Source organism: Sciurus vulgaris (assembly GCF_902686455.1).
Source record: "Sciurus vulgaris genome assembly, chromosome: X".
In the NCBI taxonomy this organism is placed as follows: domain Eukaryota; kingdom Metazoa; phylum Chordata; class Mammalia; order Rodentia; family Sciuridae; genus Sciurus; species Sciurus vulgaris.
This window is the reverse complement of record NC_136471.1, coordinates 12,207,121-12,351,299: the sequence shown is the minus strand read 5'-3', so window position 1 is coordinate 12,351,299 and position 144,179 is coordinate 12,207,121. Positions and strand designations below refer to the sequence as shown.

The window sequence follows — 144,179 nt, the reverse complement described above, 5'->3', positions numbered from 1 at the left end:
TGGTTGTTTAGAAGGCACAAGATACCGATCTTCTGTCTGACCTAGAAGTGGATGTCTTCTTAGTTATTTGTAGTTTTCTTTAGGCTGGGCAATAATTAGTCTCCTGAAGCTCATGTAAGGTTTTAGTTATCAATTCAAAGGCACAAAAAAAGTTTTAGTTAGCATTCTGATTTGATTTGAAACTGGCCTTTGTATTAAATAAACTCCCCTTTTAATAGCATCTTGTGATACTTAACTATATACACATTTAAGTTTCCACATAAGCATAGCTTTCATTTTATATCATGTTTTGCCATACTGCATCTTTATTCAATTCCAAGTACTATATATTTAGTTGTAAAGGGACACAATATCTTTATTTTATTTTATTTATTTTTATGCCATGCTGAGGATTAAACTCAGTGCCTCACGTGTGCTAGGCAAGTGTTCTACCACTGAACCACAACCCCAGCCCCATGATTTCTTCCTTAAATAATGGATAATTTGAAAGTCCATTGCTTAAATTTTATACATTTAGGGACTTTATAACTACTTTTTATTTCTTGCTTTATATCACTTTGTATAGAGAATATATGTTTATAATTTTTAGTTCTTTAAAAATTTTTGAAACTTGATCTATGGAAGAGCATATCTATACTTTGGAAAATGTTCCTTGTGCACCTGAAAATAATATTTAGCTTCACATTGTTGGTTGCAGTGTTCTATATACTTAAGTCAAGAAGATCTTTTCCTGATAGTTGTATCAGTTACAGTGAGGTACTTAAAATATTTAATTACAATTATGTTGGGCTGGAGATATGGCTGAATGGTAAATTTCTTATCTAGCATGTGTGAAGCCCTGGGTTCAATCCCCAGTACTGAAAAAACAATGTATTTGCCTATATGTCTTTTACTTAGGTCATGCTTGCTTTTCATATTTTGTGGTAAGTTATTAGGCATGCATGCGTTTGAAATTATTGGATGATAATTGTTCCCAAAGTCTACTTTCTTTTTATGTAGTTATACCACCTTGCTTTTCGTTGATGTTTGCATAATTTATTTTCTTCACCTTTTACTTTCAAACTTTCTCCACCCTTATGTGTAAAATATCTCTTGTGAACATCGTATAGTTATGATTTGTTTTGTAATTTATATCCTGTCTAACAGCCTCTGCTCTTTAGTTGAAGTACTTACTGTATTTACATTCAATGTTATTACTTACATATTTGGGATTACTTACTATTTGCTTTATACTTGTTTCAATTATTCTATAATCTGTTGTTACTCATTGTACTTGCTTTTGTTTTTGACTATATGTTAGCATTCAGTTTTCCTTTTTTATTACATTATAGTTTATATATGCTTTCACAATTCTTTTCTTTATAATTGTTTTTAGATATCGATAGACCTTTACTTTATTTATTTATTTATATGTGGTGCTGAGAATCGAACCCAGTGCCTTACACATGCTAGGCAAGCACTCTACCACTGAGTCACAACCCAGCCCACTTTTACAATTCTTCAGCAATTTAGTTTAGAACTTACAGAGTACATTGTTGCTTTGTCCAAATATTCTCTATAGTCCTGGATAGTACAGAAACTCTTGAATATTTGAAGTCTTCTAACTCCATGTATTTCCCTTCCGAATGACATTTTCAAGATTTTTTTCTATTATCAAGGTCTCTCTCTCTCTCTCTTTCCCCCCCTTCCTCCCTCCCTCCCTCTCCAGTAATCTACCTATCTGTCCTTCTCTAAGTATATTTTCAATCCCCAAAGATATTAGTACAGGTATTAAATCAGTCAGTATTTATTTAGATTCATCCCCATGTTTTATTGTTTTTCATTCCTACTGTATCTCTCAATTTCTGAGATTTTTTTCCTTCAGTTGTAAATACACATTCACCAGGTTTCCCCCCACCCCATGTGTTTACTTACTCAAGGGAAAAATCTGTTTTTCTGTTTTTGCAAGTTTTTTTTTAAATTTTTGATTCCCATTTGTCTCTCAGAAATAACATAGACAGTTATTTTAAGATATTCTTCCATTGTCTTTTATAATATTATTTTTCTGATTAAAATTATCTAATTTTCATTTCTTTTGGCTTTTTGTAAAAATTTTCATTTTGTGCTGGTCTTAAGAAATTTTGGTATGAAATGCTTAAGTGTGGATTTATTATTTTCTTTCCTTGAATTTTGTATTGACTCTTGAATCTATAGCTTAATATTTTTAAATAATTTTAGAATTTCTCACTTTTTATTGCTTTAAACATTTGTTCTCCGCTTTTCCTCTTTTTCTGATACTCCATATCTATTACATTAGATCTATTTTACTGGATCCCTTATCTGCTTTATATATATGCATATGTATGTGTTTTATATGTACATATATGTTTGTGTATACATAAATGTACATATGTACACATGTACAGGTACACATATATGTATATATGTGTGTGTCCAGATATGCTACATATCTAGGTACATTCATACATGTGTATACATATGTATATATGTATATCCATATGCATAGACATATACACACATACATGCATATACATGTACATATATACACATACACATTGGTTTATTCTGGTAGTTTTCCTATGACCCATTTTCTACTTTATGTACTCCATCTTAAGATCTATGTAGTCTTCTGTTTGACAAACACATTGAGTGCTGAATTTCAAGCAATTTCTTTTTCATTTCTCACATCTGTTTTAATGTTATTAATTATCCTTTTAAATCCTCAATCTTGTTTTGAATTTCCTTAAATATATTAAGTGTATTTGTTTTAAAGTCTGGGAATGATATTTCCATTGTGTAGATCCCATGGATCTATTTCTAATTGTCTGTTATTTTTCTTAGTCTTATCATCACCTCTTCCTGATTATTTTCAATTGATTGACTCACCTTTTTAAAGAACTGTGATAATATTTAGATATCTGTATTTATATTTTCTTCCAGAAGAGACCATTTGTGTTTTAATTCTTTTTTATTGGTTAGTAGTGAGAAACCCCATCATTCATTACTTTGGAATTTCTTCCCTAATTTTATATGTTTATTCTTCCTCATGCATTTTAGCACCATTTTGGAAATTTATAATGGATTACATTGCATTTATTGATTTATTTAGGGATATCTGACATTGTTTTACCAGGATTTTATTAGTCTATGAGTGATTTTATTAGTCTATGAGTGCCTGATTTGAAAGTCATGATAATTCTGGCCCTCTTTTTAAATTTTTGTATTTTTATCTTCATGAGATTTTACATAGAAATAAACTTAATTTTTCATTTTCACCATCAAGCAGGGTAATAAATGGAGCCTTTTAAAAAATATTGTGCATGCCTTTTTCTTATTTTATGTTTTTTAAATTAGAAATCGGTGTTAAGTTTTATTCACACCCTTCCTTATATTTTTTCCTCATGCTAATATTTATTTTACATCTACTAGTTGCAAGATAGCTTTGCAATTTAGGCATCAAACTGGATAAAAGAGGGTGAAATAATTTTTAAACTTAGGCATCAAACTGGATAAAAAAGGGTGAAATAATTTTTAAACTTTAATGAAGCTTATAGTCTACATTAGTCAGGTGTCCTTGCAAGAAGCAGACAACATATTCAAAAGGGGGTAATTTCAGATTTTTTGGAGAGCAGCCTATTTACAGATGCAGGGTCAAAGAAAACCAGCAAGAGGTGTGAAAGCATACTTGAATAAGCAAGAATGGAAGGCTTACTGTTGTAGGCTAGAAGGGACAAATGGAGACAATGCTTTCTGGAACCTAAACTGAACACAGGAGCTATTTACAGAGAAACCCAGTCCCTGCAAACTGCAGCCCACCTGGGAGAGAAGCAAAGGAATGAATCCTTCAACCTCTCTTCTTTTACTCTCACGTATTTTGCCAGTATCTTTGGCCAGATCTAGTTGAAAGCCAGAGGTCAAGGAAGCCCCACCAAGCCAGGTTCCTGGAAAACAGAACAAGATGGAAAAGGATAGGAAGGTGATTTTTAGAGACAAATGTAGATTAACCAGCAGTTAATATATGGAAACTGGCATTTAGGTAGGCAGATATTAAGTACTATGAAAGAGAAAGTGCTGGCTGGCATGAGAAATGTCAGCAGAGGGATCTCTGATTTGCTGCTCCATAGCATCTCTTGGACACTCTTCCCTACCTGTTCTGATCCTCTCAGGTCCAGACGTGTCTGCCTCTGTACTCATGTTCAGTAATTTCAAAAGGAATTTCATATGGAAATTTTCAAACACACACAAAAACACAGAGAGAAGGTTCAATTAGTTACTGTGTACCTGTAACATACCTTCAACAATTATCACTACTTAAAAATCCTAATTCTTCTATCTCCTACTACTATTTTTAGTTTTATTTTTGAGGAGAGGTTAAAACACATCCCAGTATCATGTCATTTTACCAGAAAATACAGAAATACACATCTCTAGTTCTGAAGAGTAGTTAGAATGATTTTGCACAATCAACGTACCATCATTACACCTAACAATATTAACTAGTCTAAGATAATTTAATTTTCATAAATATGTGTGTGTGTATATATTTATATATATTTTGTTGTAGATGGACAAAATAACTTTATTTCATATCTTTATGTGGTGTTGAGGTTTGAACCCAGGGCCTCACACTTGCTAGGCAAGCACTCTACCACTGAGTCATGACCCCAGCCCCCAAAATTTAATTCTTTAATACCAAATACCATGTATACTCAAATTTCCCTGGTTCTCTCAAGTGTATATATATATATATATTTTTTTTTTTTTTTTGGCTTATATAATTCTATTCATTTACTCTGAGTGGACTACAAATTTGGACCTAAGTTTTCTAGTAGGCAATCAGAAAAGGAAACTTAATTAGTTACATCATTCAGTGTCCATTAAACCAAAACAAACTAATCACCCAAGTGGAACACTGTTATTTCTAACAGTAAGTCCAGACCAAAATTTCTCGCGAGGCTTCATAAAAGTCCAGTGCGTGTTGTTACAGTCAGTGTAATCAGCAGTCCAATAGGAGATGCAAAGATGACTTTCACAGGACTTATTCTTGGGTTCCTCAGAATAGGCAGATGGCATCACACCAAACTGAATATCAGGAAAAGCATAGTTATTGTGAATTTGGCAGTTTCGGGGGTGTCCAATATGATGTAGTCCAGATAGTCCACTGTGTTTTGCTAGGCCAAATCAGGGATGCATTTTAGAGTCATTCCAATACTTAGAATAGTTTCAGAGAAGTTGCCAAACCTCCAACACTGTATGCAATACTCATGAATAAGGTGAGTGTGGATGGCTCGTTGGCTCCTCGAAGTTCACAAGTGACTCAGAAACGTTAAGAACAGACTATAAATTAAACAGACTAAAAATTCTGCATGCTCTTCTGAATACTTATTTTTTCATCTTAGCCTAACTATACCCCTTCTCTCTGCAAAAAGAACTTTTTTTGTTTCCATTTAATCCACGGCTTGGGTGGGCGCTTCTGGGTGGTGAGACGCTGTCTCTTGGCTGGAGCTAGAGACACAGGCAGACATCCCAATGTCAGGGGAGCACACAGGAACCTCTCCAAAGCCGCTGGGCCCCAGGACTCCTCCTAGTCACCCTTGAGGGTGAGCTTTCTGAAGAGGTACTCGCCCAGGCCCGCATCTGGGCCAGCCAGCCTGCGGAGATTGGTCAGATGCTCACCCAACTTCTTGATGAGTTTCACCTCCTGGTCTAAGAAGTGGCTCTCCAGAAAAAAGCAGAGTTGGGGGTCTGTGTTGACCAAACCCAGGGCATGAAGATCCAAAAGAGCCTGGTTCAGATTCTTCTCCAGGATGAGGGCAGCTTCCACGGCATGCAGGCAATCATGCCACTCCTCTTGGGTCAGCTTCTGCCCACCCTGGCAGAGGGAGCGGTCACTGAACTTGTTTTGAATCAGGAGGTGACGGGCGCCTTCACGCTTCTCCTCAGCCAACTTGAAGAAGAAACCGCCCTCCAGAGCCCCGCGGTTACCTTCGAAATAGAAGCCCAGGGAGACGTAGGTACCGGAGGCCTGCAGATGCGTGTTGATCAGGCGATTGAGGGCAGCCTGCACCTCATGGGTATAACTCCGGTGAGTTATACCCTGGGTGCTCATGGCTGGGTGGCAAGATGGAGCTAAAAGCAAAATCTGGTGTTGGCTCAAGTATATATTTTTTTTTATTTTCAGTTTGTTTTAATCAGGATCCAAACAAGATCTAGATGTTACCTTTGGTTTTATATTTCCTAAGTTTCTTTTATTCTAACTATGCCCATTCTCAGTTCTCATAAATCAGATCATGCAATTGGTTGAGGGTGAAACCACGTCTTTGTCCTATAGACAATCCTACATTCTGGATTTGACAGATTTCTTCCTCATGACATCATTTAATGTGTTTTATCCCTGATATTTCCCATAAACTTGTAGGTAGCATGAGAGACTTAACTGTATTTTGGTACAATTTGGGGTAAGAACATTTAGTGAGTGATGGTGTATGTTTCCTATTACATCACATCTGGAAGCACATAATGTCTCATTATAGATTGTCCTACTTTCAGTAATGTAAACTATCATTGCCAGTTCAGGTGATGTCAGTCTGATTCTTTGATCATTAGATTTCTCATTAACATTTCTCCTAATGTTTTTAGCATTAATTGATTATTGTTGCCAAGATGTATTATGCCCTTGGGGTTATGAAATAGAGATTTTTCTCATTTTACAATTCCTCCTGAATTTATTGGTTGTAACTTTTCTATTTAGAAGAACTACCCCTCAATGATTTTATTTGGCTACCTTAATTTGCAGTTCATCTGGAAGGGAGTGATGGATGCTTACACTTTCTTGTTTTTATTCACCAAGTTTCAGGATAATGGGTTGATGCCCTAGAAACTTCCAATAGTATCTAATGAGTTTTTATTAGGAATTGCCACATTTTTATATAGTTACTGTGTTTTAGTCCAGAAAATTACATGGCTGAACTTTTGCCTTTTTTGTTTGTTTTTTGTTTTTTGGCTAGTGAGAGTTTCCTCAAGTTAATGTCTATTCAGATTTTAATTAACTTGAAATTGAGTTCCCTTTTGAGATCATATTCACTTCTGACTTGTACCCCTTTTGAAATACTGTATGTGACTACTGGATTTTGGTGGGATACCACATGCATGCCCTTGAATGCTCTAACTGCCAGCCACATGTTTGGTAGGGTTCAATATTCATTCTAACATTTCAAGGTATCACCAGTTGGCTTTGGTTCAATTCCATGTCAGACATGCCACCTAACTGAGAGTTGATATTCAATAGCACTGTATTACATATAAATTCAGTCTCTACTCATTGTTATGAAGTCTAGAGACCTCCATGATCTATCTTCAAACTCATTTCTCATTACTAATACCTCATTACTGTTCTATTTGTCTTTTTTTCAGCATCTGAAAGATAAATCTATATTGGGTACCCCTAGTAAGTCTAGAAGACATGCCTGCATTATTTTTCCAGTTAATCAAACTCTCTTTGTTCTGGATTTAGGTCGACAAGAGAGTCCTGGCAATTATGAGGAGACCTAGGTAGGTCTTATTTTCAAAGAGAACCTGCTCTCACCCAAGTGATTTCTGGTATATTCCTTTTTCAGTTACATCTTATCAATTTCTGGCATGTTCTTTTTGGTACCACAGATTGAACCCAAGGGGGCTCAACCCTTGAGCCACATCCCCAACCTTTTTTATTTTTAGACAGGGCCTCTCCTTAAGTCTTGGGGGCTGGCTTTGAACTTGTGATCCTCCTGCCTCTGTCTCTCATCACTGGGATTACAGGCAAAAGCACCACTGTGCCCAGCTGGCATGTTCTTTGCAGGTGAATTTCCATATTGTATTCTTTACATAGAGAAAGTCTATAGAGAAAGGTATCTCAACTCCTGTGCCCAGTTACTATCACAGTCCTATTTCTCACTGTAAATTAATCATTTGTCTTTCTGATCAGTTTTGTGAGCCAGGACAGTGAGAATCTACCCATTCTAGGGGTGCTGTTAACTGGGATCAGCGACTTGACAGGGCTGAGGATTAGAGCCTGGAACTTAGCACCATAGCTATGAATTACATTGTGACACAAGTCTTTGTATTGACTTCAACTTCATTTGTGTTACTTGATCTTCTATAGGCACAGCTTACAAGACCCCACAAATTAGGTCATTAAGCGATGCAATTATTCTATTTTATAGCTGTGAAAACTAGAAACACCAGAAGGGGAAAAATTTTCCAAGATTCTAGAGTCATGGAAAATCCATCATTTATTTCCAGGTCTCCTGATGCTCCAGTTCAGCGTTCTTTTCCCTGTCTTATGGTTCTATAATGAAAAAAGAAATTCACTATTATCATTTGGACTTCATACATATTCATGGATCATAAAACTCTAGGGATGCCTGAGACCTTTGAGATTAACTAGCCTAATGTTTCTCAACAGGAATCTGTGGACTAGATACATTTGAATGATCCATGGAGATTTTCACTCTATGGAACTGGAATTGAGATAAAACACTGCAGGGTTTTTTGTTTTATTTTGTTTTGTTTTTTAATTCCCTGGGTGATTCTCCTGCACAGAGAGGCTTGGAAATCCCTAATCTCTTATAAAAATCCTTACTTCTACTGATGAATTAACAGAGGCCTAGGAAGGAGATGTCATCTTGTCTTTGTATGTAATTTCTTCCTTGGGGTCTTGAGTCACATCATACTTGACATTTCAGCAGTTATTTACAACTCCTGCTCTATGTGCTGAAAATATTAGAGGTTTTCAGTGTGGAAGATCTATGCTAGGGAAGTCATAAAAGCTGCACTCTAGTAGAGTAAATCCTAGAGCAGATTGTGACCACAGTCCCAAATGCCATTTGGACATAAGTGTTTTCTGCCTCTATTTCTGCTACCTACATAACTTCTGCTGTTGTATATATCCAAAAAGACAGAAAGCTCCAATTAGAAGGCAGTGGCACACATTGCTATGAGTGAATTTAGAGAAATAGCAGTTGGAGAGGTCATTAAGTCAAAGTTGGGTGCACTTTGGGAATGTAATCAGGTTCTGAAGTGCCCTGCTGCAAATTATTCGTGTCTTTGGAGATTGTTCTCAGCTCGTACTAGCATTAAGAATGTAGGCTGTACTTTAAAACTCATGGGCAGTCCTGGGGCTGTGATTTTAACCCATCTTAGGGGCTTGTGTAACTATATCAATTGTCTTTATCAATGCTTCCTTAGATTTATGTCTGTACATTATTTTCCTTAATGATATTGAACACTTGTATATGCCAAGCACAACCATAAAGCATCTTATCATAAGATAGAGGAGTAAGACAGCTTAAGACAGCTTAGAGAGCTTTCAGAACTCTGAAATGAAAGGTGAATTCACTAATTATGTTGTTTTATTTTAGGTGGCACTATGGATTGAACCCGGGGCCTCCTGCACGCTAGGCAAACACTATCACTGAGCCGCATCCCCAACCCCTTTATTGTCCAGAGGCAGGAATTACCACATACATTTGTAGGGGCTCTTGGGAGTGGTGGATGGCATATGAGGTAGACCTTGGAGAATGAGTTGCAGATGGGTGAGAGAGAGGAAGGGGGAGAAGTGCATGTAAGAATTCCTTCCAAGCACAGGGAACTGTATGAACAATGCCATTTGTGCCTTAGGGTACAAAATACATCAGAGACTTGCCCTTTGCTTACTATCTTTCAAGGCATTCTCTCTTCTTAGTTCCCTTAAGAAGCTTTCAAATGGAAATTCCCACCTCCTTATGTATTACTAAAGAATGCCTTTTATACATTGGTAGTAAACCAAGAAGCATGCTTGAACATCACTTGGGAGATAAATAAGGTATTAACAGGGACCTAGGGCTCTGATAATGACAAAATAATGAAGAAGGTAGGATTAGTGTTGGGGACCAATGAGTTAAAAATTTGGAAACAAAGGGACAAGGTTTGAGCCTCTACTACTAATTAAATGTACTATTTCTGTTTTTACTCAATGTCTTTTGGACCTCAATTTTTTTTTCTTTTTGAAGAGTGTGAAAATGCCTCCTCTTTCTAGTTCTCTGGGTTTCTACCAGAATCAAATAATTATATAATTAGGTGTTGATATGCAATATGATTATTATTAATAATAATGATGATAGGATTGAGACTCATATACTTTAAAGATCTTTATACATATGACGAATGAGGGATTTTTTTATTCCTTTAAACATCAGTCTTGTAATGTGAGAAATAAATTTGTAAGATGAGTCACTGATATAAAGATCACATTCTGATTCATAAGTTCTTTCTAGATGGCTTAAAGATGTTTAACTCTTAATATGAATATGAAAGGCCAGCAGGCTGAATCACTGGTCAGGAAAGAAATCAAGTTTTTTTTGCATCCATCAGATTTTAGCAGTTGATATTTTCTGCTAGAGAAGCTAGGCACAGTGACTCTCCCTGCATCCTCTGGTTTCAAATGTATTGCTATTATCATTTAACCCCTAAAACTGAGTTAGGAATGGTGACATTGTTACTGAAGACAACTATAGAAAAACCACCTTTTCCAAGTCATCATGGTAGAATGATTGTCATGAGACCATCATAATATTTTACTTATCAAATATATTATGAGTGTTTCCTTAGTAATTTGCCTTTGATTTTATTAATGTTATTTTTACAGAGGGAAAACAATATTCTTAATAGATAATATACTCAAATAACCATCTAAAAATGAAAATAGTCAAAGAACATTTAGAAATACGTTCACTCCCAGTAATAAAGAAACAAAATGTAACTCACTAAGATATGGTTTCAACCTATCAAATTGGCAATGAAAAATAACTGGGAAAATTCCTCACATCCTACAATATTAGAATACTTAAACTATAGGAGAATGATTGAAATATATTCTGAAGATTGATGTCAAGAAGGAAACAACCAGTATATAAAACATATGAGAAATGTTAGATACATAATCAGTGTTCTGGAAAGAAATGGAGTGAAAGTTAGCAGCAGTTATTTCTGAATGACTGTATAATTTTAATTTTTTAAATTTTAGTTTACAGGTTTTCTCCAGTGATGATTATTACTGTCATTATTAGTAAAGATAAAAGAGAAACGAAAATGAATATGTGTATGCACTCATTCATACACTCACACTTAAAAATCATCTTGTACAGTTGCTTGTTTCTATGTATATTAAAAGTGTGTTCTGCCCAAATTGAAGGAGGACAAAACAGAATAGTGAAATGACCAGGCATTCAGGATACTGGGCCCCATTCACCCACACCAGGAGGCTAACTGAGAGACATATTAATGGGCCACCTTCGGGGCCCATTTCACATGTAAAGGAGCTTGAGGCTCACCTGTGGGAACACCTCCAGCCAACTCCTTTGTCCCACAGGTGGAAAAGGGAAGGTGGGGTGAAACAGATGGAAGTCACAGGAAGGAGGATGGGTGACAGAAGGGGGATGGCAGCCAGGATGCCTTTCTCAAGACCTATTTTCTGTAGTGTTTGCTCCAAGCTCTGCCCAGAACCATGGAGAAACTCCTCAGCTGGCACCAAAGTGGGTGATTCTGCTCTCAGGCCCCTCCTGCATGGCGGGAGCTCTCTTTCTTCTTGCTTAAATAAATTCTACTCTGTTTACTCTTGCCTTCTGTGATTGTGGATTTTATTCTTCAAATTTTGTAGGACTAGAACCCAGAGGAAATTGGTGAAGCAGGAAATCTAGTCTCATCTCAAAACTCTGGTTTCAAAATGATAGGAATGTTTTTCTATTGAGCTTCTGCTACGCACGTGGCCCTTCCTTCTTTGTTTTCAGCCTGTATCCCTTGTTTGCTCTTCTGCATTGTATATATTTGATGTAATTGATATAAATATTAGACATACTTGTAGAGTTTTCAGTTATGTAGTTGCGAACTTGAGTGGTGATACGTGCAAACTGCTGTATTGTCTGTAAAATAAACTTACATAAAAAGGCTACTAGTTTGCTATTTAACTATACAGAACTTCTTTTTATAATAGGAGGCAGAAAAGAAGATTCAAACTGACATTTGCGCTATACACCTAAAAGCAGAATTTTATCCAGGGAAGCATCATTTTATTATTTTCTAGTGAGTAGTATCTCTGACTCGCGTATGTGACATGACTGCTTGCTGAGTCATGACAACTACTAAGCAAATACCTCAGGTTTATGAATTTTAATGCAATTTTTATTTTTGAATTGAAGCAATCTCAATGTCTCTGATAGAACACATCTAAAAGGCTTAAAGTGCACAGAACTAAGCAGTTTTTTTTTTTAATGTAATGATGCAAAGTATGTGAATAGTGATGTGAATCAGCTGAGCAATCAAGATTCCTAGCCAGGAGACGTGAGCTTTGAGCTTTGGCTATAACTCATTATGTTCTTTGACCTTGGATACTATGAATCTCTGTGTCCTCATCTATAACATCATACTAATAGCACCTGTCTTGTTTACTTTTGGCATTTGTTTAAAGACTTGGAAAACACCAGTGTGTGGAGGTTAACTAACATCTTCTGTGCCCAGCTTGACCATGTATTCAGCTATTTGGTAATTAGCTCAATTAAAGTGAACCAAAGGGGAACAAGTGCTGATTTAATTTTGGGTTAAAGTAATTGTCTTCACACTGTGTCATAGCCTAATTTAGACCTGGCACTGTAAATAAGTTCATCTGTATAAGAGATTAACTCAGAGTGGGTGGTAGTTCAATGTGGACCTCTCTCAGCTGTAGAAAGCAATCCTTCTGTGCACCTTATCTGTGCACTTGAGTCAAGAGCAGGATTTTGTATAAAGAACAGCATGTATATGTTTACAAGATTGAAAATGTAAGGGAATTCATAAACTTCTCAAATAATGCTTCCTTTCTGAAAGCTTTCCTGCTCCTTCGGCATTTTCCTCCGTTCAGTGTAACATCTACTCTCCCTGATACATTGCAGTCTCCATGAAGGCCAAGTATATATCAGCTTTGTTCACCACTGAGTCTATTGTATCTGTTATGGTGCCTGACACACTCCATATATTCAATAATTATTATAGTAATTATACGCACACACAGATAATATGTAGATCTATAAAAACTATTGACTGAATCCTACCTTCCTCCTACTTCCTAGCACATTGTCAGATAAGTATTAGATATACAATAAATGGTGACTAAATGTTCTTCATAGTATTAAGGATGGGCAATAGAAATACAGTAACCCATGGTTTCACAGTAAACACAGATGTTATATACAATCCATATATACACTCAAATGCATACAGTAGTGTACATAAGGAGAATATTGTCCTCAATTATGGGTAAAAATATGCATTTAAATTTATATCCTATGCATCAAAAACTACCAGTGCAGATATGAATATGAAAGCAACAATTAAAGTTTAGAGGAATCTAGCAAACTAGAGCTGGAAGTTCATTTGAAATCCCTAATTATTTCTACTACATCTTCAGGCTATTAGTTCTCCCTGAGGCTCCTGATTATTTTTTCTAATAGATACCCCAGTCCTGTTAATCAAACAAGTCTTCAATATTAAATACAAAACTCATCATGAAATTGAAGTTGCTTTGAGTTTATTCTATCAGCGGTCTGAAGCTACTTTGAACTAATGACTAACTTCAGGGAATAATTTGCCTAAGCTTTCTCAATGTGCTCGGTTCACATCTGAGTTATAATGTATTTACTCATTATATTTAGTTACAAAAAGGAAAAGAGAATCCTCCATGTAGCGTAAAAGTATCAAAAATAAATGCTATAATTTAGCAAAGTTTGTATAGTGACATCGTGTGTGTATGTGTATCCGTATATATATGTATGTGTCCATACGTACCTTCCAACTTATAGCATCAATAAATTGTACTTCATCTCTGATTTACCCTTTTTTTTTTGTAAAATAATGGGTTTATGAAAATTCACAGTTCCTAGACATGGAAAACAGTATTCCAATCCGTAATACCTAGAAGGCATACTGTTAAGTAACTTCTAGAATCTATACTCATGAACTTGCTTCAAATGTTAGATAATTGACATTTCATTTTCTAATCTCTTTCAGACCTGACAGTCTCAATGGTAAACTGTAAGCCAGTATCTCCAAACTTACTTTGGTTTTATATGTCTCAAATTCTCCTCCTGTTTGTGTGTGTGTGTGTGTGTGTGTGTGTGTGTGTGTGTGTGTGTGTGTAGCAGAGAGAACAGAGATCTTTCAATATTTTTTCCTCACTAAACAAACCCTGCAAAGAGAAAATTATGCTTCAGTGGTATTTAGAAGGATTATTTTCCCTCTTGGTCTCTTCATAATATTTTTTGATCTATTATTTGGCAGAGACAACCAAACATATCACTCCTGGTGAGATTAATATTTAATATCTAAAAAAACAACAATACTTGAACATTTTCTTCTTTACTAACCACAAAAGTACCCCTGGGCATCAAAATAGTTCTCTCCCCAGTTTGGGGGAAAATGAGTAGGCTGGTTAAAGAGCTTTGCCAGCACCACGCTGCTAAATGTTTACCTGTGTGGCAGTTAAATGGGTCTCAGGTGAATTAACTTTTACCCCCTCCAGAAGCAGGACAATTGTAGGAATTTTCACTGCAGGCTTCACAACGTGTGCCACAATACCTCAGTGCAGCAGAACTGTCACTCAGAATGGGTTTGAAGAGCAGTCAAACCAAAGTTAAATTGCTTTACCTTAGACTTGTTCTGTGAACTTTTGAGAATACTCCGTATTTGAATTTGGAATCTCAAGTCAGTCCTGTGGGAAAGTCATTCCCTGTCTGTTTTTGCTGAGGGCATGCTGACTTCATGACAGCCCCATCTCTGAACAGTATTTTCATCCCATGTGGCCCCGTGAAAAGAAATCTCAAGTTCAAAATAGTAACTTTGAACAACAACAAAATAGTCTGGCAAAAGTTTTACTTCTGATGCCTGATTTGCTTAATCCACCATTCATTCACACGGTTGCTTCCTTCAAAACACATTTTCAAGTACTGATTCTAGTCCAGATTCAAAGTGAGACACTGCAGATATGACAAAAAACTACAGACTCAACCCTGCCTTCAGTGAGCTCAGAATCTAGTGGAGGGAATAATTAGAGCATCATTTAAACAGCAAACATACAAATAGCCAAAGCTGTATGTTCAGGCTCTTCTATAGATTAATAAAGACCTACAAAGGTTTAAAATGCCTCCTGGTAGTTGAATTTCAGAAGTGCGATAGTTTAAAGGACAGATAGGTTAGTTTTACCTTGGGCATTCAAGGAGCTGGTTCTTATATAAGCAGAATGACTCACAAAAATGGAAATGTGGAGCTGGGGTTGTGTCTCAGTGGTAGAGCGCTTGCCTAGCACATGTGAGGCACTGGGTTCAAGTGTCAGCACCACATAAAACTAATAAATAAATAAAAGTATTTAAAAATGGTGTCTATAAAAAAAAAGGAAAGGAGGCATTCTCACTGAAGAGAAGGATTACAAAGACACACAGGTGAGAAGACGGGATTGGTTTTGACATAGATCAAGATCATACCGAGCAACCTGACTCAGTCCTCCTTCCTTTAGTGAGTATGCACATTAAAGCATTACCTAGGTCTTTTAAATATATTAACCAGATATTTCCCAGAGTGGTTGTCACCGGTATATGCCAAGTCACTTTTCCCACCCAGGTGTGTAGAGCTAGTGAGGCCAAGGTCTCTGGTTAAGTTAGGTGGTTTTCCCCCAGGGGAAAAGGGGAGCAACAACCCAGGGAGGAAGGAGGGCAGTGGGGTCCTGGGGGGGGAAGTCCAACAGTGGGCTCTGGACTTTCACCGTTTCCCAGCAACAGCGGGCTTTGAACTTCCATAATTATTCCCCCGACTGTCCAAACACATTGTGCTGTGATTCAAGTCTCACTTAAACACTATAAAAACCAGACCCCTCTTGTAGCCAGTTGCCATTTTCTCCCCTGAAAATGTGCCCCTCTGGTGCTTAATAAAAGCATCGTTGGTCTCTCGAGGTCTGTCCCCATTTCAGTTATTGTTACTTTCAATTTTGTCCTGTGGTCTTGGGTTACACCACTAACGCTGCCTAGGGGCCTCTCCAAATTATCCCACTAGTCACAGAGGAGTATGTGAAGCCAGGAACCATTCATCCTCCTTACCAAATAAGAGTAAGTCCTTTAATCATATGAATAGTGTGAGTGTAGTATAGCATCATACCAACAGAGGACTTTTTATTGGGGGGCGTACCAGGGATTAAACCCAGGGGTGCTTAACTACTGAGCCACATCCCAGCCCTTTTCTGTTTAGAGACAGGGACTCACTAAGTTTCTTAGGATTTCACTAATTTGTCAAGGCTGTCTTTGAGCTTGTGATCCTCCTGCCTTAGCCTCCTGAGCTGCTAGGATTCTAGGTGTGCACAGTTGACATATTGAATCCTAGTCTATGACGTGACACAGGCCAATGGTGTGACTGTCTGTAGGTCAGTTTATTTACATTTAGCCTTCTGCAGTGACAGTAAGGTGGTAGTAATATATTGGGATATTGTTGTGTAAATGCATTTTCTATTGTTATTAGGATTCCATCTTGGGATGGATGCTGCGAGTGCACATTGTAGTCTTTAGGGATGGAACCCAGGGATTCATCAGTTTTACAAATTTAACTTCTTGGTGCTCTTATGTAAGTTGAAATTCAACAATCACTCATTTTAATGACTGTCTAACTCCATTACCCCTCGAAAAAGTTATCTGCAGGTCAAAAAAAGCAAGCAACTTGTCCAGAAATAGAAAATAAATTACCACAGTTTTCCCCCATCATATGCCTGTAGTGCAAAATTTTCAGGTAGAAGGATTTCAGTGAGCAACTATCCGTACACAGACTGTCTTGGAGTTATAGATGGCATATTTTATTGTATTCGTTTCTAATATGTTTGAGAATGTTGTCTCAACATGGAATATTTGTATACAGAAAACATTAAGCAGTGACAACTAAGTTTATACTGCTCTCAATCGGAACTTTAGATTTCTGTCAAAACTTTGTACAGCTAGAATAGAATTTTAGAAAAAGATGCTAAGAAATGAAATCCCTCAGATTAGTTAGCCTGCGCTGAGCAGTGAACTCCTGCCCATGTTGAATACTCTCTTCCCTGTAGGATCTGGGCCTACTACCTTTGTTCTCAGTTGCTGTTGAATTAGTGAAAATGATGATACCATCCTGGTCTCTGCCCACAGGAATGACTCTAGAAGTCAGTGTTTCATTGCTTTAAAATCAATTAAAACAACCTCTTCATTTTGAGTATCATCACATAGGTAAGAGTTATCACTTGAAATGAGGCATCATTTCGGAACCCTGAATAAAGGCTTTCTCCATGAAAGGCAAGGCCCAGTCATTGAAAACTTTTAAAATGATTTCATCTGTAATAAATGAGAACTTTGAATACAGAAAAATTGAAGCTTTTATCCATGCCTACGGGTAGTGTAGATTTTTAGAAAGAAAAGTACCTCATGGGTAGACTGTTTAATTTTTAAGAAATTGTCTCCACAGAATAATGCTTCCCTGCCAGGTGGTTCCATTTTTATGTAAGACCTTTTTTTTTTTTTTTTCTTTCTTAAAATGACAAAGGTTTTGAATCTGAGAACCGTCTGCTTTTATTGGTACTGCCAGTTCTTGTAGTCCTGTCCATGTGTTCTACATCTCATCTGATCTGATAAAGTGCTCTTACAGAGCCAAAAGATTTCACAGGGATTTTTGAAGTCCTGTTTGGTAGCTCTGCAAATTAAACTCTGGTATTTTGAATTCTCAGATGTTACCTCTGGCAATATTTTAGCTTCATATTGGGATGGGAGGAAGAAAAACACTTCACTTAAAAATATTTCCCTGTGTATGCTAATCATCTCAGCTGAGAGTTGAGAAGGGGCTTAGGTAACCATTAAAAATCATCCTGATTCATGGAACCAGATTTTTTTTTTTGTATTGGAAATTGAACCCAGGGGCACTTAACCACTGAACTACATCATCCCCAGCCCTTTTTTGTATTTTATTTAGAGACAGGGTCTCACTGAGTTGCTTACTGCCTCCATAAGTTGCTGAGGCTGGCTTTGAATTTATGATCCTCCTGCCTCACCCTCCTGAGCTGCTGGGATTACAGGCGTGCGCCACTGCGCCCAGCCTAGAACCAGATGTTTTTAAGGGGAACTTCTAAGCACCACCTTGTTTGATAAGGACCCAGCCCATCAGTTTCAACGTCCTGCTCTGCATTTTTCAGGCCCCTCTTGATTTCATGAACTCTTTCTTACTTTCCTGTTTCACATGATTGATCTAACATGGGAGATAGTCACTAAATGTGCATGACTCAATCATTGCTCTTTATGTCACTTTTTTTTTTTTTAAATAAGGTGACCATTTCTCTATAGACTCAGACATAGGTATTGGCCCTTTTCCTATCTGTCAAAATGACTCTGTAGTCTTTGAGTTCTCTTATTACTTTAACAGCATGTGGTTAGGTCTAAGGAAGATTTTATTCTATTTTATCTGCAGTTTTTATTTGTTTTGCTATGTATTTATAAAAGCTACCTTTCTGTTCTGTTAGTAGAGAACTGTGTCTGTACATCCTCAAGTTGATTTCAAGTTAGAACATGTTACAATAAAAAAAAAAGTAATGTAAAAGATTGTTACAATAGGCACCACTTAATGTAATGCATTAGGAGGAATATTGTATTTTTGTTTTAAATATCCCTAAATGAACAAAGTATAAAATGCACATAAGTATTTCTCATTTTGAAATTTCATTTGAATACCTTTTTATTTTGAAGAGAGTAGTTCAGAAGTATAGGTAAAATCAAACCATACACTGTTACTATGGTTATCATCTGTTTAATGGAAGCATTTGAAGAATATTTATCCTTGACATTTTCAAATGAAGTTCAGTGAATCGTGCACAGAGAAATACAAATGGATGCATCCATCCTGACTTGAAAAAAGGGCTCTGGCTTTGTTAAACACTCCTTTAAAACTTTATATTCTCAGTCAGGCATTAAAAAATCAGGTTTATATACAGACTTTCAGCCCAAATATGACATTCCTCATCAAAATAAATCGAAGATGTTAGAAATGCATGCCATTTTTCCATTTTTGTTTGAAAAAAAATCAATGGTCAAATAGAGAAGCTAAATAATCAGTGCTAGTGCTAGGTTGTTTTCATCTGCTATCTAACATGAGGGTCATTTATTCCCTTCCCCTACCATTTTCTTAATTAACAATCATATTAGAAGCATATGAGAAGTTTATTCTTCATTGCAGTGATCTGAAATATTGTGTAGACAAATTGAGGCCACTTCCATTTTCTGTTTTCCTTTATTAGGATATCATCCTTTGGGTACTTTCCAGCCTAGTAAGCCACAAACACCTCCCTATCCAGTTGGTAAGAAGTTGGGATACCATGCAGGTTGCCACACACCTGAGACAGAAAGACCTTTCTAGCATGAAGGAGGGACTGGATACATTCCTTGGAATGCTGATGGTAGCAAGCAGTAGGATGTCAGTGGCGACCTTCCATTTCCTTTTGAAAGGGCTGAGTGTTCCTAATTCAATGTCATTAAAACTCTCAATGAGCTGCATTTTGAGTTGCTCTCTTTGTAATTTTATTGCTTATGCAGATGTATAAAATGTTGCCAGATGAAGCTACTCTACTCCAGGGAGAACATAAAGTCTTTGAGTTACGTTAATACCATCTCTTTTTTACTGCAGGGTCCAGAAAGTACAATGTGGCAATCAGTTATGGAATATGTGACTGACTGAAGGATGTTCCCAAACATTTTTTTAAAGGGAAGGAAGAGCTAAGTGTAGTGGCCCATACCTGTAATCCCGGCAATTCAGGAGGCTGAGGTAGGGAGTCTCAACGTTGAGGCCAGCCTTTGCTTCTTAAGATAGGCCCTGTTTGAAAATGAAAAATGAAAAGGGCTAGAGATGTATGTAGCTTGCTAAGTGGCGAAGTACCCCTGGGTTCAATCCCCAGGACAACCCCCTGCAAAAAAAAAAAAAAAAAAAAAAAAAAAAAGGGAAGCCATGATGGTGTGTATAATATTCCATTGTGCATATTTACCACATTTTCTTTATCCATTCATCTGTTCAAGGGCACCTAGGTTGGTTACAGAGCTTAGCTATTGCGAATTGAACTGCTAGAAGCAGTGATGTGACTGCATTACTCAATGAATCAAAATGCAGTCTGTAAAAAATAAAAAATAAATAAATAAATAAATCTAAAAGGAAAAAAAAAAAAAAAAAAAAAAGGACCAAGAATAGCCAGAGAAAAACCTAGCATGAGACAGAAGGTAAAGTTAAAGGAAATGTTTTAGAGTCACTGCCAGGGGGTAACATTTTTCTTCTAAGCCACCGTTGATTCTGTTGTCTATATGTTTGTTTGGTCATTTGGTTTTAGTCAAGTTAATTATCAGGGCATGTTCTAAAATGGTTTTGCAGCCTTGTAGAAGAAATTAAAGAGTAAGCATTTTTAAGCTGTAAATGGGGATGCTGTATTCTTTTGGCATGTAAGCATGCTACATGGGACAATTAAAACAATAGATTTTTTGAGGGGGCTTATTGAGGTATAATTTACATCCAGTAAATTTCACTCTCCCTAGATGTGCATTTTAAGAAATGTACGATTCACTTTTAAAACATTCCCCGATGTGCCTTTGTAGTTAATCCTCTCCTCCTATACCTAGTCTCTGACAGCCCTGGATCGGTCTGTATTCAGTCTGTGTTCCTGATTTCCTTTTTCTGGAATGTTATATGAGTGGCTTCTTGAAGTATGTACACTTTTGTATCTAGGGTCTTTCATTTAACACAGTGATTTTTAGAGTCATTCATGTTAGTGCATGTAACAGTTGGTTTTTAGCATAAAATTAATGTATGCGTTTTGTAAATGAGTTGACAAATACAGAGCAAACATGAGGAAAACCACAAATAATCTTATTGCAAATATTTTCACCACATTGAATTTTAAACATTTACTTCCAGGATTCTCTTTATGTGTAGCCCAGTTATGATACACACACATATGCACAAACACAAATGTCATCCTTGGACCCTCATACACAGACATACACACACACACACACACACACACACACACATCATCATCATCATCATCATCATCATCATCATCTTGGACCTTCATACACATATGCATACACATGTGTGTGTCTCTGTATATATACATGGCATATAAATATATATAAATATATGTAATTTCTCATGTCAAGCCAGGTGCAGTGGTGCACACCTATAATCCCATCAGCTCGGGAGGCTGAGGCAGGAGGATCGTGAATTCAAATCCAGCCTCAGCATTTAGTGAGGCTCTAAGCAATTCAGTGAGACCCTGTCCCTAAATAAAACATAATAAAGGGCCGGGGACATGGCTCAGTGATTAAGTGCCCCTGGGTTCAATCTCCAGTACAAAAAAAAAAAAAATTCTCATGTCATTGTAGAGTTTATAAGCCTAATTTTAAGGTATGCAAGTGCCACATTGTCAGCTATTTAATCATTCCTGTAGTTTTAGATATCTTCTGGTTGTTTCCAATTTCTTTTTTTTTTAAATATTTTTAGTTGTAGATGGACATAATTCCTTTATTCTATTTATTTATTTATATATGGTGCTGAGGATCAAACCCAGTGCCTCACGTGTGCTAGGAAAGCGCTCTATCACTGAGCCACAACCCCAGCCCTGTTTCCAACTTCTTAGTATCATAATACGACAGTACATGTCTTTGGACATAATGGTTCTGAGAAGTAGAGATCTTAGATGTCAGCTGATCACAGAGTTTGCAGTCTGATTATAAAAGAGGGGATCTGGTGTTGGTAATTGGGATGGATGCAAGATATGGAGGTTTGCGTTACTGAGAAAAAGCAGTGTGATCAGAATGCGTGCATATAATCTAAATAGTGTTGTTTTAGTCAGCTCTGCATTCCTGTGGCCAGAACACCTGGAAAGAATCACTTAGAGGAAGGAAAGTTTGTTCGGGGTCATAGTTTCAGAGGTTCAGTCCATACATAGCTGACTTCATTACTCTGGGCCCAAATGAGGCGGGACATCATGGCTAAAGGCCACAGAGGAGGAAAGCTGCTCAGCTTATGGTGTCCAGGGAGCAGAGAAAAGAGTGGGAAGAAGTCACAGAGCAGATGCACATTTGCAGTGCATACCCTCAGTGACCCTTCTTCTCTAGCCATGACCCACCTGTCTACAGTTACCACCCAGTCAGTCCATTCAAACTAGAATGGAGGGATTAGGTTAGAGCCCTCATAATCGAGTCACTTTACCTCTGAACATTCCTAGGTTAACATATGTGCTTTTAGGGGTCACCTCAGATCCCAACCACAGAAGATAGAATTTAAAACACACATGACTCAAAAACTGTAAAACAAACAAAACAGTATACCAAAAGAGCTTCCTTATAGCACTCAATCTATATTATCTCATTTAACTATCACCACAATCTTAAGAGGTAATATGATAGGCAAAATACCTACCTGCCTTCCTCCCGTATCCACACCCTAATTCGTAAAACCTGTGAGTATGTTACTTTATGTGTCAAAAGGAATTTTGGAGATGGAATCACATTTAGGGTTATGTAAGTGGACCCAATCGAATCCATAATTGCCCTTAAAAGCAGGGACTTGCTGTGGCTGGAGTAAGGGGACAGTATGAGAAGGCAAAGGGATCCTGAGTATAAGTACTCAAAACACTGTTGCTGGCTTTGCGGATGAGGGAGCCGTGTGCCAACAAATACAGGTGCTGAGAGAGACACCAGCTTGACAGCCAGCAAGGACACAGGGGGCCCAGTCCTATTAACAAGAAGAACAGAATCCTGCCAATAACCTGAAGGAGATTAGAAGCATATTCTTGCTCAAGGCCTTCAGATAACAGCCCAGGCCTCTGATGCCTTGCCTCGGGCTGTGTGAGATCTATAAAAGAGGCATCAGTAGCACACACCTAGGCTTCTGACTTCCAGAACAATGAGGTAATGAAGTCATGGGGCTTTAATATGCTAAGTGTGGTGATTTGTTAAGGCAACAATAGTAAACCAATTAGGTAGCCCTATTATTATCTCCAGTTAAGTTTGGAGGGGCCCAGTGACTTGTTCAAGGTCATTTTCTAGTCCATTAAGGATTTAATTGCAAGTCAAAACAATTTGTTTCAAAACTTTTAGGAGGTAACTCTTTCTAGAAAAATGTTTTATTTTGTTGCTTTAAAAATGGGTGTGGTGATTTAAACCATTTTCCACATTTCTTTTGTATCAACAGATTTTAAAGATTTATCACACCAACATTGTGTTTATATCCTGGATGCTTTTCACTTGTACCTTCTGTTTCCCACTTCCAGGTTTGACTAGTTTATTTTCAAGAAACAGTGTTTAACTGTATTATATATTAGTCAACTCTGCTGTTTTCTTTCTGTATCCTGTTTATTAATTTCTTCTTTACATTGCTTTTAAAATTATTTTTCTACATTGCCCTGAAATTGCTGATTTCATTTGTCTTATTTTCTAATAAAAGCATGTAAGACTTAGGAACCTCAATTACTTCTTCTGCTTTATCTGTTCTTTTCTGAAATATGGTACTCCTATAATTACCTGTTTATATTACCTTAAAATTTTTGTTTTTATTTCCTCTTACAGTAAAACCAAGTAATTTAGAAGTGCACATGCATGTGGGTGAATACGTATATATGTAATTGTTTTTGTTTGATCCTTGATTTTAAAATATATTCAATTCTGTTGACTTTTTTTTTTTTTTTTTTTTTTTTTTTAGGATACCAAGGATTAAACTCAGGGGCGCTTACTTTACACTGAGCCACATCCTCAATCCCTTTTATTTTTTATTTTGAGATAGGGCCTGACTAAGTTGCTGAGGCTTGATTTGATCCTGTTATCCTCTTGTTTCAGCTTTACAAGTTGCCGGGATTACATCTCAGGCTGTTGGCTATTTTTTAATTTCATTTCATAATTTCATTTAATTGTGATCACTACATATGGCCTGTATGATTTTGGTTGTCTGGAATTTGGAAAGTGATATATATGGTCTAACACAGTATCGGTTATGGTGACTATTCCATATTTGTTGAAAATGAATATGTAACATATTTTGCACCACAGAGTTATCTGGATCTCTATATTTAAGAATGTAATTTAGTTATTCAGCTTCTCTTCATGTGTTTTCAGTATTTGATTTGTTGGTTTCTGAGAATACTACATTTAATTCTGCCAGTATGATTATTGCCTTCTCAATTTCTCACATCGCATTTCTATTAGATTTTGTCACATGCATTTCAAAGCTGTAGTATCATATGGATTAAGGTGCATGACTTCTATCTTTTTGTTAGATTTTTGAAAAATTTGAAATCATACCTTTAAATGATTTTACCTTGAATTTCTTTTGCCTAATATCACTGTGTCTGCTTTCTTCATATTATAAGAATAATAGTTTAAATTTCTTAATCCAGTCTGTTAATCTATATTTTAATAGGTAAACCAAATATTAAATTATTCTGATGTTAATATACTGGGTCATATACTTGCCAACTTGTTTGTGTTTTCTTGTTATGATGTTTTCAACTTATTTTTTTTTTTAGATTTTTTCAAAGCCTTTAGTTTCACATTTTCCTTGAAGCTTCCCTTTATGCCATGGCTTGAAAATTATATTTACATTTATATTCTTTGTCATCCTTAAACTTTAATACACACACCTAAACATTTTTCTGTTAACTACATTTAGTTAGCATTTACTTCATCCCCGTAAGGGTGTTAAGGCCCTTAATACACTTCCTTTCCCTCCATTTTGTGATCCTTAGTTGTATGCTTCAGCTTTGTGTTGGTGAGTCTCTGAAAGCGTTTTACCTGTTGTCTCTCTTTTAACTGCTACTGCTCTCAAGTGATTATTACTCAGGAGTGTGCTGTATTCCTGGGTGGGCTGGTTTCAAGGGGAATCTCTCTTGCTTATTGTTAAGAGCCATCACTTACTGTCCTTCCTCAGATTAGTTATCTCTGTTCCTTGCTCTCTGACTGGACAGGAGAAGAATAGAAAAGTCCAGGGAGAGAGAATAATCCGCCTTGCTGCTTCTATTGTGGTATTCTAAAAATTCACCATGTTAAGCTGGAACCTCAGGGAAATACTACCTCAAAACCTAGCACACCCCTGTCGTCTCTCCTAGCCTTTCTGGATTTCCCTAACAGATTCTTCCCATTGCGGGCTGGTTTTCTTTTCAATCCAATCTCAACTACTTTTGCTTTCTCTGGCATGCCTCACTTCAGAGAGGTGGGAGGAGTCACAGACTTCAATATCTTTTTTCAAAGTCACACAGGTACTGAGTGGCAGAACTGGGTTTAAGTTTAGGCAGGCTGATTGGAAAATCTGTGCTTACAACCCTTAGGTCCTACAACCTTCCCTTTTGCCTGTAGTCGCTTGCCATTAAAAGAACCTATTTAAAAAATTGTGTTACATCATAAAAAAGCAGTATTGTTTCATGAGAATTAGTATAGTAACATGGAAATACAGCTAGAAATGAATCCCTAGTTCTTATCAAGTGTTTCTGACTATTCATAGAAATATATATTTTTTGTTTGAATCATTGCCATTACTGTAAATTTGTCACTGTAGGTGCTTTTCTTCTCCTAAAACATAATGAAGAAGAACAATCTCATTTTAATTAAGTACCTGTAAAACAAGAGCAGCATGTTTGGTTCTTTAGTGGTTTTACAGATGAAAATAAATTAAGTTGTTTTGATGTATAATCCATTCAATATGAGTAAAACTAAAACCCTGCTGCAACCCAAGTAGGCAGAGAGGTTTGTTTCTTATTTAAATATTTGTGAAAACTAGCTGAGTGTGGTGGCGCACGCCTGTAATCCCAGCAGCTTGGGAGGCTGAGACAGGAGGATGGCAAGCTCCAAGCCAGCCTCAGCAATGGTGAGACACTAAGCAACTCAGTGCGACCCTGTCTCTAAATAAAATACAAAATAGGGCTGGGGATGTGGCTCAGTGGCCGAGTGCCCCTGAGTTCAATCCCTAGTACCAAAAAAAAAAAAAAAAAAAAAAAAAAAAAAAAAAGAATTTGTGAAAACTAAAGTACATATATTCCAAAGTGTTAGAAATCTGTTTCCCATGACTGATTTTTCTCCCACTGCATCTTCCTCTCAAAGATATGTCAGGAGTGTTCACTCCAAGGCCTCTCACTTGAAAACTTTGAAAAATACCTGCAAAATCACCAACAAGTCAGTTTACTTTCCATAGCTTTTCTTGTTAACATGGGCAGATGCTGAAGGTTCAGCTTTCATCTTCTGGGCAGTATATTCATCCAAGTATGTTCCAGACATAAGCTCCAGTAGGGACATTCTTCAGGGCATTTCTAGAAAAGAAAAATGCTAATAGTGAACTCAGTTCTTCCCTTTAAGTGTCCAGCCCAATTAGCTATATGTGTATCTGCTGTGGAGTGGGGAAATGTATTTTTGCTCAGTGCTTTCCATATAGCAGATACTCAAAACGATTCCTCCACTTCTCAGCATTCCATTAAGGGGATCTTCGTTGAGTAGGCTATCCCATTCACAACTGCAGCGTTCCGTAATCTAGAGTGATTGCGAAGGCCAGCGATATCAACTTACTCTTACAATATGGATGCAGTGGTACAGCAATCCTCTAATGGCCCTTCTTTTGGGAGTCTTTATGTGGAGGCTCGTGGGGTGACTTGGACTGTAACTCTTATTGGCTTAACATAAACGGTTTTACTGCTGTGATCCTGACTACCATATACTAAGTTACTGAACTACTTCAGATTTCCTTTGTTTTCAAGTACTAGAATTGTTTCAGAGGCTGAAAACCGTTTCAAAGTGTTGGACAACAGAGGTGGGACGGATCCCTGTTGTCTATAGGACTGTCCTCTTAACACTGTGCATTTTGGATCTCCATTTAAAAAATACAAGAAAAATCAAGTTGATGGTGAAATTCTAAACAGAAGAGTCTCTAAAATAAATATATAGAATGACAAACCAACCATCATTGAAGTCTATATTAGCTGAGCGAATAAGGATTTGTTTTACCTTAAAGACTGGGAAAATTCTCCTAAGAGATGGGATTAAAGAGGGATCTTAAGGCAAGCATTAGAAAGTGCTGGGTGTCTGTAGGGCAGAAGCAGCCAGCAGCTTGGTACGGACCCTTCCTCCCTGGATGGTGCCCTCAATCTTTGCTTTCCTTCTTGAGAACCCATCTGCCTCTACCGCATTGATAATCTCACTCCCTCCAGACTCCTGGCTCATCGTAGCTTTCTCTCTTGTCGTCCTCTGTCTTTACACACAGCCCAAGACTGAAGATAAGCCCCTGCTAGGAGCGGATCTGGTCACTTTGGGTCATTGCCCATATACCCTAACACGATTTTCCCCATATCCTCTGCTCAGCCTGCCTCCCTTTTCTGGCTCTCCAAATATTCTTCAGATCTTACTTTCATTCCTCATTTTAGCCTGATGTCTGTAGGCCTGTCTCATGTACTGTTTTGAATTCAGAGTAGTTAACCTCTACAATTCATATTTTGAATCTTGATCTCTAAGCCTTCATTCTGTTAAATATGGGGCACTTACCAACGTATCCCTTTCCAACGGAAGTCCTATACCTAGGTGTGCACCCTCCCCAACCCACCCGCTGTGATACCCTTTACCTCACCATAGCTTGTGTCTTCTTAAAAACCAGTACTGACTTTAGATTGTTTCTTTTTATTCTTAATCCCTTTTCATTTATGAAAGATGATATTCTTTATATGATAAATAAAAACAATCCAATAGCTACTTGCCCAAAACATGTAATATGGAAGATTAATAGTCATAGAAACATAAAATTCTTGGAATATCAAGCAGTGCTAGAGTTTGTGAACTTCAGCTTCTCATCTAAAGCAAAATAACTTTCTATATCATCCCTGATGTTTATTTAACTGCTGGGTTGCAAGCAAAAGACATCCAAGTAAAACTGCACTAAGAAAAGAGGTAAATGTAAGGATAGTGAGGAATTTTGTGGGACCCCAAAACAGGAATACAACTGGGCTTCAGGGAGAACTAGATCAAATGCCACCAGGATTTGATTGACTTTCCTAGTTTGTTGGCTTCATACTTTCTCCACATGGCTGAACACTTGACTGCTTACAGCTCCTGAATTTTATAGGACTTCGCTCAAGAGAGACTGACTTGATTCTTTGGCTTCCAAGTGTATTTTCACACAAAGGGCTCATCTTGGGTTCGGTTACCCATCCGGGACTAATCGTTTATAGCCATTTCTTCTTGTTTAAAATGAGTCTCTCTCAGTATCCATATTTATAGGTAGGAAATTCCTAGGAAACCTGAATATAAGTTAAGAGACTATATATACATACATAATATACATGCATATATATATATACACATATACATATAAATGTTTGTATATATTAGTATATCCACACAGATATATAGATATATAGATATATGCATATGTAATTGTGATTATATCAATTTATCAATTCTATATGTGATTTATATCAATTCCATAATTTTTATCTAACAAATTTATATAAATTTTATCATGTATGTCTAACTTCAATGTTTCCAGCAATTAAGAACTTGCTACTTTCTGAAGTAGTACCTCGTTCTTGAACAGCATTGCTAATAGATTTTTCAGTTTGTTTCTATATAAATCATATTTCATATTTTTATAGCTCAGAAGGTTGAAGGGCCATCGAAATTACATGAGAAAAAGAAGTAATGTTGAGTCTGCATTAGACCCAATTCTAAAACAGTGTTGTCATAAGGGCAGAAGCTAGATATATGAGCTCATCCCTTTCTGAGACTTTGTCATTGGTACTTTGACACTTCCCCTTGCTATTGAGCCAAGCATGCTTAACATAGGCAGGGGTAAGAAATAGTGATATAGGTGAATGATGTATATATTTTTAAATATTTAAAAAATTATGATGATAGAGATAAGGAAGATATGAAGATAATGATAAACAAAAAGATATTTGCTATTTAAGTCATTCCATTTTTATTTTCCAGTATCAGTGATTGAACCGTGGGCCTGGTATATGCTAGGCAAGTGCTCTACCACTGAGCTATATCATTGAGCTATACCATTGAGCCAGACCTTTCAATATTTGATTTAGAGACAGGGTCTCACTGGGTTGCTGAGGCTGGTTTTGAATTTGTGATCCTTGTTCCTCAACCTCCTGAGTTAGTGAGATTACAGGCATGGGTGACTATGCCCAGCTATTGCCTTTCCTTTTTATAGAAATTGTTAAACATATACTTGAAATGCTCCTTCCAATATATAATCCAAATGTTTTAAATATAGACTTGTAATTCACAAACACTTTAAGATAGTTTATGCGTATAGGACTTGTTGAATGGTGTTTGTCATCTCCATTCTGACTTTCTTGTTGTGTGATGTTTAAATGTGCTGTATAATCTTAAGCAAGTGAAAGATTATGTGTATATTTTGCATTTGGTGTAATTGTTCTGAAATTTCAGGGTTAGTGAGGGTTGTAATAAATATGTTTGAACATTGCTTCTGTATTATAGAATATATTATATGTTGAATTAAATATCTAATAAACTCAGCAAGTTTACACAACAGACCAGATTTCTTCACAAAATTCTTCTAAGAATTTCAAAGTGGAGCATATAAATCCAGGCTAACACTAATATATAAACCACAGTTTCTCTCTCTTAGAGCTAAAATCTAGCCTACAAATCTTCTGATGATTTTCACCTTAATCAGAATTTTGATATCTCAATTTAACATTGAAGAAGTCAGGAGTTGGAAATGTGCTGAGTATTTTTGTAGTGTTACAAGTTCTACTGTAGAACTATTAAGATGAACTATTAGGTCACATGTTGCTAACATTTTAAAGTCTCTCAACCAAAAATTAACTTTAAACCTTTCTCCAAATAAGAATTTCACTTTTTTTCATGAAATCAGTAAATAGGAACGTCAAAAATATTGATGTAGAAAAACCTATTCAAAAATCAGCCAAGGAGCTGGGGATATAGCGCAGCTGGTGGAGTGCTTGCCTTGCAAGCACAAGGCCCTGAGTTCGATCCCCAGCACTGCAAAAAAAAAAAAAAAAAAAAAAAAAAAAAATTAGCCAAACAAGTTATTTTAAAATGTGGCATTTGATCATGTATCTTTATTTACTATTCAGGAAATGATGAACTGTGCTAAATAAATTCCTTTGGCTTTATTTGCCCCTTTTTGCCCCTTCCTTTCCTCTGTTTTCAGTCTGCCCTTGTGGCCCAGCACAGCGTATTCATTTCCATTAAGTTTGGAATCCTGGCCAGTCACCATTTTGAATTAAGAAAACCCAATTTGATTTGTATGTCTTAGCAATGATATATCTGTGTATTTCTTAAATGATCATAAATACTTCCACATACATTTTCATTTTGACATATTTCTGTCAAACAGGCACAAGAGAAATTCACATGATGCTCAAATTAAATGGCTTATTCAAAGACTTATCCTCTCCTACACAATAAACTTGATGATGTAAACCCAGGATATTATTTAAAACCTCTAGATCCATTGTTTTTTATTGTTGTTTTGTTTCTTGTTTACTTATCATATTTGTACTCGCATTATTATTTCAAGGTTTCTTGTCCTAAGAATTGAAAAACTCAACCTGTCCATCACCGAGGGCAGTACATCAATACCAGTGCTTATAGAAATAGTTATAAGCAAGCTTAAAAAAAACTGAGCAAACATCATTCCTTTGTATTTTTTATTTTTATTGGTTCTTTTTAGTTGTATGTAACATTAGGATTCATTTTGACATGATTATTAAAGCATGGACTGTGATTTGCTCTAATTTAGTCCCTAATGTTTCCTTCCCTTTCCTTCCCTCTTCCCTTCCCTTTCTCTACTGATCTTTCTGCTATTTACTTATAGTTTTTTTTTTTTTTAAACTAGTGTCTTGTAGCTGCGCACGATGGTGAGATTCACTGTGGTATATTCATATATGTCTATAGGAAAGTGAGGCCAGACTCATTCTACTCTTCTCTTATCTATCCTCCCTCCCCTCAATCCCTTCATCTACTCCAATGATCTTTCTCCTTTTTTTTTTTAATCTCTACCCTTATTTCCACTCTTATTTCCTTTGTTACGCAGAAGTTTTTAAATTTGGTGCCATCCCACTTATTGACTTTGCATTTTATTTCTTGCGTTAGGAGTCTTGTTATGGAAATTGATGCCTCTACCAACACATTGGAGTGTTGTGCCTGTATTTTCTTCTAGTAGTTGCAGACTTTCTAGTCTAATTCCTAGTTCTAGCTGGACCATTTCTTTTTTCTATGTAGGAGATAATTAGAACAATATAATTACATTAAATAATGTCATGGTTTTAATATTTTATCTGCAAGGAAAAGAAGTATATTACCATAAACACAAGTGATTTAAAAAAATGATATTGAAATTTATTTGATGATATACAAACTGTGTCTCTGTGTAAAAGCTGTGGAATATAGTTCCATTTATATGATGGTTGATTTTTATGGTTGATGTCAGTTTGCCTGATTGGTCAAACTGTAGTGATTAATCTTCATTAGGAAGACAGATGATACCAGCATTCAAAGGACCGTATCAGACAGAAGGCCTGAGACTGATGATTCCATGCGTACTGGCAATTTTTGCTGCTCATAAGGCAAGTGAAGTTTGTGGGATGGTTACATATATTATATAGTCAGTCTTGCAAATGAAATGCATGCTTTAAATCGGCTGTTCATTAATGAATCAGGAATAAGTGGTGAGTAGCAAGACACGACAGAGTGCTTCCTTGGAGATACATATTGCCAACTCATTTACTTGTATGCCTACAAGTTTGCTTCATTTCTCTATATAATTTTTCTGACTTAGTTCCCCCCCAGAGAAATGCATATTATAGAGCAACTGATTTTATAAGAAATAACTGAAGATCATTAAGATCATAAATATAAATCCCAATGACACCATAAATATGCAGAATGCAAAGTGGTGGTGTATTGCTTTGGAGGAAACAGATTTGCAGGTACCTATAGTTACAGCTTTGTGCAATTGCCCATTTTATACTTATTATTACGATACGGTCCTATACTTATTATTGAGGCATATCACATTCTTGCAATTGTGACCTCACACAATTCAGCTGTGTTTCTATTGTACACTACTTGATTCTCAAAGCCCGTAGGAAGCTAGTTCTATCACACGTTAACATGTCTTATTTTCAATTTTTCAAATAAGATGTTGCTTAACACACTTTGATTGATTTGAAATAGGCTAGCAATTGTGGATAACCTCATTGTAGATGCTCAAAATATGGTGTGTACCTAATTTCAATCTGATAGAAATTATAATCTGAATAATGACATGCATTTTCTATTACTATTATAGCTGTATATCAGAAGTATTTGCAACATAATGAATACTTTTAAGGTGGACATGAGTACATGTGTGTATATACTCAGACTGGCATGATGTATCTTAATAGGTAGATCTATGTTAACATAAATGGCTGATCTGGGCATTAAGGTGGTCAGAATTCTGAGATGGACCCCCTAGAATCTTGGCATCTGGTATATAAACACCTTCTCCCAGTTATTCAATCATACACTAACTTGGGCATTGTTATGAAGAGATTTTGTAGATGTAATTAAACTCCCTAATCATTTTTGCAGAATGGGTTGATTCTAATGCTCTTACCTGGGAGACGGGGAATGGGGAATGGGAATGTGTGATGCAGGATATGTTCATTTGTTCCACTATAGTAACCATTTTACTATGTATATATTTTATAACATCATGCTGTATACTTTAATTATACACAATAATATTGATTTACAAAAAAGTAAAGTCCCTAAGCAGTTGGACTTACAAGTGGAGGAATATCTCTGTAGGCCTGATCTAACCAGGTAAGACTTTAAATCTGGGTCTACAGGTCAGGGATGAATGAAGTCAGAGACTCAAAAAAATGAATCCAACACAAAGAAAGTCTATGTTGCAGACTTGGAAATGGAGGTAAAGAACTTGGGTGGCTTCTGAGTTGAGAGTGGCCCTTGTTACACAGCAAGCAAGAAGATAGGAAGCTCAGTCCTGAAACCACTGAGTTCTGCAAAATAGTGAATGAATTTGGAAAAGAACCTCAAATAAGATCGCAGCCCCAGATCACACTTTGGTTCCACCTTTAGTGAAACACAGCTAAGCCATCTTTGGACCTAGAGGGATTATGAGATAAATTTGTATATGTGTCTTCTAAGTTTTTTGTTTGTTTTTTTTTTTTTGCACCAGGGATTGAACTCAGGGGCACTGGACCACTGAGCCATAGCCCCAGCCCTTTTTAGATTTTGTTTAGAGACAGAGTTTTGCTGAGTTGCTTAGGGCCATGCTAAATTGCTGAGGCTGGCTTTGAACTTGTGATTCTCCTGCCTCAGCCTCCCAAGCTGCTGGGATTACAGGCATTCATCACCATGCGGCGATTGGCTGTGTATGTGTCTTCTTTTTTGATTATTTAACTTGTCACTCTCCCAGCATTCCCTTGCTCATACTTTTCTAATCCAGGCTTTTCTATTGCTTTTCTTTCTTTTCCAGACACCCAGGAGCAGTAAGCCTGAAAACGTATTGCATAAGAAATGTTAGCCTAGTATTAAACTGCTCTAATTTATTCCTTACAATAACAATTAATAATCCTCATGTATGCCATTCAGACATCTTTAATATCCTTTCAATTTCTTTTTTCTTAAGAGAGTGGTGTTTTTAGTTACAGTGTACAGAAAAGTATGAGTCATCTGGCTTAAAGAAGCAGTTACAGTGTTTTTTACTTTAAGAGTCTTTTGATGGAAACCTGGAAACAAATGGAAGTACACAAACTTGAATAATGCAATAGGTAATTTGTGAGGACAGTTATTGTTATTACAAAGCCATCAAGAAGAAGGGGGAAATTTATATTGACCAGTGCTCTAATGGATAGCTTGTGAGTAATTCAAATGATAGTACTTGGTACTGCTCACAACTGTTTGGTCAACAAACATAAGTGTTTATAGGTCACCAATTGCTGCTAGTACTGAAGTATGGATTTCAATAAATTGATAATGTCTCATTCAACTGTGTTAGAATCCTCATGTGTTTTTAAAGAAAATCATACCTATTGAGTTTTGCTTACAGCAATAAATGTGGGTGTACAGAGAAGCTTCTTGAAACAAAAATTACTTTCATGTGTAACATGCATTTTCATGTCTGTCTGGTTCTCCTTTGGTGGGTAATCTGTCCTTCCTCTGCTGCTTTTCAGCAATCACTACATGCTGTCAGTTTTTCTCCCTCCCCCTCTCTCTCTTTCTCTTTCTTTCTTTCTTTCCACCAGGGACTGAGGGGTTACTGTGTGTGATCTGAATGATATGTGTGTACACACACATACACATACTTACTTTCTTTTTATTGCATTATAATTATACATAATAGTGGGATTCATTTTGACATAATAATACATGCATGAAAATTAATTTGCTCCATTTCAGTCCCTGGTTTTCCCCCTTTCCCTCCCCGCCGCTCCTGCTCCTCCTCTTTCACAATATACACATTTAGTCCCCCAAATAACCCTAAACAACAAGGTAGGCACTTAATAAATATTTTTTAATTAATTAGTATTTTAGCTGATAAAATCACAGGAATCGTGAATTGGAAAAATGGGACAGAAGAAAATGTGAAAGGTTGAAACTTCTGAAGTTCTAACTCTTGTGAAAGATTTACTCATGTAAGTTAGGAAGCAGAGATCAATTGTGATTCACAACTAAATCTTGCTGGCCCCACACCGTTTGTATTCATTCCTGATATTAGAGGAATACCTTTTTCCTCAGAGAAGCCAGGGCTACTTTTCATTCTCATTTCTTCAAACTTTGTGATCAAAGAAGACATCGCAAATAAGGTGAGACCATTCAGCAGATACCTGATAGACACAGAAAGTGAAATCAGTCCCATAGAAGTGGGCATGGGACTTTTTTTTTTTTTTTATCTGATCCTTGGGAAGTTTTTAAACAAAGCAAGGCATGGGACTTTTATAGACCTCTAGACCCAGAAGACTTTATGGCTAAGATCTCAAGGCGGATGTCCAGCAGTCAGAGTAGCAGACATATGCATATACGCATGCCCAGAGTTGCTTCCACACCCGCGGGAGCCTAGGATCTAGTTGTTCCGAGCATTCTCGACTGACTTGGGGCATGACAAGGGGCAAGACATCCAAGTTACTTGTAGATCTCATCCTTGGGCCTTGTTGGGATACCTGGGATCGTTATAATGTGCTATTTTGGGTTCACTAACTGTGTTGGAAGCATTAGTCCACAGTCAGGCAGATTCATAAAAGAGCAGCAGACAGAGGCCTGGATTCCTTGGGCTTCATTTGTCCTGTTAACCTGGTCTTTTATGGTGTGGACAAGAGAGAAGCCTCCTTTCTATCAATACCTAGTATTCTTTGAGTGTGCAGGCTTATGCTCTGTGACTTTTAAATAACAACTTTCTTTTTTTAAAAAAATACTTGTTTGTTCTTTTTAGATCTATATGACAGTAGAGTGTATTTTGACATATCGTACATACATGGAGTATAACTTCCCATTCTTGTGGTTATACATGATGTGGAGTTACACTGTTCATGTATTCATATATGAACATAGGAAAGTGATATCCCATTCATTCTATTGTCTTTCCCATTCCTAGCCCCCCCCTCATTTCCCCCACTCCCCCTGTCCCAATGTGGTGAACCTCCACCCCTCCCCACTATTGTGAGTCAGCATCTGCATATCAGAGAGAATATTTGGCTCTTGATTTTGGGGGATTGACTTCTTTCACTTACCATGATATTCTCTGGTTCCATACATTTATCAGCAAATGCCATAATTTCATTCTTTATGGCTGAGTAATATTCCATTGTGTATAAACACCACATTTTCTCTATTCATTCATCTGTTGAAGGGTATCTAGGTTGGTTCCATAGCTTAGCTATCATGAATTGGGTTGCTATAAACATTGATGTGACTATGTCACTATAGTATGCTGATTTTAAGTCCTTTGGGTATTTGCTAAGGAGTGGGATAGCTGGGTCAAATGGTGATTCCGTTCCAAGTTCTCTGAGGAATCTCTATACTGCTTTCCAGAGTGGTTGCACCAATTTGCAGTCCCACCAGCAATGTGTGAGTATACCTTTTCCCCCACATCCTCTCCAACACCTATTGTTGCTTGTATTCTTGATAACTGCCATTCTGACTGGAATGAGATGAAATCTCAGCATAGTTTTAATTTGCATTTCTCTAATTGCTAGTGATGTTGAATATTTTTTCATATATTTGTTGACCTAGGTTTTCAGATAACCTCTACTTTCATTTAGCAATTACGCTCTCATCTGCTCAGCACAAGGAGAAATGTTTTGAGGTGGATTGTTTTCTTTGCATGCTCTCCCCCCCCCCCCCCCCCCCCCCCCCCCCGTGGCTTCCCTGGCACTGGGGATTGAACCCAAGAGTGCTGTACCACGGAGCTACATCCCAGTCCTTTTTATTTTTCATTTTGAGACAGGATCTTGAACATTTACATTCATAAGCAAGTTTGGAATGTATTTTAGCATAAAATGTCACTGTTCATTACTATTTATTTGGCGATATATTCTTTTGTGAATCTAACTTTTAAAAATTTTTATTTATGTTTTGAACTGAGGGGTGCTTAGCCACTGAGCCACATCCCCAGCCCTTTTTATATTTTTATTTAGAGGCAGGGTCTCACTGAGTTGCTTCGGCCTCACTGATTTGCTGAGACTGGCTTTGAACTCATGATCCTGCTGCCTCAGCCTCCTGTGCTGCTGCGATTACAGGCGTGCGCACTGTACCTGGCTGTGAATGTAATTTTTACCAGTGCTGTGACGTTCTATTAGCAATCAACTTAGCTGCCAGTTGGTTTAATGTATCATTTGGTATGATCTTCTCAGTGGTGTATTGGTTTTGTCAGTATTAAATAAAGTGATCTCTATAATGATAACAGCTTGACCTGGTGGTCAGTAATCTTGTGCTCATCTCACAGAAGAGAGGAGGGGGTTTGGGTGGGCCAGAAGTTCTATTTTCTGGTTTCCTGGGGGTTCTTCACATGAGTAGAAAGGAAAGTGTTTTCTCCTACAGAATCTCAGTGTATAAAAATCTCAACATGATTGTAACTGATATTACAATTTAAAAATTTCCTATATGATTGCTAAGTCCAGTTGCTCTTCTGGGCCAGATTTTGTGCTTTTTAATGTCTTGAAAAAACAAATTTTAAATATCGTTTCAACTGTTTGCTTTGCTTTTCATTTTTTCTAGGCCTGCCTTATGCTTTTTGAGACATATCTTTCCATTTATTCATATCTATTTCAAAATATATCGATTTCATGTAAATGTATTCTTATGCTGTGAAGACTGTTCCCGGAAGTGTTTTTTCCTGGTGGATCATAGGGGATCATCCTAGGGCTTCACTGGGAATCAGAGAGAGGTCAGTAAAATGATCTATTGCAGAAACTGGGATAGCCACATGGTACAAGTTCCCACATTCTTGGTTTGAATGTTTTCCTTGTGACATCAATGAATTCATATCTTTATCTTTCTTATTACTGCATATGAAAAGGATCTCTAGAAGTTTGATTGGATTTGAGTTTGAGATGTTTTGGTAAGAACTTTTCAGAGATGGTACCTTGGGTCTCATACTTCATCACAGCAGGGATCATCTGATGAATGGTTATTGCGCCCTCTGTGAAGTTTTTAGTGGGTTCTAGTGGTCTAGCCTGATTTCTCAGTACTGAACTTGCTCATCAGTTTGTCACATTATGGTTTTGGTATTAGTGTCTGATTCATTCACAGTCACAAAATGATAGTTTTCTAATTATAGTTTTCATTCCATAGTTATCAAATAATTAGAATTATTTTCTAAAGAAACCTTGCCTTCATCTTGGTGGATGATTAAATTACTGTGAAATACAGTTCCTATAGGAAAGGTAGGATAAATTCTTGGTTCTTTCAATTTAATTGAGAAATTTTTTCGGGGGAGGACTCAGGGGTACTTGACCACTGAGCCACATCCCCAGCCCTAGTTTGTATTTTATTTAGAGACAGGGTCTCACTGAGTTGCTTAGGGCCTCACCATTGCTGAGACCGGCTTTGAACTCTCAATCCTTCTGTCTCAGCCTCCTGAGCTGCTGGGATTACAGGCATGTGCCACTGTGCCCAGCTTAATTGATAAATTTTAAAGTAAGAAGTTGGTACCCAAGCAATCACCAATGGTATCCAAAGAGGTTTTTTTTAAAATTTTATTTTAAATAAATATGATTTAAAAAAATAGCAGATACTCCACAAACTGTCTTTTTTCCTGGAAAAATAAAGTGTTGATGAATTATTTATGAGAGCCTAATTGAGCACATACCCAATAAGACAAGCAAACAGTTGCATCTGAGACCTGGGTGAGATAAAGATTTCTCTAGCTGGTTCAAGCATCTCCTCATTATTTCTGGCTATCTAAACTCACTATCTAGCTAATGAAAAAACTTCTTTCTTCAGGACAAACTAAGGAAGGACTGACAGTCCTTTTCCTGGATATGAAGGGTGATTCATTCTGGGAATAACATTAAAATTGTTGAATGATTTAATAAATCAAGTTATTCCACAAATATTTATTTATCAGTTAATTAGTGCAAATTAATCAGTTCCAATGAGAGAATGAATAATAACTGTGTATTTTTCCTGCCTCCAAGGATATTTTTCCTGGGAGAGGTGCTTTTACTTTGATAGATAGATATCAGATAAATAGATTCTCTTACCCACACAGATCTGAAATCAGTGATACAAGGCATAAAGTAATACTTGTTGTTAAGGAGGTACTATATGCAATGGGAAATTGAAACCAAAAATATTTTCTCTTGCATTTTGGCATAGGAGTTTGATACTGAAGGATAGGTAGAGCTGATATGACCTGGCAAATTATTTGTTACAGAATTTAAGGGAGAAATGGAGCAGGATTATAAGTTTTCTAGTCTGACTGACTGGGCAAATAATTATGTTATTTAATGGTCTGAGAACTCAGGAGTTGTAACTGGTGATGTTGGTGGGGAAAGTTGGCAGGAATCTGAGGAATCCATTTTTTGAGAAAAAAATATGAACAAGTAATATCTGCATAATACCTTCTGCTTTGAACTCCAGTCTAATATTTAGTCTATCGCTTCCATTCATTCATTCATCCAATATTTACTGAGTTTCAGCTCCATGCCAGCAAACAAACTGAATGTTCAAGCTGCAGAAATAAGACAGAAAAGTTTACATCTGTACAAAACTTATAGGCTAGTCTACTGGGGGGAAGTTGAATATTAAAATATTATATGATTAATTGCAGTTTTCATAGGAGTGAAGAACAGAGGGACTTTTGAAAGCATTTTGTTTTTTAGTTGTAGTTGGACACAATACTTTTATTTTATTTTATTTATTTATTTTTACGTGTTGCTGAGGATCAAACCCAGTGCCTCATAAGTACTAGGCAAGTGCTGTACCACTGAGCCACAACCCCAGCCCATGGAAAGCATTTGAGAAGGTGATTTAACCTAACCTGGGCATATGGGGACCTTCCCGAAGACAATTTTTACACATAACTGCACGTAATGTCTGGGTGCTCTCTGAGACATTCGGTTCCTTTTTCACCAAAATCCTGAAGCTCCTCATTAGTTTCAACAGAATTTCATGTATAGTCAGGACCTTAATTTCCTTATCTGGAAAACAGGGATGATTCCATTTCCCATAGAATCCTAAATGAAGTAAATTCACATAAAACATATATAGTATGGCACTTGACAATGTAGATTCTTTCTCTGTTTCCCAAATCTGGTTCTCATGACTTTATTCAACAACATAACATTCAGTAAACATTGCTACAGGCTTTTAGGCACCTTTTAAAGAGGTAGGCTTTTAGCACAGTATGACCTTGGAACCTGGGAGGTTATCTCCATTTGCCTTTCTCTGTCTTCTTGTGTTTGGCTTATCATCTTCCTCACCACCCTTATGGAGAGCCCTTTCAGAGGCTTTCTGTAGCCAAATCATAGATCTAGATTAATCGCCCAAACCCTGTTCTGCTTCATAGTATTCTCAGTCCCTCAGGAACTACGATTAGATAGCTTAGATGTTGCCAGATTGAAGTAGATTTTTTTTCCTCCTTTTTGTAAATACAATTGGCCTTGTAAGACCACATGTCCCAATTTTTAACTGAGAATGGAAAGTCTTCAGACTTAAGTCATATGGTTTAATTCATAGCACAGGACTTCGTTATCTCAATTTGCTCCATGTGGTTTAAAGCAAACATAATAACAAGCCTGTTTTTCATCTGCTAAAATAATAGAGCAAGAGCAATCATGCAAAGCCCATTTTTCCTTTTAAATATACTCTAATGTTTGCATGTTTCCTTTTATGTCTTTCCTCTTTAGCCCCTCCTTGTTTAAGAAGGAAATATAATCTTGTTCTTTTCTCTGCATGAGCAAATAATATCAATAGCTGATATCTTTTGGGCCTCCGAAGGCACAGCAAGACCAGTGTTTTCAACCTCAGTTGGATATTTGGTCCTTTTTCTTCATACAGTCTGGCAATGCTTAGCCATTTTATTATGATGGGGGCTGTTAGTGTCTTTTTATACTGTGTGTTTTTTAAAGAGTTATTTCTTCTCCTCACAGGCTTTCGTAGACAGCAGGGATGTATTTTCTCAATAGTCTGTGTAAGAGGGCCACAACTGTCAGGGCAGTGTGAATGCGTGTTGACATACGTTAGAAGCGTCTGGCTAGGAGCAGAATGAGGTAGGAGGAGAAGTGAAATGGAATTTCATTACTTTGCACCATCTTAGGTCACATTTGTGTTCGTCTATTTTTTTAGAAATGATGGAAACAAAACACACATGCTAAAACACAGTAGGGCCGAGTGGGGCAGGAGTAGCCACGCTCTGGATATTCCCGCAGAGCCAGTCACCAGCCATGACCTGTGAGGAAAGGGGGAAAGAGGTCTGACTGTGCCTCCCTTTCAAAAACCAGTATTGCAACACAGGGTGTGGATGTCAGGCAGGTTCTTCATCTCGCAAATTCAAAGAATGAGACCCGGGGACAAGTTCAGGGTAGACCAGCAAGTTATTTAAAGCAGAAATGGCTCCTGCAGTACAGGAGGGGTCTCAGGAGGGTACCAATGGGTGTCTCTTGTCCAGGGGTTTTTATGGGCTTGATCTGTCCCTTTAGGTGATGGGTGGGATATAGCATTTGGAAAGGGGACCAGTCATCTCCGTTTTGTCTTCTTCAGCAAATCTGGAGAAAAAGTGATTTCTGAGCCTTCATCAGCACCAGGGTGGGGGTGGGGGTCAAGAGGAAGTACTTTTGGCACAAGAGGAAGTACTTTTGGGGTTGGTCGTATCTAGGAGCTGCTAAGGAATTGTTTTTATGCCTGGGACCAGCTCGGGTCAGAAGCTTGTTCCCCAGTCCTGTCTCCCCTGCTTTTCTCCTCCAAGACCCTTTTCTTGATGGCTTATATGTGGTTGATCTCTCTCAGTGTGAATACCCTACTGTAAAGGTCATGATAATCAAATGACTTAATCCATAGTGCTTGATACATAATAGACCTTCAGTAATTGAGTTACTATTGTTATGATTTTCTTTTTGGCTCTGTTTGGTTGGGGTGAATATGCATGGAGGTATTCTATCCATATGCCTTGCCCATAAAAATGTCTTGGGAATAGGGACCTTTATTTGGAGAAATAAAATGGGCATTTGCACTATTATCTTTGAAAGGGAAGCACAGCAGTCTTCTTCACCTCTTTCTTCATACTTACACATATCTGCAGAGTGCCTCTCTGGTGCTTTCAGGTGACAGTTGTCCAGGAAGCAGTTGTGTGATCTGGGCCATCATGATCCAACAGCACATTCACAACTTGTTTTATCAATAGATGAGCAGTATGTGCGTGGGATGTGAAGGTGAGCAACGTTTGTGAACAGATATGAAATGCGTTTGTATTTTTTGTGCAAATGTGGGCTCGTGTGTGCATATATGTGTGTGCATTAACATATGATTAACCATGGACACCAATTTTTATCTGTCTAGTATTATAAAAAAAATGCTTTTTCTTGAGGACAGGTGTCAAATCCAAGAGTAAGTCAAATAGGGCTGGTTCTCAGGGAGATGAGAGATTAGGTTTCAATTTCCTGTGGGTTATCCATTCAGTGAACAACCCAGCATTGGCTGATCTGTGACTTTGAAGCTGACTTTATGTTTCATTCTCTACTCCTGCCCCCATCCACATTCCAGATACTTAGGGAATTTATTAGGGTGATTACTGATCAATCAGAGCAATCCAAAATACAGACTTTGAGAGAGACTTGGCTCTAGCACTCACCAGCTGTATCAAATGATTTAATCTCTCAGAGCACTGATTTTCTCACATGTAAAACTGAGATAAAATATCTTCTAAGTCTGAGGTGAGCAGTAAGTGAGATGGCTGAAAACTCCTTAGCACAGTTCTGTCATAGACTGTAACATTTGTTAGATGGTACCTAGGCTTACTCTTCTGTTCAATTAAAAAACAATCTGGGTCAGGTGTATAGCTCAGTGGTAGAGGGCTTACCTGGCACGCACAAGACCCTGGGTTCCATCCCCAGCACTGCAAAATCTCCTCCTCCTCCTCTTCATCATGATCATCATCTAACTGTCAACTGTTCACCTAGCATGTAGTGTTCATATGGTGAGCTTCTTTTTTTCTTTTTTTCTAGTACTGGGGATTGAACCAAGAGATGCTCTACCACTGAGCTACATCCTCAGCCCTTTTCATTTTATTTTGAATAGGGTCTCACTAAGGTGCTCAGGCTGGCCTAGAACTTGCAATTCTCCTGCCTCAGCTTTCGGAAGAGCTGGGATTACAGGTGTGTGCTATAGTGTATGGCTAAAAGTGAACTCCTTAAACATTGACTCCTAGTGAAAACCATTTAACTATATGGAATATGGCAATGAAGACTTGGTGAACACTTTTTTAGTCAACTCCTGGCAGTTATGTACAAACTTTATTTTGACTCTGTTCCTGAATCCATAGTCACTACTACTGCTGCGTTGATTCATTTTATCTGGGGAATCCAGTTGTGCTATACACAGTGTTTGGAAGGCAAAATTCATATATACGAATATTGGAATGGGATTTAGGAAGCATAAGTGGGGTGACAGGTTGGAAGACAGAAATTCTAATGATACTTTTTGAATTTTAGAAAAAGTATGTCTTTTCCCTGACTCCCTTACCATATTACTATTTTATGTAGATCTAGTAGCAGAAGTGTAATGAGGGGAATTGATGAATCTGCATTTTCTAAAAGCATTTGGCTCATGAAACCCTCTTCTAAGACGACAAGGGTAGTAGCCACCCATCAACAAGAAATCAGTTCTCGGATATCTAGTTTGGGTTGTTATTGGCTAATATTATTCGAAATTATTTCCACTGAAATCCATGAATAGCCTAAAAACAATACTATTCACTTAACTTCATGGCAAACTAATCTGGTTATTTTCAAGGCAGAAAAGAATTGTAAATAATGCTTGAATTACTTTCTACACACTCATAATGCTTTGAGCTTGCTTTTCCTACACCAATTTTTTCTAATATGAAAATGAAGTTGTATCAGCTGAAGGACTTGAGAAAGTGATATTATAGCTCTGCAAAGATGGAGCCAAATAAATAATAATCACCACTTCTCAGACACCTTATCTGTCACTTCAAATTGTAGGTCTAGACATACATTTGCAAAGCTCATTAGGAGCTTTGTTTATAGGAGGCTTGAAAATGCAAAATTATAGAGGAAAATGCAGATTGTACAAAAGAAAGTTAAAAGATCTTTACCATGTTGGCCATTAGTGAAAGACAACTTAAAATCACAGTGAAATACCACTACACACTTCTCATGGTGGCCAAAATACGAAGTAGTGACATCAAAAAAAATGCCCAGCATGTGAAAAATCTGATCACTCATACATTGCTGGTGGGTATGTAAAATGGTACAGCTACAACTGAAAAATAGTTGGTATATACTGTGGAACTGATGAATATCCACAAAATAATGCTGAGTGAAATAAAACCAGTGCCCAGAGGTTAATTACTATAGAATTCCATTTATATAACCTTCTTGAAGTGTTAAAATTACAGAAAGGGGACCGAGGATGTAGCTCAGTGGTAGAGCACTTGCCTAGCTTGAGTGAGGCCCTGGGTTCTATTTATGGCACTGCAAAAAAATTATAAAAATGAAGATCAGATTAGGGATTATCATGGGTTAAGGAGGGGTGTGAAGAAATGAGGTTGGCTATAGAAGGACAGCACAGGGATATTTGTGATGATGCAAATGTTCTGTATCTTGACTTTACCTTCTTCGATGTTATGACTATGATATTGTGCTTTAATTTTGGAAGATTCTAGTCTTGATAAAGGCTGTAATTATCTCAAAAAAGACTAAGTTGAAAATTACTCAGAAGAAGATGTAGACTGTTTTGACCCAAAATATCAAGTTTAAATAAACGTTGTCAGTCAAATTATTTAGCTCATGATGAGATTTTTTTCATTGTGTATCATAGCATAGATTTAGTCTCAGAGTCTTCATAAAAGTATTAGCTCAATAAGTCAATAGTTATCAAAGCATTATGAATACCACACAGTGTCTTAGGGTCACTGCTATTTACTCTTTATATTTTTTAAGACAAGGTTATACACTACTCTTTTGTTCATAGGTCACCATATGAACCTTGTACACTGTACTTTGCTAAATACATTGCTATATTTGGAGAAATGTATAAATCTAATTTGTGTAAAATGATTAATTTTTATAGGTTCTGGGATATGTTCTTATTTAAGGAAGTTGATGGGTCTATCATAGAATTAAAATAAACAGTTCAATTAAAATAAATGGTTCTTGTTTTTCTGTTTGGGGTTCTCAGAAGCACTTTACCACTGAGCTACATCCTTAGTCCTTTTAATTGTTTTGATTTTAAGACAGGGTCTCAGTTGCTGAAGGCTTTGTTAAATTGCTGAGATTGAGCTTGAACTTGGAATCCTCCAGCCTTGGCCTCCTGAGTTACTGGGATTATAGGCATGTTGCACCATTCTGGGCTTCCAGTTTGTTTAGTACTTGTTCTCAGAATTGAATTCAGTGCAGAGGATATAGACATGGGCTACTTCAGGGTTCCAGGTGTGAGATACTGGTGGCTTAGTCCAGAACAAATGCTATACAGAAGGGTATATCTAAGTACATGGTGTATTTAGTTGGAAGCGACGGGTGGAGAAAATGGAAGAATTGACAATGGTTCATGGTTTTTGGCTTGAATAATTAACTAGATGATGGCATCATTTATGAAGACAGGAAAGACTGGATGGGGGTTTTGAAATGAAGATGAAGATTTTGTCCTATAAATATTAGTTTTGAGATATGTGTAGCAAATCTAAAAAGAGATTTCAGGTAAAATCTTCAGTGAGGCTGAAGTTCTAAGGAAAGGTCAACATTTCAGAAATAGATTTGAAAATCTTTGGTAAGTAGGTATAATTTAAAGACATAAAAATGGATAAGATCAAGGGTCAACATGTAGAAATGAAAAGATTTGGGCTTCAGCACTGAGGAATTCCAATTTCAAAGTAAGATTTAAGAAAATAGGAATAGAGATGAAAAGTGTGCATGATAAGGAAGGAGGAAAACAAGTGTGGGCCATGGTCATTCTGTTACCTAAGAAAATGGCGCTTGCCTGTAATCCCAGCAGCTCAAGAGGCTGAGACAGGAGGATCACGAGTTCAAAGCCAGCTTCAGCAAAAGGGAGGCACTAAGCAACCCAGTGAGATCCTGTCTCTAAATAAAATGCAAAATAGGGCTGGCGATGTGGCTCAGTGGTCGAGTGCCCCTGAGTTCAGTCTCTGGCACCCCCCCCCACCAAAAAAACCAAAAAAAAGAAGGTTGTTTTGCTTTACAAAAAAGAATTTTAGTGGAGTGGTTATAAAAGAGACATCACTGGTGCATTTACGAACAGATCACAAATGAACTTGTCGTTCTGTATAATTAGTATTCACCAGTATGAAAAAGAAAAAAGAGGAGCATAGTTGAAGTTGTGAGAGAGTCAGTGGGAAGTGAGGATGTTGTGATAGAAAGTGAAGATGACTCTTGATAAAAATATTGCTGTGATGGAATGTGAAGCAGTGGAACAGTCTCTGGATGTGGTTCTTGTATGACGAAAGACCTTTTATTTAAGTAGTGGTTACTTGAGCATGTTAGCAGACTGATTTCGGTAATTTAGTAGACAAGGCGTTTAGCTTGAAAATAACTATAGGAAGAAGAGCACCTGAGGAAGCTTTGGCTTTTGATGGGAATAAGATTACTCTGCACATGAGGGAGGAACAGTACTGTGTTGATGGATGGCTTCAGAGGCGTGGAAGAAACAGGGAATCATTTCGTGGCTATATTCTGAGGTGGGCAATGAGCATTTGAAGTGGAAAGCATATAGTGAAAAGTGAAGGGATGGATTTGTGAGCTACCTCACACAGGTTTAATCATCAGAACCCAGTGACCAATTGAGTATGAGGGCTGAGGGACACAGTACAGATCCATAGAAGATGGTGAATTAGAAGTTAGCACGCGAAGACATTTCTTAAAACATTAATTGCCCAAGGATATTAAGCTGACAGAGAATTTTAAGAACTTAATAAAGCATTGAGTGAGGGAATAATAGGATAATTTTAATTGATGTTGACAATTAAATTTATGGACCTCAGCATTTTCTGAGGTCAAATCTCATTTGTTTTGTTGAGGATGGTAATGCTCCTCTCTATCCAGAAATTTTCCACCTGCTGATGAGCAAACCAATGTCTGGAGTGACTTAGTTTTCATTTGAAGAGTTATACTAGCACTTGTTGCCTAAAAGCTTAAAACATGTCTTCATTGGGCACAGATAAGTAAATAAACTTGAATTTATATCCCTCTATTTGTTAATAAACAGGAAGCTTTTAATTGGTCGCATCCATGGGTAGTGATGAAGACATGTTCTGGAAGATGAAAACTAAATGGACTAAGTGACCAATTTGCCCTGTTGTTTGAGTTGATCTTTCTAATACTTGAATTTTTCTTTCTTATGGTTCAAACTTATTTTCTTCAGACATCAGAGCTGTGGAAGATGATTTTAATTATGGCAACTCTCTTAGAATACTATTTGCTAACCACTGATAACCTTTCTTTGGTTTTGGCAGCAGCATGTCTTTGTTATAACATTTTCAGTAGTGTTTGTATACAATGGGGGGGTTTGATTTGATTTTCTCTTTTTGGAGTAAACCTTTAGAAGATCATCCATCACTAATGTATTCTCAAGACAGAATGTGCTCTTCCAAGAACAGGACAATGATTAACTCTAAATGAACCCCAAAAGCACTAGAGAATTAAGCACTTCATGGAAACATCAGACTCAATTTTGAGCTATAGTAAGATTTAGAGAAAATAGGCATTATTATATATTAAATTTTAGAAAAGAACATGGAATTTTAAAGCGTCTCAGGTTAAAATATTTATTGTGTATTTTCATAGCATGTTGTATCTTTTAAATGTTTGAACTTTCTGGATTTTGGAAAAAAACTCTAGTTTTTCATAACACTTGGTCTTTATAGAAATACTAAGATTGCACATTAAAGCATGGAGAACAAAATAAAAATCACCCATAAACCCATCACTCAGAGTTAACAACTGTTAAAATTTTACTGTATCCTCATCTGGTTGTTATGCTATCTATATTTTTATATAGCCAGCATTATATTGGATATATTAGTGATCTGACATTTTGGATTTCTCAGACATTTTTTTAAATGGAAAAGGAGCATAAAATTTTCAACTTTTCACATGTTAAGTAAAAAACAATAAAAGTAAAGCATCCAGTTACTAACAGCAATGAAAAACGAAGCTACATGTTCTACCATATTATAAAAAGATATTTTAAAACTACATTATAGAAATGATATAATCCCAGAATCAGATAACCATTTGAGCTGAATAAAGTTTTATGAGAAACTATCAATATTGTCTTTATTTTTCTCATTTCATCATAGACTGGTGAAAACTTTATCTTGGCAGTTTTTATTAACACAGCTACCCACAAACAGTGAATTGACTAGGAAAAAGAAAAAAACTCAGGAAATAATATTGATTGGTGAATTCTGAAGTGCATGGTCATACATTTCACTTGGTCCCCAAACATTGGCTACAGTCCTATTATTTGTCTCTAATAAGTTTACTTTCTCACTATCGGATAATTCTATTTTATGACTTTTCATTTGTCCTCAACCATCCGGTCAATCCTCCTCCCATTATTTCAGCTGACAATATTAATTCCTAATTTCACTAAGCAATATTAGCACTGAGATAGCACTTCACGAACTTTAGGATGGCTATACTAAAAACAATGTGCAATAGTGGTTAGCGAAGATGTGATAAAATTGGAAGGCTGACACACTGGTGGCATTCGATTGTAAAATGGTGAAGCTACTTTGTAAAACTGTTTGGAAGTTCCTCAAAAAAGAAAAACCCAAAGTTAGCAGCAATTCTACTGCTACATATGTATCCAAGAGTATTTAAAACACATTCACACAAAAACTTGTATACAAATGTTCCCGAGAGCACTATTCGTATGGTTGAGAAGTGGAAACCAGTCAAATAACACTGAATTGTGGAATGGATAAACAGAATGTGTTATATTTAATAGATTATTATTCAGATACAGAAAGAATGAAATGAACTTAGATGAACCTTGAAAGCATTGTGCTCAGTGAGAGAAAGCAGAGGTGGTCAGTTATTGTATGATTTCATTTTTTATGAAATTTTCAGGATATGCAAATATGTACAAACAGAGAGTAAATTAGTGATTGATGGGGACCAGAAAGAGGGGAAATGGGATTGATAGATACTGGCTATTTTTTTCATGGTGATAAAAAATCATCTTAAGATGGGGTGATGGTTGCGCAACTCTATGAATATGCTAAAACCCCACTGAATTATAGACTTTAAGCAGACAAATTTTATTGTATGTGCATTATATATAATGAAAGCTATTTAAAAAGAGAACCCCTGGGTCCCTGCCACAATGCCTACCTACCTATGTGGATCTTTGTCTATTCTGGCTTCTTCTGATTAAAGTGTATGGGCTATATTTACTCCTGTCTAAAATCAACATCCACTGTTTGCACATTGAACCTTATCCCCTCTCCTTTACGTAGTTAGTCTTTCCTATTGAAAATGAGTCCCTTCTTAAATACTATTAATTTCCCCCTCTCATCTCTGTCCATACATCTTCAATTATCTCTTGACCCTATATTCCCTTCTAGCTATACATTTCTCTACACCCCATGTCCCCTTCTCCTTTCATTTTCCTTTGACCAACACTTATCCAAACTTCTCTTGTCAATGCCAATCAGCATCTCATTGCTGAATTAAATGGTCAGTTTTCAAGCAAGCAGCAGCATTTGATACATTTGGTCATTTCCTTGTCTTTGAAATGTGTTCTTTACTTTTCTTCCAGCATATTCCATCCTCCTTATTTTCCTTCTACCCTACTAGCTATACCCCCATCTCCTTTTAAGGGTCCTTCTTCTCTAGCTAGACTCTGCATGTTAGCAATAATGAAGGCTCAGTCCTTAAATATTTTCCCCATCTATACTTACTCCATCATAATTTCATTTAGTTATCCAGCTTTAAATGCTACCAATACACTGATGACTCCCTAATTCATAAATATAGCCTAGATATAGACTGTTAAGCTTGGACATCTATATCTGACTGCCTGTTTGACATGTCCCTTGGATGACTAAGAGTTCTCTTCCATTTTGGAAGATGTCAATTTCTATAGGGAGACCTACTTTTTTCCTGTTTTTCTCATTGCTTCCATTCACTGAAGATAGAACAATTTGTTACTCAGTTGTTCAGAGAGAAGCTAGAACCAATCTCTGATTTTTTTCCTTTGTACTCACTTCCTACATTCAGTACATTGGCAATTGTGTGAGCACAAGAACTAGTAACTCTAGTGACTTATGGGTAGCCAAATTCAAGGGAAAAGCAAACATGGAAGAAAAGCACATTGCTGTGACCAAAATATCCAACAAGAATAACTTAGAGGAGGAAAATTTATTTTGGCTCAAAATTCCAGAAGTTCAGTTCATGGTTGACTGAGTTCATTGTTCTGGACCCAAGGTGAGACAGAACATCATGGCAGAAGAGAGTGGCAGAGAATCGCTGCACCATTGATGGCATCCAGGAAGAGAGAGAGGAAGGGGAAGGGACCATTGAGAAGATGAACTCTCCCAGGGCATGCCCCACCTTCCTTCCTACGGTTACCAAAGCCATCAGTCCATCCAAACTCCGATGGACTGTTTAGGTGACAGATCTCACAGTCTAACCATTTCACCTGTGAATATTCCCACATTAGCATGAATGTTTTGGAGATACCTCACATCCAGACCATAAGACTGTGTGAAAGGGCCAGGTCAGGACATCAGGAGAACAATACTACACGAGAGATAACACTCAGGGTGATATATGACCTAGAAATCTGGAAGACATGCCATAGAGACACTGCACCAATTCCATAGTTAAAGGTCATATGTATTCAAAAATACATAGTTAAAGGTCATATGTATTCTTGAAAGTCAAGAACAATATGGATTCTGAAAGGCAACATGATATAAGTGTCATTGTTCTGGAATGGAGAGAAATTCATCTGTTAAAACAAGATCCTGCTGATCTAGGAGCTTTCTTTACAGTCTCTACTACAGCAGAACCAGCCTGGAGATGTGGTCTTTACCAGTGGCAAAGGGGGTCCAGAGAGTGGCTATAACTAGTTAGTAAGAATAGATGAAAGAAAGTACCCGAGAGCACATTGGAGTTTTTTGTCTTCCTGCTCTTGACTACTTTAAGCATAAAATGTGTTTGAATATTTCTTTGACTATAACTATTTTGTGACAACTTAGCCACAAAGAGAACAAAGAGATTTCAATCATTGTTTTCTAGCTCTCGGCAAAGACAAGCATGTACTAGAATTTAAAAAGAGAGACCATTAAAGTCAGGAAAGGATTCTGACCTCTGAGAACACATTTTAAAATCTACTAATTAGCACTGCTTAGAGTTAATAAGTGAATCATTGCATAATCTGGGTCATTTCCCTCACAGATTCGAAGCATCATAACTAGTGTAAGACCGAGTAATTGAGAGCAATTGATTGTATTTCTGTTGCAGAAAAACAACATCGTGATAGTATCTTTTTGACAAGACTTACAGGACTGATAAATAACTCCTTTGTTAATGAGGCAATTTTTAGGCTACAAAAATGAAAAGCCTACCTGTAAAATTAAACTAGAAGAATGTGATCATTCTTATCATGTACCTTCCCTTTGATCCCTTTTCCTGAAAGCAAAACACTAAATTACAATGATTAGTGAAAAATGAACATTGACTTAAAGTTTTTGACTGTGAAACTAAGTAAAATAATATCCTAACAAATAAGGCTGCAGTTCTTTCAACATATATCTGCTAATTTATATTGCATAGATATTAGTTCATTATTTCCCTCTGCTTATCCTGTACGATACAGGTATTAGATACAGGTATTATTATTTTCTCATTTTGCAGATGAGGAAACTGAGTTACTGGATGGTAAAGTATTTTGATGAAAGTCCCACAGCTAGTAAATGTGAGAGTCAGTCATCTAAAAAAGATTTATGAGCTCTGTAGCTCCAAACAGCTAGGCTATGTTGTCACTTAGTCTAAGGATATTTAGATTGATGTGCTGGCCAGACCAGTGCTGTTGATCAGTGATCTTCTTAAACCAAGATTACCTTCAAAACATTAAGGTTGTCCTTTACTACTCTGGGAAAGAAAGACCCTCCCTCTTAATAGGTGTGTCATGTCACCAATGCCAGTTTTTGTGACAGGCAGAATAATGACCCCAAAATATGTATATACCAGATTCCCTGGAAGGGACACAGCCCTCCTGGCACCTTGACCTTCAACTAGTGAGACCCATTTCAGATTTCTCACCTGTAGAACTCGAAGAGAATATGTTTGTGTCATTTTAGGCCACTAATTTTGTGGTTCAATGGGAAATAGTTTCTTTATTCCTAAAATGGGTTTAATAGTGACCTCACAGAATTGATGTGAACAATCAAAGAGAGGGAACTGAGTAAATTGAAAGCATACCAGGGAGCCAGATAGTGAAGGCAAGGCACATGAGACATTGTCTGAAAGCCTAGAGAACATTCATGTCTAATGTAGTCTGCCTCCCTTCCTGAGGCCTCCACATGAGGTGCTGGGGAGAGTTGAGCAAGGAGAGCTAAACCCTATTCTCCTTGCCAAAGGTTTTTTGTTTTCTGCCTCTACTTTTCTCTCCGTCCTCATGTCTATTCTATCCCTCCTCTTTCCCTTCACAACATCCATATCTCTGCCCAGGTCCTTTGTCCTTAGTGTTTATTCACCTTGTCATTGCAGAGCTGTTTTGTCATTCAAACCTCAACTGAAATGATTCCCTGTTTTGAAAGAACTTTCCAGATCATTCAAACCAAAGCAAATTTCACTTACTTCTCTGCCACATTCCTTGACTTCATTCTTTATATAGTGCTTATAAGAACCTGAAAGGGATCCAAATATGTTGAAAATATTTGTTTTAATATTTCTTTCTTAACTTCTCCAAAATATCCGATATTTAAGGATGGTTACACTGTCTTTTTCATTACTGGAACGTCAGAAATGCAAGGCACAGAATTATGGACCTAATCAATTTCTGTTGACTGACAACATGACTGATGACGCTGCTTTCATGTATTATGAGAAAGAGAGTTAATAAAGTTCCTTTTTTGTTTAAGATAATTTGAGAGAGTCTTCTATGCTTGTGTCTTAACTGATTTCAGCTTCCCTCATGTGTACTTGTCTGTCTATTGATCAATCTGTCTATCTGCCTGTATGTATCAACAAACAGACTACAGAGCAAAGTGTAAAAAGTCAATGATTACCAGAAAATCTTTCTGAATATGCTGCTTTAGAAGTTTGTGTTTAGTTGCATAGATAGAATGGTATTGGTTATTATTATTAATTTGTTTAAATAAAGTCTCAGTATGTGGGGGACTGATTGAACTTACCTATTCTTAGTCATCTCTTTGATATTATATAGTCTGTTATATTTTGTTTCCCATCAGCAGTGCCAAATATGTCAATCAACTTTTAGTTTTGCACGGTTTTAGTTTAGTTTTTTTTTTTTAAAGTGCACGTTCAATTTAAAACATAATTATTGCTGGGCACAAAAGTACACACCTGTAATTCCAGTGACTCACAAGGCTGAGGTAGGAGGATTCCAAGTTCAAGGTCAGCCTTAGCAATTTACTGAGACTCTGTCTTAAAAATGAAAATAAAATAAAATAAAAAGAGCTGGGGATGTAGCTCAGTGGCAAAGCATCTCTTGATGTTATCCCCAGTACCAAAACCAAAATCATACAAAAAACACTTACAATTATCATCTTTAGATATACAAGGATTTCTTTAACATCTCCTCTATGAAATGGCAATAGCCTCCCCTCATCTCAATGCCTGATGCCTATTGAGATTTTTCTTCGTAAATTTTTAGGACTTGCAGGTATCGCCTCATTTAATTCTCACATCTACCCTGAGAGACAGATACACTTCTCATCCCTGTTTGCAGAAGAAAAAGCTTAAAGTCGAGGGGGTCAATAGTTGGGCCACGATCATATAACTGTATCTCCTTAAAGCTACATTCAAAACAATTTTGACTAATTCTGAAAACCAAAATCATAATAAAGAAATGATTGCACTTCTGCTTCTGCTGCTTCTCAGTCACAGTGCCATGGTTATTAGCCTAATTCCAAAGCAATGATCCTAATGTTGGTTCTGTTTTCATAAACACACACACACACACACACACACACACACACACACACACACACACACACACACACAAACATGTAGATATTGAAAATGCACATGCATATACATATAGGTATATATTAACTTTTTGCCACATATTCCTTTTACTGTTTTGATGTTTCCCAGCTTAAAGTTTAGGTCATTGACTCAAATTTTTAACAGGGTGGATAATACACCTTAAGACTTCTGACTGATTTTAGAACTTTGAAAGTGTGTCCACTTGTTAAATATCATCCATGATCTCTTATATCAGCTGGCCAAAAATATGATTTAGTTGTGTTTGCCTGTCGTATTCCTATTTTCTTCCCTCATCTGTTACAGCACATTTTATATATGGGTCCAGTATTATTATTATTTGCTTTTGTTTTCAGTTACTTTGGACTGGTATTATGTATACCCTCCCACCAACATCCTTGATAGCTCTGCTGGTTTACATAGCAACTTTTGACTTGAGCCCTTTCTCCACTTTGAACAGTGGTTCTTAGACATGGATGTGCAAAATATAGAGTCAGCCTCCACTCTGGAGCTACTGAATCAGTCTTCAGGTTGGAGCTTCGTAATCCTTTTAGCCTCCCCTCCGCAAGTGGCCCATGTCCACATTTTGAGCCAATGCCTTAGAACATTCATTGAATGGTTTTGGGTGTATTGTTTGTATTTTTTCTTTAGACCTTCAGCTCCTTTATAGAAACAGATCTTGAGGGGCAGATATCTGAAATTGTGAACACTTGCACACTAGAATTTTTTTCTTAGTTGCTGGTTTGTCTGGATTTTGTTGTCCTGTATGCAGCAGGGTCAGCTGCTCCATGTCGGGTGTGGGGTGTGCTCTTATCTGTTGGGGAATGTCCTTTCTGTGTTTGAGTTTCTCTCCTCTTGGAGAGAGAAATTCATTTTATTGAAAAAGTCATGGACTGATGAGTTTCTTGTTTTGTGTGAACCTATGTATTGTTCCTGTCCAGAAAGGTGTTTGTGATGCGTGTTCTCAGGAGATTACTTCTATTTCTCTCTGAAATTCTATTTCTTAGAAGAAAGGAGAACTAAAGGTTGCCAGGTAGATAGATAAAGCAATCACACAGGTTGTATGGCTTTACATCCTGTCCAGAGTTTAGTTTTGCAGGGCTGGTTATTTGCCATGGAGAAATGGGATCCACGCCATGTATTCTACATTTTTCTAGGTCTGCTCAGGGCCAATTTCTTTGCTTCTGCAAACTGGAAGATCTCGACCCGGGGAGTAGTGGGGGGTCATACATTGATGTTTGGATCTTCTTTCAACTTCAACCCAATTATGTTGTATCTGAGTCACACATCTAGAAGTATATTGAATGAGACTCAATTTTTTTCAAAGTTAAAGCATCCATAAATTATTTCTGCTCCTTTTGGTCAGTCATGGGATGAAAAATCCTACAAGCCTGCACTAGTTCTGCTTGCTTTCCTAGAAAACCTCACATTTATTCATTGTGTTGAAGATATTTAGTAAACAGTAGCAAAAGCAAAATTCCACGGTGTTCTTTATTGAACGTCAAACTTCCATACCTGACTGTCCATTGAATGAAGCAAAAATCTACAAAAAGACAATGCTTGAGGGTGACAGATCCACAAAGCAGATCTCCTTTGTGAGGTTGGGAGAGCATCAGTTCTAGAGTCATACAGTCTGATAATAAGTTTCTGCTCTGCTCTTTATGGTTACTCTAATCTCAGTCAATCATTTAATTGATTTGCCTTAATTTTTCTGAGAAGGTTTTCTTTTTCTAACTCTGTAAAATGGAGATAGGCATTACAACTCCCTGACATGATTGTTTTCAACAAGAATTGAGTGTGGCAGTATAAATGTGAAGTATTGAGCACAGTACCTGACCCAGAATGAGCTCTTTCTACATCAGTCTTTTTATATTTTCCGTTGGTTACCCATTCATGAATGGTGAGAAACAGTTGCCTATTTGCCAAAGCACAGACATAATTTTATAACCGAAAATCTCCAAAATTTCTTTGGGTAGTCTATTAAGAAATGAGCGACAGGGCTTTCCACCTTTGTCCCTCCTGACATTTCGGGGGGTGCCATATAGGATGTTGAACAGCATTCCTGTCTCTACCCAGTAGGTACCAATAGCACCAATCGCCATCCCAGTTGTGATAACTCAAAATACCTCCAGACTATAAAATATCTCCTAGGGAAGAATTTCAAGTCTCCCCAAGTTGAGCACTACTGAGATAGGGAAGTGAGAAGACATTGTTTTGGAAGAGGGTAGGAAGTTAAACCTTAAAATTTTGGTTGTAGCTTGGAACAGGTCTCCATCAGACCTTCCTCTCATGCCAGTAGCTAGGCCTTCCAATGCCTAGTGGGCTTAGAAAAGGAACATTAGGGTCAAAACTAGGAGGCAGAAGTACTTTTTCCTATCGGAGAAATAGAAAAGAACCAGGGCACAGACAAAAGATTTTGGAATATCCTTCGTGCATGATTGCAAATTTCTGTATTCTGAAAACCAGAAACAAACTTCTCAACCTTGGAAAAAGGCAAGTAAGAGGGTGTAGTGACTGTGCCTATGCTTCATTTTCCTGGTAGAACTGTGGAGGCGATGAGACTCCAGAAAAGCAATATCTTAAACACCACAGGGAATTTTCAGTGCTTGAAAATAAATAGCATCGAGTGGCGATATGATTTCAGTCTGCCCCAGAAGTTAAAGAAAGAGCTCCTGGGGATGAAACCTGGACCACGAGGACGGGCACTAGGGATGTCTTTGCTGCACCTGAAAGACAGAATGTTGACTGCCTTTGAAGATTCCAGAGAAACGATTAGTAAGACCTCCTCTCCTCCCTCTGTGCCCCTCCTATTCTCTCTCTTTCTCTCTCTCTCTCTCTCTCTCTCTCTCTCTCTCACACACACACACACACTCATTTGACTTTGAGCCCTAGGAAAGTGGCAGAGATCTCTGAATTGGCTTCTGCCACCTTAGCAGAATGTTCCTTTACAACAAATTGTAGAAAGTAATGAAACTTTATTTCTCGTTCCCCCGAGTCTGTGAACCAAAATGCAAAATAGGATGTGTAAAATGGAAAGTCTTTCATCTGCCCGAGGAACCAGACATGAAAGCATCATTTGATTAGATAGTTCAGCCTTCACTTAGTGACTGCCTACCTGGTAGCAGCCCCTATGCTGGATACCAAAAGAGAAGTAAGACAGCGCCTCTGCCCCCAGAGTTTAGCCACGCAGTGTCTAAACAAACGTGATCCTGGTTATTAAGATGGGTGAGAGGTGTATGTGCTTAGGGTCATATGGGAGCCCAGAAGAGGGACACATGAGCAGTATGGAGTAAGGGAACAGGGCAGTGTCCCACTTGCCAGAGGTGAAGCTTAAGCAGTTCTCCATTGTATCCCACATGCCCTGAAGCTTAGCAGCAGCCACTGTTTGCTGGACCAGCTTCACAGGGCAAATGTTATTGCATTTGAGAAGCACTGGAGCCCTGGGCTTGTCGTTTACCCAGATTTGCACTTTAATTCCAGTGCACCTGGACAAGCACTTTAAGTGCATTCGTACACAGATTGAATGCTGGATCTCTGGCTTCTGGATGGCTCATTTGTGGAGGTTAGTAACAAAGCTTTGTAGAAGCCCGGTATTTTGACAGCTTCATATGACTCCCCAGTACCCTGCATGTATAGGGCAGCCTCCTTAATGAAGTTCATTGGGCCTGGGGTCTTTTTTTTTTGGACTGGGGATTGAACTTAGAGGCACTTGACCACTTGATGTGGCACTTGAGCCACACCCCCAGCTGTATTTTGTATTTTATTTAGAGTCAGGGTCTCAATGACTTGCTTAGGACCTCACTAAGTTGCTGAGGCCGGCTTTGAACTTGCAATCCTCTTGTCTCAGCCTCCCGAGCTGCTGGGATTATAGGCTTGCACTGCTGCACCAGCAGCCTGGGATCTTATGTTTCACTTTTTCTCATACAACTGGCAATTCTGGTGGGGTCAGGGACGAAGCCAGCCACAGTCACTGCTTGGTGGGAAGAGCTCCCAGAAAATGAGGTGATTCTAAGTCCCTTTGAAGTCGCATGGTCTTCCCCGTTCTGACTCTTGACTGCTGTTTCCTTCTTTAAAGCAGCCCAGTGAAAACCCTGATGTTGTTAGGCTAATTAGATCTCTTCTTTGGATGGAATGTGTAATGAGTAGCTTGGGATATGCACCTACAATTCATTATTCATCTGGCAAGCCCATGCATCCTCCTCAGCCCTTGACAATTAGTAATAGGTTAATCATTTTGAGAGTAATTGGGCAGCTATATTTATCACCCCCCTTCCCAAGTCCTTTAGAGCCCAGTGCTTTGCTGCCTATGAATTATTTAATGATACCCGGTGTTGACTTTACTACAGATTGGCGGTGATACAGCTGGAGCAATGGTTTGATCTTTACAGTGTGAATCTGGATTTTCATATCCATGTGCCTTGCAGGGTGGCCATGCTTAGGCCTTGACTGAGTGATTGGAGAATATTGTTATTGCAGACAGAATTAAAGCAATAGTGCTTGTATTGCCGAGTAGCTCTTATGTGACTACTTTATGTAGGTTTGCAAGTATGTGCTATGTAAAACATTTCCATTTTGAAGACAATTTAATGAATCTTTCCTCTAATTACAGAGTAGGAGTTGCATTTCTTTGTGAGTGTGGGGGGATTGGGTTAGTATATCCATTATCAATGAAAAATAAGTATTCATTATATCTTTTGTATATTTTATTTTGTAAATATGAGTTGTTTATGTGCATTTCTAATATAGCAAAGGCCATACTAGCTTTTTAATGTCTTTATAATCACCTCCCTTAGATCATTAATGTCTGTTTTTATTCTAGTCATTCTCATCTAGGGGAGATTTTGCCATAAAGGGAACATTTAGCAATATCTAGAAACATTGTTTGTTGTCATAAACAGGGGCAGCAGGAAATGTTAGCAGCATCTGAGTAGAAGCCAGGATGCTGCTAAGCATCCTATAGCTCAAAGGACAACCTTCCACAACAGAGAATTATCCTGCCCCAAATGTCAATTATGCCAACATTGAGAAACCCCGATTTTAACCTGATGTCCTCAAAACTAGAATGATTTCACTTTCTCAAAAATTTGATGCACGAGTTCCTCTGGTCAAAATGCAGCCTTTGTGTGGGGAAAACTATTACCTAGCTATTAAATGATAGTCCAGGAGATTGAAAGATTGAGGTGAATTTGGCCTAAATCTCACGAATGTTTAACAGGCAGGAAATAACCAACCTGGCAAATTGTTCATTCATAACATCATAAACCACGACATGAAAATGATCTTTAACCTCTAAGAAAATTAATGGCTAAAGCATAGTCTTTCCTAATTAGATGTTAGTTTGTGATCCAACAAATGATAAGTAGAGAGTGACCATCAGGTCATAAAATCTCATTTAATTTCCAAGAAAATGTTTTCATAAGTCTGTCACCATAAAAAATGATTTAGGGAGCTAGTTACATGTAACAAAGGATTTTAAATTTTTCTGTCAAAAGAGTATGATATTAAAAAAGTATATGTAATCACATATTACATGTGATTGTAATTTGTTCTATATAGCAAATTTTGTCCAAATATTTAAGAACATGTTATAACCTTAGCATCAGTGTAGCCATCTCCATTTTAAGAAGATTTTTATAGAAGTAATATTTTCTTATGTCTTTAAATTGGGATGAGTGTCTGTCCTCACCAAATCATGATAGTGAAGTCATATATTCAGCATTTTCCCTTTAACCACACTGACTGTAATTCAGCCTAATGTATCAGCAGGAGCCCTCCTGCAAAATGAGTCAGTGGCTAGTCATGCTTTGCTGTGCTTTTGACATTTAAAGAAAAAAAAACCAAGAACAAAGACAGACTAGACAAAAATGCTTAGTAAATATTTAATGAATAAATGATTTTATTCAAGGGACTTGAAAATAGACCTTGCTCTGTTGGTTATTTTTCTTATTTTCAATATCTGCTTTTCTACTGGATAATCCACCATGGTTTGTAAATGTATTCAGCATTAAATAAAAAATTTAAAAAGTAACATTAGCAACCATTTAAAAGATGAATTGTGGAAAATAGTGAGATGAAAATTTTATTCTACATTTTCTTCTAGCTTTTTCCATCTTCTTCCTTTGCAGGTAAGCTTCAAGAAAGAAGCTTCCTGTCTATTTCTTCTGGCTTATCAATCCTTCTTTCTTAGGCTTGATGTTGTCTGATTTCTATCTTTGCTACTCACCTGCAAGTCTACTTTACAGGATTGCCAAGGACCTCCTAATCATCACATCCAAAGGCTCCTCTTTGGTCTTTCAGGTATTAAAGCAAATTGCTCCTTCTTGGAAAGAGCTGTACTGACCACCTGAGCTAAATTCCAAGACATTTTCAAGCATATAGGGAACATTCCTCAAGTTTATCTGACAGCAGTTGCTGACACCATGGTCTAAGTAAGCCAAACAGTCTGGACAGAGAAACTGAGGTAATGGTAAAGACTCACCATGGGATGAAGGTCTTTGCAGCTGCTGAGGCTGAGTTACGAGCTGAGGGTAAGCCTCACTTTTCAAACATCCCAGTAAGCTGTGATGTGAGCTCGCCCGCCCGCACTGCCTTGCCTCATGCTGTGTGCAGGAGCTTACCATCCCCCCAGTCCTTTGACTCAGACCTGTTGCTGGGCAGAATTACTTAGGCATACTTGGTTTCTTTACATTACCTCAACACAGAGCTTACCTATAGGCTGATTCTGTTATGCTTTAATAAGCGTGTTAACCTGATTGGATAATGTGTCTATACATGTCCTGTACAGTCCTAAGTAAAATTAGATCTGTGCCTTCAGAGCCCAGTCTCCGATGTCTGAACTGGGATAGACATTGACATCCTCACCCTCAGCGGACCCCCGTCTCCAAACATCAACATTACCCTATTGTAATGATAACTCTTAGTTACCTAGAATCATTTCTAGGTCCTTATATTTATTTTCTTTCTCCTCCAATCACAGTATAAACTTTGTGAGGGAGGGAACTCAGCCTCGTTCACTGTTCTATACTTGGCTCCTAAAGTGTGCCTAGCACATATGTAGTTAGCATTCCATACATACCTATTCACTGACTGAGACCATGTTAGCTTTCCATGCTGTGCTAATCTACCTGACATAAATCAATGTTAAGGAGGAAAAATTTATTTTGGTTCATGGTTTCAAAGATTTTAGCCCATGGTTACTTGACTCCATTATTTCTGGCCTTTGGTGAGGCAGGCAGCCATCATGTTGGGGTGGGAATGGTACAGAAAACTGTTCACCTCATGGCAGCCAGGAAGCAGAGGGAGAGAGAATACACATGGAGGAAGGGACCTAGGGCAAGGTATAGCCTTCTAGGTCATTCCCCCAAGAACCTACTGCCTCCAACTAGGGCCTACCTATTAAGTTTTTCTAATAGCACTATCGGCTAGGAACAAAGCCTGTAACACTGCAGCTTTCGGGGGACATTTAAGATCTAAGCCATACTTGAAACTGGTTTGCCTCTTCCATGACCTCTCTGGAACATATGAAATTGATGATCATTCACATCTTGATGCCCTGTTCTTGGTTTTTGAGATAGCACCAATCCTTTTCTATTACTTTACTGTTTCTAATGACATATGTCCTTTTTGTGAGTAGGGACTGCTAATAGAACATGTGTTGGCACATGAAGGACCACAGATATATTCATAAGAAGTTCATATGTTTGAACTATGCATGTAACATGGCCTCTTTTATAGCAGAAACAAGTATTATTTTTCTGGGCTTGGTGACTCACATCTGTAATCTCAGTGATTTGGGAGACTGAGGCAGGAGGATCATGAGTTCAAAGCCAGCCTCAGCAACTTAGGGAGACCCTGTCTTAAAATAAAATAAAATATATAACAAACAGACTGGGGATATTGCTCAGTGGTTAAGCACCTCTGGGTTCAATCCTGGTACCCCATCCCTCCAGAAAAGGCCAACAAAAAAACAAGTATCATGTTTTGACTGGTAACATACCTGTATATGCCTAGTGTGATAATCAGTTATTGAGCATAAACATGAAACTGCATGAGCATATGAATGGCTTAGTACTGTAGATTGTGGCTGTGTTTTGGGGCTTCATCTCACATCTCAATAGAAAAAACAGTGATCTCCAAATGGGTCAGATATGAGTGACCCATATAAATGTCCCAAAATAGGAGAATGGTTCTTATATGGTCAAATTACTTGATTGAACATTATGTAGCAATTAAAATCATATTATAAATTATGGTTATAAAGATAAGCTTAAACTATTTGTTATAAGTGAACATGTGTGTACGTAATACCAGTAGAGCCTTATAAAGTATTATAACAGTGAAAATTGGTGAAGGATAAATAGGGACTGTAATAGTAGCAGGATCATTTTATGGAACTATGGCTATTGTCTTGTTTTTATAAAGTACATGTAGCACTCTATATATTTAAAGACAACAGTCCAAAGCTGCATACACTTTAAGCACTTTAAATGGGTACCACTCCTCATAATGCACTTGTGATTGAAATGTCAGAAGAGATGTCAGGAGTGGTGTTATCTTTGTTCAAGGAGGAAATGCATTCCCTATTTACTCATGGCCTTTGAGATTCCCTTTGTGTTAAATATATTCTGCCCTGCGATTCTCCTTTCAAGGTATCACACCCTGGAAATATAAATAAAGACTTAAATTATTCTCCTGAAAGTGACTTCTTCCAGCTCATGCAGTGAATCACTGGCAGATCTGAGAATGAAACCCCTCAATTTACACTCTAAGACTTCATAAACATTCCTAAAACACTTCCTCTCTTCTACAGTGGTAGCTATATAATGAAGTGCTTTAAATTTATTAGACTAAATGTCTTAAATTTTCCCTCTGATTGCTATTGCTCTCGGTGGCAATGGAAGTCATTCTAACTTTCCTTATAAAATCCAGATTTGTTTGACACACGCGTTGTGGAGTTTATTAAATTATTGCCTCTTCTCTCCCATTTATAATTTTGAGAGTAAATCCATGTTCTTGAAATTTATTGCACCTGCATTTGTAGAGGCTCAGAGAAATGTAGCAATTGATTCATGAATAGGCTTTATCATGTAAATGATGGATGACAAGCCTGTGCTTTGCAAGGTGGTTAGTGTAACAGAAAAACACCCAAGTTCCAACTTTATATATACAACAGTTTTGAACAACTTAGTAGTTAGAGGAATATGGGCACAACAGTGAGATGAATCTGGCATGTGAATTCAGGGCTACTGCAGGCCCTGGGTCAGCCTGTAGGAGTCAGACCATCCACCCTGGGATGTAGAAGCTGCTGGGCAGGACTACATTTTTCAACTCTGCATACCAGAATGAGTTGCTGTCAGCTAATTCAGATAAATACTTCCTTATTAGTAGCTGGCTGCATAGCTTTTGCCTTGTTTTTCTCTTGAATAAATGTACTTGAATTAATGTAAATACATCGTCCAATTATAGCAACACTGAGCCCAAGAAAAACTCATTTGGTCTGACAAATACCTGAGCGGCTAGTGCTCAGAAATGCCAGGTACAAGAGAGAGGAAGAATGTGAGAGTGGACACTTAAAAGTAGTTAGGTGAAAATATAGGGAAAAATAAATTTCCATCTACCACTACCTTGCCCCATGCACAGCATGATCTCCAAATAGACTTATGGCTCCAAAAGACAATTTACCAATTGTCCCAAGCAATTGAATGACTCAAGAGCAAAATCAGAATACCATTTAGAAGGCCCACCAGCGTGCTTCCTACTTAGATGCAAAGCTCAGCAATCACTAAACCTTGCCCTTATAATAGGAGTGCCCCCATCAGCTTTTGTTTTTAGTTAATTTGATTATATTTACATACAAAAGAGTATGTATAACATGCCAATACAGTATAGACAAACAGACATCTTTAGAGGCCCTAAGAAATATCACATTACCATACATTGAAAGCTGTCTCTGAGTTTTCCTCAACCACATCTCCTTAATCTTCAGTATTACCATCATCTTCAACTTTGAGGTATTGAAATATATTTTTCAAGTTGTACATGAATTTTTTTTTAAGGCATAGTCTCAATCTATTGTTGCCCAGGCTGGTCTCGAACTTGTGGACTCAAGCAATCCTCCTGCCTGAGCCTTCGGAGTGACTGGGACTGTAAGTCTGAGCCACCATGCCTGGCTCCAGCCCTGATTTTCAACATTGCATATACATATTATTCTGCTTCTTTTCCACCAACATGTTTTTCAAATTCAGTCATGTGGATATATGCAATTATAGATCATTAGACTTTACTACTGTGTAGTATCCAGTTTTATGAATATACCACGATTTATTTAACAATATCCTTTCAAAGGTCACTTGGATTGTTTGACTGCAAATTCTTGTGCTTTGTGTTATCCGAATATGTCATTATTTTACCCTCCCTCTTGAAAAATATTTAAACTTGGCATGTGATTCTAGGTTGAGAGTTATATTGCCTTCCAGTTCCTTTGTTGAAAAATTAGATCTCACAGTATATGTGAATTCTCTTTTCTTCTGTATGCCTTTAAGATCTTCTGTGTGTCTTTGGTATTCTCCTGTTCAGTGTGATGTATGTAGTTGTGAATTTCTTTTCTTTTATTCCATATAAGGTTAGTTGGTTTTGGTGTCTGAGCTTTGGTGATAGCCATGTTATAGAGATATCTGCATACCCATGTTTATAGCAGCACAATTCACAATAGCCAAATTATAGAACCAGCCTAAGATGTCCATCAACAAATGAATGGATAAAGAAGGTGTGGTGTATATATACGATGAAGTTTTACTCAGTCATAAAGAACAGAATTATATCACTTGCAGGAACATACATGGAAGTTAAAAACATGCTAAGTGAAATAAGCTAGTCTTAGATAAATTAAGACTCATATTTTCTTCCATATGTAGAAACTAGAGAGAAAAAAGAAAAAAAGGGGGATCTCATCAAAATAGAAGACAGTCTACTAAAGTAGGGGAAGGTGCTCAGGGGAAGGGAGGAGGGGAGGGAACAGGAAAGTAGGTATGGGGAAATGCAATTGGCTAAATTATGTTAAGTGTAGGTACGGATATACCAAAGCGAATGCCATTTTATGTATAATTATAATGCATGAATAATTTTTTCAATTATGGAGAAATATCATTTATTATCTCTGTTTCATTGACCTCATTTTCTTATCACCTTGTTGAGATTTTAATTACACATACATTAGGCCTTCTTATTTAATGCAACATGTCTTTTAATTTCTCTTTCATATCTTCAATCTCTATTAGGTAACATTCCAGGTAATTTGTTCTGATTATCTTCTTCCTAATTTCAAATATCTGTATGTATTTACGTTTATTGGAAATTTTTATTTAGAAGTAGCACAAACCAATGGTAGCACTTCCAAGTACAAAATTCAGCTTTCCAGCAAAGTTTTGTAAATACCCCATATTATAATTGAACATTTATGGTCTCATTACCTCACAGCAACTTTATTTCTCAAAAGTAATTGATAGTTTTTAAGAAGTGCCAACATTTTCAGCCATTCTATGCCTCAGCGTACGGTTTACTGTTGCCATATTTTTAAAAATTTTCTTCATTGGTATTTCCACTGCAAGCTCTTCTGCATCAGCATTTTGAGTAATATAAAAAGGTAGCTGAGGTGCTTTTTCATACTTAGTTCAATTTAGTTATGAAAAATGTAAAGTGATGATAGGTAGGAAATCTTGAAAATAATTTTCCCAAGTTTTGCCTTGAGTGCCAAGGACATTTTCTGAGTGTACTTATAATTTGATTTTAGACCCAAATAAACAACTAAATTAAGCTGGAACCGAGAAGTTTCTTTTCTTTGGAGCACTAAACTTGCACACAGATTTGAGTATAACTATGTTTATGGTGATAAATGAGAATAGTTTTTTATAATGGTAGAAAAAGACTCAATAAATGACATCAAAACTTTTCATAAGTCTTTGGTATGAAATATGTGATAAATTATTTAAAAATCTTACATGCCAATATTATACTATTAAACTTTTAGTTTTGCTGAATGGAAGTTTGCAATACTGTCATTTCTGCTCCATTCGTATTTCCAGTAAAGGAACTTATATACAGTGAAAAGTTATACTTGAGGCTGAATGTAGCCAAGTGATAATATCTTTGCTGACATTGAGTTCCTCTGAGCTAATTTTTAAATACAAATTCATAGCTTAGACATATGACTCTAATTTATTGTTGGGTTGTAGGTGTTACATTGTACTTTATTTCCAAGACATGAATGGAATTAATTACCACGTCAGGCACATATTTTGTTGGTGTTACAGTAAACTTTTATAGGGAAAGAAGCAGCTCTGGGAGATAGAATTCTTTGATTGTGAGAGCATTTATGTTCAGCTCTCTGTATTATCAAATCCTGGCCCTGCCACTAACTACCTGCACAACTAGAAATCTTTTCTGCATTTCAGGTTCTCTGTCTGAGATATAGATGTACGTATATAGATATATAGGTATATAAATGATAGCACTTGTGGAAACTAAATTAGATAATCGTTGTGAAGCATCTATGACAGTACCTGACATAATACATTAAAATCTTGTATTTCAGATGATACTAGATGGCCAGAAACAGAGAGGACAGATGGCTCCCAGCGCATAATAGGTAAGTCCATTTCTACCTGTTATTTGATGCTTCTTGGACCTTATTTCATTTCAGATTCAGATTGACACTGCTGAATCAATAACCAGTTCCTGAGTAGTTTTTAAATCATTGTTGCTCCCTCATTGTGTCCTGGTCACTTTCCACACCTTTTCCAACTCATGAGACAATACACTCATTGATTCAGAAATCTATAGTGGCTTTCTCTTGTGTGTCATTATATATCTAAGCTCCCTGACCTGAGTGGGGATCTGAGTGGTGAGGAGTGACATCCAAATCTCTGTGCTTGGTGGTACTCTGTGAGTACTAAGGCTGCCCCCTTCCTTTCAACATTTTTGCTTTCTTATTGGGATTCCACCACAACAATGAGACAAAAAAGATTTACTAGAATATCTAATCAAGCTGTGTAAGTTCTAAGAAAGCTTGTGACACTTCACTTAATCCATAGCCCCAAGGTACAAGTTAGGTTCATGCCACTATGATGAAATAACTGAGGCAATTAACTTATAAAGAGAAAAGGTTTATTTGGGCTCATGGCTCTGGAGGTTCCACTCTAAGATGGGGGGGCATATTTTCTTTGGTCCTTTGCAAAAGGTAGCATATCATGTTTTTGATGCTATTGTCAATGAAATTATTTTCTTAATTTTGTCTTGAATTACTTTTTCCTTGTGTATGGAAATACAACTGATTTATGTATATTGATGTTGTATCCTGAAACCTTGCTGAACTCCTTTATTTGATGTAATGGACTTTGTAAACTTGTGGATTGTTTAGGATTTTCTATATATAAGGTCATGCAATCTATAAAAAGAATTTTCTTTCTTCGAATCTGAATGCCTTTTTACTCCTGTTTTCTTGACTCAGTGCAGTATGTCAAACTTTCAACATTACGTTGAATAGAAATAGCTCTTGTTCCTGACATTAGGGAGACATATCTGAATCTTTGTTCCACAGTATGCTGTTTGCTGGAGGATTTTTATTGATACTCTTTGTCCAGTGGAGGAAGTTCCTTTCTATTGCTACTTGTGTATTTTTGTTTTATCTTGAAAGGATATTGGATTTGATGAAAAGCTTTTCTACATCTATTGAGATGGTCATATATTTTAAAATATTTTATTCTATGGATTCGGTGTATTGCATTAATGTTTTGGGAGTTTAAGCCAACCTTGATCTTCTGGAATAAATTCCACTTGGTCATGAATAGTATTATTTTAATATTCCTAAATTTAGTTTGCTAGTATTTTTGTGGATTCAAGTGTGTGTGAGTGAGTGTGTGTGTGTGTATTCATGTGAAATATTGGTATGTAGTTTTAATTTCATGTGATGATTTTATCTGGTTATGGTATCGGGGTAATTCTGCCCTATAGAATGAGTTAAGGAGTGCTGCTTTTTCTTCTACTTTTGGAATATATTCTAAAAGAATGGTCTTAATTCCCCTTTGAACTTTTGGTAGAAGTCAGTAGTGAAACCAGTCAGTAGTGGGTATTATCCATGTGGGAAATTATTTTTATTACTAAGCCTATCTACTTACTATAGGTGTATTCAGATGTCCATGTATTATTCAAAACTGAAAACAACCCTTGTCATATATCCCATGACACATTTTTTTTTAACTTGTCAATGGATATTTATTTATTTATTTATTTATTTATTTATTTATTTATATGTGGTGCTGAGAATTGAACCCAGTGCCTCACACATGCTAGGAAAGTGCTCTACCACTGAGTCACAACCCCAGCCCCCATGGTACATTTTTAAGGGGAGGGAAGCAAAGAAATTTCTTGTGCAAGTTTTCCAGGCAAATGACAAAGTTAGGATTCTGGTCATTGTAACTCCAAAACCCACATCGGTTTCCATTGCACCATGCAGCCTTCCACAGACACTGGATAAAATGATATATTATCTTTTTTAAAAATTGTTTTATTTGTTCTAATTAGTTGGACATGACAGTATGATGCATTTATACATTTTGGTAGATCATATATAAATGAAGTATAATCTCATTTTTCTGATTATACATAATGCAGGATCACATTGGTCATGCAGTCATTTATGTACATGAGATAATAATGTCTATTTCACTCTACCATCCTTCCTACCACAATACCCCTTCCCTTCCCTCACTCCCCTCTACCCAGTATAAAGGTACTCTATTCTTCCCTATGCCCTGCTTATTGTGAATTAGCATCCGCATATCAGAGAAAACATTCAGCCTTTGTTTTTTTGCGTCTGGCTTATTTCGTTTAGCATGATATTCTCTAACTCCATCCATTTACCAACAAATGCCAGAATTTTATTCTTCTTTAAAGCTGGGTAATATTCCACTGTATGTATGTACATATATATATATATATATATATATATATATATATATATATGCCACATTTTCTTTATCCATTCATCTGTTGAAGGGCATCTAGGTTGCTTCTGTATTTTAGCTATGGTTGATTGAGCTCCTATAAACATTGATGTGGCTGTGTCACTGTAGCATCTTGATTTTAAGTCCTTTGGGTATAAACCAAGGAGTTGGATAACTGGGTCAAATTGTGGTTTCATTCCAAGTTTTCTGAGGAATCTCCACACTGCTTTCCATAATGGTTGCACCATTTTGCATTCCTACCAGCAATGTATGATTGTACCATTGTCCCCACATCCTCACCAACATATATTGTTACTTGTATTCTTGATAATTGCCATTCTGACTGGAGTGAGATGGAATCTCAGTTTAGTGTTAATTTGCATTTCTTGAATTGCTAGAGATGTTGAACATTTTTTCATATATTTGTTGATCGATTATATATCTTCTTCTGTGAAGTGTCTGTTCAGTTCCTTAGCCCATTTATTTATTTGGTTAATTTTTTTTGGTGTTGCTTTTTTGAGTTCTTTATCTATCCTAGAGATTAATGCTTTATCTGAGGTGCATGTGGTAAAGATTTACTCCCAATCTGTAGGCTCTCTCTTCACATTATCGATTGTTTCTTTTGCTGAGAAGGAGCTTTTTAGTTCAAGTCAGTCCCAAATATTGATTCTTGATTTAACTTCTTGTGCTTTAGGGGTCTTGTTAAAGGAAGTCAGGTTCTAGGCTGACATGGTGAAGATTTGGGCCTACTTTTTCTTCTAGACCCTAGGCACTAGGGTCTCTGTCCTAGTGCCTAAGTCTTTGATCCATTGTGAGTTGAGTTTTGTGCAGGGTGAGAGATGAGGGTTTAGTTTAATTTTGTTACATGTGGCTTTCCATTTTTCCCAATACCATTTGTTGAATAAGCTATCTTTTCTCCAGTGAATGTTTTAGGCACCTTTGTCTCATATGAGATACCTGTATTTATGTGGGTTTGTCTCTGTGTCTTCTATAATGTACCATTGGTCTATGTGTCTGTTTGGTGCCAATACCATACTGTTTTTATTCCTATAGCTCTGTAATATAGTTTGAGATCTGGTATTGTGATGCCTCCTGCTTCACTTTTCTTGCTAAGGATTGTTTTGGCTTATTCTGGGTCTCTTATTTTTCCAAATGAATTTCATGTTTGTTTTTTCTAGTTCTATGAAGAATTTCATTGGGATTTTAATTGGAATTGCATTGAATCTCTATAGCACTTTTGGTAGTATGTCCATTTTGACAGTATTAATTCTGCCCATCCAAGAACATGGGAGATCTTTCCATCTTCTAAGGTTTTCTTTAATTTCTTTCTTTAGTGTTCTGTTGTTTTCATTATAGAGGTCTTTCACCTCTTTTGTTAGATTGATTCCCAGGTTTTTTTTTTTTTTTTTTTTTTTTTTTTTAAGGCTACTGTGAATGGGTAGTTTTCTTTACTTCTCTTTCAGTGGATTCATTACCAAAGTACAGGAATGCGCTTGATTTATGGATATCGATATTGATTTTATATCCTGCTACTTTGCTGAATTCATTTAATAGTTTTAGAAGTTTTTCAGTAGAACTTTTTGGATCTTCTAAACATAGAATCATGTCATTGGCAAATAGTAGTAGTTTGAGTTCTTTACCTATTTGTATCCCTTTAATTTGATATATTATCTTTGATGAAGTTGTGGTACAGTTATAAGACACTAAAGTCTTAAGAGAAATGGTGCTTTGAAGTAAATGTCTATTGAAAACTACCTTCCAATCAATATTTTTTGCAGATTGTGGACCTCTTGTTAAAAGACTTTAGTGACACATTTTTAGTTATCTGTTCTCCATCTGGAAGTTCAATTCTGTTCATGCCTCTTATCTACGGATTTACTTTTGATTTTATATTGCAGGGACAACTGCTGGGTTTCTCTTTATGAAAAAAATTGCCTTTTTGGCCAAACCTCTTTCTCTCCTCTCTATCAGTCTTGTCTTTATAAGACAGGTTTCTGGGTTTTCTCTATGAAGAATCAGGAGATTAGGTGACACCTAAGAAAAATGTTGTAAAAGAGAAAAGGAGAAAAAAAAAACTCATGAGTGCCAGCATTTTGTAGTTTTGAGATGATCAGATGATGGTTTGGGAGGTTATTGATGAGGGGGGGTAAATGAATGAGGGAAAGAGGTGATTTAGAATTGTCCCCTTTTAACATTTTCTGAGGATTATGGGTAAATAAGTTTGGTTTTTGCCAGTGGACTGTTTCTTTAGTTAAAAGGCTGGTCCATGTTTGGCCCTGAGGATCCCAGCATACATTAGTATCATACTCCCTTCTCAGAACATGGATGTGTTTGACTTCAGTTCTGTTTGGATCTTTGAATCTGGTTTCCATAAGGCAGATGACTTATTCACTCATTAACCTGACAAGTAATTATTGAAAACCAATTCAACAGTTTCAAGCCCTATATTATATTATAAGTAATTCAAACAGTTATCAGGTCTGTCTTCATGGAATATAAATCTCAGGGAGGGAGATGGATATTTAATGGTGATATGCAAGCATGTGCATGATTACAGTTTTTGGTAAGTCCTATGAAAACAGTACAGAGAATTATGGGAGATAAGCATGTCAGACCTAAGTTATTGGAATGGAGGTGGTAATGGAAACCATCTCTGAGGCAGTGATTAAAAGCGAAGACCTGAAATCTGAGTAGGTGAGGGGCTCTCCACTAGGTGAGGAATGTTTCAGTCAGAAGATTATACATGTGCACAAGTCTAAATTGGCAAAGAGCTATTTATTTTGAGTAATTACAAGTATCAAAAGCCAGCTCATGGTAAGTGAGAAGGGTATGCAACTGAAAAGGTAGACAGAAGTGAGATGACACAGACTGTGTGAAAAACTTATTAAAAGATTTTATCATATATCTGTGTATCTTTTCCCTTACTGGACTTTTCAGACATTCAAGAACAAAGTGTCAGTATTCCAGAGGATTATATTTGAGGGCCATTTGATTTTTGAGAGTTCTCACTCTCAGGAGCATATAACAGTTTCGCCAGGTGGCAAGACAGGTAACACTATGAAATTCACATTTTGTAATTATCCGTTAACCCAACAGTATACCATTGAGACTAGTTTTACAAAGTGAGAGGTCTGTGAGTATAAGACAGGCTTTTTTTTTCCTGTATTAGTGTTATTTTTTGGTGCATTTTCTTCATTTGATAAGGCACAGGGTTCTGTTTCAAGGTGTGGAAGCTGAGGCTCACAGAGTTGGCATGATCTTATGATTGAAAGGGGGAGTTAATACCTCTCAGTTGAGATCTCTTGTTTCTAGAACATCCTGCCAAATAGATATTAATTACTCATATTGATTCATCCGTGGATCCATTAATTTCCCCCAAATATTAGTCAAATATCAAATTAATGAAAAATAGTTGGAAACTCAAAACTCAATACTCAATAATACATAGACATTTTCCTGTAACTTTCAGAGGTATAATGGAGTCCTAATATGCCTTAAAAAGTAAAATAGAGCATTATTATATAGGCTAAATTTCCTATCTGCAATGAAATATTAAAAAAAGAGTCACTGAGAGAAGTGAGAGAATTATTCTTTCTTTTGTGGGGAGGGCTGAGTGTAAGAGCCATGTATAATGGATTCAGCTTAGTCCTACTGGTCTTTTAATAGGTTTTTGTTAAGCTTGTAATGTGTGCAAGCCAGCATAATTGGTGTTGATATCACCAATATATGTGGAGTGATAGCAAATGAATAGCACATTTCATTTTGGTGAAAGTTTGAAAAATCACTCTCTCATCAGAAAACGAGCACAATGCCTATTTGCTAATATATTCTGCACCTCAAAATTTGAAGGAGATTAAATTTTCAAGTACTCACAGGTAAAGTATAACTAGCAATATGAAGCTGATGCTTTTAAGTCGAATATCCCAATCATGAACCATGTGTAAAACTAGTAGATATATTGAAAATATTTAATTTTAGGCTTTATTTTGTTTTCTAAAATCCATGCATAGGGCAGAGAATACTTTTGGTGACTGTTACTCTTTCTATTTTCTTGTCTTGCTTATGGCTGAAATATTTTCCTAGAAGCATTTTTGAAATAGGATTACACAGGATAAATTGAAAGAAAAGGCAGACAGTGCATCTGAGTCAGCTACTGGAATATCAATGGATGACTTTCAAACCGCTGAGAGATCTTCTGGACCAATAACGGTATTGATCAGTACTCAGCATAGCACTCTAGAGAGACTGAGTGATCCAGGATATGATAGATAGACATCAGATTTGGCCCTTGACTCAGATTTTGGGAGAGATATTCCATGACCCTGTGGTCCTGTGGTCCTGTGGTCGGATGAATTCATTTTGGGTAGTTGGCTTTGGCTTTTCAGGAATTAGAGGGGAAATTAAGCCCAAGCGATACATGAGCTACAGTGCTACACAACGGAGCACGTCTTTGTGAGGGAGCTGAATTACCTGAAGAGAGCCAAACAAGAGCACAGGTGAGGCAAATTTAGTGCTACATAATAATAAAAATAAATAATTATATTTATTTATAATATGTCAAAGCATTTCCACTATCACCATGAAAACTTTCTTAACAGAGTAGAAAATTTTAGTGCATTTGGAAAAGAGAGCAGAGGTTTTGTATCCATTAATTCTAGATCCACTGAAACCACCAACTGAGGGAATAGTTTTTAAATTAAATTATAGTGCAGTTTGACTACCATTACTATTGCATGTATACCAGAGGGAAGCCAAGGGATGCAAATATAAAGACCCTGGTCAGAAGACAACTTTTGTGAATCAGTCCAGACATCCTGAATGTTTAACCAGCAGTGTCTTGGAGAGTTATTTGAGAACCATAGATCCTCTTGCTGGAATAGGTGCCTCTTTAGGCAAACAGTAGTTGGTTCACCAAATTTTACATGCAACTTCAGGGAATCATAGAGCCTTGAAGTAAGCATCAGTCATTGTAAGTCTCCCAAGATCTCTTGGACAAAATGTAGTTGTGGAAAAGTCCAACTTTGAGAATTTTGCATTGATATGGAAACTAGGCTCCAGAACTAAATTTGCTTATCTGTAATCAGTGGCACAAATATACTGGTGTGTGCCTATAGGCAAGAGTTTGTGAGCTGAGCAAATCTGCTTTTTAATGTAGATTATCTTTTGAATCCTATCCCAGCTTCCTGGGTGCCTGGGTGCCCATCAAGCTTTCCGCATATCTGTCCCTCTTCTGTGGGTCCACCCTGCCTCCCATTACTCTCTTCCTTTTTCCCTTCCAGAGAGCTTGATAAACATGTGGAGCTCCAAGAACAGATTCCAAGAGTACCTCTTTGGATGTGGAAAATGGACCCACAATACCATTTATAGTGATAATTAGGCAGTGTTCCCCAAAACTGTTTAAAAAAATGGAAGTTGACCCATTTCCATGGCTTTAAGGAAGATTGAGCAGTTACTTTAACATCATGTTCTGATTCAGAAATTCAGGGTAAGAGGAGGTGAACCTGCAAGTTACATGTACACTCCATGAGTCTGAAGCCAGCCAGTGGTCTGTGGAACATTTGAGAACCATTTCTCTAGCGTAAGTAGTGAAGCAGGCAAATAGCAGGGATTCTTGAGCACTTCCTGTCTGTGAGGCACTTAACATGTAGACTCCCAGTAAGTCTCTGAGGAAATCTAAGGGGCAGGTACTTTCATGATTAGACTAGCTCTTGAACACATGAAGAAAATGAGGTAAAGAGAGATGAAATAATGTGCCTAACTTCACACAGTTAGGAAGAGGAACAGCCAGGATTGCTAGCCAGGTATGTTTGATGAGTGAGTTCAGGGCTTCCTACCCTCTTCTGAGCTGTGGGTCCCTGTGGAGAATTGCCGACAGCCTTCTCAGAATAATATTTTTACATACATCAAATGAAAGACATTGAATCCTAACAGAAACAGATTGTATCCTTTTTCAATTATCCATTTATTAATAAAATAAATGTGGGATATATTATCACATTCTTTAGGAATGTTTTATATAATGTGATCTAGGGACAAGTCTAATAGCTACAACAATTTCAAAATAGTGATGAATATAAATGATATTTCAGGACATGTGTAATAACCTGAAGACTACATAAAAAATACCTGTCATTTTTCTGGAAGACAAAAATCATGCATTCCACTAATACAGCTGTGTTCTGTTACCTATATTCATAATGAAAGAGAAGGCTGAATTTTAGGTAAATGTTAGTGCAAACACAGATATATACTATTGTCCTCATTCCAGTTCACACACCCTTTGAATTCCAAGTACAGATTCCAGGATAAGAGCTCCTGCTATAGACCATCCTTATGAGGATGATCGAAAGCCCTTTTGCTAAAATGTATACATCAGGAGGCTGCTCGTTTATAGCACTGTTATTCTCTTTCTCTAGCTTATGGTGAAAACAAATCATTGTCACCTTGTCAAACCAATATTCAAAACACTGAGCATTAAATTGTGATATTTTTGCATAAAACAGTTCTTCAAAGTCAAGTTCACCTTCAAAGTACAAATATATTTTTAGAAACAGTGTTATGAATGTGGCACAAGATCTAAAGGAAATCTCATATGAGGAATTCCAAACAGAATTCTAAATTGTGTCCTTTGGCATATATGATCTTCTGTCATACAAATCTATGAACTTCATTTTCCCTCCAGGGACCTTGGTGGCTCCCTTTCACCCTTGGAATATCATCTGAACTCCTTGCATGTCTGGCAGAACCTGCTTGTTGGTTCTTGTCTGTCTCTTGGATCCTTCCATTCCCACAGTGCTCTCCCACTTTGGTCATGGAGACTTGGCACAGCCCCTTGAACATGCAAAGCTTATTCCTGCCCCAGGCCTTTGTTCCTGCCATTCTTTCCACCTTGGACATTCTTCCCCTAAAATCCACAGGGCTCTTTCTTCTACCTCCCTCAAGTCTCTACTCAGTGTCACTTATTTGGAGAGGTCTTCCCTGACACTCTAACCCTCAAGGCCACCTACCCTCATGGTGTAACAGTTTTCCTCGCATTGTTTTTTCTTTATAATACTTATAACTCTCTGAAAATCATCTGGCCAATTGTTGTGTATTTTTTGCCATTGTAATATATAGTTTGAAAGGGGAGGGTTTTGTTACTGCTGTATCCCAAGCACCTAGTCTCCCACAAAATAGGTTCTTAACATATATATCTTGAAAAGTTAAATGTATGGTTAATGAATGAATACATGCTTAGTGACTACTGTGATAGGGACAGTATTAATTTACATGAATAAATTCTAACAAGGATATTAATGATCCATTTTGAGTGATAGTTACATTTTGTGCATTCAAATATTTTTGCTTTCTCAGGGACATATATATGCTAGACTCAATATTTCATGTAACTATTCCTTAACAGAGAAAAAGGAATAATAGTATGGAAGTATGTTTTCATGAAAAAAAATGCCAAAATATATGGATTATCTGATAGTTCTTCAGCAAAGGAAGATTCAGGTTTGTCTTAGACTGAAATACTTTTGTTTATGCAATTCCAGAGACCAGTGGTTTGTTCAAATCTGTACAGGTTCTTTATTAAAGATCAATACAAAGTTCATTTTGTTTCATTTCTAATTGAAATGATGGAAATATTTAATGTAGATAGCCTTCTCATGTCATCAACAGTCTCTAAAAACTCATTTCTTATAAGGAATCAGTTTTACATTTTCATAAATTTATTTTGTATTATTAACAAATTCATAATTTTATGTAATACATTATTTGTTGTCATATTCACCTGTCCTACATGCAGTCTTCTTAGTTATTCTTCTTTATGTTATAATCCACAGTGGCAAATGTGTGTCTGTGTGATTGTTTTTGCGAGATACACGTGTGCACATGTACACCATTGAGGCCCTTGTTAAAAATTATATATGTATACACATATATTCTTGCACATTTTCATTCATATTCCTACACTCATGCACATATAAAGTTTTATGTATATATGTGTGCATATTCCTATGTTTATCCATACACAACCTACTTATATTTGTGCTTAAGAATGGAGTATAGTGGAGGTTTTTTGTATTTAAAAAAGTGAAAATAAAGTTCTATGCACTTTCCTGCACTTTTACTTTCTCAAATCAGAACAACTCAATTCTTTCTAGTCCCTTGACTACAACTGTGATCCCTTTTTAATAACTGTATAATATTCCATGGTATAATATACCAGAAGTCACATGTTACCTTCCAAATGTATGGCCATTCATTTGCTTCCTTTATTTTCCCAATAACATTTCCAAGGACATCCTAGTGAATCCTAGAAATTTTTCTCCTATGAGATAGATTACTGAGAATAAATTTGCTATGTGATACATCTGTTTTCCTATGTTGATAAATATTGTCAGATATCTTCCATAGAGAGTTTAGTGGCTTACATTCCCATCTTATTATGAGAGTCTCTTTTTTATCTGTATTTTCATGAAGAACAGGGGTTGCCGATTGTTTATTTGTTGCCAGTTTGATAAATGTAAAGTGATATTCATTTTGCTTTAATTGGCACTTCCCTGGCTACTAATGAATTTGAACATGTTTGCATACTGTTTATAGATTTGCTTTTTTGTTATTATCCTACATATATCTATTGCCCACAATATGTTTTCTGTATTACACAAAACCCCAGGTGGTTTCAGTGGGAGGTTTTGACATTATGGCTATCAATCCTTTGCTGTTTTCATTAAAATATATTCCGAAACTTCTGACTCCACAAAAGTGCAATAGCCCCATTTATCCCATATCCTCGACCCTTACTGTTTAGAAATCCTTGGCAAAACATACCAAACAGCATAAGGCAATTCTGAAGGGTGTAATGAAGAAGGTTGACTGCCAAGAGACCTTGGGAATTGAGAACAAAGAGGTCAGAGACTGTCTTGGCTTTTCTTCCTGCCTCCTGTGTATCCTGAAAAGGGCTATGCAAATACCTCCAAACCTGAAGTGACAACACCACAACAAAAACCTTCTAAGAGAAACTTCTTGTCCCTAGCCAAAACAGAAACAAACAAACAAGACAAAAGAAAAAGGCAGAAAAATGATTGGTCTAACAACAGAAAATGTACTCTAACCAGATACAAATAGGCAGAGAGCAACAGCCTCCTCTCCCCCTTGGTTTAATCAGGGAGGACTGGTGATTCTCTGATTCTCAGAGTCCCCTTTGGAGGTTTTTCAGGGAGCTAGCCTTCCCTTCATCACTTGTCTGAAATAAAGAGGCAACAAATAGCACAGGCCAGTGTAGGTAGACCTGGAAGAGAGCCTATAATCCATCCCTCAGCTGGCATGGGTAGGAGGTACTCAGGCTTCCCCATCAAGGTGGTGTCAGTAGAATCTGTTGGGGAGCTGATCTTCTTCCACCACAGTGAGGGCACTGAACTAGATGATCAAAAGCAGGGATAGCTGGCACTCTGCTGTCCCTTGAAACCAAATAGGAATATATTCAGTACTCATGAATGGAAACTGCTGCAGCCTGTGTTAAATGCATTTGGTGGTTCCACCAAAACTTAAATATGACTTTACCAGATGAAGTAGCATTCCACTTCTGAGTGAAATCCGTGACTCAAACACATACTGTACACCAATGTACACAGCAACATGACTCTCCGAAACAAAAATGGGAAATAGCCCAATGTTCATCAAAATATGAGTGGGCAAACAAAATGGTATATATACATACCAAAGAATATTATTCAACATTATTCAATCTTAAAAAGGAAGGAATCTCTGACAAATGCTACATTATGAATCTTGAAGACATTATGTTCCACTAAATGAGCTGATTACAAAAGGATAAAACCCACATGATTCCACCTATCTGAGGTACCTACAACAGTGAAAGTCATAGAGTCAGAAAATAGAATTGTGGTTTCCAGGGACCAGGGATGGTGGTGGAGAATGGGGAGTATTTTTTAATGAGTATAAAATTTCAGTTTGGGTTGACAAAAATGTTCTGGAAATGGATGGTGGTAATGGGTGCACAACAGTGCGAATGTACTTAGTGCCATTGAGCTGTACACTTGAAAATGGTTAAATTTTTAAAATGTATGACATACATACATGTACTCATGTATGTATATTTTAAAAATCTGTATTTGTGGAGATCCAATATGGTGGACTAGAGGGTGACTGCATCTCCCATCGCTCCAGAACTCAGGATTCAAGAAGGGGAGGCATCGAGAGACTCAGACTAAAATAGAGCCACGGGGTGAGTCTCCCCCACCCGGTGAAGCTCGGCCTGGGTGGCAGGCCCGGACAGGGGCAGCTTCTCGGAGCAGTACAGGGCAGTGAGAGTCTTCCCCAAGCATCCCTACTCTCTCTGGCAGCAGGCTCAATCCACAGCCAGCTTCTTGGAGCAGGCCCACCCAGTGAGAGATTTTCCGCACAGAGCCAACCCCAAGCCATGGACCCAGCAGTGGGCCCCGGCCCGCAGGCGGCTTCTGGGACCAGGGCAGGGCAGGGAGAGGCTTTCCCCAAGCAGCCAAGCAGCCTGGCTCCCTCAGGCAGGGGCAGGCCCTGTCTATAGCCAGCTTCTAGGAGCAGGACCTCCCAGTGAGAGGATTTCCATGCAGAACCAGCCCCCAGCCCTGGATCCAGTAGCGGGATAGGGGCAGCTTTCTTCGGAAGCACTGCATTATCATGATCCTCCAAGACTTCAGGGTACTGAAGGCTGGGAGGTGATATACTGGAAATCTACAGGGACACTATAAGCCAAAGAGGAAATCTGCAATATCTCAGAGTCCCACTGATATCTGACCAATATGAGAAAACAAAGGAAGAAAATGTCCCAAACAAACCTAGATACTATATCAATAAAACCCAATGACAGCACAGCAGAAGAAATATCAGAAAGGGAGTTCAGAATGTACATAATTAAAACAATCAGGGAAGCAAACGAGGAGATGAAAGAGCAAATGCAGGCATTGAAGGAGGAGATGAAAGAGCAAATGCAGGCATTAAATGATCGCACCAATCAACAGTTAAAAGAGCAAATACGGGAAGCAAAAGATCATTTCAATAAAGAGAGATACTGTAAAAAAACCAAACAGAAATCTTGAAATGAAGGAAACAATAAACCAAGTTAAGAACTCCATAGAAAGCATAACCAATAGGATAAACCACCTGGAAACCAGAACTTCAGATATTGAAGACAAAATATTTAACCTTGAAAACAAAATTGACCAAACAGAGAAGATGGTAAGAAATCATGAACAGAATCTACAAGAACTATGGGATATCATGAAAAGGCCAAATTTAAGAATAATAGGGATTGAGGAAGGCTTAGAGAAACAAACCAAAGGAATGAACAATCTATTCAATGAAATAATATCAGAAAATTTCCCAAATCTGAAGAATGAAATGGAAAACCAGGTACAAGAGGCTTATAGGACTGCAAATAAACAAAATTACAACAGACCTACACCAAGGCACATTATTATGAAAATACCTAACATACAAAAAAAAGACAGAATTTTAAAGGCTGAGAGAGAAAAGAATCAAATTACATTCAGGGGGAAACCAATACGGATATCAGCAGATTTTTCAACACACACCCAAAAAGCTAGAAGGGCCTGGAACAACATTTACCAAGCACTGAAAGAAACAGATGCCAACCAAGAATCTTATACCCAGCAAAACTTACCTTCAAATTTGACGATGAAATAAAATCCTTCCATGATAAACAAAAGCTAAAAGAATTTACAAGAAGAAAGCCAGCATTACAGAATATTCTCAGCAAAATATTCCAAGAGGAAGACATGAAAAACAATGATGCAAATCAGCAACGGGAGGAACTAGCCTAAAGGAATAGCCAAATAAAGGAGAAAACTAATCATGTCAAAAAACAAAAATAAGTCCAATGATTGGGAATACAAATCATATCACAATAATAACCCTAAATGTTAATGGATTGAACTCATCAATCGAAAGACATAGACTGGCAGATTGGATTAAAAAGAAAAATCCAACAATATGCTGCCTGCAAGAGACTCATCTCATAGAAAGAGATACCCATAGACTAAAGGTGAAAGGATGGGAAAAAACATACCATGCACACGGACACAGCAAAAAAGCTGGAGTATCCATCCTCATTTCAGATAATGTGGACTTCAAGCCAAAGTTAGTCAGAAGGGATAAAGAAGGACATTACATACTGCTTAAGGGAAGCATAAATCAGCAAGACATAACAATCATAAATATCTATGCCCCAAACATTGGCTTATCTATGTACATCAAACAAATCCTTCTCGATTCCTGAAATCAAATAGACCACAACACAATAATACTAGGCGATTTTAACACACCTCTCTCACCACTGGATAGATCTTCCAAACAAAAATTGAATAAAGAAACCGTAGATCTCAATAACAAAATCAAAAATTTAGACTTAACGGACATATATACACTATACCATCCAAAAAAGAACAAATACACTTTCTTCTCAGCAGCACCTGGATCCTTCTCTAAAATAGACCATATTTTATGCCACAAAGCTACTTTTAGCAAGTACAAGAAGATAGAGATACTACCTTGTATTCTATCAAATCATAATAGATTGAAATTAGAAATAAATGACAGAATAAAAAACAGAAACTACTCCAACACCTGGAGATTAAATAATACACTATTATATGATGAAAGGATAACAGAAGACATCAGGAGGGAAATAAAAAATTCTTAGAAGTAAATAAGAACAAAGACACATCATATCAAAATCTCTGGCACACTATGAAAGCAGTACTTAGAGGAAGGTTTATCTCATGGAGCACATTCAACAAAAGAAGTAAAAATCAACAAATAAATGACTTAACACTACAGCTCAAAGCCCTAGAAAAAGAAGAGCAGACCAACACCAAAAGTAGTAGAAGACAGGAAATAGTTAAAATCAGAGCTGAAAACAATGAAATAAAAAACAAAAGAAACAATTGGAAAAATTAACAAAATAAAGAGTTGGTTCTTTGAAAAAAGAAACAAAATTGATAAACACTTAGCTACACTAACAAAGAGAAAGAGGGAGATAACTCAAATTACTAAAATTCGGAATGAACAAGGAAATATCACAACAGACACGAGTGAAATACAAAACATAATTAGAAGCTATTTTGAAAATCTATACTCCAACAAAATAGAAAATTTCGAAGACATCAACAGGTTTCTAGAGACATATGAATTACCTAAACTGAACCAGGAGGACATACACAATTTAAATAAATCAGTTTCAAGCAATGAAATAGAAGAGGTCATCAAAAGCCTACCAACAAAGAAAAGTCCGGGACCAGATGGGTTCTTAGCCGAGTTCTACAAAACCTTTAAAGAAGAGCTCATTCCAATACTCCTCAAAGTATTCCATGAAATAGAAGAGGAGGGAACCCTCCCAAACTCATTCTATGAAGCCAATATCATCCTGATACCTAAATCAGAGAGAGGAAAGAAAATTTCAGACCAATGTCCTTAATGAACATTGATGCAAAAATTCTCAACAAAATATTAGCAAATTGCATACAAAAATACATTAAAAAGATAGTGCACCACAATCATGTGGATTTTATCCCAGTATGCAAGGTTGGTTCAACATCCGGAAATCAATAAATGTCATTCACCATATCAACAGACTTAAAGTTAAGAATCACATGATTATTTCGATAAATGCAGAAAAAGCATTGGATACAGCATCCCTTCATGCTCAAAACACTAGAAAAAATAGGGATAGTGGGAACATTCCTTAATATTGTAAAGGCCACCTATGCTAAGCCCATGGCCAGTATCATTCTAAATGGTGAAAAACTGGAAGTATTCCCCCTAAAAACTGGAACAAGGCAGGGATGCCTTCTTTTACCACTTCTATTCAACGTTGTCCTTGAAACTCTAGCCAGAGCAATTAGACAAACCAAAGAAATTAAAGGGATATGAATAGGAAAAGAAGAACTCAAACTATCCTTGTTCGCTGATGACATGATTATATATTTAGAGGAACCTGGAAATTCCATCAGAAAACTTTTAGAACTCATAAGTGAATTCAGTAAAGTGGCACGTTACAAGATCAATGCTCATAAATCCAATGCATTTTTATACATAAGTGATGAATCTTCAGAAAAGAAGTTCGGAAAACTACCCCATTCACAATAGCCTGGAAAAAAATAAAATACTTGGGAATCAATCTCACAAAAGAGATGAAAGACCTCTACAATGAGAACTACAGAACACTAAAGAAAGAAATGAAAGAAAACCTTAGAAGATGGAAAGATCTCCCATGTTCCTGGATAGGCAGAATCAATATTGTCAAAATGGCCCTACTACCAATAGTGCTTTACAGATTCAATGCAATTCCAATTAAAATCCCAAAGATGTACCTTACAGAAATAGAGCAAGCAATCATGAAATTCATCTGGATGAATAAGAAACCTAGAATAGCTAAAGCAATCCTTAGCAGGAAGAGTGAAACAGGGGGTATCGCAATACCAGATCTTCAACTCTACTACAAAGCAATAGTAACAAAAACGGCATGGTATTGGTACCAAAATAGACAGGTAGATCAATGGTACAGAATAGAGGACATGGACACAAACCCAAATAAATACAGTTTTCTCATAGTAGACAAAGGGGCTAAAAGCATGCAATGAAGAAAAGATAGCCTCTTCAACAAATGGTGCTGGGAAAACAGGAAATCCATATGCAACAGAATGTAATTAAACCCCTATCTCTCACCTTGCACAAAACTCAACTCAAAATGGATCAAGGACCTCGGAATCAGACCAGAGACCCTGCATCTTATAGAAGAAAAAGTAGGTCAAAATCTTCAACATGTCGGCTTAGGATCAGACTTCCTTAACAGGACTTCGATAGCACAAGAAATAAAAGCAAGAATCAACAACTGGGATAGATTCAAACTACAAAGCTTTCTCTCAGCAAAGGAAACTATCAGTAATGTGAAGAGAGAGCCTACAGAGTGGGAGAAAATATTTTCCACTCATACTTCAGATACAGCACTAATTTCCAGAATCTATAGAGAACTCAAAAAACTCTATACCAAGAATACAAATAATGCAATCAACAATGGGCTAAGGAAATGAACAGACACTTCACAGAAGAAGATGTACAAGCAATCAACAGATAGATGAAAAAATGTTCAACATCCCTAGTAATAAGAGAAATGCAAATCAAAACCACCCTAAGATTCCATCTCACCCCAATTAGAATGGCGAATATCAAGAACACAAGCAACAATAGTTGTTGGTGAGGATGTGGGGAGAAAGGTACACTCATACATTGCTGGTGGGGTTGCAAATTGGTGCAGCCACTCTGGAAAGCAGTATGGAGATTCCTCAGAAAGCTTGGAATGGTACCACCATTTGACCCAGCTATCCCACTCCTTGGCCTATACCCAAAGGATTTAAAATCAACGTACTACAGAAATACAGCCACATCAATGTTCATAGCTGCTCAATTCACAATAGCCAGATTGTGGAACCAACCTAGATGTCCTTCAATTGATGAATAGATAAAGAAACTGTGGTTTATATATGCAATGGAATATTACTCCGCCATAAAGAACGATAAAATTATGGCATTTGCAGGCAAATGGATGAAATTAGAGAATATCATGCTAAGTTAGGTAAGCCAATCTCAAAAACCAAAGGACAAATGATCTCACTGGTAAGCGGTTGATGACACATAATGGGGGGTGGGAAGGGTTAGTGTTAGGGTTAGGGTTAGGTTTAGGGTTAGGCTTAGGGAGGGTAGCAAGAATGGAGGTAGGAAGGACTGTATAGAGGGAAAAGAGGGGTGGGAGGGGTGGGGGGGAAGGGAAGAAAATAACAATGAATGAAACAACAATACCCTATGTAAATTTATGATTACACAAATGGTATGCCTTACTCCATGTACAAACAGAGAAACAACATGTATCCCATTTGTTTACAATAAAAAAAAATAAAAAAATAAAAATCTGTATTTGTAAAGGTACAGAGATACTTTTGAAATTTTATATTTGAATGAGGAATGTCTAGCTGGATAGATTCAGTGCTTGGGAGAGAGGTGATGTACACAAATATTTACAGATTTTGTTATGCCTAAAACTAGGGATCCCAGATACATTGAATTGAAATGATAATGGCATTATTCAGTTAAATTGTGAATCAAAGCCTTGCAATGGTAGAATCTGAGTAATGAGTATATGGGGATTCATACTACCTTCTCTATTTTTCTGTTTTAACATTAAAAAAAGTTTTCTATATGTGAAAAAATGGGATAGCTACTATATCATTCCAACTAGTTGATATTCTGGATCAGGTCAAACAGTGAAGACAGAACAAAGATCAGTGGTTGCTGGGGGTTCAGAGGAGGGAGGAAGGGATAAATAGGTAGAACCCATAGAAATTTGAGGATAGTAAAGTATACTGTCTCATGATGTAAGGGTACCTACAGAACATTATATATTTGATAATACCTATAGAGTGTGTAATACAAAGAGGAAGCTCTAATTAAACTGTTCAGTTGATTAAATAGTAATATATTAGCATTAGTTCATCAATTGTAACAAATGTATCATTCTACGTAAATAATAGGGGAAAACATGAGGAATTTGTGGGAACTCTGTTTTCTTACCTTTTTTTTTTGTAAACTTACCAATCCTCTAAAAAATATTCTATTAATTTAGAAATATACAAACCATTTGAAAAGGCACTTTACCAAAGAACATACATACATCACATACACACATACACAAGAAAAGTTGCACAACATAATTTGTCATTAGATAAATGCAAGTGAAACCACAGTCAGATTGCCGTACAAACTAATTGGAATGGCTAAGATAAAAAAAAATGAAAATACCAAGTGTAGAAGAGGATGTGAAGTAAAAGGAATTCTTGTTCATTGCTGGGTGGAATAAAAAATATACAGCCAATTTACAAGATAGTATTGAGTCATCCTACTCATTTGATATTCTGAAAAAGATAAAAATATAGACACAGAAAGCAGATTATAAAAGTTAGGGATTTCATTGGGTATGGGAGTTTGCTAAAAATCTGATGTAGAAAGAATTCAAGCAGGATTGCTGGATGAATCTTCAAGTAGGTTCTCCAGTGTGTGTTTCCTGACTTCCATCTCAGGAATCCCAAGGAAGTAAGGCTTCTGAGGGATACATCTTCCGGTCAGCAGAGACTGGAGTACCATGTCAGGTGAATCATCAAGATGAGGACCCTGAGGGAGTTCTGAGGGAATCCCCCATGAGGACAGAATAGGTTGCGTTTTTTTTTTTTTTTTTTTTTTTTTTTTTGGCAGTGCCGCGGATTGAACCCGGGACCTTGGGCTTGACAGGCAAGCACTCTACATACCAAGCTATATCCCCAGCCCAAGGCTTTATCTTTACCTCTTCTTCAGCCCTGGTACACCTCCAGGCTAGAGTGGCAGGCTATAGCATTCCCGTCTTCCGTTTTGGGAATGAGGGAAACACACATTTATCTCTGGGTACCTGACCAAGGTCAGCAAAAGGAGTCCTAGGCCCAGCAATGTTTAACGTTAGAACTTAGAGAAAACGAAGGAGGTCTTTCATCATAGAAAGAGTAGGAACCAGCCTAATATTGACCCTGCATTTAGCCCTGGTATGCTCTACATAAGGGTGTCAAGAGGATCAACCCCACATTTCCTCTTCATGGCTCTCATGAAGCTAGAAGTCGAGGGACTCACAATTAGATCAGCAATAGGGAGGAAACTCAGGCCCTGACAAAGGTAAATATAAATATCTTGAAGAGGATGAACTGACTCTGCTTTCATCCTGGGAAGCTCAAGCAAGGTTAGTTCAGTAAGACAAAGGTAATTTTTCCTCTCTTTCATCTGGGATCTGTCTGGGAAGGGGGAACCTTATTTTGAAGGGGCCTGGCTGAGTTCATAAAAGAGAGTAGTCTCTAGCTCTACGAAACATCAAGATGAGGACCATAAAGGAGGGTTTAGTGGACTTCCCACTGCAAGACTTGAGGATTCCACCGGCTCCCACAGCTGAGGAGAATACCCCCTCCATTTCATCTTCCTCTTTAAACTTGTCCTTCCCCTCCTCCTCTCCTCCTTCACCTTCTTCTTCTTCCTCTTCCTCCTCCTCTTCTCTGATTTTGGACACCCCAGAGGAGGAGGAGCCTGTTGCTGCAAGGCCTAGTACTCCCCAGAATTCTCCCCAGGGTTCTCCCAAGACTCAGAGCTCCTTCTCCTCCCCGACTTCATGGAACAACTTAGATGAAGAGCTGAGCAGCCAAGAAGAGAGTTCGAGCACCTTGCACTGAATCCTCTCCCAGAGACCCATTGAGGACAAGGTGACTGATTTGGTACATGTCCTTATCCTTAAGTATTGACTTAGAAGCCCATCACAAAAATGGAAATGTTCAGAGTTGTCACCGACCAATTCCCTGTGATCTTCAAGAAAGCTACTAAGCGTTTGAAAGTGATTTTTGGCATTGATGTGAAAGAAATGGATGCCACCAGCCACTCCTGTGATCTTCTGAATTCACTGGACCTCACCCATGACATCATGCTGAGTGAAGACCAGAGCATGATTAAAAAAAAATGGCTTCCTGATAATTATCCTGAATGTGATATTCTTATAGGGGATCTTTGCCTCTGAGGAAAACATCTGAGAATTTCTGAATATGATAGATTGAAGTACTTTATATATGAAGAACTCAGGATATTTATCACCAGAAATTGGGCACAGGAAAATTACTAGGAGTATTGACAGTTATATAACAGTGATCCTCTGCACAAGGAGTTCCTGGGGGATCCAAAGGCCCAGGCTGAAACCACCAAAATGTAAGTTCTGTAACTTGACCGAGATCAAAGGGACTGACCTAACTTACTTCTTAAGCTAGTATGAGGAGGCTTTGAGAGAGGAGGAGGAGGAGAGTCTGAGATGGAACTGGCACCATGAGTAGTACTACTGCCATGGTCAGTGTCCATAACTGGTTCAAAGTGTCACCTTCTGCAAGTGAGAACAAGGCAGATTCTTCACTGTGTTTGAAGAGCACACTTGACGTTCTAAGTTGGGGAGGGTCAGAGTCAGACTGAGCACTGTATAGTATATGGCAAATTTGTGTTCCTTTTCTATATGAATGATCAGGAGGTTTAACTTTTTTTTTTCTTTTTGGCGTTTTTCAAGTGTTGTTTCTATTAATTGAAGTGTTAATTTGGTTTAGAATCTAAGATTTTATTGACATTCTTTTTTACAGTTTTTTGGGTCTAAGAATAAGAGTTTGAGTATTCTCTAAAACAAATTGTGACACCTCCCTTATTTTTGTGATCTGTTATAACAGAAAAGAGCATTGGAATAGGAAGTCCTTTGGAAATAGGAACGTTCCTAGCAGTTATATGTATAGGGAATCAAAGGCACAGGAAAAAATGTAAAGGATGCTTCATTCTTGGGTTCACTAATCCCATTCAGTCCATTGTTCTGGAAAATTAAGGATTTAAACCTAGTTTTGCTTAGCTTACTCAAGAAAGTAAAATTTAAGAAAAATTCTAAAATCTCTAAACAAATGAAAGCCCTTGCTCACTGACTCTGTTCACCAGGCATGACTTGAATATGTGCTCTTTAGAATCCTTTGTTGGTAGTAAGGATCCGGGATAAACAAGACATACTTTTACCCATGGAATGGAAAAGTCTAGAAGCAGTGATAAGGATGATGCTGAGATATCCTCTGAGACTTGAATAACAAGTAACATGAAGGATTGAAGTGATGAGGCTCCAAATGGGAGCAGTGCAACATAAGTTCCTTATGGGGAATTTTGGGGCTTTGGGAAGTGACATGTCCTTCTGTGGGAGTTGGTTAGGAATATGGGTGTTGAGTGCAAGGAATAATGGTATTATAATAGACTTGGGGACTCCCTGACTCATCCGTACCAGGCACAACTTCAGTGTGGCCTGAATAAGCAGGTCTACTGAGGGAGTGGACTCTGAAGATAAAAGGCTGGGGGTGCACATACCTTGAAAAATAATCCAGATGGTGTTTCCAGCCCAGACCATTTCCCTACAAGGCAATTGTCATGTAGCAATGACTACTGACCTATATTGCCACCAGATACTAACTGGGACAGAAGTTTGATCCAAAGTATAGACATCTGCAGGGTTGAGGAAGGACCCACGGCATGGCACAATTCCTGGTTAAATTAACAGGGGTGTGTGAGGTGCAAAGCAGGAACCGTCGTGTGCTAATGCTGTGGATAGCATCCTGTATCCAAGAGGGTGTTTAGGCCTAGGGATAAGACATCCATAATGACACTCTTAGTGGTAGTTTCCCATTCTGAAATCAAGAGCATAGTTGTGGGTTTTATCCTTTCTTCCATGGAGGTGAAAGGCACAGGTAGAGCTCAGACTCCACAGTGTGAATCAATACATGTGACTTTCTTCCAATAGGATTCCTTTCTTCACTAATTCATTCTTCCTTTCATCCAGGAAATGTTTTTTTCACCATATGTGGAGAGGGGAATGAAAAACCAAGGAAACAAAACAAAGGACAATGAGAAGATACTGATCTGAAGCTGTGCATGGGAGTAGGTGAGAAACAGAAAGTCCTAGGACTTTCAGGACATCAGGAACTGAAATAGTGGGGACATGTGTAATTCTGTTATGAAGGTTGCTGGCTGGGTAGAAATAGTTGCCCCTCGCTGAGACTGAGAATAAATGAGAAAGACCTGGTGTCAACTTGAGTTGTGGTAGAGATGAGGAGGCTTGTGGCTGATGAGGTAACAGTTAGCCATGTAGAAATTCTGATTTAAATTTCATTGATTTCTGCTCTTATCCATACTATATCCACTCTTCTGCTTGCCTTGGGTTCAATTTACTTTGCTTTTTATAGTTCCTTACACAGAAGTTAAGATTTTTGATTCCTTTCTTTCTGCTTATAAAATTGTTTAATGACATTAATTAACCTCTGTGTGCAGCCATCCTAGATTTCAAAGTGGGGACCCTGCCCAAGGACCGAGGGGAACTCCCTTTCTTGGGAGGGTGCCCCAGTTGTCTTCTACCTCTGCAGTCGTTCCAGAGAATGACCCCATTTATGGTCATTGGATGTGGTGTACCTGGATTTTCATTTGGAGAACCTGAGGCTTCTTCTGAGGGCTGTATCCTTGAATCTGCAGAGGGAGGAGTCCCAGGCCCCGCCAAATATCAAGGCAAGGACCCAGAGGAACAGAGGGATGTCTCATCACCTCTCATCACAGAGAGAGAAAATATCCTGGAAATCCACTCTTAGTGGCAGGCCTTCCAGGGCAACCTTCTGCATCCTTCTCTCTTCCTTTTCTGGAGTCTCAGGGAGATGGTGGCCTTAGCCTGAGGGAGGCATCCTTAGATCATTAGAAGGGAAGGCACGCAGTTCTTGGTAAAAGTAAATATGAGTGCAGGTAAGAGAACTGAGGTTACCTCTCCCATCACAGTACCCAGAGAACCCACAATATCCAGCTTGTCTTTGCTGTTAAATTTTAGGAAGTATTTTCTAATATTTAGGAAGTCCATTGTATCATTATTTTACTGTTTGAATTATGCATTTGTATTTCTCTAAAGGGTAATGATGCTTATTTAACATTCATTCATTTTAGTGAATCACATATTTATGTATTTTATCTATTTTTAAAAATTGAGTGGTTTTCTAAGTTTTGAATCTTTAGGACCCTTTATATATTCTAGATAAAGCTACTTTGTGGGATATTTGATTTGTGGTTATTTTATTGTGGATTGTAGTTTTTTATTCTTTTCCATAACATACTCTTTGGAAGAAAGTCACTGTGTGACTGCAACCCACACCTGATAAGGAGGAAATTATGCTCCCCTCCTTGAGGGGAATGTATCAAATTATTTGGATTTTTCTGCATGGGAGACTTTGTATTTAACTTTTTTTTTTCAATATTTCATTTATATAACATAGACTTATGGATATTTGTTTTAAACTGTATTATAATCCAAAAGTTTGTATTCATTTCATTGTTCAAATTATTCTGTATTTGGACATTGGGAGTTCTTTCAGATAGCTCCCGTGTTCCTGTGAAGACTTCTTGTTTGAGTGCTTCCTTTCTTTCCAATATTATGGGGTATGCTGGGGTTGCCTCTTACATTCTCTGTCTTAGCCTTAGAGTCAACACTTTCTCCAAGGACCCATGGTTTATTTTATTGAAAAATGATACTGAAAAGCAATGCTAGGTGTATTCATTACTGAAACATACATTGCTTCTAGGTTCTCTAACCTACTCAGTAAGAAATTTTAGAGTGTGTGTACATTTTCTTTTAGACTCCTCAGAAAGCTCTTTAATGCTTTTAAAAAAATGTAGCTTATTTCCAATTTGCAACTACTCATTTTTCTGTTTCTGTATGCATTCTTATATATGTATTTTGGCAAATATATGTACAACCCTACATAACTCTTAGGTATATGACTGAGAGCTATAGCTTATTACATATGTATTTATCTTATATATAGTAGATGCCATAACATTTTCCAAAGACCTTATAATAATTTTTGTTTGTAGTAGTATCTTAAGAAAATTCCTTCCACCACATCCTTGCTAATATTAGTTATTGACAACATTAAAATACATTTCTTATAAGTGTAATCGCAATAGAAAAAAGGCACAAATTAAAGTACATAATGTAATGCATTTTGCTAAAGTGAAAAAAGACTTTTAACTACAGAAAGTTCAACCTGTAGAACATTATCAGTATGTCTAAAGTCCCCATTCTCGTTTTAAACACACCATTATTCTTACTTTATCACAATGAATTAGTTATGCTTTTTTTTCTTTAAAATCATATTTTATTTTTCAAAAATGTTTACAGACTTCATTTTGATTCATTGTACACAAATGGGGAACAACTTTTCATTTCTATGGTTGTACATGATGTGTATTCACACCATTTGTGTAATCATACATGTACATAGGGTAATGGTGTCTGTCTCATTCCTTGCCGCCTCCCCTCTCTCATTTCCTTCTACATAATCTTTTTTTTATATTTGTTTTTAGTTGGAGATGGGCACAATACCTTTATTTTATGTATTTATTTTTACGTGGTGCTGAGGATTGAACCCAGTGCCTCACACATGCTAGGCAAGTGCGCTACAACCGAGCCACAGTCCCAGACACTACATAATCTTAAGTTCCTCCATTCTTCACTTACCCCCCCACCCCCATTATGTATCATCATCCACTTGTCAGGGAAAATATTCAGCCTTTGGTTTTTTAGGATTGGCTTATTTCACTTAGCATGATATTCTCCAGTTCCATCCATTTACCTGCAAATGCCATAAATTTATTCTTCTTTATGACTCAATAATATTCAGTTGTGTATATATACCACAGTTTCTTTATCCATTCATCTGTTGAAGGGCATCGAGATTGGTTCCACCATCTAGCTATTGTGAATTGAGTGGCTATAAACATTGATGTAGCTGTGTAACTGTAGTATGCTAATTTTAAGTCCTTTGGGTATAAACCAAGGAGTGGGATAACTGGGTCAAAAGGTGGGTTCATTCCAATTTCTGAGAAATCTCCATACTGCTTTCCAGAGTGGCTGCACCAATTTGCAAATCCACCAGCAATGTATGAGTGTGCCTTTTTCCCCACATCCATGCCAACATCTATTATTGTTAGTGTTCTTGATAATAGTCATTCTAATTGGAGTAAGATGAAATCTTAAGAGTTGTTTTAATTCGCATTTCTCTAATTACTAGAGATGTTAAAAACTTTTTCATATATTTGTTATTACCTCTATATCTACTTCTGTAAAGTGTCTGTCCAGTTCCTTGACCCATCTATTGATTGGGTTCTTTGTATTTTTGGTGTAAAGTTTTGTAAGTTCTTTAGAGATTCTGGAGATTAGTGCTCTATCCCAACTGCATGTGGAAAAGACTTTCTCCCACACTGTAGGCTCTCTTTTCACATAATTAATTGTTTCCTTTGCTAAGAAAAAGCCTTTTAGTTTGAATCCATGCCACTTATTGATTATTACTTTGATTTCTTGCACTTTGGGAGTCCTGGTAAGGAAGTCTGGTTCTAACCCAACATGATGAAGATTTGGGCCTGATTTTTCTTCTGTGTGGTGCAGGGTCTCTGGTCTAATTCCTAGGTCCTTGATCCATTTTGAGTTGAGTTTTGTGCAGGACAAGAGATAGAGGTTTAATTTCATTTTACTGCATATGGATTTCCAGTTTTCCCAGCATCATTTGTTGAAGAGGCTATCTTTTCTCCATTGCATGCTTTTGGCTCCTTTGTCTATTATGAGGTGACTGTATTTATGTTGGTCTGTCTCTGTGTCTTCTATTTTGTACTATTGGTCTGCCTGTCTGTTTTGATGCCAATACCATGCCATTTTTGTTACTATTGCTCTGTAGTATAGTTTAAGATCTGGTATTGTGATACCTCCTGCTTCACTCTTCCTGCTCAGGATTGCTTTGACTATTCGAGGTCTCTTATTCTTCCAGATGAAGTTCATGATTGCTTTCTCTATTTCTGTGAGGAACATCATTGGGATTTGATTTGGAATTGCATTGAATCTGTATAGCACCTTTGGTAGTATGGCCATCTTGACAGTATTAATTCTGTCTATCCAAGAACATGGGAGATCTTTCCATCTTCTAAGGTTTTCTTTAATTTCTTTAGTGTTCTGTAGTTTTCACTGTAGAGGTCTTTCACCTCTTTTGTTAGATTAATTCCCATTTTTTTTGAGGCTATTGTGAATGAGGTGGTTTTCCTAATTTCTCTTTCAAAGGATTCATCACGTATGAATAGAAATGTATTAGATTTATGTGTATTGATTTTAATCTTGCTACTTTTCTGAATTCATTTATGAGTTCTAGAAGTTTTCTGGTGGAGTTTTTTGGATCCTCTAAATATAGAATCATGTTATTGGCAAATAGTGATAGCTTGAGTTCTTCTTTTCCTATTTGTATCCCTATAATTTCTTTGGTCTGTCTGATTGCTCTAGCTGGTATTTCAAGGATGATGTTGAATAGAAGTGGTGTAAGAGGGCATCCCTGCCTTGTTCCAATTTTTAGGGGGAATGCTTTCAGTTTTTCTCCATTTAGAATGATGTTGGCCATGGACTTAGCATAGATAGCATTTATAATGTTGAGGTATGTTCCCACTATCCCTATTTTTTCTAGTGTTTTGAACATGAAGGGGTACTGTATTTTATCCAACGCTTTTTCTGCATCTATTGAAATAATCATATGATTCTTAAATTTAAATCTATTGATATGATGAATTACATTTATTGATTTCCATATGTTGAATCAACCTTGCATCCCTGGGATAAACCCCACTTCATCATGGTGCACTATCTTTTTAATATGTTTTTGTATGTGATTTGCCAGAATTTTGTTAAGGATTTTTACATGTATGTTCATCAGGGATATTGGTCTAAAGTTTTCTTTCCTTGATGAGTCTTTTCTGGTTTTGGTATCAGTTATACTAGCCTCATAGAATGAGTTTGGAAGATTTCCCGCCTTTTCTACTTAATGGAATACTTGGTGGAGTATTAGTATAAATTCTTCTTTGAAGGTCTTATGAAACTCTGTTAAGAATTCATCTGGTCCCGGGCTTTTCTTGGTTAGTAGACTTTTAATGACTTCTTCTATTTTGGTGCTTGAAATTGATCTGTTTAAATTGTGTATGTCTTCCTGACTCAGTTTGGGAGTATCATATGTCTCTAGAAACCTGTCAATGTCTTCGATATTTTCTATTCTGTTGGAGTATAGATTTTCAAAGTAGCTTCTAATTATGTTATGTATTTCAATGGTGTCTGTCATGATCTTTTGTATTTCATCACAAATTCTAGTAATTTGAGTTTTCTCTCTCCTCTTCATTAGTGTGGCTAAGGGTTTATCAATTTTGTTTACATTTTCGAAGAACCAACTTTTTGTTTTGTCAATTTTTTGAATTGTTTCTTTTGTTTCTTTCACTGATTTCTGCTTTAATTTTGATTGTTTCCTGTGTTCTACTTTTGGTGTTGATCTGTTCTTTCTCTGGGGCTTTGAGATGTAATGTTAGGTCATTTAGTTGTTGACTTTTTATCTTTCTGATGTATGAGCTCAATGCAGTGAAGTTTCCTCTTAGTAATACTTTCAGAGTGTCCCAGAGATTTTGGTATGTTGTGTTGTTGTTCTCATTTACCTCTGAGAATTGTTTTATTTCCTCCCTGATGTTTTCTGCTATCATTGCATCATTCAATAGCAAATTATTTAGTATCCAGGTGTTGGAATACTTTTTGTTTTTTTATTTTCTCATTGATTTCTAATTGTATTCCATTGTGACCTGATAGAATACAAGGTAGTATCTCTACTTTTTTGTATTTACTAATGGCTGCTTTGTGGTATAGCATATGACCCATTTTGGAGAAGGATCCATGAGCCACTGAGAAGAAAGTATATTTGCTTGATGATGGATGGAATATTCTATATATGTCTGTTAAGTCTAAATCATTGATTGTATTATTTAATTTATTGTTTCTTTGTTCAGTTTTTGTTTGTAAAATCTATCCAGTGTTGAGAGTGGTGTGTTAAAGTCACCCAGTATTATTGTGTTGTGGTCTGTTTTTTCCTTGGAGAAGGATTTGTTTGACATACATGAATGTGCCATTGTTTGGGGTATAAATATTTACAATTGTCATGTTTTGCTGGTTTATGGTTCCCTTAAGCAGTATAAAATGTCCTTCTTTATCCCTTCTGACTACTTTATTTGATATGAGGATGGAGACCCCTGCTTTTTTACAGAGTCCATGTGCATGGTATGTTTTTCCCCATCCTTTCACCTTTAGTCTGTGGATGTCTTTTTCTATGAGATTAGTCTCTTGAAGACAGCATATTTTTGGATCTTTCTTTTTAATCCAATCTGACGGTCTATGTTTTTGATTGATGAGTTTAGGCCATTAACGTTAAGGGTTATTATTGAAATATGATTTGTATTTTCAGTCATTTGGCATATTTTTGGTTTTTAAGTTGGCTTGGTTTCTCCTTTTTTCTCTAAGGTAGTTCCTCCCTTTGCTGACTTGCATTATTGTTTTTCACTTCCTCCTCATGGAATATTTTCCTGAGAATGTTCTGTAGTGCAGGCTTTCTATCTGTCAATTCTTTTAACTTCTGTTTATTGTGGAAAGATTTTATTTCATCATCAAATCTGAAGATAAGTTTTGCTGGGTTAAGATTCTTGGTTGGCATCCATGTTCTTTCAGAGCTTGAAATATATTGTTCTAGGCCCTTCTTGATTTTAGTGTCTGGGCTGAGAAATCTGCTGATATCAGTATTGGTTTCCCCCTATATCTAATCTGATACTTTTTTCTCACAGCCTTTAAAATCCTATCTTTATTTTGTATGGGAGTCATTTTCATTATAAACGTGCCTTGGTGGGGATGTGTTGTAATTTTGTGCATTTGGTGTTCTGTAAGCCTCTTGTATTTGATTTTCCATTTCATTCTTCAGGTTTTGGAAATTTTCTGATATCATTTCATTAAACAGGTTGTTTATTCCTTTGGTTTGTATCTCTGTGCCTTCCTCAATCCCAATAATTCTTAAATTTGATCTTTTCATGATGTACCATGGTTCTTAGAGGTTCTGTTCATGATTTTTTACCATCTTCTCTGTTTGGTCAACTTTATTTTTAAGATAAAATATTTTTTCTTTATTATCTGATGTTCTGTCTCAAAGTGATCTAGTCTGTTGGTGATGCTTTCCATTGAGGTTTTTATTTGGTTTATTGTTTCTTTCATTTCAAATATTTCTGTTTGGTTGTTTTCAGAATCTCTGTCTCTGTTGAAATGGTTCTTTTGCTTCCTGCATTTGCTCTTTTAACTGTTTATTGGAGTGATCATGCATTGCCTGCATTGGCTCTTTTATCTCATCATTTGCTTCACGGATCATTTTAATTATGTACATTCTAAACTCCTTTTCTGTCATTTCTACTGCCATGGTGTCATTGAATTCTATGAAAATAGCATCTTGGTTTGTTAGTGACATTTTCTTCCCCCGTTTTTTCATATTGTTCCTATATCTTCTCCTCTAGCAGTGAAGATCTGAGGTATTGCAGCTTCCCCCCATAGGCTTATTGTGACCCTGCAGGTTTCCAATAACTCTCCTTTGAGGGGGAGATCAATATTAGCAGCACCCAATATGAACAATATGCAGCCCTAAACCAGATAGCCCCCATGAAGACATTAACAATATTGTAATAAACAGATAGGATGAGTTCCATTATTATCTACAGTATAGCCAATAGATTTGCAATGAGGTCTACAATTTCTAATGGTGGACAAAGAGGATGGGGAGGGGTGTAGGATGTAACCATTAAAGGAATAAGAAGTGAGTATATAGAGGGACTAGTTCGAGGGAAGAGTGAGAGCAGGATCAAAAGAAGTTGGTCTTTAGTATAAGAAAAGGAAAAAAGAGAGTCCTAGGAAACAGGTGAATAAAAGGAAAATAGAGTTAAAAAAAAGAAGAAGAAATAAAAAGTTAAAATTAAAAAAAAATATGTGGGATACAGTCATCCACCACTCAAACGTCCTAGTCCTCAGTATCCCGATGTAAGTGAAGTACCTGTCAAAGTGCCTCCAGTCTCCTGCAGGCATCTCAGGATGGGAGCCGCCCCACCCAAAGATAGTGGCCACGCCCTCAGGGAGAATTCAAGTTGTCTGCACCAGCCTCCAAACACACTGGGGAGCCGCGGGCACTGGGTCTGCCCGGGGTGCAGCCAGTCTGGGGTCTGGAAGCCTAAAATCATACTTATTAGGGAGTATAGGACATGCAAGATTATTGACATATTTTATATTTACAGATCAAATGAGTAATATTTTTAAAATTCCACAAAGAAAACCCAGGCCCAGATGACTTCACTTGTGAAAGTCCATCTAACATGTAAAGATGAGTTTATAGCAATTTTTAATAAATTCTCCCCAAATCCTTCAAGAGCAGGAACCATTTCATAGCTCATTCTTTAAGTCCTAATACAAAAACCAAATACAAAATCATAAAAAAGGGAATTACAGACTCATAACTCTCATAAATAGAGACAAAAATTATTTTAAAAATACTACCAAACTTAATCCAGCAGCATAAATAATGGATTATGCATCATAACCAAATGGGATTTATTCTAGGAATGAAGTGTGTTTTAACATCTAAAATTCAATTAATATAATACTATTACATTCATCACATAAAGTACAAAAAACACATGATAATCTTAATAACTGTAGAAAAGGCATTTGATAAAATCCAATACTTATTCATAAACCCTCAATGACAAAGGAATAGAAGGGAACTTTTTCAACATGACAAAAGATATCTTTGAAATTCTAAAGTTAAAAGCTCAATGGAGAATATCTGAATGCTTTTCCCCCAAGATTGGACATCAGACAAGGATGTTCTCTCTAACTAGTTCTACTGAACTCTGAATTGGAGGTTCCAGCTAGGGCAATTAGGCAAGAAAAAGAAATCAAAGATACCCATATTGAGGGGGGCTGGGACTTTAGCTCAGTGCCAGAGCTCTTGCCTATTATCTTGTATTTGAAAAATCCCTAAGAAGTTTGCTAAAATTATACTAGAGCTGATAAAGAGGTTCAAAAACTTGGCAGAATATCATAAATAAATTGATTTTATTTCTACAAACTAGCAGTAAACAATCCACAGATGAACCAAAGAAAACAATTTGAATTACAAAGCATCAATAAAAAATATACTTAGGAGTAAATTTAATGAAAGATATGCATGATTTCTAAATAAAAACCTACAAAACATTGATTAACTATTTTTAAATATTTGGAAAGACTTTGGGGTTGTGACTCAGGGGTAGAGCGCTTGCCTAGCACGTGTGAGTCACTGGGTTCAATCCTTAGCACCACATAAAATAAATAAATGAAATAAAGGTATCGTGTCCATCTACAACTAAAAAAAATATTTGAAAAAAAGAAAAAGAATCTGCAGTTGTTTCAGGCTGGGGATATAGCTCAGTTGGTAGAGTTTTTGCCTTGCATGCACAAGGTTTAATTCCCATCACCACACACACACATACACACACACACACACACACACACACACACACACACATAATTTGGAAAGAAGTCATAAATATATAGAAAGATATACCACATTTATGGATTGGATAAATTACCATTGTCTATATGGTAATATTCACAAATTGGCTTATCAATTCATTGCAGATTCCATCTAAATATTTGGTAGAAATTTTCAGAAATTGGTAAGTTGATCCTAATATTTATGTGGAAATGCAAGGGACCTTGAATAACCAAAATAGTTTTAATAAATAAGAAATAAATTTGTAAGTCACACTTTCCAATTTTTTAAAAAATATATTTTTAGTTGTAGATGGACACAATACCTTTATTTTATTTATTTACTTTTTGGGGTGCTGAGGATTGAACCCAGTGCTTCACTTGTGCAAGGTGAGTACACTACTGCTGAGCCACAGCCTCAGCCCCATACTTTACAATTTGAAAACAAGCAATGTTATAATAATCTGATATAGATGTAAGGACATATACAGACCAATTAAACAGAATTGAGATTGCAGAAATAACCTTCAGTTTTATGATCCATCACTTTTGTTAAGGGTGCCAAGAAAAGTCTTTGCAACAAGCAGTTCTGGGAAAAATGGAACTAAACACATATAGGAATAAAGCTGTATCCATACTGCACAATGAATACAAAAACTAACTCAAGGCGAATCTAAGACCTAAATGTAAGAACTAAAATTTCAAAAATTTTATAAGAAAACATAGGTGTAAATCTGCATGGCCTTGGGTGAAGAAATGGCTTTTTAGATTTGGCTGCAAAAATACAAGTGAGTAAAGAAAGACTTTTTAAGGTCGTACTTCATGACAATAAAGCATTTTTTACATCAAATTATCAAGAAATGAAAAATAACCCACCAAATAAAGAAAGCACTTTACTTCCAAATCATTTATCTGAAAATTTTCCAGTATCCAGATAAATAAATAAGTAAAAGATGAATAACTCAATGAAAAAATTAGGCAAAGGATATGAGTGGACATTTATTCAAAGAAGATATTCAAATACCCAATAAGCTCATGAAAAGATACTCAACACTATTTGTGAGAAAGATGCCAATCAAAGCCACAGTGAGATGCAATTGCACACCATAAAGAATGACTGTAAAAAAGAAGACAATAACAGGTGTTGGCAAGGATCTAGGGAAATTGGCCTTCTTACATCTTGCCAGTGGGAATATAAAATGGTACAGCCACATTGGGAATAAAGTTTTCAGTTCCTCATACAGTTCAACAAAGAGTTACCATATGAGTCCATAATTCAGTTTCCAGGTATATACCCAAGAAAATTGAAAACATATATTCACAGTGAAACATGTACACTAATGTTGATTGTACCATTATTCATAATTTTCCAAATTTGTCAATCAACTGATGAATGGATAAGAAAATGTGATGTATCCATATGATGACATATCATTCAGCCACATAAGGGAATGAAATATTTACATATGCAATAAAATGAATGAACATTGAAAATATGATGCTAAATGATAGAAACCAGATAAAAATCACATGTTTTATGATTTCATTTTTTTGGAGATTATGAAAGTACTTTGGAATTGGTGGTGATGACTGCACAACCATGTGAATACATTAAAAAAACGTACTTAATTGTATATTTCAAGGGGTTCATTTTAGATTATGTGAATTCTATCTCAAAAATAATTTAAAAATTAAAGTAATGATAGTTGTCAAAAGGAAAGTTCATCTTGCAGAGTTATAGTACTACTCTTCTGCTTCTGAATTCATAAACAATGGAATAAATCTCTCAGTACCTGATTTTTTGTTTTCAAAATTTTGGTAGGCTATTAAATGAATGAATACTAAGGAAATTTTATTTATGTGTAATACATGTACACTTTCATTTATTCATCCTGAGATAAGAGTCTTTTTTTCTCATTTAACTAAGAGCCTACTATTGTACACACTCTGCACTGTGTCAGGTGAAACAGACTGCCTAATCCCAACCTGGAAACTTTCTGTTTAGCAAGGAAAATTCAAAGGTGAGGTGAATGAGAAATGAGCAATTCCTCAAACCAAATTATCTGAAATGTCTAAAAAAGAAGTGTGAAGCATGAGTACAAAGATAGCTAAGTGTAGTGAAGGGGGTGTAGCTTAAAATCAGATCAAAGTAGGAGGCAAGAGATGTGACTTTAACTGGACTCTGTAATAAGCTAAGACAAAGATAATAATGAATGAAGACACCCTTTCTGTTTGGAGAACTTTTTGCAAGGCTTAGGATATACCTTTGCAACCTAGTGGTTTGATTTTTTTCCATTTCAATGTTGCCAAGAGGTGAAATGCTATTTCAAATAATCTCCAACTCCATGAAAAAGATTCATGGAGTGCAAACAATTCAGTTAGAACAAGACACATGCATTTATACACAATGGAATATTTCTTCTGATCTATTTTTTAAAGTAATTAAACCCACTATTTGATTTGTGATGCTATTAATAAGTATGAAAAAAAATAGAACAGGTGCAACTTAACTACTAAGATGAGAACTTACATCCTAAATAATAGCAATGAGTATGTAAATATCCATCATCTATGTGTTGTAATTTAGTTTGAAGGCAAAAATGAGCTTAAGGGTCACTTTAATGGCTAGGTGGCAATAAGATTTCATAAGTTTTATGTCTTTCAGATTTCTCTCCTCAGAATATTAAGAATGTTGTTTCTTCTCTGACTTTAATGTGATAACAAAAAGATAAAAACACAGAGGTAGTGATTTACATGGGGCTTTCCAAACCAATAAATCCATAACGAGAACCTCAAAAGCCCTTGGTAGTCATTCTTACCAGCAGCACTTCCCTGAGCAAACAAAACATACATCAATGCTAGGACCCCAGGTGCGATTTGAGAGAGTATGACATCCAAATTAAGAAGTAAAGAACTTCCTTCATTTCAGCGTTGAGGCTTTGAGAAAGGGAAGTCTGAGCCTTTGCATAAATTGCAGGTTCAGCAAAAATAAACTTGATAAATTAATGCATTGCCATTTCTGCAGCAAAAATTCTAGCATTGAGATTGCACATAAGTGAAATATTCATCTTACATTAAACATTTTTCAAATGAAAATATATGCAAATCAGTTTTGTGTGGTTTAAAACTACGAGTAAGTGTATAATTTAGAGGCTTAATTGAACTTTTTATTGGATTTTTTCACAATAATTCTGTCTGATGTACATATATAATTAACTTCTTGAAACCATCTTGCCAAAATAAATTTATTCATTTTATAAGATTGTTCATGTTGCTAATAGTGTACTGCACATAGTGATAATCAAACTAAGTTTGGTTGGGCTTTTTAAATGGAAGTTTTGCAAATGCTAATTCTACTAGTATTTTCATCTAAACATATTTATCTGTAATTCTGGTTGTGGTAATGGTAGTATGGTATGTTCCAGAGAGAATGCTTGTACACTGTGGGCAAGTGTTTTAAAAATACAATGTTTCGAAGGTACTCTTGCGTGACTGAAAGCAGACAGGTACTGGAGGGGATTCAACCTTTGAATGAAGGAGGTAAGGTGACTGAGATTCATGATCAAAGAACTTTTCCCCATGATTCGCCTGAGTCATCATAGAAGTTGCTTAAGCACAAAGTCACCATCTGATTGGCTTGAAATGTTAACAGATGGAGTATGTGAAGCCCCAGAGTTGATAGAAATTAAGGAGGGATATATCGTAAGAAAGGAAGCCAATGCGATCATTGCCTCAGATGTTTGAACCCTAAACTGTGCATTCATAGGAAAAATTCCAAAAGCCCAATAGAAAAATGCAGTTGGAAGGCTAAAAACATAAAGACCTTCTGCAGAATTCATGGAGTTTGGTGTTTGAATCTGAAAAAGTTATAATGGCATGGTTGAAAGTTTTGGATTTTCATAAACCAACCTTAACAGACTGTAAAATGAATCTTTCACAAGATGAAAGCTATGTCAGCAATTTAAACTGCCTGAAAGAACAAACATCAACATTCTCCAAAAGAAGACAACAGATCCAGCATATATATAATACATGAACCACAATGTGTACCACACAATAACAATTACAAGGCATACTGAGAAGCAGGAATATGTGACCCATGGTAATGATGCATGTTATGGTTCAGATATGAAGTGTCCCCTGAAAGGTCCATTTTGAGACAATGCAAGAAATTTCAGAGATGAACTTTTTGATTATGAGAGCCTTAACCTTATTAGTGAATTAATCTACCTGAATGGATTAACTACAGTGCAATAACTGAAGACAGGTAGCATGTGGCTGGAGGAGGTGGGTTGCTGGGGGTGTTCCATTGAAGTACATATTTTGTCCCTGCCGAGCAGAGCACTTTCTCCTTCCTTATCATCATTTTCCTGAGCTGATTTCCTCTGTCATGCCCTTCTGCCATGATGTTCTGCCTCACCTTAGGCCCAGACCAATGGAGCCAGCCATCTATGGACTGAGACTTCTAAAATTGTGAGCGCCAAATAAACTTTCCTTTTCTAAAATTGTTTTTGGTAGGTCTTTTGGTTATATCAATGAAAAAGCTAACTAAAGCCATGCTGATAAATTGGACTTTTGCAAAATTAAACTCTTTGGTGCATTGAAACACACTATTAAAAAGTGAAAAGAGAATCATGAAATCTGTTGAATCATGAAATATGTTGAATTGTTTGCAAATCATGTATCACACAAACTTCTGTGTCCAAAGTAGATAAAGAACTCTTTCAACTCGGCAATAAAAGAAAAAAAAAAAAAAAAACAATCCAATTAAAAAGTTGACAAATTATTTAGACGTTTCTTCCAACAATGTATACAAATTTCTTAAAAGCACAGGAAAAGATGCTCGGCATCATTATTCACTAGGGAAATGCAAATCAAAACAATAAAGAGATAGCTACTACTTTGCACCCACTCTTATAGTCGAAACTTAAAAGATCAATAATAACAAGTGTTAGAAAAGATGTGGAGTGATTGGAAGTTTCATATAATGCTTGTGGGAGCATAAAATGATGCAGCTGCTTTGGAAAACAGTCTGCCATATGCTCAAGAGATTAACCAAATGTTCCTATATAACCTAGCAATTCTACTCCTTGGTATAGGCCTAAGAAAAATTAAAACATATACCCACACTGCAACATTCACAGATGTTCAGAGCAGCTTTATTCTTAATGTCAAGAAGGGGAAAGAATGTATATATCCATGAACTGACGAATGAATATATAAAATGTGGTATATTGATACATTTAGCACACATTCTCTCTCATGTGTAGGAGAAAAAAGTCTCCCTGAAAGTAGAATAGTGATTCCTAGAGACTGGGAAGACTGCTGAGCATAGGGGTGCGGCAAAGGTGAAAGAAGGGTGGATAGATAGGATCAATGAGTACTGTAGGCATGTATGGAAAGATCATAGTGAATTCCATCAATATGTACAAATTAATATATGTTAATGGATATTAAAATGAATAAGGTACTGATACATTCTACAACATGAATGAACCTTGAAAACATTGAGCAAAGTGAGCAAAGTCACATAAAGTAAGACATGTGCTGTATGATTTAATTTATACAGACTAACCATAATAGGCAAACCCATAGGAAAGAAAGGTAGATTACTGTCGCTAATGTGGGATGGAGGGCAGGAAAAGTGAGAAGAATATTGTATTGGCTGATAATGTTTCCAGCATTTCATTTTAGTATATTGAAAATACGCAAAAATGAAATTGTGGATAATGTTGCACAATTCTGTGGGTATACTAGAAAGTGTTCAATTGTACACTTTGTATGAATTCAAGAGCATATAAATTATTTTTCAATAAAGCTATAAAAGCAAATTGAGGGTCTCTTAAAATTAATATGGTATTAATTTACCATTAAGGAAAAGAAAGAATAGGAAACCTCACTGAGCCATATATATACAACAATTGACTTTGTAATTAAAAATTTTCCCACAAGGAAAACTGTTATCCCAGAAGTCATTTTTGGTGAATTACATGAAATATTTAAGGAAAATTAATAATAATCATATATCAACTCACTTAGAAAGTAAAGGAGGGAATACTTTCCAAATGGTTTTATGATGTTAACCCCAATATAGAAGGCAAATGAAATATAATTAAGGAAAAAAAGGCAGAAACTGCAGGCCAAGATTACATGAGTATGGATAAAATTTTAAGTAAATATTAGCAAATCTTTTATTTATATACAAAAAAGCATAATATATTATGATCAATTGTGATTTATCTAAGGAGTACAAGGGTAATTTAACTTATGAAAAATTAATCCATTAACAGAATGAAAACATAAAACCATATGATCATTTCTTTACCAATAGAAAAAGTATTTGACAAAATTCAACAGTCATGTATGATTAGAGCAAAAAAAATTCAGCAAAGTGAAGAGATAAGAGCTACTTCAATCAGACTGAGAACATATATGAGCAACTTACATCTAGTATAATCAATGATAATCAATACATTGCTCCTAAACTCAAGAACAAGGCGGGGATGTTCACTATCACCAATCCCGTTTTTTAAAAATTGAATTAAATTCATAATGAAATCCAAAGCACCTAAAAGTACTCAAAATACATTTTTGAAGAACAACAAAACTGCTGGGTGCAATGGCACATGCCTGTAGTTCCAGGGGCTTGGGAGGCTGAGGCAGGAGGATCCTCAGTTCAAAGCCAGCCTCAGCAAAAGTGAGGCACTAAGCAACTCAGTGAGACCCTATCTCTAAATAAAATACACAATAGGGCTGGGGATATGGCTCAGTGGTCAAGTGCCCCTGAGTTCAATCCTCAGTAACCCCCCACTAAAAAAAGAATAACAAAACAGGAGGACTACATTATTGAAATTTAGGACATTTTTTTTTTAGATCTGTAGAAAAATGGAATATACAATGCCATAAATACAGTGCAACAGAATACAGAGCATAGAAATAGACCCACATATATTGATTTTTGGTAGGAGCATTAAAGCAACTTGACATAGAGAAGCATTTTTAGTAAATGGTATTGAAATAATTTTATATCTGTATTTTAAAAAAATCAACTTTGATTCTTATATCTCACCACATGAAAAATTTAATTCCAAAGGATTTATATATCAAATTATAAAAGCTAAACAACATTTTTCAAACAACAAAAAAAGAGAAATATCTTCATAGAGGAATGGCAGAATGTTAAAAGGGATAAAGAAATGTGTAAGTGAGGGAGACATAAAATCAGTCTTTGCAAATTCAGAAACTTCTGTCCATCAAAGGATATCATGACAAAAATAAAAGATCAGGCCACAGAGAGAAAATATTCAAAAATCAGATTTGACAAATACTTGTATTCAGATTATATGGGGAAAAATCCTAACAACTCAATGAAAAACAAAAAATTATTTCTAAATAGAATACTTGAAGAGGTGGTTTATAATGGATGATATACAAATATCTAATAAGTATATGAAAAAGCATTCAATATCATTCGTCATCATGAAAATGCAAATCAGCATTACAATGAGACCGTATTTTATCTTTAGCAGAATGACCTGAATTTGAAAGATGACAGCAGCTGGTGTTAACAGAATTGTGGAACAACAGGAATTCACTTACATTGTTAGTGAGAATGTAAAACCATAAAACCACTTAAGGAAAAGTTTTGTTAATTTTTTATATAAAGTTATATTTGTCTTCAATCAAGCAATGTCACTATGTCCAGGAGAAATCAAAACATTCAAGAGAAAGTTTAAAAAAAAATGCTTAAGATTTTGTTAACAATAGCTAAAAACTGGAAACAATTCAAATGTCTATGAAAAGGGAATAGAAAAATAATATATCCATATAAAAGGATAGTACTTTGCAATAAAAAGGAACAGCTTGGATAAAAACCATATCCATAACAATAAATATAAAAAATATTATAGAAGAAAAAGTAGGTCCAAATCTTAAACGTGTCAGCTTAGGATCACACTTCCTTAACAGGACTCCCATAGCATAAGAAATAAAAGCAAGAATCAACAACTGGGATAGATTCAAACTAAAAAGCTTTCTCTCAGCAAAGGAAACTATCAGTAATGTGCAGAGAGAGCCTACAGAGTGGGAGAAAATCTTTGCCACTCATACTTCTGATAGAGCGCTAATATCCCAAATCCATAAAGAACTCAAAAAAGTCTACACCAAGAATACAAATATTGCAGTCAACAAATGGGCTAAGGAAATGAACAGACACTTCACAGAAGAAGATGTACAAGCAATCAACAGATAGATGAAAAAATGTTCAACATCCCTAGTAACAAGAGAAATGCAAATCAAAAGCACCCTAAGATTCCATCTCACCCCAATTAGAATGGCGATTATCAAGAACATAAGCAACAATAGTTGTTGGTGAGGATGTGGGGAAAAAGGTGCACTCATACATTGCTGGTGGGGTTGCAAATTAGTGCAGCCACTCTGGAAAGCAGTATGGAGATTCCTCAGAAAACTTGGAATGGAACCACCATTTGACCCAGCTATCCCACTCCTTGGCCTATACCCAAAGGACTTAAAATCAGCATACTACAGAGATACAGCCACATCAATGTTCATAGCTGCTCAATTCACAATAGCCAGACTGTGGAACCAACCTAGATGCCCTTCAATTGATGAGTGGATAAAGAAACTGTGGTATATATATACAATGGAATATTACTCAGCCATAAAGATTGATAAAATTATGGCATTTGCAGGCAAATGGATGAAATTGGAGAATATCATGCAAAGTGAGATAAGCCAATCTCAAAAAACCAAAGGACGAATGATCTCACTGATAAGCGGATGATGACACATAATGGGGGAGGGAGGGGGTTAGTGTTAGGGTTAGAGTTAGGGTTAGGGAGGGGGGCAAGAATGGAGGTAGGAAGGACTGTATAGAGGGAAAAGAGGGGTGGAAGGGTTGGGGGGAAGGGAAAAAATAACAATGAATCAAACAACATTACCCTATATAAATTTATGATTACACAGATGGTATGCCTTACTCCATGTACAAACAGAGAAACAACATTTATCCCATTTGTTTACAATAAAAAAAATTTTTAAAAATCTAACTATAAAAACTTAATATAAATAAATATATACAAAGTAGTAGAGCAAGGAACCCAATCTCAAGTGAAAGATTTCCAAACAGTAGTTTCCCTTGAGTAATGAGTCATTGACCAGAAAGGGACATGAGACACTTTGGAAAAGGTGGACATTTTCTCTGTAGTAACAGGCATTCATTTACCTGAGTGTATTCAATTGCATTAAATGTTCAGTTAAATTTTGAACATTTCAATACATGTAAATTTGATGTAGAAAGTAACTGTAAAACATAAGCAGATAGGGTATATGGAATCCATGGGTATTTGGAAAAAAATAAGAAACCAGTATACTGATAATTACTGAAGCAAGGTGATGAGTTTATAGAGTTCTCAATTTTATTAGGGTTTATTACATATACTTTGTATAGTTTTTTTCTGCTTCTTTATCCTCCTTTACCCCACCCCTTTATGGGTGTTTACTAAAGAGAGTAACTTTAATAAGTCATGTTCACAACAGTCCCTGCTTTTAGATTGTGCATTTAGACACCAGCCTTGAGAAATTTTTTAATTAATTAATTTTTTGTGATGCTGGGAATCAGAAATCTTTAGAGTATGAATCGTGATTCAGTGGAAAAGGAAAGAGTGAAGCTATGCATGATGATTGATGGACAAGGTCCCAAAAGGGGAAAGGCAGGGAGGAGATCTCAAGCACAGGTGCAAGAGTATATCCCACTTGCCATAAAATAAAAGGAGAATGCCTTCTGTGTACTTCAATATGGAGAATAGGAAAACTCTAAATCTACAAGGAACAGTAGTTGAGACTAAGCCCAGGAGAAACCGCACCTGTCGTCTTTGCTTGATCCCATTCATTGTGCTCACACTCGGTGCCTGGAGGCTGATTGGAGACATGATCATAAACCACAGACAGAGAACGGTATCCCAGGGTACAGCCCCACGTTGCAGGACTGCTGTGTTAAGCCGATCATGATCATTTGTTTATGCAAGTGTTACAAAGCCCTCTAATACACATCAGATCTCAGAATTGAAGGAGAGCCCTATTATGTTTACACTGTAGTTTAGTAGGTAGTCATAAGGAGAATTTGTTCGTGATGGTTACTAATGAAGTGCCTTCATCCTCTGTCCTCTGCCTTTACTCTTAGAATAAGAAGCACTGTTAATTGTCAGCATATGACATATATGTTTTAGTCAGTTTTTCACTGCTGTGACTAAAAGACCTGACAAAAACAATTGTAGAGGAGGAAAAGTTTATTTGGCGGCTCATGGTTTCAGAGGTCCATAGAGAGCTGGCTCCATTCCTTGGGCTCAAGGTGAGGCTGAACAGCGTGGCGGAAGAGTATAGCAGAGGGAAGCAGCTCACATCATGGTGATCACGAAGCACAGACAGACTCCACTCACCAGATACAAAATGTATAGTAAAAGCACACTCCCAGGGACCCACCTCCTCCAGTCATACCCTACCTGCCTTCAGTTACCAGTCAGGTATTCCTGTCAGGGGATTATCCACTGATTGGTAAAGGCTCTCATAACCCAATGAAAACCTTCTTGCATTGTCTCACACACAAGCTTTGGATATCTTACATCCCAACCATAACATGTATATATTTAATTTTCTCTGTTATACATAAATCAGAATAACATGCATGCAATGTATGCGTATTTGTGTGTGTGTGTGAATGATTTGAAGCTAGAATCCCATATTCCCTAACTGCCTAAATTCTTGCACAACAATCATTGCTCACTTGCTGCATATCCAACTTACTGGTCTAAGAGACAACAAACCTACACATGAGTTCTGCATCTGGCGATAACTAGCAGTGTGAACCCTTTGAAATACAGTGCACTCACTAGTGAAAGGTTGAGTTTGCATAGTTTCTTTTCATTTTTCTACAATTCTTTGGACCTGATGTTTAGAGGACACTGATGTAAGTACTAATTGCCAAAATCTCTCTCAGAAATAATGCTACTCTTAGTCTAATTGAATGTTTACTATTGCATGGAGCTTTAGTCATATTCTGCATTTCTCACCCAAAGCCTATGAAGTGACTTTCACTTTCCTTCCTTTATGGATAGGTGTCAAAGGAGTAAGTTGACTTTCCTAAGGCAGCAGGCAGGATTTGAAGTAAGGCTGGAACTTTGATGATATTGTCTTCCTCTCCAATTTGGGGTGTGCTTTTCCATCATGAATATTCTAAAGGTTTATCATGGCCTCACTTTATGTAATATTGCAGCTTTACTGCCTGACTTATTTATTATTTAGTGTCCTAGGTGAGACATTTCCCTTTTCTGCAGTCTCTAGGAATGCATGGTGCTAAAATGGCAAGAGCTGTATATATTCAAGCATTACATCTTATTAAAAATTCAGAAACAAAAGAAACAAAACTTAAGGAACTCAAATCCACCACAGGTTTCCAGGGTGCCTTGGGAGTTAGACACAAACTCCCGAAGTATGATTTTTCAAGTGCTGGTTGTCTTTCTCTAATTATGTTCTTTTCAGCTACTTGCTGTGTAATGTGAGCACAATATCCATGAGTCTAAGAGAGTTGTAGTTTAAAAAATAGGTGGTTTTAATTAAAACGATGTCTTTGGAAATTTTTGAGGGGCATTTGATTTCATAATATTATCACAGTATTTGTTTTATGAAAAACAAGTTTAAACAGGATGTTTTTGATCCCCACTTGTAGTAGTGATGTCATAAAGGGGCTCAATACAGGTGAGTTCATTGTTTGTTAACGTATTTTCCAACTCTGCTGATTTGTTGGAAAGAAGCTCAAGACTATAAATGCAACTTCCAGTCATGATGGCTCTGTCTAGTATATTTAATAAAATCCCCCAGTTGGCTCTAAACATAACAATGATGTATTATTTTGAAGCCAGACAACTCCTTAAAAATAAGATACACATCTCCATGAAGTAGAAAAGCAATGGAACATGTGGGATTTTGGACTCCACATGCAGAAAGATGCAACTCCCCCATCCCTACCACCTTCCTTCTTGTGATCCTACCATTAGCAAAAGGAAAAGAAAAAGCCAAACATGTAATCCATTGTAGGGCAACAAGTGTATATCTCAGTGCCTGAAGGAGGCAGGTAGCTGTAAGACCAGAAGCTAGGGCAAGCCTCGGCCCCACAGGCTCAGGGAATGAGCTTGGCAATCCTCAAGATTGCTGCAGGACAGGGCCACCAGGCTGCCAGAGCCAGGCTCATTCCTGGACATGTGGTTCCCAGGGGCTGTGTGGAGGTGACCACCAAAGTGTGAGACAGAAAGAGCATAAGAAAGGATGGATTTCAACCACAGAAAGGAGTAGAATGGGAGAAACAGTGATAAGCAAATAAGATGGTTACACGTGTAAGCAGTATTGCTCATTATAGCATATCATAATAGGCAATTTTGGGGGGCTAAAACAAAAACATAAAAATAAGGGCGATGACAAAGAAGAAAGTGGAGGAGTAGAGTGGTGAATTTTAAAGTGTGCTATTTGTCTAATTCAGGAGGAAAACAGATATAGTGTTATGTAGACTTTAGTAGAAAAGATAATTACATATATATGCATGTATATATATGTACACACATATTATATATATAAAATGAAAACATACTTATTTAGTAAATATGCTTACAACAAAGTCTTCAAAGCAGTGGGAAAGGTAGGGAGAGAAATGAGCATACAGAGGGGAATAATTTTGCTTGTGATTTTTTTCTCCAAGGAGAATATTTAAAACTGACATAAAAACAAGAAAAAACAGAGATGGAAAAGAAATAAATAGAAATGGAAAAAAAAAGTGACAGAAAAATGCCTAGAAACAACAAAGACACTAAGCACCAAAATGCCAACAAAATTCCTGTATTCAGTGAGAAGAGCTTGGAAATATAAGAGCCTGTGTTCTCTTCCATTTATAACAGCAGCCTCCTCATATGTTACAATAGTAACACATCGTAATGTTCAGTTCTGAGTAAGAGTGGAGAACAGGAATACAGCCATGACCAGATCAATCTAATCATGGGAAGGTACTAGAACATAAACCTCTGTCTTGACAAAGGCACCAAGAGATTGCTGTGAGGAGAGTATTGGGCATGACAGTATATACTTCTGAAATTTTCTTTTAATTTCCTATGGTGAAGAGAGGGGCATACCAACAGCACTTAACATTCAGATTATTTTTAAACACCTTTTCCTCTATGGGACAAAATTATTTTTAGCCATAATCATGCACATGTTATTAATATTCATTTTCTTGATTTGTCTTTTAGTATTAAACTTACTAACAACTTTTAAAAAAAGAATATGTTATAATTCAAAGATGTATTCAAATCAGGTAAAATATTTCATGTATGGTCTAAACTTCAAACTTACCACACACAATAACAAAAATCACACCTTTGCATACATGCTCTTTAACTGTTTGAAAATTTCAACATAAAAACTCCAAGGGGTCACAAAAATGACAGTACTTTAATAACTTGAGGTCCGTTTCCTCCTCTACCATGCCTTTGTCATTATTTCCAGGTAATCTTTAAGCCTAAGAAAATATAGTACCATAGGAGTTGGAGACGGGAACTGTCTGAAGGGGCTTGAACCATTCAAGTTGTTACTTATTCATGAAATGAATGCACACAGCTAAGTCTGTATGATTGGGAACTCTTCAAAATAACTTCTCCATAGAACACAATGTTTATTAAAAATAGGTAATAAAAATGAAGTTTGCATATACATTATTAAACAACCATACCCCATAGCAACTGTTTAGAACTTAAGCCAAAATATTTTTCCAGGAAGAGTATTTTATCACCAACTTTGTTTAGAATTGCTGGTGCAGGATGATAGTAAAAAGGAAACTGATTCACAGTCAACTTAATTGGTTTTAAATTCTCTCCAGACAGTACACCCCATATTGCCTTCACCCTGGGCAATTGTTCTGGCTGCTATAACTCTCCCAAGTCTCTGAGGGATCTTTTCCTGCATACATCAGATTTCTCAGAGCTTTGGCCTTATCATGGCCTCCATTCGATCTGTAGCTGATTTCATGCATTCTTCTGGCTGGAATCCCCATCCATCCATTGGGTCCTTAATCTCTAACTAAAACCTAGATCATCTTTCCAAGCTCTCATATGTACAAGAGCCTGCTGAACTATCTTCACCTAGATGCCCCACAAACAAGGGATGTCATAATTACGGCAGATAAAACAGGTTAAAGGTTTATAAAACCCTAAGAGTAGCAGGCTCCTGAGTGTTTAATATTAGGCTTGTTATTGCTCCTCAATCAGACAGCTGAAAATAAGCCAACTCTAAGATTTAGTCTTCTCATCTTCAAAAGGAACCTTCCCAGGAAATTGAGAAAGAGTACCAGAAAGGTAAGAAGAAATCTCGGGAATAATCTTAGCACAGATGCTAAGGGAAGAATGTGTGTTGGAAAGAAGATAAGTCATAGTGCCAAGAGCTCAAGCAAGGGCACTTTCAGAAATGTGGGCTTATGTGTAATAGGAGGGAAGAATGTGGATCTAGTCTGGATTACCTAATGCAATCACGTTATGAGATAGGTATTAAAAATTGACTCTCGGATAAATTACATAGCTTTCCCACATAGGTATTGACAGGGAGAGGAAAGACACAAAGTCACTTAGACTTTCTCAGAAAACTTTATCTAACTTCTGAAACTCTTGTTTTTTCTCTAGTGAAAATACAAGTTACATTGGGGAAAATTAGCTCTCTTGATAGTCATTCGAGGATCACTAATGCATTATTTGTAACTCTTGGATATAAGGTGGCAGAAAAGCTACTTAAAATGCCCTAGGCACAGAAAGTGGGGGGAGTTGGTGATTGATAGACCTACCTCTTTCCCAACAATTGCACTCCTATATATTTACTTCAATGAATTGAAAATAACTCTCTGACCGCATGAATGTTTACAGGATATTTTTCTTCTTTTGTACTTGGAATTGAACCCAGGGGCACTTAACTAAGCCACATCCCTAGACCTTTAAAAAAAAAACTCTTGAACAGAGTCTCACTAAATCACTTAGGGTGTCGTGAGTTGCTGGGGCTACAAGCATACTGCTGTGCCCAGCTTGTTTATAGCATCTTTATTGAAAATTGCCGCCACTTGCAAGTAACCAAGGTGTTCTTCAATAGATGAATGAATAAACAAACTCTGACATATTCATGCAATGGAATATTATTCAGTGATAAAAAAGAAATGAACCATCAAGGCACAGGAAGACATAGATGATTGCTAAAAACATATTCATAAGTGAAAGAAGCCAATCTGTAAGGCTATCTACTATATGATTTCCAGCTATGATATTCTCCAAAAGGAAAGACTATAGAGACCCTGGAAAGCTCATTGGTTGCTCAGGATTTACACAGAGGGGATATGCAGGAGGGAGGGGGCTGATGAATAGATGAAGTACAGGGGACTGGAGGGCACTGGAAGAATTCTATATGATATTGTAATTATGAATCCATGTCATGGTCCATTTGTCAAAACCCACTGAGTGTACTATCCAAAAATTGAACCCTAAAGCAAACTAGGGACTTTAGTTAATAATGAGTCAATGTGGGTTTATCAGCTATAACAAATACAACACTGAAGCAAGATGTCAGTAAGAAGGGGAACTGAAGGGTGGTGAACGATTATAGAGCAACTCTCTGCACTCCCAGCCCCATTCTGTAAACCTGAAATGACTCAAAAAATAAATACTACAATTTAACAATACAAATGAAAGAATTATGTTATTAATTTATCCAACCATTAATTCATACAATGAATTTTTTGAGCAAATATTATGTGCTAGACACTATAGTCAGTTTGGGTTGGCATAAGCAAATAAGACTTGGTGCACGCTGAAGTGGCCTATAGTTTGTAGAAATTTCAAGTAATCATGTGCTCAGACTGCAGCCTGGTTTGTGCAGCATAAGAGTGAGAGTGCCCTGGGGTCACATAGAAGATGCAGCTAATTTATTGTTGGAGAAGTAGCAAAGGATTCCTGGAGGGGGAGTAACTTCAGGGCAGTCATGTTTAAACTAAATCAACTTATGTCTTTTCCTGCCAAAGCCCTTATCTATCTTTCCTTTGGGCTTCCATATTTGACCTAATCAAAGGTAAGACGTATACATGAATGCTTCTTATGTGTAACTGCAAGTGAGTAGGTCCAAAGCAGTTTCCATATTATATCTAATGAACAGTGCTGAGAATCCAACTTGTTTAAATGGAACCTAAAAACAGGTGTTTGCAGAAAACACCTGGAAGTTGGGAATAATATGAAGATCAGAGATCAAGACAAAATAAAAGTACAAAGCTACGAATCATAACAGGACAGCGGATGGTGTAGGCAAATACTTGACTTAGGGTTACTATTTAACCTCTGGTTGATCATTACAGAAGTCCCAATGGAGATCTCATGCCATAGGCCTGATCCATTTAAAGGGTTCTAGTAAATAGACAGTGCTATGTCTTCTTCCTGAATAGCTGCTGTCTTGTCTTTTTTATATATTATTTTAATTGTGCAAGTTTATGGGGTATAGTGTATAAAGCATCAGACACATCCATAAAGATCTTTGATCTATACCATATTTGTGTCATTTCTATGGTAGTAATGTCTTATTTGTAGAACCTAATAAAAAATGTGAGGATCCTTATTTAAAAATCATTAACACTTGTGAGGTGGAGGCAGCACAGAATTAAACCAAGTGCAGGGCCCTTGCCCTTGTAATGTGGGACCTTGAGCAGTCCTGCCAGCACATGCTCTTGAAGCTAGCCATGCCTCCACTCCCTCCTTTATAGCCATCTTACAAATGCTTAACTTTTGGTAGCTAAGGAACACCTTTAGATTTTTAGTGTGCCTTTGGCTTTGACAAAACCAGAGGGGAATCAAAATCTATCCAATTCGGGTTGCAAATATTCCCCTCCCACATTGTCCTCATTTTGAGGGAACAAGACTGGTTGGAGCCAGCCAGTCCTTGATACTTTTATTAATTCTTAGGCTATATGTAATTTAGCTATCTAGATATATTCATAGGAAACCTAATTTCTCCTCTAGTTTGGGAGTGAATAGTAAGAGACAGTACCTGGTATACATTAAGCACTCAATTAAAACTTTGTCGATTGAAAGAATAGAATCTTTACATCATACAAATTGCATAACTTATAGCCCAGTGATTCTACTGTGAAGCATATTTCCTAAGAAAATAGACCACAGTGCATATGAGTAATTATATATTAAGACATTTATTACATTATTTATAATTATACAAATTTAGGAATAATCTAAGTATTTTCTAGTTTTAAAGGACATGGGAAAATAATGTTTCCTATTAATTGAAACCAAAGATAGAAAACTAAATGTAAGAACAGAGTATAAAAGTCATATTAATCTGAGCTTTTCTCTTTCTCTGTTTGTTTTCCTTTTCTCTAGAATCCAAGCAGGTAGTTCAGTTCTTTGTAGTTCCTAGCCTTTGTAAATCCTGTTTTTTTTTTTTTTTTTAGGATTCAGTACCAAAGCAGTTTATAGTTGTTGGACATGCCCTATTGTCAATAAAGGCCTAAATTCACTGAAGTGCTTTGGCTAGGTTTTCATAAGTGAAGTTGTAAAAAAAAGTGAAAGAAAAGTACCTTTGAAAGTAGAGAAGAGTGGAAAAGATACAGATCTATAGGTCCTGAGCTAGCAGGGACCTGAGCACCTCTTAGAAAAGCTCTCTGAAAGTGGCAAGACCCCTCGCATAGAAGAACAGCCTCTTTTACCAATATGGGCCGAAGGACAGGTTAGAGGCCAATGTTCTGTTTCTTTTTTCATCAGCTATTTGAATTCTGGTGTTATTCTGGAAGGAGAACTGGGACCCATAATCTATGGCATTTTCTACCAATGTAGAGGAAAAAGTATTGGAGACAAAATTTTGTCAATAGAAGTAAAATTAATTCAAATTTTGAATAATTTCTCCTGTATTTATTTTCTAAAATGCCTATAATGATTTTGCATTCATTTCTCATTAGAAACAAGCAAGTAACAATATAAAACCAAACAAAATACTTCTACCCTAATGTCTTGTTCTAACTAGGGTTGGGCTGCTGGATGGCCAACCAATAACAAGGAACCAATAACACACATGAAAGTTTGAGAACTCAAAACCTTTTGTGTCTAACACCATCTGTGATTATCACAATACTAAGAAGTTGACAGAGCTGCTATTATCCCTGTTCTTTAGATGGAAAAAGAAAGAATCAAACAGATTGTCTCGTCCATGGACACAAATAAATGGTGATAGAGACAAGATTGCAAGCTACAGTAAGGGAAAAGACCAAGTGTTGATAAGAGGAGGGTAAGTCAGGGAGTCAGAGAGACTCAGCAGGTTTGTCTTGGTTCTACCATCTATGCGACCCACTTTCCCATCTGTGTGATAGGGATAACAGCTCCCTAATAGAATAAAAATTTAAAGAAAAAATGTTATGTGAATATACTTTGTACATACTAAATATTCAGACAATTCCCATGGCCTCTTCCCTTTTCCCTGTGTTATGATTCAACATTCTGACCTTGTTGGAGTTCAGCATTTCTGAAAGCACAATCTGTAAGTATTTAACCAGAGACCTTCAAGAAGCCCTCCTGGTCTGTCTCAATTCTGCTGAATCAGCACCTCTTGGATGGGGCCCAGGACTCTGGAATTTATTTTGCACCTTTAATGTTCATATGAACAACAAAGTTTAAGAATCAATACAATTTTGTGTAATATCTCATGATAAGGGATACAGGTAGTTTTTAAAAGGCTTACCTCATTGAGAAATTATGTTAAATTTGTCTCCTATGCCTATCTTTTCTGCTACATAGGGACATCTATATGCTAGTTTATCTTTCGTAAACATTCATTTGTGTTTATTAAATATTCAGGAAATAGTTCAACAGACAAAATCCCTAACCAAACACTGAAATCCAATTCCATGCTAGTGTAAGGAAGAATCCTCCTCCATTGATTTTTCTTTTAGGAGACTGAAAAATGATATGTGTATTTCATTTAGCACTCAAAGTCTAGAAATCACTTTCTTCCTTACGACACAGGGAAACTTGCCTGGTCCTAAGCTTCTTCCAGGCAATGGTGTGGCCTGAATGTGTGTGTTCTCCCCAATTCCTATGTTGACATCCTTACCCCAAGACATTTGTTTTAAGAGATGGGAACTTTAGGGATTATTAGGTCATGAGGGCAGAGCCCTTGTGAATAGGATTAGCGCCTTCAGAAAAGAGGCTATAGAGAGCATGATTTCCCCATCTACCATGCGAGGACACAGTCAGAAGCTACCAACCATGAACCAGGAAATGGGTCCTCACCAGCTATCTCATCTGTTTTAATCAGCAACTATTATCTCCATTATGCAGCTAGGGAAACTGAGTCTTGGGGGATTAATTTGTCCAAGGTCACATAGCTATTAAGTGGAAGCTATAGGATCAAAAAAAGTCATTTGATTCCATGTCCAATTTATTTTCAGCCAGGCAACACAATTATCATTGTATAACCAATGACTCTCACCTCCAGCAGGAGGTATAGAGATAGGGAAGAAAATTGCCATTGGGTACGTTTGTTGAATAGATGTTGAATAAAAGGAAAACGATTGTTTTGTTGCTTGGTTGAAACACTACATTAGTTGAAATTCTGTTTGTGGTGCAGATTGTGAAATTTAAACCAAAACATTTTTTTTGGATGTTCATTTTTTCCCCCCAAGCTTGTCTTGATGAGTATGTTTCCATTGATTACTGCATCCATTCGAACAGTGTTTATTGAAAACCCACACAGGGAACAGGGTGGTTTCAACCATCTGCATGCAACACTTCTGCCTTAAGGAATCTCATTATCTTGTGAGGGAAGAGGAAGAATGATGTAGAATGGGATAGGAGTATGTGACTAATAGAGACGTTCAGATGGTAAAAAGGAGCCCACAGAAGGAACGCTGAGTTGGCAGTTTATGGAAGACATTTTGAAGGGCAAGGGGAAGGCCTTGTGTATCACACTGTATCAAGTGGCCTGAAATATACCATAGAAAGCAGAAACACATGAATGAGTATAGTGTATTAAGAGCATTTGTGGATAATCAGCATATGTACTGTAACCAGTCATTCAATGGTTGGAGACAGAGATAGAAATCACATATGGAAAGCTATGTGTGTCCTGCTTAGCAACCTGCAATTTAGCTAACAGAAGAGTATTTCTGGTACGGTGTTCCTGAGACGCATTTGAGTATTCAGGACACTTTAAGGGGACCTGCAAGGCCAGAACTACTTCTAAATTAACACATAGACCTTAGTTGTCTTTTTTACTTCATTGACATTTGCGCTGATAGTGTGTCACACTCCTGCCACAATAGCACAAATCGAGATTAGCACTGAAATGCCAAAGGATGCTATAAAACATAGTAGTCATCCTGTTTTTCTTACTGTCAGGCTCTTACAGTTGGAAAAAAAAAGTCAGTTTCATTTGGGAATGCTGTTAATAAAGTAGCAACAACTGTTAATTTTATTAAATCTCAACCCCAAACATGTCTTTATTTATCTTCTGTGTGATGTACTGGGATGGGCCCTTACATCACTTCTACTGTGAACTGAAGTTCTCTAGGAAAAGCACTTGTGAGGTGTTTGGGTTTGGGGCTAAACTAGCTGTTTTTCCCATGAAACCCTGTTTTTTTGCTTGAAAGAATAACTGACAAACTGGTTTTTCAGACTGGATATTTCACAGATATTTTCTCAAAAATGGAGAGAGCCTGTCGCTTCAAGGAAAACAGCTGACACTATTTATTGCCAATCATTAAATTTGAGCTTTCAGTGAGAATTAAAATTTCGGAAAACTCATGTCTACTACGGTGAGCTTGACAGCTTCTAAATACTTATCTTTCTGATAAGATTGGTGATGATATTAACACATGTGAATTTTTGATATTTATAATGAAATGTTCCAACATTTGAAAGATCTGCATAACTTAGTGAACCCACATTTTCAAAATGACCAGGGCTTATTTTGAGAAAATCTTGCATGGATAACATCCATTCAAAGTATAAGACAGAGGGAGAGGTTTTAATGTAACAAGGGATCAAAAGTTCACTGATGTGATGTCACATTCCACACTATAGCTAGCCTTTTAAGAAACTATCACTTGTCTAGTTTTGGTGTAGCATCTAAGAAGAAAAACCAAAATTATCTGAAGAGACCAATAAATTCTTCCCTTTTCAACTGAAATCTGTGAAAAGTTGAATTTTTCCCCCCTGTACTTCAGCAAAAATGATATGTTGAAAGAGATTATATTGAATGCCACAGTAGATATGAGACTCCAACTGTCTTCCTATTAAGCCAGACATTAAGGGAATTTGTAGAAAAATAAAGAACAACCTTACTCTTTTTCTTTCCCTTTGTTTTGGCACATATATGTATTTTTGGTTAAAGATTTCTTTTAACTTATAATTGATTATTGGTACCTTCATTTTAATTCCTAATATGACAAATCTGGACAGAAGGATCCACAGAAACAAAAACTTTCTTGGTACTTGATAATTATTAAGGTTATAAAGGGATCTTAAAGTAGAAAAGTTGGAAAACTGCTGCCATAGGTGATAGAAAGCTCCAGAAAGGTCTAACGCAATGGGGCCATGGTCAGATTTAATGTCAAGATATATTACTCCAGCTGGGCTCTTCATGGCTGAGGAGAAAGATTGAGTGTGTGGGGTATCGTGCTGTCAGCCCTTTATATTTGGAAGAACACCCTTTTATATATCATAAACATTAAACATGTCCAGACTACAACAAGATTTGTAGTGGGTGGGTCAGTTTTTCCAGTAAGAAACAGCATGACTTTGATCTAGAAAGGTGAAGGAACTTGCCTTTGGTTACTCCAATTATTCTTGCCAGAAAATGAATTTAGATATGTCTGACTCCAAAGTCTTTGTTTCCCAGCACACTGTACTTTTATCCTTTGCTTGTTCATTATAAAACAATATTCCCTTCACTTCAGCATTAGAAAAGTCATTCTATTAATAAAGAAGTCTTTACAAAGTTGCTCTTCCTTTGCTTCCTCTACCTTCTCACCCTAGGTGCCATAAAGACCAGAGGAGCAGTTTACTTCTGGGGCAAGGACATCATCAGTCACTGGGGAAAAAAAATATCTGGAGTAGTCACATTTTCCTAGGGCATGGGCCTTCATGAGAAAAGGAAGTGACTGTGTACTCCCCACACACATACATGGGCAGGCACAGTGCACACAGAGCTTCAGTTGGGGTAAAATTGGGTTTGTTTCCTATTGATTCTATAGCAGATGACCACGAATTTAGTACCTTAAATAATACAGATTGATTTTCTTTTAGTTCTGGAGATCAGAAGTCCCACACAGGTCTCACTAGGCTAAAAGGAGATATGTGAAGCTACGCTCCTTCTGGAGAGTCTAGGAGAGCATCCACTGTCTTGATTTTTTCTAACTTTTAAAGGCTGCCTACATTCCTTGAATCATGGCCCCCTTCCATCTTCAAAGCCAGAAATCATATCTTTGTTTATACATCATCTTCACGTCTTCTCACTTGCTCTCTTCTATCTCCCTAGTTCATTTATAATAAATCTCATGATTACATTGGGCCCACACAGATAATTTCCCCATTTTAAGCTTGGTGATTAACAACCTGAATTGGTTCTACAACTTTCTTGCCATGTAACACAGCATCTTCCAAGCTCAGGGATGAGAATGTGGGCATTCTTGGGACAATTATTCTGTCTACTACAGTGGTTTTTTGTTTGTTTGTTTGTTTGTTTGTTTTTGTTTTTGTTTTTTTTTACTGCCCACACTCAATTTAAGAATACAAAAAAAAATCCCAGTTTCCTCATTTTATTTGATATGTGTACACACACACACACACACACACACACACACACACACACACATCTAAATAGTTTTCACTTTCAGCATTTTTACTTTTCAATACCACGCAGATGTCACTCCAAATTATGTTGTGCCCCTTTCTTCCCATTCTTTGACCTGGTACTACCTAGAAAAGCAGACTCCGATGACAGGAAATTGAATGTCCTAAATTCTGCTGAGGATGAGTTATTGCTAATTGGTTCTTTGAACAGACGGAATGAGGAGAGCTTCTTTCAGTTTGCAATTCAAGGGGATAAATTTTATGTCAACAAAATCCATAAATATTCTTGGGGTGTCTTCCTTGATTTGGAGCCCTGTCTCCGCACTTGCTCAGCAATTTTTCCAACCACACATTTTTGTAGGAGAGAAGATAGGCAAGAAGAGGAGCCTAAGGCATTTGAGCTGACTAGACATGGCTGACTCCCTTGGGAGTCTGTGGTGTGGGACTGAGTCTCAGCAAATCTAAAATACAACTGTCTTCGGTTCTTGCTCATTTTCCTAGTTGCTAGTTTTTTCTTTTGGTTCCACTTACTTTTGCATTTGAAAATCTTTTATTTAAAACATCCTAACATTTTAAATGCCCATATAATATTCTATTGCATGGATAGATGCATCTTCACATTCTTAAACATCCATCACTTTGTGGGGGTGGACATCTCAGTAGTTATAGTTCTGCAATGAACACGTTACAGCAGCGTTTCTACTTTTAACACCATCGACAATTATTTACTGTGGAAGGCTGCTCTGTGCATTGTGGGATATTTAGCAGCATCTCTGGCTTCTACCCAGTAGATGCCAGTAGCACCCTCTCAGTTGTGACAAAAACATTTCCAGATATTGCCACATATCTCCTGGGGGCAAAAATGTCTTTAGATGAGTATCACTGCCTTAGAATATATCTGTTCCTCTGGTTAGATTATTTCTTCATGACAGATTTCCAGGATCAGAATTTATGGGACAAATAAAAGTCTTTGTATGGTTCTTGATGTATTGCCAAATTAGTTTCCAAAATGGTGTATCAATGTTCCCTACCCACCAGTAACATCTGAGTGACCCAATTCTGCATTAACTGCAGGAGTCTCTGTTAATATCACTTTATTTTTAATGTACTAATGCCGTTACTTCTCTATTATTATTTTATTTCAGTTTGCTTTTCTTGAATGCTATTAAAAATGTAATGCTATGTATATTTGCTTATTATTTATTTTTTATTTTGTAAAATGTCACTTCAGGTTCTTAGCCCATTTGTGTTATAGGATTTCTGGGAGTAATTAAAGTAGGAAAAATATAGCAGAGGAATGCTTTACGGAATTGGGGCAGTCTTTTTAAAATGAGGGTTAGTTCACGAATTTTTAATGAAATGTTTGCGGGTTACTTTCTTTGATTCTTCAAGTTATACTTTCAGTTAGAAAAAAGCAATATCTGAGATGACCATTAAGTCTTACCTTATGATTTGCTAGTCACTTTTGGGTTTTGGTTTGTAGCATGGCCTAGAATTGTAGGAATGGAACACCTAACATGCATTTCAATATCTGGTTGGTAATACTACACCTTTAAACATTCCCTTCTGGATTATTACCCTTTCGAGGTTCTGAGGTTTGTTTAGTCATTCACTGACTTTGAAAGTTACTCAATTATGAAATTAAAAAAAAAATGCTTCTCACCATTGCATTCTTGAAAACAAGATGTTTGTCTGTTATACATATGGTATGCTTTCAAAACAAAGGATGGACTACCTGCTTGCTTTGTTAGATGCCTCGTTTTTCTGCCCTTACTAGATCACATTACTACAAGGTTGTTTCCCCCTCCCATTTCCTAGAACAACACAAATACTATCAATCTATTATCTTCTGTCTACTAGAGCTGGCCAAAAAAGACTGGTATTTAATCTATGTAAGGTTGGGGATAGGGCTCTGGGAACACTGAGTTTCATCTTTTCTGAACCTCAAACTCTTCATTTGTACATTACGGGATACTAAAATGAGATCTCAGGATCCATAGTAGACCTTATGAGGTCAATGGGGCAGCATAGCCTGTGAACCTCCCCACTGCTCTGGCCTTTTTCTGTTGGAAGGCTAGAAAGTTAGGGTGAAGAAATTAAGTCAAACTTTAACGCCAATACAAATGCCAAGGGTCTGCACGAACAAACTCAAAAGTTGGAATCATTCAGGAGAGCATCTTCTCCCCAGGTAGCCCCTATCCCAGAAAGCATTTATAAGGTCTTAAGGAATTTAAATTGTATCTTAGTAATGATAAGAATGTATAACATGTAAATTGATTGCATAACTCATCTATCTTGTCAATTTCCTTTACATTAACTTTTTTCATTAGCAAAGACTTTTAGAGCTCTATTATACCAAATTTCACGGGCTCTTAGTTAAAATTCAGTCACTGAAGACTGATTTCACTTAAATATGGGATGTTTCCTTAACACAGCTCCAAATTGCAGCTAAATAGACTTTTAAACTACAGTATTTCATTTTTATAAGGAAAAAAACACAATGTAATAACTAGGCAATCTTGTTGAATCTTCTGCTGTGATGTTATTTCTGCCCTGAAATGATCACTTGTCTTCACTTTGCCACATTTGTTGCCCCAAAAGGATCCCAAAAAAGCACAAATTGCTACCTGCAACAAATGTTCTGGTAGATTTAATATCTCCACCAAGACAGCTTCCCTACCAGTTTCTGGGTTGTTACTCTAAAGAAAAGCATCCTTTCATTTCAGTTGTCCTTCATTTTTCCAAAGCTGAGTCAAGCAGCTGAATCAGACAACCTGTGGACTAACAAATCAGAAGCTGATAGCTGGGACCAATGATCCATACACTGGACCATTAACAGCCTATGGAATGCTCTTGGCTATGTTTTGCATCACACCAGGGCACAGCAAAGTAGAAAGTGATTACATGGTACAGGCATTTATGCTATGCCAGTGAAGGTGTGCATGGCAGCCAAAGGGTCACATTTCCCAGGAAAGTCTCTGCCAGGGGAGGATGTTAGGAGAGAGGGAAGACATTGTTTTGTGGGATGGTTGGAATGTGCGCCTGGAGGTGAAGAAGAGCATGAGATCATTTAAGAGCTTCCGTAGTCTCCGATCTTAGGTAGCACCAGGTTCTGGTGGAGATTCGTAGCATCTCTTTTTATCTTCTAGAAGCTGGAAACACACAGTAAAGGAGTAAAAGATCTGTGATATATTTCAGAGACTCTGTTGGAGGAATGGTGGTGAAACCAAGTGCTAAATCTTAGTTCTCTGTAAATGAGGATCAGCTTGTTTGATAGGACATTACCTTTTTAAATTTCCTTTAAATTTCACATGAAGGTGCATAAAGAGGAAAATTCCGTCTTAAAAAGGATATAATTCTGATTTTTTACATCATTTGATTCTTGTGGTATTTGCTGTTCCCAGGTTTTAAAAAACCCCTATTCATGATATTAGTACTATCCTGATCATTCAGTAGTGGCCCCTAGCAATGGGTGCTTTGGATTAGTTAATTTTCAGCATTCCGCATTTTCAAGCTTAATCGCTCGTGGAATCCCATTCGTTTAGTAACATTCAGTACAAAATTATATTAGGAAAAATAAAAAAAAGTTAACAAACCAGAGGCTTCCCTGGACAAAGTTTAAGAATGCCTTTCTCAGCAGGGTGTGGTATCACAAGTCTGTAACCCCCAGGGACTTGGGAGGCTAAGGCAGGAGGATCAAGAATTTGAAGCCAGCCTCAGCAAATTAGCAAACGCTAAGCAACTTGGTGAGACCCTATCTCAAAATAAATAAAAAAGGGCTGGGGTTATGGCTCAGTGATAATGTGCCCCTGTACCAAAACATGAAATGAAATGAAATAAATGAAATAAAATAATAAAGAATACCTTTCTCCTGTTCTATCTCCTACAAGGAGTTCCAGGAAATTCTAAGACAAACTGTGAACCCCTTGCTTTCTATAATGTTTGGAGATATTTGCTTCTTCTTCAGATTCTCAGTTTAGTCATGAAGGACCTTAAGACAGAATCATATCTCCAATATATGGGTCCCACCTAACCAGAAAGCATGAGTTTTAAAGCTAACAGACTTGGACTTAAGTTTTGGATCTGGTGTTCATTTGCCATGTGATGTGAAACCTTAAAATGTGAGCATCAATTCTCTTGTTTGTAGAATGGGATTACTGTGCTATCATAAACTTCTGGAAGCTTAATGAGGATCAACTCAAGGTTAAAAAATAAAATAAAAGTGAAGCAAGGACTTCAAATCATATTTGTTGAATATACAAATGCAAGAATGACTCTGGTTGATAGCTGGGATCATTCTCACTTTATAAATGGTAAAACAAGTTCAGAGAAGTTACTTGTCCAAGGTCATACAGTTGCTCAAGCCATCAAGAGTTACCCTTGCTTTCTCCTCTTCCTTCAATCCTGCATGGTCCCAGGATTTAATCCATTAGCAAGTTCTACCCTAAAACTTGATCAGAACTCCTGCCATTTGTCACCATTTCTGCCCAAACCACCCTGGTCAATGTCTCATATTTATCTCTCATCTGGCTTATTTCAACAGCCCTTTTTAAAATTGGTGCATTATAATTGGACATGATAGTATACCATACTATTATGTCATATCTGTACATGTACTTAAGATAATTTGATCAATCTCGTTCCCCAGTGCCTTCCCTCCCCCTCCCTCCCATTGTCTTTTAACCAGTTCTTCAACTTCAACTCTTACTTTCCCTCCTTAAAACACAAGATAGGATGATACTCTGAAATCCTAAATCAGGCCATGCCAGTTCCCTGCATAACTCGCCAGTGACCCCCACTGCAATTAGAATCAAATCCAAACCCATCAGCAGAGCCCTGGAGAAGGTATTATTTGATCTCTGTCTATGCCTCTGGTTTAATCTCATAGTACTCTTCCTCTTGTTCACACTTCCAGTTATATCAGCCTAATTGCAACTCTTTAGGCAGGCAGAACTCACCAGGTTTCTCCTTCTTATCGCTCAGATCTCTGATCAACTGTCATCTCTCCATACCCAATCATTGACTTCTTATCCTGCCTTATTTTCTTCCTAGTCTTTACCTGTGTCTAAAATTCCTTCATTTTTCTCCTGGGCTATTATCTGTGCTAAATGACTCCCAAAGGTCATGCATCTTTAATGTCAAAAAAGAAAACTAAAATGGAAACAAACCAAACCAAAAAGCAGAAACAACAACAAAAATGAAAACCAGTCATGTAAGTGGAAGGGGAGAATCAGTTAAATACATTTTGTTCTTTAAAATTTACCAGCAAATCCATTCACTCCCAGCCAGCTGATTCATGTCGCACTGGAAACACAATCTGATGCAGGTCTCTTTCCAAAGCATCCAAACCCTCAGTATAACATTTAGCAAAGATGAAATTAGCCAACCTTCTGCCCATTTAGGACTCGGGAATGGGAATAGTGTGTATGATTTTCTCTCATTTTAACCATTACTTGCAAACTCTCCTCCACCATGTCTTTTGTCAGAGCTACTGAGAAGAAGCCAAAGCCAAATTGACTAATTTGATTTTCACCTTCTCTCTTCATCCCTGAGCAGTGCAGTTTGGATGCACTAATGAACAACAAAGTGGTTCAGTGCACAGTCAATCACAAAAGGCCAGAGGAACAGAGCAGAAATCCTGAACTTGCTGGCTATTGTGGTCTATTTCTTCTCAACACCATTTTTTTGGCAAGACTATAATGATGTCGGCCCTGGTTTATGTACCACTGCATACGTACAGATACAGGGAGTTGACTAGCCCGGAGAAAATCAGTGAGAAATGGAGAAGTGGCTCAGAGCCAGCCCAGTCACGTAGAAAACAAAGAAATTGCCCCAAGTTTAGGATCAACAGGCTCTACACTTAAGAACTCAGGGCCTCACCAATGCCTCAGTCAGAGGAGGAGGGAAGTTCTCATCAGTCTCATACTGTAATAAGATTTGGGTATTACTGTCATTGCTATGTCCATATAAACTGCTTAGTAAATGCTATAATTCATTTTATAATGATTTTTTGTTTGCTTCATTCTAAACAAGATGGATATAACCAATGCCTGATACCACTCTCCAGAGTGGCAGAATGGCCACTGACTAGAAGCTTTTGGGCTAGCCATCCTGTAGTTCCTGTTCCTTATGCCCTACACATTACTCACAGTAGCTGGGAAGAGCTAGATTTAGCTTAGCAGCCTGGAATTGGAGCCGTTATATCAGGCAAGATTTTGAGATACTAGTTGACATAAAGCTAAATATGCTGGAATACTGTCAAAGAGAGTTTTCTAACCAATAAGAGTGCTTTCTCAGATCTAAAGGAAAAACTGTCATAGCTTTATTTATGAATCTCATACTGCTTGACTCTACCTAAGCAGCAATTCTGAAAAATGAAGTAAAAAATCAGTGATCATCTAATTCCTTCGGAGCTGAGTTTTTCAATTTGGTCACATACAATGAGCAAAGAAACTAATAGTAGGTCAGACTCTGTGCTGCGTTGACAAGAGAGCCTCGGAGTCCCAGATTTCACTTCCAATGTAAGATTTACACTGTTCAAGCAGCCACTGCAATGCACCTCTTTTGCATTTCTATTTAAACAAGTGCTTGGATAAATGTTCTGATGTCACTGCTCAAAATAAAGACTGCTGCAAGACCCGACTGCAAGGATTAGTTTAATATTCCGTGCACATACCCTTGTGAAGCCAGCACACTTCCAAAGTTATTCCATGGCACAAATCTTCAGTGTAAGGGAGTAGTTAGGTCCTTCACATCAATTGGCTATCGCGGAAGCATTTCCTTTTGATCACTAATTTGCATGTGACAGAATAAGTGCAGTATGTCTTTACTTCCCACGTCTGCTTTTCTGCTCTTGTGTTCCAACAACACTGGTCCTTCTAGTAATCAGTGGTTTTGTTTTATGTGAGAATATCCTTACCCTCTTCCAATGAAGCCATGGCTGGCTCTTTGTGAACTTTTCATTTATCTACACTTAAAACATACTACCATGCAGAGTCATAAAAATAACTTATTTTTTTGGGCCCGTGTTCTCTACTAGGAGCCAGAACAATCTATGTAATTTGTGAGGTCCAGTGCAGAATGCAAATATGGGACCTGTTCAAAAGGAAGAATTTGAAGTTAGTGACAGTAGAGCATTAAGTCAAAATGCTGGACCCTTGTAAGTGCAGGGTTTTGTGCGACTATACTGATCAGGTACCCATAAGCCAGTTCTACTAAGAGCTACTTTACTTTTGTTAAATGAGGCCATAATTATTTCTTAATGAAGCCATAATTATTTCTATTTCTCAAGGATAGAAGCCAAAGCTCAGTAAAATAAAGGATACATCAAATATTACCCATTTAGAAAGTGGTAGAGCTGGGTCAATCTGACCAATAAATGATCTTCTTTCCCCTACGCAGGAGGTTGGCAAACTCTAGCCCACAGGCCAAATCCAATTTACAAGTTAAAAGTGGTTTTAAAAAATTTTATAATTGATCAAAAACAAAACAAAACAAAAATCATATTTCATTACACTTGAAAATATATTGCATTCCGATTTCAATGTCCATAAGTACAGTTTTATAGGAACACACCCATACCCATTCATTATTTGTTGTTTATGACTGTGTTCCACTAGAACAGATCTAAATAGTTGCGACTGACAATCTCAAGACTTTCAAGGCCAAAATATTCATCTTTACAGAAAGTTTCCTTAGATCACGCAGCCAGTGAACACAGTCATTTGAAAGGAAAATGAAATGTATGTACATATATTTAATTGGAAATTTCATTATCTTTAGCATATTAGTTTCCCAGGGCCACTGTAACAGAGTCCCACGCTGGACGGCTTAAACCCAGCGGGGTATATTGTTTCAAAGTTTTGGAGGCTAGAAGTGTGAAATCTAGGTGTTGGTAAGGGTTGATTTCTTCTGAGAACTTGGAGGGTGATCTGTTCCATTACCCCCGCCCCAGCTCCTGGTGGTTGCCGATCAGCCCTTGGTGTTTCTTGGCTTGGAGAAGCATCACCCTGACCTTTGCCTTCATGCTCACATGATGTGTTCCCATGATGCATGGGTGTTTCTGTCCCAGTACACAGAGTTTCCCTTTTGATAGGGACACCAGTCACATGGCAATCTCATATTAACTAGATCATCTGTAAAGATACTATTTCCTAACAGTCACATTTACAGGTACTGTGGGCTAGAACTTCAACAAATCTTTTTTTTGGGGGGGAGGGCACAGGCGAACCCCAAATTTTTATTGGTAAGATAAATAAAAAATGAGCAAACAGATAAGCAAACAACCTATAATCTTATCATTCCTCAGTCTGTTTTCTCCATCCCTTGCCAGACCATAAATCATGCAGAGAATATTTATAATACTTCTCCAAATCAGTGTTCCCAGCCTTTCCACCTTCATCTAACCTAATTCCTCAGATCCTCGGAACATCTTTGATGTGCATGTCCTCTGTCTGCAAAATCCTTTGTTCTGATATTTATAATTCAAGACCAAACAATGTACTAGAGGAATAGAACACTAGAATATCCACCATACTTCTTTCACTCTGTCCACTTAAATTCTGTTTTTATCCTGAATGTTTCTTTGTACTTTTATGATGAGATGCTATATAATTGATAATAGAGGAACACTTTATCGGAAATCCAAAGCCATCAAGCTGTTCATTGGATCACTTGAATGTTCATCGAAGACCTATGGTAATTTCTGAAGCATTCCGGTGTGCCTTCAGTTCCTGACACAACATTGCACACTGCAGCATCCCCACAACTGTTGGATACTTATCTAGCACTTTAACACTTAGCAACCACTTTCATCTTCAAAGCACCGCTTCCTGATTTAATTAGTCTTTCTCATTTTCAGTGAAGTAAATGTACTATCCTTCTTCTAACTTGATATTGAGAACAAGTAAAGTGACGTGAAGCAATCATTTACAGAGCATTGAAGATCGCTCTTAATCGCTCACAAGCTAGTTTCAGTGGTCCGAGTTCTGAGTAGACCAGTTCCTTGTTGTATCCCGCTACCCAGCAGAGAGTGGCCACTTAACAATGCCAGGTGAAGGAAGGAAGGAAAAAAAGCACATTTTCATATGTGGGATGCATTGCGTCCTAACTGAAATCATGTATATACTGTTTTGCTTTCTTTTATTTTTAGTATTATTTATGTATAAGTTATAAACAAAAATTTATAAAATTTGCACTTGTATTTTATATAATCAGATTTTTTCCTTTGGTTTGTTTGACAATAGTTTTATGACAGAAATTTTTAAAATGACTTCTCCATACCGTCCCCCTCTTCTCTGCTGTTCACTACCTCAATCTCTGGCACAGCCACATTATAGAGGGATTTTAGTCATTTAGTGTCATGTCTCAGTGCTTAGCATATAAGGGAAAGCACTCAACCCAGGTTTTGCTGAAGGTACAATCCTAGGCAGTCATGATTCCTTTATCCCTTCTCTGTTGGCCCTTATATACCTTCTGGTTAATCAGATGACAGGAAGGAGCAAGAACACAGGGTAAACTGTGATGTGGCCGCCGTGTGCAGGGAAATGACTACCCAAACAGGAAAAGGCTGAGCCAATCTGCTCCTTATACTTAGGAGGGAACAAGGCCATTAATAAGAGCTAAATCTGAAAGGCTTATACAGAGAGCCCATTAATAGAGGAGAGTTTATGAGAAATAAGAAACCATAGGTAGGGTTATAAAGTACGTGGAAACACATGGAAGCAAATGTTATCCCTGTCTTCATTTACTGATTCAGATTTTGGCACCTGACTCCCTATGCTGCTTTCTAGCCACATGCTTGTACTCAATTTGGCAGTTTTGAAATCCATAAAGATGAACCCCCTGATTTAATCAGCTTTTTTGCTGTTGTGACTGAAGGATCTGACCAGAACAATTTTAGGGGAGGAAAAGTTTATTTGGGGGCTCACAATTTCAGAGGTTTCAGTCCATAGAAGGCTGGCTCTATTTCTCAGGGCTCGAGTTGAGACAGAAGATCATGGTGGAAGAGTGTGGCAGAGGGAAGCAGCTCACATGATGATCAGAGAGCAGAGAGAGACTCCACTCTCCAGATACAAATATATACCCCATAGCCACACCCCCAATGCCACCTCCTTCAGCCACACCCCACCTGCCTCGACTTACTACTCAGTAAATCCCCACTAGTGGATTAATTCACTGATTGGCTTATGGCTCTCACAACCCAATCATTTCTCCTCTAAACCTTCTTGCATTGTCTCACATGTGAGCTTCTGGGGGCCACCTCACATCCAAACCATAACATGCTCTATGCCTTAGCCTTTTAGTTCCTTGACCTTCCTGATTCCGATGGTCTTGAATTGCACTTCACCATGCCATCCATAAGGTTTTCAGCCCTATAACTGCTGACTACAAGACTGAGCTAACCCTGATGAAGTAACCAGTTTGGAATATTCCAGTCGTTAAAGCCCAATAGGATGGTTGTTCCAACCAGTGAACTTCCTGTAGAACTGGTTGTAGGAGTGTTAAATTCTGGATAAATTTCTATCCTTGGGTAATGTGGTATAATTAGGGGCATACATTTATGGTAGAGCCTATAGAATTTGCTGATGTAGAACGAGGGGGTGCTGGCGAGAGAGTAGCCAAGACTGGCAACACCTTTGTCCTGACAGCTCGGTGAATGGTGATATCCTTTGCTGAGGTGAAGAAGCAGTTCTGGTGGGAAAAAAAAAAATCATAGTTCACTTTTAGACAAGAAGAAATGTCAAGAAGGCAGTTGCACTTCTGAGTAAAGAGTTCAAAAGAGAGGTTGAATTCGGAAAGCAGGAGCAGCACAGAGGAGAGTTAAGTCTGTGCATGTGAAACCATACAGGTTGTGGTGCAGAGAGCAAAGATAAGAGAATAAAGGACTGAGCCCTGGGTCATTTGAACTTTGAGCCTTTGAGAAGTCGAAGAAGAACCAGGAAAGGGTACTGATGAGGGTCTGTCTGATAAGTTGGGAGGATAGTAGGGCATGAGTCAAAGAATACAGTGTTAAAACACAAGCAATGAAGGAAAAATAGCAATATTATGAAAGCCACAACATGCTCTGCTTGATGTGGGTCAGCTTACCAATGAGTATATTAATCAGTATACATTGGGATTTTAAGAAAATCATCATGATTGGACAATAAAATGGGTCGGAATCAACACTGCTGATAAAACCAAAAAATATGCATGCATCAAACAAAACTATCAAGAATACACACTTGCCATCCCTGCTTGGCTTGAGAAATACTTAGTAGTAAACAAAGAGCAGCAGAAATACAATTTATGCCCTCAGTTTGATTTTACAAATCTTTCTATCAAATGTTCTTTCCAAAAGGAAGATTATTTATAATTTATTATTTATTTTAAATATTTTTTAGTTGTCAATGGATCTTTTTTTAGAAAATTTTATTTATTTATATGTGGTGCTGAGGATTGAACCCAGGGCTTCACACATGCCAGGCAAGTGCTCTACCACTGAGCCACAACCCCAGCCCCAGGAAAATTATTTATAATTAATATCTTTAGAGAAAATAGATTTTAACCCAGTGTCTAAACTAAAGCTTTCATTTATTAAAAAAAAAAAAAAACATATTGGATACTTACTATCTCCATATTTAGGAATTTTTTTTTTTTTTTTTTTTTTTTTTTGCAGTGCTGGGGATTGAACCCAGGGCCTTGTGCTTGTGAAGCAAACACTCTACCAACTGAGCTATCTCCCCAGCCCAGGAAACTATTATTCACAGGTTTTCCTTCGTAAAAAACTTGGGGTTAAAGAGATCATTTGTCTTGTAGAATGCTATACTAGTCCTTCTGGTTAAGAAGGAAGCAGATGCATCATATAATGGAGAGGGGGTCAGGAGTCTAGAAGTCCTGGCTTCAATTTCTCCAAATTCCCATATGCTGGTATGATCCAAGGCTAAATACTTATCTACATTGAAGAGTACGGATTCAAATGCTAAGACTATTTTTAGCAGTCAATTTATCCTGAATGCTAATTGTGCCTTCCAAGACTTCATGATTCTGGGAAAAAGCTGAGGAGGATTTTCATTCTACACCAGTATTAAAATCTAGACAGTATACAAAGGAGCCACTGGCATACCAAGATATGCAGGACATATATCCAGGCACTGCATTTCCCCTTGGTAGACTGTAGGAGGCAAAGTGCTCCCGAAGTCCTTCTGATGTTAGCACTCTGCATTTATGGGTTAGTTTCGCAGGAAGTCAGACTCTTTCATCTTAACTTCTCCAGCTGCAATTTATTTCATCACCATGGTAAGATAAAAAGCAGAAGCAGTAAGCCATTAATATTAGGGAAACCTCCTTGATATTTCCTGCTTTTATGTTCAAAAGGAAATTCCATATATCAGCTTTCTTCCATAGAGTTTGCTTTAGTTTACACAGTTAATTAGATTAAAATGTGGCATGATGAGATGCATATCAAAATGATTTAAGAGTCTTCATTTTTACAAAAGCAATTCTTATGTGTGAGAGGCATTGGGTTATCTCAGTTTTTATGTGTGGGAGGCATTGGGTAATCTTGCAGAGATTTTTTTTCTTTCAGTGAGGTAAAGCAATGGTTGACTAAAATTTACATACCTCATTTTTCAGTCAATCGCTTGACCCATTATTAAAATCTCTTCTTCTCCTCATGCTAATAAAAGTATCAATGCTCTTCAGTCCCTTTCTTGTGGAAGTGCTAGGGGGATGAGAAGATGGGAAAGGAGAGTTTTTGTGCAGTACTGCCAATTCTGAGAACATTTCAAGGAAAATGTGAAGGACAAGTTCAGGACTATGCCTTCCTTGGCATTAAACATATTTTAAATACAAACCAAAAAATCATTCACTCATTGGTTCTTTTCCCCATAGAATACTTCACTGATGCTATAATAGGAACCAAAGAGGAAATTGGATTTTTGATAAGCTACTTATTTTGAAAATATATTTCTCGATGTGCAGATACATATATATGTGAACTACAAGTTACTACGTTTCTTCCACCAGTTCTCGGGGCCAAGTAGGTTCCTTCTACTACATGAGTACTCAGTTAAATGATTCAAATATTTTGGGTTTTGAGAATTCCCATAATTTAAGCCCTGTAATAAAGGTGAAAAAGGCGACTCAAGATGCATTCTCCAGATAAATAGTTCATGATTAATTTCTCCTTACATTTGTTCAGCTACTTGAACTGCTAACAACTATGTAATACTGAATCTTCTGAAGTTACACATCACTAGTCATTGTTATGCTGCTTGTGTAACCAAGTAAATACATGAATTACATGTGCACTAACTTCTTCTGAGTTTGTTCTTAATTGAGTTCTTGTAAAAGTCACTTTAAATTTATAATGATGACTGACCTCCAGGGAATTCAACTGTCAAGACACAAAGAAGGCTGTCCCGGGACTGCAAGAAAGGCAAGCCTTCATTATGCAAATATTGTGTTTTCCAGATATGGATGTTCAGTTATCCCTTCATTGCCCTAAAAATACATAAATATTCTAATTGTAGCTTTTATGCAGAAGACACCCAAGAGCTTGTATTTTGGCTGGTAAAAGGACCCTGAAGAATACTAAGTAGAGAGATACACGTGAAGAATAATACATATTTAAAAAATACTGCATCGGGCAAAGGTTTTCCAGACCTCTGCCCTCTCCTTCAGGGTTCTAACAAGGGGCTTAGGGTGGTGTTGAAGCCCCAAGAGAGCCAAGAATATTATCTGAGGACTTCAGGAACTCAGACCCAGAAATCATATTCCTGTCTGTCCATCTGTCCGTCTGTCCGTCTGTCCTTCCTCCCTCCTTCCACCCCTCCCTCCCTCCCTCCACTCATGGTCCCTTAGATGTTTAGAGAGGGAATTCTGAATCCCCAAAACAGACATGGGTCTTTGTACCTCTCCAGACCTGCTTGGAATGGGAGATATTCCTCAAGAATGACTGAACTTACCTAGATCCTTGGGGGTCATGCTAGAATCAAATTCACCTTAAATTCTAATGGTAATGTATAAGGAAATCAGCTGGCAACTAAAATAACTCTTATGGTGCAAAGAGAATTGAGAACAGGGGTTAGAATGATAGTGGGTGAGCCCAGTTAATGGTTCACTCCCTACCCCCTCACTTCCAACTAACTGGAACTAACTGGTTTGAATCCCAGCTTCAACGTTTACTAGTTTGGACAAGTCATTGAATTACTTTAAGCCCTAGGTTTTCATCTCTAAAGTACTGTACAATATGCAGAATAACATGTGCTCCCAACATGTCCCCGCTCTAATCTCCAAAGCCTATGAATATTACACTTTACACAGAAGAGACATTGTGGATATGATTAAAGAGCTTAAGAGATGAGGAGATTAGACTGGATTATTTGGATGGGCCCAGTGTAGGTCTGTAGTTCTTTAAAAGTGAAGTGTCTTTCCTGGTTGTAGTCAGTGAGTGAACCAGAGAGATGGCATTGCTAAAAGAACCTGACCCACTGTCACCGGCTTTAAAACTGGTTCAAGAGACCACAAGCCAAGCAGTGGGAGGTCTTGAAATCCTAGAGAACGCAAAGATGTGGATGATCCCTTGGAGCCTCCAGAAAATAATGTGACCTTGCTGGTACCTGAACTTAAACCCAATGAGATCCACTTCAGGCTTCTGACTTTCAGAACTGTAAGCAAATAAATCTATGTTGTGTTGTTTTATTTTCTGGTAATTTAGTTTGTAGCAATTTGTTACCACAGCAATAGAGAACACTACTCCATGAGGGTCCCCATGAGAATTAAGTGATTATATTTAGAATGCCAAGAGTGGTATCTGACACATCGTATGTATCTTTTAAGTGTTGCTACTACTACTATTATTATATCCTGAGGAAAAGAGAAAGTATTAACTTCTCTTATTAACTGGAAGTAGGAGAAAAGGATGTGACCACAACTAATACCGACATGTCAAACAAGATCAGGACGTTAAAGTGCTATGGCAGATCAGAAGTAGGAATGACTAACTTAGAGACAATACTGGTAGAAAACCTTAGACAAAAAGTGGTACTTGGTGAGATAAAGAGGAGAAAGAGTTCAAGCAGAGCAAGTGGCAGAAGCCAACATACGTGAAAGTAGAAGAGCCAGGAAATTGGTATCTCTTCCCTTTCATGCCCTATGACTTCTTTGTCCATCTTTATAGCTCATCCTGTCCAGAGATGTTGGGCAAAGAAGATGTACTACATAGGCAATATCATAGAACTGAACTTCAGTAGTAATCCAGGGAACAACTGGAGTTATGTGTGCTCTCCTGGACTTTGCTGTGGCACATTTTCCCTTTCTCCTTTTGATCTCTGTCCTTTTACTGGAATAAACCATAACTGTGAGTGGAACAATTTCTGAGTCCTATGAGCAGTTCTATCAAGTCATCATGCCTGAGGTGGCTTGACAGACCCCAGCACAATTTCTGCAATCCTTAAAATTATAAACAGGAAGGAAAAACCATTGGCCTGATTATTATTGTGCATATTATGATGAATTTTACATACAGAAATACTTGCTGGCCTCATTTAAGCTAAGGACATATTGTTAAGTCCATTATCCTTTGACAAGAATCCTGGACTCGGTGACGTTGAGTTCTTAGGCCCATAGCCCTTACCTGTCTCACCACTTCGTTCATACTTCTGTGTCCATTCTGGCAAGTGGGAAGTCATTCTCCTATCTCTAGGATACAGCGTGCTGACAGTTTTCTTGTTGCTTAAAGGGAAGTGATGTTTGGAAGGAAAGTGACCCCATGAAGGCTGGAAGGGAGATGTATGTGCTAATACCAACGTGACCTTTATCATATCTTTTATCTAAACTTCCTCCAATATTGGCAACCCTGAACTAGCTCTTCAAGCTTTCTCACAGAGATGAATTGCCATAGAAAGTAGTACTGCACAATTTTAAACCTTTGCCCTCCAACGTTTCACATTCTGTCCCATGTCATTCTTCTGTGTGTTACTGAAATACACATTATTGCATCTATAGCCTGAGAGTGTGTAAACCCTAACCTGAAAGCATTGTTCAGATGTGTCACTCTACAGAAACAAAATAAAACAATAAATACGCATGCATTGATATTGACTGCATCGATGGGAAGTCTCACTCGACCTTTGGGAATTTCCTTTAGGATACATTTAGATCTCAGATCGATGATCCATCTAAAACAGTCCACATTAACCCCAGGCCCTTCACTCTGCAATCCAAGCAGCTGGCATTGTCTTTCCCTCTGACTCAGCCATCCATGGATTTCCAGATCCTACCTACTCCGACCCCATCCTATCCATGCCAGTGTCTGTCTGCTCTCTCCACTTTGCGTCCTTCACTCTCATCCGCCTAGGTTTGTTACTGTTTCTTTAGGAAGGCATATTGACTCTTCTAGACCTTTGCTCGAGCTCCTTTTTAGTAAAACTCCACCACCTTTTATGCCCTCTCTCTCCTGTTCCAAATTAAGCCAGGTGTTTAAGGTTTAGCTCATGGTTCCTACCATCTGTGAAGACTCTCAGTGTTCAATTCTTAATGCTTTCCCTCTCCCTGGAACTGGTTGCAAACAGTTTATTCATTCCTGTGTGTGAGGTTTTGCACATTCTGGTTCCTTGTATTCCAGCATTCCATTCCTCCTTGTCCTTCCACAATTAAAATCATCAACTTCCTGGGCTGGGGTTGGGGCTCAGGGGTAGAGCACACATGGGGGGCACTGGGTTCAATCTTCAACACCACCTAAAAATAAGTAGTTATTTTATATTTTTTAAAAATATTTTTATTAGTTGTTCATGGACCTTTATTTTATTTATTTATTTTTAGGTAATGCTGAGGATTGAACCCAATGCCTCGCACGTGCCAGCCAAGTGCTCTACCCCTAAGCCACAACCCCAGCCCTAAGTAGTTATTTTAAAAAATCATCAAACTCCTAAATAATCCTTGCAATGTCTACTTCTGCAAGATCCTTTGGGACCTTTTTTCTTAAGCTTGCCCTGTATTATATTGTGCTTTTGCAAATATGTGCTTGTTGTCCACATGCCTTGCCAAGGACACTGCTGTGATTGCAGATACTTGTGCTTTGAGTAGCTCAGCAAAACTTCCATTCCTTCCAGGCTTCCAGCTTTCTTCAGAGGCCACTTTCACAGTAGTCTTGACCAGGGTAGAATCAGGAGGAGACTGGTATCACCTCTGCTTACCATCGCCACTACATGCTCCTATATTATATCCAGGAGACTTGATAACTGCTGCACCAGCTTTCTGAGTTACTGCCAACCCTGTGTTTCTACTCTCTCCCAACACAGATCTGCTAGAAAAGCTAATGCCTCCAGATGTCCTATGCTGAGCTTCCTACTGTGCCCTGCAACTTCCCTGACACCCATAGTTCCTTGTTTCCCAAATGGCCCTGGCACTTGGTGGGTAAGTGAGGGCCCGAAGTACCAGATTCCTCAGATTGAGGCTATAAAACTACAGCTCAGGGATGGAAGCCGAGGGCAAAATACAAGAAAGACTTTATTTCCCTCCAGCTCAATGCTGGCTCCTCAAGAGGCCATTTTGTCTCAGAGGTTCCAAGACCTTGATGCTGGTTTCTAAGGATGGGGCAGCTGTAACTGCTCTCTGGTCCCTTTGAGGTCTAAATGTTACTAGTCTCTGCCAAATATTTACTATATTTACTCTAGGGAAAGAAACCTTTTCTACTGTCTTCCTTTCAAACAGGTGCACAGAGAATGTGTAAAAGTTGGAACACACTAACTATATCCCAGACCCCTTCCTAAGATACTCAATACCCCTAAATAAAACACAAAAAAGAGCTGGGGATGTGGCTCAGTGGTTGAGTGCCCCTGAATTCAATCCCTGGTACCCCTATCCTCCAAAAAAAGCCCATGCAATATGAACTAGTTCGAATAGCACCTAGCACACAGTATGTGTTCAAACTGTGCTGTTTTTATTTCCTCTGGTAAAGTTTATAGTTTTCTTCACATAAGCTGTACTCATTTCTTGTTTACTACTGAAATTTTATTTTTGCTCTCATTGGTAGGGTTGCCAGATAAAATGAAGGGTATCCAGTTCAATTTGAATTTCAGAAAAACAACAAATAATTTATGTTCCACACAATACTTATTTGGGACATACACTAAAAGAAATTTATTCATTGTTGATCTGAAATTCAAATTTAACTGGGCTGCTTGAATGATTTTTTTTTCTCTTGGTTAAATCCAGCATTGCTATGTCTTTGAGAATGCAATATTTCCCATTCTATTTTTAACTATTTAAAGGAAATAGAGAAGGCTTTCCTCATTTTTTAAAATTTCTATTTCATATGATCAATATTTCTAGAAACATTAATATAGGGTTTCTCATGATACAGATTTTTGGGCCTCAAATCCAGCATCTCTGATTTAGTGTATCTGGGTGGATCCAAAGAATTTGCATTTGAACAACCCCCAGGTGATACTGATGCTGCTGGCGAAGGGGATCACAGTGTGAGAACTGTTGACTTAGTGGAACTCTTATTTCTTATGCTTTATCAAGAATTCTCTTGGTAAGTAGTCAAATAATCTTTAGTTATTAATAATATTGACTGCAGATATCTGTCAATTAAAATTTTCTTTTCTTTATACATCTGCTTTAACTTATAGGTGGTACCAAACAAGTTTCGTCCTTGTTATGGTTTGGATATGGGTTGACTATGTTCCCTCAGGGTTCATATGGTGGAAGCTTTATTGTCAACATGGCGATGCTAAGAGGTGGAAAAATCTTTAAAATGTGTGTATGTTTTAAAGTGTGTAGGTAATTAGGTCATCAGCAGCACTGCCCATGGAAGGGATAGACATAGTTCTTGTTAGACCCTAGTTAGTACCTGTGAGAGTAGATTGTTATAAAAGAGTAAAAACTGATCCCTCCTCACTCTGGGGCTTCCTGTGATCATGTGACTATTTTTGCTTCTGCCACTGTGATGGGATCCATGATGAGGCTTCTATCAGAGGCTAATCTGATACCCCATCTGATCTTGACTCTCAGCTTCCCAAACTGCAAGCTATATCAACCTCTTTTCTTTATAAAGTACCCAGCCTCGAGTATTTTGTTAAAACAATGGAAAATGGACTAATAAAGTTTTAGCATTTATTCTTGTGCTATCTCTGACTTACATAGGGATGTCTCTAATGCTTCAACATTATAGGTACTATTGCTGTTGTGTAAAAGATAATTTTTAATCATTTAAATGAATAATTAATTTTTAAATCACCTTATTCTTGGTTTTATAAAAAGCTTAATACCTTTATTATTTATCAGTCTTGATACATCATCCTCCATTTTCCTATATATACATAATATATTTTAATTTCTCATATTAAGCCAACTTTACATTTTCAAATAATAGAGATAAGACCATGGCATATAATTATGTTAATACACTGATATCTTTATGTTTTAATTGGAGTGTTTTATGAAATATTTGAAATCCCTTGTAAAAATCATCATCAGTATGGTAAAACCTTGGGCAACTTTCCAAGCCTCAGTTTTAGCATCTGATAAATGGGCAAAATAATAGCTCTTCTCTAAGAGTTATTGTAGTGATTAAATGAGGTGACAGAATAATATTTTTAACAAACACCCACATATGTTTATCATGGATCAAGCAAATCTATAATTTGTGGGTATGAATTAATTCTATTGTATCATTTCAACTTTTAATCACACTCAGCACAGAAGCTAGGAAACTATTTTTGTTTAATATAAGAGTTATTATCAATATCATTGGGGGAAAAGTGACAATTTGGGAATGGGACTATTAGAGGAGGCAATTAACAATAATCTCTCTTTCTCTGTCACACACACACACATATACATACACTACTTCCCACAACCACACACAACTGGCAAATTATAACCACCATGATCACTAGTGTTAGGAGAACCTATAATAGATGGAATGCTGTCACTTATTAGCTGTATTGCCATTGATAACTTCATATAACTTCTGGAGGCTTCAGTTTTCTTATCTGTAAGTTGGGATAAGAACTGACTCCATTTTTTCAATAACTACATATAGATCAAAAATTATTTTTCAGGTACTGCCATTTAATATGTTTTTGATAATGATTAGGAAGGACAACATATGTAAATTGTTCAGTGTCTGGCAAAAAGCAAACACTCAATAAATGTTTGCCATCATTATGTTATTTCATAGTTTCATAAAAATGTATTGGGTAAATTTTCTTTTTGCATATTCTTAATGTATTTACATATCATAGAGCAGTACGGTGTCATGATAAGGGTATAGACTTTCCTGCTAGCTAATACATAATACACATGCTAGGCAAGCACAGTACCCCTCAGCTACAACACTAGCCCCCTGCTAGCTAATATTCTATTCTTACTTCTATTACTTAACTAGTTATGTGGCCTTGATGTTTCCATCAGTAGAATGAAAAACAGAATAATAGCACCTAGGTCCCATGATTGTTATGTGGATTAAATAAATAACTGCATGTAAGTCACTTAGAACAGTGCCTGGTACAGGGTTGTGCTCCTTTTTAAGTTATCTTTATAAGTTGCCTATTGATTTATGTAAATGGCATTTCATTGGTGGTGTTTTACATTAAAATATTTTATGCCACAGAGAAATTAAGTTTGATGCAACGCGAGTGTGTATGTGTGATGTATTTTCTCTTTGATAATTATACAAATTTTAATTTACTAAGTACCATTGTATTCAATAATACATATTTATGAAGAATTTCTTCCATGAAAACAAGGCTTTTCATAATATTCCCAGGAATTGGGCACCAAGGCCATAGATACAGTCCTGCGACTTTTGCAGAGGAATCAGTGAACCTTCCTTGCAATATTTTATTCCTGCATTTAGTTTCTGCACAATTGACCTAGTTCTTATCATCCTAGATGTCTTTTGCTTTGCGATCATATAGCCTTGGTTAACCCAAAAGCTACCTCTAGTTTTCTTACTTAGATGGAATTGCTAATCATCCCCTTCGACTGATAGAAATGAGTCTAGAAGTCAGAAAAGCAACTGTTTATGAGAGAACGATCTGGAAGGCCCCTTGTATGGAGGTTGGTGTTGGCGTTTCAAAGAGAATAGGTTGCAGGTAGAACTCTGTAGAACTTTAACATTTGCATTTCTAACAGAGGAAGAAGGCACAGCAATCAGAGAGGTGGAACAGGGTTGTCGAAGCTGGAAGATAAAGATCTTTTTTTAACTCTGTTTTGTTTTTAGCACTGTACATGGGCCTTCATGTTTCCATCAAAAATCCATATGGATCTGAAATTCTTGCTGAAGAGGAGTTTATCTTTGAATGGGTGAAATAAATAAAGTAAGAATTATGTTTTTAAAAGTCTGAGGTTTAATCTTGAGATGATTTTGAATTTCAGTAATATTTTATAGCATGTCCTTGTGATTCTGTTTACTCAGAAATACAGCATTACTGTGATGTTCTTCTTTGGCTGAGACAGATAGCAGGTGTTGAATGAACAATATCCACCATATGAAGAAAGTCCAATAAACACTAAGCTTAATTGTTCTTGGCAACTCGTAGTTAAGTAACTGAGCCGCTTGGTGGACATATGCCACCTATCATCAGAAAGTCTAATGCATCTAGTCTTTTACACTAGTAGTATCTCTTGTGGTTGACTGTGCATCTCTGAATTTAAGCTTAAGAATGTTAAAAAAGTGTTTTCTAAAGAATTAGGTGATAATCTATAAGAAAACATGGGGACAGGGCAGCTCAATTCTAGGGCAAACTCTTAGCTCTAATTTTGAATTTCTTTTGAGCTCAATGAAATTCAAAACAACTCAGCTAACCTAAGAAAGATGCAAAAGATGGAAGAAGAACTTAATTATAAAGTGAATGTGCTTCTGATAAGACAGGATATTTGGTCTTTTTGTTATTGTTGCCAATGCTATGGATTTTTTTTTGTATTAGAATTGATTTAATGAAGTCAAGAAGAAAATTCTGCTGTACACTTACACTATCATTCAGAAAATTTACCATGCATATACTAGCATTTTTAACTGCTATTGTCAGTGAGGAAAAAATGTATTAATAATAAAAACATGTACAATTTCCATTATGAAATAGAAAAAGAAAAGTGCATTCCAGAAAATTTTATTAAAGGACATTGCACCTGATATGTCAGAGAAGGATAATTAATATAACAGAAGGCCAGCCAGAATCACATTTGCCTATTATAAAAATGGT

The 144,179-nt window shown here is 37.1% G+C and overlaps 1 protein-coding gene across 1 annotated transcript; it reads right to left on the bottom strand.

Annotated features, from left to right (window-relative positions):
- Positions 1 to 5,343: 5,343 nt before the first annotated feature.
- On the bottom strand, positions 5,344 to 6,109 carry LOC306651284 (ferritin light chain-like; the record flags this gene model as incomplete). The annotated part of the gene is made up of 1 exon (XM_079123843.1): positions 5,344 to 6,109. The coding sequence occupies one exon, from the start codon at positions 6,107 to 6,109 to the stop codon at positions 5,585 to 5,587; it is 525 nt and encodes a 174-aa protein (XP_078979969.1). The 3' UTR covers positions 5,344 to 5,584.
- Between the last annotated feature and the right edge of the window lie 138,070 nt (positions 6,110 to 144,179).